General features: G+C 38.8%; 1 protein-coding gene across 1 annotated transcript; it reads left to right on the top strand.

Annotated features, from left to right (window-relative positions):
- The first annotated feature begins 27,940 nt into the window (after positions 1–27,940).
- Positions 27,941–126,665, top strand: SCML2 (Scm polycomb group protein like 2). The gene is made up of 15 exons (XM_006041957.3): positions 27,941–28,074; positions 50,349–50,394; positions 52,693–52,761; positions 59,529–59,599; positions 60,429–60,663; positions 64,022–64,110; positions 74,140–74,383; positions 110,948–111,165; positions 113,576–113,702; positions 115,469–115,672; positions 116,599–116,781; positions 119,018–119,131; positions 119,926–120,180; positions 123,581–123,738; positions 124,839–126,665. The coding sequence occupies exons 2-15, from the start codon at positions 50,373–50,375 to the stop codon at positions 124,965–124,967; spliced, it is 2,118 nt and encodes a 705-aa protein (XP_006042019.1). The 5' UTR covers positions 27,941–28,074; positions 50,349–50,372; the 3' UTR covers positions 124,968–126,665.
- The last annotated feature ends 17,514 nt before the right edge of the window (positions 126,666–144,179 follow it).

Genomic DNA, 144,179 nt, shown 5'->3' with positions numbered 1-144,179 from the left:
TGGTGTTCCCAGAGTTTCCTCCTTTGTTCCTCTTTTCTTCTTCAACAAAGTGTTCTCCTTGGATGATCCTAGTTCTTTTCATGGCTTCACCTTCTAGGTGCCAGCTTATAACTGCCAACATTTTAATTTCATCTGTGATCAAAGCGGTTCACTAAGAATTTTCTCAGGCTACTTGATACTTCTTCCTTGGTGTCTCAGTCAAATTGAACGTGGACTCATTATTTCCTCCACTCCTGGCATTTTGTCTCCTTGCTCCCACCTCCTCCAGAAGTACTGTAGGAACTTATTCTCTATTGCCAGGGCCACTCTTATCTGTCCCCAGAGTGCTTATCTGATCTTTTGGTCCCCTGTCTCCCCCTACTGGAAATTTTCCTGGTGGTCCCGTGACTAACACTCCACACTCCCAATGCAGGGGGCCTGGGTTCCATCCCTGGTCAGGGAACTAGATCCCACATGCTGCAACTAAGATTTTGAATGCTGTGACTAAAGATCACACAAGCCTCAACTAAGACCCAGCACAGTCAAATGGATAAATGAATATTTAAAAAAAAATCAAACAATAGGGAAAACTGGTACGTGGTATATGGAGACTTTCTGCAGTATCATCACAGCTTTTATGTAGGTCTGAAAATATACTAAAAATTAAAATGCATTTAAAATTTTTAAAACAAAAAGAAAATACTACTCTCCTGGATACATGTTTATAGGATTAATCTAAATCCAGTGTCATTGACATTAGAAAGTCCTTCACAATCTGGCTCCATCTACCACTACAGACAAAGTTTCTGCTATTTTCTACATATCCAGTGCTTCACTCTCAATTTACTGTTCTGTAAATGTACCAGGTTTCAGCATATTTTGTTGGGTCAGTGGTTAGGTCTGCATGCAAAGTCCTATTTAACCCAAATATACATGACGTGTTGGTTGCACTTATTCCAAAAGACATTAGGTATGCTAAGCTTCTTAAAAAAAGCAAAGTAAACTGCGTTCCAGGACCTTGCCCATCACCCAGACAACCTTCTATGCAATGTCTTCGGCCTTTACCACGATAGGACATTGGTCTTTCAAAGAATTCCAATAAGATTAGGGCAAAATATTAATAAAGAGAAAAAAAACACTTTTGATCTTGATTTTGTAAGTTTTGGAGTATAATTTCAATTTTGAAAAAATACCTGAAACAAAAAAGGGTATTTATGCCTAGGAAAAGAGAAAAAAGAATAGGAAGGAAATCCATTTAAAAAATAAACTATGTGTACTCCCAAGTGGTGGATTATAGATAATGTTTCTTGCCTTTTTGTGTTTTCTTTTTGAAAATTATGACATATAATAAACATGCAAAATGTATGTCAAGCACATGTACTTTTACTTTAAAGCCAAAACCAAATACAGTGTAACTGTCACCTATGTCAATAAAATAGATCCTAACAGAAGTTTTCCACATGCAACCTCATTGACAATGACCCTCAGCCTTCCCAGAAGTAACTGGTAAGTCCTGATAAACAAGTCCTTGTTTTTCAAGTTTCTTTGTTTTGTTTTACCTGTAGGTATGCATCCTGGGCTTCCCAGGTGGCTCAGTGGTAAAAAATCTACCCGCCAAGCAGGAGATGTGGGTTTGATCCCTGGGTCAGGAAGATCCCCTGGAGAAGGCTATGGCAACCCACTCCAGTACTCTTGCCTGGAGAATTCCAGGGACAGAGGAGCCTGGCAGGCTACAGTCCATGGCAACACAAAAGAGTTGGACACGACTTGGCAACAACAATGCTGGATTGAGTATTATCTGAATGGAATCATAACATTTGGGTTCTCTTTCTCTCTCTCTCTCCCTCTCACTCTTGCTATCTCTTCTTTTTTTATTTTTCTAACATTATGTTTTGTAGCTGTGTATTTTCATTGCTATTGAATATTTATTCCGTTGAATAATTATGCCACAATATATGCTGCTGTTGTTGTTCAATCGCTAAGTCGTGTCCGACTGTTCGCAACCCCATGGACTGCAGCACTCCAGGCTTTCGTGTCCTTCACTAGATCCCAGAGTTTGCTCAAATTCATGTCCATTGAGTTGATGATGCTATCTAATATCTCATCCTCTACCACCCCCTCCTACTTTTTCTTTGATCTTTCCCAGCATCAGGGTCCTTTCCAATGAGTTGGCTGTTGACATCAGGTGGCCAAAGTGTTGGAGTTTCAGCTTCAGCATCAGTTTTTCCAATGAATGTGCAGGGCTGATTTCCTTTAGGATTGACTGATCTGATCTCCATGCAGTCTAAGGGACTCTCAGGAGTCTTCTCCAGCACAGTTCCAAAACATTAATTCTTTGGCCACAACATATATTCCCAGTTTACTATAGGTGGACTTGGGGGCTACTACAAAACATGTTGCCATGCCAGTGGCTAAGGCTCCATGTGCCCAGTGCAGGGGCCCCTGGTTCAATCCCTGGTCAGGGAACTAGTCCCACATACCACAACTAAGACCCAGCACAGTCCAAAAAAAAAAGGTCTATGTGTTTAATGATGTGCATGCATGAGTTTTCTGGGGCATATACATAGAAGTAGACCAGCTGGGCCATAGTCTGTGTTTATCTTCCACTTTATTAGATAATGTCAAACTGTATTCTAAAGCATTTGTACTAATTTATACTCCCACCAGCCGTTTCTGAGAGTGCCTATGCTCCACATTATTCTCAAAACCTGATAGTCTTTTTTTTTTTTAAAAAAAAAACACCTTTTAATTGATGTATAATTGGCATTCTTTTAAAAGACTGCAAATAAAATTTTTTTGCCAGTCTGGTGGGTTTGTAGTGATATCCCACTGTGGTTTTAATTTTAATTTCCCTGATTTCAAAAGAGGTTAATGGAGTTTTCTCAGGCTTTGATTGGTAGCCAAAGATTCCTACTTGCAGTTCCAAACTTATCCTGCTTCTTGTCTAACTTCCCTTCTTCCCATATATAAGTTTAGATGACTACCAGAGTCTCAATTATTAATTTATTTTCTCTTGGTTCCAAGCCCACCCTTCTTTTTCTTACTTTGTAATACGGAACTGGTCTCTGCAAACCCTATTTTCTCCTTTGGAGACTGGCTCCATGTTAGGTCTTGCCAATAGGAGGCGCCAGAGGACTTACCAGCTTCCTGTTTGCTTGTTTCTTCCCACTGCTGCGATGGCTCGACCGCTAGATGAGCAACTGATTTCCTGCAGCATTCTCTGTGCGGTGGGGTGCTCTTTCTGCCCAGCCGCCTCCCGCGGGTTTCTCCCGCACTCTGGCTGGCGGTGGATGCGGTGTTTCTGCAGCAGACCGCACGATTTCCTTAAAGGTCTGAATCTCAGCTTTGCGGGAGGAGGTGGGAATCTCCTTGAATTTTCTAAGTTCCTTCTTTGTTTACTTTTCCCTCAGCCCTGAAAGTGGCAGCCTCTTTCCGCAGTAGTTATTTCTGTTACACCTTCCAGTTCTCTATATTTCAGAAGTTAACCACCCTTTGTCTAGTTAATAATTCTTCATATTCAGTTTTCCCTGTTCAAATTGCTGGTGTGGTTCTGTTTCCTGACTAGACCCCGATTCTGATTTTGACTCCCCCTTGCTCTCTATCCCTTGGGCTTACCCAAAGAAGTCCTGAGATAGATGGCTCAGTTGGTAAAGAATCCGCTTGCAATTCAGGAGACCCCAGTTCGATTCCTGGGTGGGGAAGATCCCCTGGAGAAGGGATAGGCTACCCACTCCAGTATTCTTAGGCGTTTCTTGTGGCTCAGCTGGTAAAGAATCCGCCTGCAACGCGGGAGACCTGGGTTTGATCCCTGAGTTGGGAAGATCCTCTGGAGAAGAGAAAGGCTACCCACTCCAGTATTCTGGCCTGGAGAATTCCACGGACTACAGTCCATGGGGTCACAAAGAGTCGGACACAACTGAGCTATTCTCGCTTCACTTTTTTTTATATCCCATCCAGGAGCTGCAGTTTAGGGGCTGTGCCCCAGTTCTTGCAAAGACCCCAGACTAATGAGAAGATGTCATACTCTCAAAGCTACTGACCAAAAACGAGGGGCAGAGGCCAAGGTAGAATTTAATGATAAGATCTGGAGCCCCTAATAGGAAACTGAGATGTTAAACAAGTTTCCAGAACAGGAACTAGGGTGCGGTGACAAAGTCAGAATCAAATTATGAGAAAAGGCAGCTGAGTGCCTATGGCCAGTCTAGCCTTGCAGGTTGCTAGAGGCTGTTTAATGCTTCCTGCTGTAGGTCACATTCATCTTGGGATCTGGATCAGCCTTGATTTTACAGGTGTGGCCAAGATACACACATTCCTTTCTCTCTTGTAGTTATTTCTGCTATATATATGTCACCTCCTCCACAGGTCTGCATGTTCCCGAGGCAGGGCTTTCTCTGGTTCACCTTCTTGTATTTCCCATTGTACTTAATTCAGTGCATTGCACATAGTGAAAGTGACTGGTAAATATTTGTTGAGTGAAGAAAGGAAGAGCCCTGGATCTCAAGTGAAGAAATAGGAACTGTGGTGTGGTTGTTGGGGTTGGAGAAGGAGCTGTACATTCGAAAAGCGTAGACCTGCTTGTCAATGAGATGTGATGAGAAACCAGGACCAGTGAAGTGTGGGAGAGATGCTAGGCTGGAGCAGGGTAATTTGGGTTGAGGGGATGGAAATCCTGTCTGGCAAAATTGGGAGGTTGTTGTGCGGGAGGTCCCCTGGGTAATTATTTGTAAGAAAGAAATTATATGTGTAGAGCTGTGTGTGTGTGTGCTCAGTCACTCAGTTGTGTCCAGCTCTTTGCGAACCATAGCCCACCAGGCTCCCCTGTCCATGCGATTCTTCAGGCAAGAATACTGCACTTCCTACTCCAGGGGACATTCCCGACCCAAGGATGGAACCCGTGTCTCTTGTGTCTCCTGCATTGGCAGGCAAATTTTTACCTCTGCGATATGTATATTGGCTAACCCAATATATAGTCAGATACAGGTCAGAGAGTGGCTGAAAGTGGAAACTAGCTGAATATGTAAATTAGGAGATAATTATATGCACAACACAGTGGTTATTTTCCATACAGAAAGATTTGTTATAGGGTTGCTCATAAAAGCAAAAATAGCAACAAAGGGCAAGGTCCAGTAAGACATTTGGAATTTGATTCTGTTCCACTGGCAAAAAAAGTTTTGTGTACAGTTTTTCAGAAGTACATCCACTTCAAGTGAATGTGTGCATTCTAATTTTTCTATTTTCTTTAATTATGAAATATTTTATATGTGACCTGTTTTTAATGGACCTTTGTTTGGTACACATATTTGGATTAATTTTAATCCTTGGTTCAAGACTACTCTCATCATTATTCCAATTATAACACTTTCTATTATGTCTATCTGTCTATCTATCTGTCCATCTATATAATTACATTTACAGTTAAGTAAGAACAATTGGGTCTATCATCTAACGTGAAAGCTAGGACTTGTACAACAGTGGTCATCCAGCTATGTGATCTTCAGCCATTTCATCACTCTGGCTTCTCTTGAGCTGAGCTAATCATATGAATCCTTTGTTAGTCATTTTCTTGCTTTCCTTTTTTTTAAAAAAAATTATTGGACTATAGTTGGTTTACACTGTTGAGTTAGTTTCAGGTGTACAGCAAAATGATTCAGTTATGCATATACATATATCCACTCTTTTAAAGACTTTTTTTCCATATAGGCCATTACAGAGTATTGAGCAGAATTTCATATGCTACAGAGCGGGTTCTTTCTTATTAGTTGTCTATTTTATATATAGTAGTGTATACATGGGGCTTCCCAGGTTGTGCTAGTGGTAAAGAACCCGTTTGCCAATGCAGGGGACATAAGAGACATGGAACCTGATGGGCCACAGTCCATAGGGTTGCAAAGAGTCAGATATGACTGAAGTGACTGAGCACGCATGCACACAGTGTGTATATGTCAATTTATCCCTGCCCTCCCCGTATCCCCTGGTAACCATGTTTGCTTTCTACATCAGTGACTCTACTTCTGTTTTGTAAATAGGTTCATCTGTATCCTTTTTTTTTTTTTTTAAGATTCCACATAATAGGTCACTCAGTCATGTCCGACTCTTTGTGACTCCATAGACTGCAGCATGCCAGGCCTCCCTGTCAAAGATTCTACATATAAGTGATATCATATTATATTTGTCTTTCTGTATTGACTTACTGCACCTAGTATGATAATCCCTTGATCTATCCATGTTGCTGCAAATGGCATTATTTTGTTCTTTTTTATGGCTGAGTAATATTCCATTGTATATATGTTCCACATTTTCTTTATGCATTCCTCTGTTGATGGACATTTAGGTTGCTTCCATGTCATGGCTATTATAAATAATGCTGCGATGAACATTGGGGTTCACATATTTTTTCGAATTATGGTTTTTTCTGAGTATGTGCCCAGGAGTAGGATTGCTGGATCATACGGTAGTTCTATATTTAGTTTTTTGAGGAACCTGCATACTGTTCCAAATTGGCTGTACCAATTTACATCTCCACATCCTCTCCAGCGTTTATGGTTTGTAGGTTTTTTGATGATGGCCATTCTGACTGGGTGTGAGGTGATACCTCACTGTAGCTTTGATTTGCATTTCTCTAATAATTAGTGATGCTGAGCATCTTTTCATGTGCTTTTTGGCCATCTGTATGTCTTCTTTGGAGAAATGTCTGTTTAGAGCTCTCTCCTGCTTTCCTTGATCTTATCTATATTCAGACCTAAGTCCATTTTTAATTATAGTTGTTTTTAACTTTTAAAAAGGGTATCATGTTGTATGAAATATTTTCCCTTACTCTTTTCACTTAATATTATATTGCCAAGATTTGTCCTTGTTGGTATGTGTTGCTGTAGCTTATTCATTTTGACTGACTATAGTATTTCATTTTATGAATATACTACAGTTGATCAATCCAGTCTTCTATCGATGCATACTTGAGTTGTTTTCAGATTTTTGCTATTGTGAAGAATACTACTATGACTATATATGTGCATGTCTCCAAGGATACACATGTAAGAGTTTCTCTGTGATAAATTTAGGAGGATAATTACTGGATCATAGGGCATGTGACTGTTCAACATCATTATATAAGGTCAAACTATTTTTTGAAATGATTATATCAATATATACACCTAACAGCAGAAATTCTGTCGATCTATATCGTTTTCAACACGTGTCATTGTTAGACTTTAAAATTTCTGTCAGTTAGTATGTGGAAAACAGCATCTTATTTTGGCCTTGGTTTGAATTTCTCTGATCATTAATGGTATTTAACAGATTTTTCACATGCTAATTGTTCATATATGTTTTGTCTTCTGTGAAATGTATGTTCTTGCCTGTCTTAGTCTGTTTAGGCTGCTATAACAGATACCATGGACTGGGTGGTTTATAAACACCAGAAATTTATTTCTCACAGTTACAGAGGTTGGGAAATTCAAGATCAAAGTGCTGGCAAATCTGGTGTCTGGTCAAAGCCCACTTTCACATTCATACATAATCATCTCGCTGTGTCCTCACATGGGAGCCCTCTAGAGTATCTTTTGTAAAGGCACTGACCACCCTCATGACTTAATTACCTCCCAAAAGCTCCACCTCCCAGTACCATCACATTGGGGGTTACTATTTCAACATATAGATATTGGGGGACACAAACATTCAGTCCATAACAATGCCTTTTGCCCATTTTTCTGTTTGGTTGCTTGCGCTTCCTTATTTATTTGTTGGAGTTCTTTATATATTCGAGTTGTGTGGATTAAAAATATATTCTAGTAGTAGTTTGTAATTTGAAGGAGGACTATGTCTGGGCTCAATGGTCTATTCTAAGATCATGTGATTGGCCTAATTACTATCAGATCAGATCAGATCAGATCAGTCCCTCAGTCGTGTCCGATTCTTTGCAACCCCATGAATCGCAGCACGCCAGGCCTCCCTGTCCATCACCAACTCCCAGAGTTCACTCAAACTCACGTCCATCGAGTCAGTGATGCCATCCAGCCGTCTCATCCTCTGTCATCCCCTTCTCCTCCTACCCCCAATCCTTCCCAGCATCAGAGTCTTTTCCAATGAGTCAACTCTTCGCATGAGGTGGCCAAAGGACTGGAGTTTCAGCTTTAGCATCATTCCTTCCAAAGAAATCCCAGGGCTGATCTCCTTCAGAATGGACTGGTTGGATCTCCTTGCAGTCCAAGGGACTCTCAAGAGGCTTCTCCAACACCACAGTTCAAAAGCATCAATTCTTCAGCGCTCAGCTTTCTTCACAGTCCAACTCTCACATCCATACATGACCACAGGAAAAACCATAGCCTTGACTAGACGGACCTTTGTTGGCAAAGTAATGTCTCCGCTTTTGAATATGCTATCTAGGTTGGTCATAACTTTCCTTCCAAGAAGTAAGCGTCTTTTAATTTCATGGCTGCAGTCACCATCTGTAGTGATTTTGGAGCCCAGAAAAATAAAGTCTGACACTGTTTCCACTGTTTCCCCATCTATTTCCCATGAAGTGGTAGGACCGGGTGCCATGATCTTCGTTTTCTGAATGTTGAGCTTTAAGCCAACTTTTTCACTCTCCACTTTCACTTTCATCAAGAGGCTTTTTAGTTCCTCTTCACTTTCTGCCATAAGGGTGGTGTCATCTGCATATCTGAGGTGATTGATATTTCTCCCGGCAATCTTGATTCCAGTTTGTGTTTCTTCCAGTCCAGCATTTCTCATGACGTACTCTGCATATAAGTTAAATAAACAGGGTGACAATATACAGCCTTGACGAACTCCTTTTCCTATTTGGAACCAGTCTGATGTTCCATGTCCAGTTTTAACTGTTGCTTCCTGACCTGCAAACAAATTTCTCAAGAGGCAGATCAGGTGGTCTGGTATTCCCATCTCTTTCAGAATTTTCCACAGTTGATTGTGATCCACACAGTCAAAGGCTTTGGCATAGTCAATAAAGCAGAAATAGATGTTTTTCTGGAACTCTCTTGCTTTTTCGATGATCTAGCAGATGTTGGCAATTTGATCTCTGGTTCCTCTGCCTTTTCTCAAACCAGCTTGAACATCAGGAAGTTCACGGTTCACATATTGCTGAAGCCTGGCTTGGAGAATTTTGAGCATTACTTTACTAGTGTGTGAGATGAGTGCAATTGTGCAGTAGTTTGAGCATTCTTTGGCATTGCCTTTCTTTGGGATTGGAATGAAAACTGACCTTTTCCAGTCCTGTGGCCACTGCTGAGTTTTCCAAATTTATAGCTTCTTAATTACTTCTGAGATCTGGGAGACTAAGTCTGTTCTACTGTAGAAGTATTCTGGCTATTTTTGGTCCTTTCCCTTTAAAGCCATAAAGCTGTTGTTCTCTTCTGGAAGTGAATTTATCACACTCAGCCCCACCCCTGACACTGCATTGGCAAAGTCTGTAGTCATTTTTGATTGGCACAACCTGCGACATAGTGGGAGATAGGTTTCTACTAGTATATAGTAGGTAGAGGCCGGAGATGCTGTAAAACATCCTACAGTGACCAATGCCCCAGGAGAAAAAATTATTCAGTCCCAAATGTCAATACTGTCAAGGGTTAATAAGCCTGGATATAAAATTTATAATCTTATCGTCAGAATTCTTGGGGAAAAAACCCATTGAAATTTTGACTGAAATTTCACTGAATCTACAGATTAATCTGGGGAAAATTGATTGACTGTATGGATCATTTTTCATGTTGCTGTTGTTTTAAGAACCAACTTTCAGCTTTCCTAGTCTTTGGTTTTCATTTCATTGATATTCTCACTTGTTTTTATTTTGTCTTTCCTTCTACTTTCCTTGGGTTTATCCTTTCTTTTTTTAACTTCTTAAGTTAGACAGTTTAATTAATTTTAAGGCTTTCTTATTTTCTAGGGCTATAAAAGTTATCAAGCACAATAAGAAAATTAATATCTTGGAACCAACCAGCTTTTGTTCTCTGAACACTTCCCTTTCACATTTTCCTTATTAATAGTATATTTTGACTCTTATTTCTTCATGGTTGAGTGGTTTTTTTGTCAGGGGGTTTCTTACCTGCTGCTGTTGCTGTTATAGTGTTGTGACTTTGTTTTATCTGGGTCTCATTATTGGTTCATTTAAGTCAACAAGTGTATGTTTTAGGGTAGGAGTTATAGGCTCCAAGAAATTAGAAAATTAGAAAAATCTCATTTTTATCTTGAGCTAATCATTTTATTTAGAAAACCAGGACAAAAAAAAAAAAAAAAAAGGTAAGACATAGCAAAACCAAAAAAGTCTCACATAGAATTCTGATTATATAACATATAAATTGGCAAAATAACCAAAACCTTATATATCAACACTTCGTGTTTTAGCTCATGAAATACAGAATAAGCTCTTTAGCTATGTTTCTAAACTACATAGACTGTTGGATTTACTTTTAATGCTAACTGGAGCCTATTATACAGAGTGAAGTAAGCCAGAAAGAAAAACACCAATACAGTATACTAACGCATATATATGGAATTTAGAAAGATGGTAACAATAACCCTGTGTACGAGACAGCAAAAGAGACACTGATGTATAGAACAGTCTTATGGACTCTGTGGGAGAGGGAGAGGGTGGGAAGATTTGGGAGAATGGCATTGAAACATGTAAAATATCATGTATGAAACGAGTTGCCAGTCCAGGTTCGGTGCACGATACTGGATGCTTGGGGCTGGTGCACTGGGACGACCCAGAGGGATGGAATGGGGAGGGAGGAGGGAGGAGGGTTCAGGATGGGGAACACATGTATACCTGTGGTGGATTCATTTTGATATTTGGCAAAACTAATACAATTATGTAAAGTTTAAAATAAAATTAAAAAAAAATCTAATTCAAAAGCAAAAATAAAAATAAAAATTTAATACCTAATTTTAAGACCAGAAGTAGTTCTGAAATCTAATAATTTATAGTTTTAACTTGGGCTGCCCATCAGAATCCTGGGGAATTTTGAAAAAATATCAATGCCCAATTCCAGAGTGAAGGACAGGGAAGCCTCATGTGCTGCAGTTCATGGGGTCACAAAGAGTCGGAGACAACTTAGTGACTGAACAACAACAATTCCAGAGTAATAAGAATCACTTAGAGTGTGTGTGTGTTAAACATATTGGTTCCCAAGCACCTGCTCTGAAGAGTCAAATGTAGTAGATCTAGAGCAAGGCCCTAGACCCTGAATGATTCATGAGTGTACTAGGTGATTTTCATGATCAAGCTAGGTCTGGGAAATGCCAATGCTCCTCAAACTATGCACACAAATCGCCTGGGTGATTTGTTAAAAATGAAGATTCCGATTCCATGTGTTTTGTGTAAAGCATGAAATTCTGTCTTTTCAACAAGCTCCTGGACTTCATTGGTAGTCCAATGGTTAAGACTCAGTGCTTCCAGTGCAGGGGGCATGAGTTTGATCCCTGGTCAGGGAACTGAGATCCCACATGTCACGTGGTACAGCCAAAAAAAAAAAAAACAAAAAAAAAACGAACAAGCTCTCACATGCTGAAGCTGCTGGCCTACCTTTTGAATAATAAGGATTTAGAACAATAGAATTTTCTTTGAGATGGAAATGTTCTGCACTGTCCAATATGACAGTCACTAGCCACAGCACTTGAAATCAGACTAGTGTGACTGAGGGACTGAATTTTTCATTTCATTTCATTTTAATTAATGTAATTCAAAATGGCTACATGTGATTTGAAAAAGAATAAATACATGTATACCTATAACTGAATCACTTTACTGTATACCTAAAACTAACACAGCATTGTTCATCAACTATGCTCCAATATAAAATAAAAAAAATAGCTACACATGGCCAGTGACTACCACAGTAGAAGCCAGATTTAGAACAAATATCCTTCAGGATAACTTGCAGAAAGAACTCTAGAATCATTTCAGATTAGTAAGTTGTACTGGTGTGTCAAACCTTTGATTTAGTAATCAGCATTCTCATATAGTGAAAACTGTGGATGTTATATTATTTCTGGAAGCCTCAATAGAATCATGTTATTTTTAAGTATGCTTTCTAGGAAATTTTTATTTATCTCATCTTCTGCAATTTGGCTACTAAAGTTCGTTTCTCATTTACAAAGTTTTTCAAAGTCACTTAATATTTGAGAAAGGGAATTAGGACAACTCATTTATTGAAACATTTGTCATTGAAAAATATCCTCCTAAAATAATCCTGAATGTCCAATTCAGAAATAGTAAAACATATTTGGGACTGTTGGCAACTCTATTTACCAAGGATTTAAAATACTTAAGGCTGTTCACACCAAAAAACATTTGCAGTCATTTCCTCAGAGAGACGGCCAGAAAGTTGGCCCATCCTGCACTGCCAAAGCGTTTTATGAAAATTTTAAGCTTGCCTGTTATTTGTGGAAACTTGCTAGCAAATGGGTAGACGACAAGGACTGGATTGTTCATGATACTAAACTTTTAACGTGTTGTGTCGTGCTTTGGAAATTCATGGACTTAGGCTTGGTGTTTTTTTTTCCCCTTTCCTAGCTGACACTATATAATAAAAAAGGTTTGCACACTTTGGGTTTACACAAAGCATCCCACAAAACCACAACTTTCCATCTTCTTTTCTCAGGAACCTGGATTGAGGTCCCTAGCACTAGAGGGGAGAAGAGAGGCCATTGAGAGCGCTATGCTATTCGAGGCCTGCAGGACCCTGGGCTTTAGACCATGTGGTTGACTGACTCCCTCCCTCTAGATGCCCAGAGGCATGGTTTGGAAAGACAACTTGCTGGAAATGTGTGAAGGAGAGTTTGGTGGAAATTTCCAAAAGCCAGAAGCTAAAGATCTTCTTTAAGAAAAGGAAGAAAATATTCTCTGAGTGAACTTCATGTTGGCTTGTCTGATTTCACTATGTCCTATATTCAAAGTTTACAAGACTTTGTATGAAGGGTTATTTTTATTTATTTACATAAACATAGGTAAGGGGGTTTCCCTGGTGGTTCAGAATCTGCCTGCAATGCAGGAGACAGAGGAGATACAGGTTCCATCCCTGGGTCGGGAAGATCCCCTGGAGAAAGGGATGGCAACCCACTGCAGTATTCTTGCCTGGAGAAGTCCATGGACCAAGGAGCCTGGTGGGCTACAGACCATAGGGTCAAAAAGAGTTGGACACGGCTGAAATGACTGAGCATGCATGCAAACACAGGTAAGAGTACATTTGCTTAACAAGTGAATACCTATTGGCGCCTATAATTAGTATGTTAACTTCACTGATAGCTCTTTGCAATAAGATTGCTTCTTTGTTTGTGGGTTGTATGCATCTAGCACGTGACCCAAGTGTAGTAGGCTCAGTAAATATGTTCTTCCTGAATGAAGACTGAATGTGTCCAGGGTATCATGCAGACGGATTACAATGCCAGATACGGGGTTTAGACCAGCCTGAGAGGGGCTTATGGTTGGCCGGTGGGGTTGTTTTCCACTCACTTTAGAGGCTGGTGCCCTTTAAATCAGTTACAGTCCTAGATAGGAGCAGAGCCTAATTTAACCCAGGTCCCCTGACTCCCCATGCTTTCTCTAATATCCTCATGATAAACCCTATTCAGAAACCATGTACTTTGGGAATAGAGGTACTGCTATAAAACCTGTCTGCTGCTGCTGCTGCTGCTGCTAAGTTGCTTCAGTCGTGTCCAACTCTGTGCGACCCCATAGACGGCAGCCTACTAGGCTCCTCTGTCCCTGGGATTCTCCAGGCAAGAATACTGGAGAGGGTTGCCATTTCCTTCTCCAATGCATGAAAGTGAAAAGTGAGAGTGAAGTTGCTCAGTCGTGCCTGACTCTTCGTGACCCCATGGACTGCAGCCTACCAGGCTCCTCCATCCATGGGATTTTCCAGGCAAGAGTACTGGAGTGGGGTGCCATTGCCTTCTCCGATAAAACTGTCTAGAATACTTGAATTGTAGTTATCTTTCTAAATTCAAGCCTTTGAATGTCCAGGTGTCCACAGTACTGCTTTTTGTTCTTTCCATCAGTTTGCTCATTAACTCAACATTGCTGTTATTATTGTTCTCCATTTTTAAAAATCCTTCCTAAATCTTGATGAGAGACTGTGTAGATTCCAAAGCATTCACTTACTCCATTATTTCAAACAGATAAATTTAAATATTTTTTAAAGGGTAAGCCTTTGTTTTTGAGTTTCTCTAATGTGTGTTTTGGGAAACCAGGATTTTTCAACTAACAAATTGTAAGGGAAAAAAAAATAGAGAGGTGGAGGAGCAACCTATAGATAAAAAGACTCTAAAGTCTTATCATCCAAACTTGTGGACCTTATTTGCATCCTTTTTTTCTAAAGGGAAAAAGTATGGTATTTTATGGGACAATTGGAAATTTGAACAGTGAATGGATATTTGATGATATTAAGAAATTATTTCTAATTACTTAGGTCTTGCTGTTATTGTAGTAGACAGGATAATGGCTTTCCTCCAAGATGTCCACATCCTAATCCATGGAACCTGTGATTGTATGGCAAAAGGGACTTTGCAGTTGTGGTCAAGTTAATGATCTTGTGTGGGGAAATTATTTTGGATTATTTGGTGTGCCCAGTGTAATCACAAGGTCCTTATGAAGGAAAGAGACTGGGCAGGGGATTCAGAGAGGATGTGACAGTGGAAGCAAAGGTCAAAGTGAGGAAGATTTGAAGATGTTATACTGCTGGCTTTGAAGATGGAGGAAGCAGCTGTAAACCAAAGAATGCAGGTGGTGTCTAGAAGCTGGAAAAGACAAAGAAACTGATTTTCCTTTAGACCCTCCAAAAGAAACACAACCCTGCCTACTCCTTTTGGACCTGAGACCTCTGGAACTATAAGATAATAAACTTCTGTTGTTTTAACTTGCTAAATTTGTGTTAATTTGTTATAGTAGCAGTAGGACACTGGTATGTTATACAAAGAGTCATCTTTTAGAGATATTTAATGAAGTATTTACAAAATAAATATGACATCTAGAAGTTGTTCCAAAATAACAGAGGATAGGGGAGATCCGAGAGGGGTGTGACTGAGGCAGAATTGGTCATAATCACTGGGGCTGAGTGATGGGCACCTAGGGTCCATTACGCTATTCTACTTTTGTGTATTTTAGAAATTAAATACATATACACATACAAAAAAAAATAGTTAAGTGTAAGTGTTATGACCTAAAAGACTTCAGAGATCTAAGTTGGTAAAATCCAAGCTGTACTCACTTAGGGATGGTAACACAGCCAGAGTAAATCACAATGAACATCCCACCAAATATATGTGTGTGTGTATATATATATATATATATATATATATATATGCGCTGCTAAGTCGCTGCAGTCATGTCCGACTCTGTGCGACCCCATAGACGGCAGCCTACCAGGCTCCCCCGTCCCTGGGATTCTCCAGGCAAGAACACTGGAGTGGGCTGCCATTTCCTTCTCCAGTGCATGAAAGTGAAAAGTGAAAGTGAATTTGCTCAGTCGTGTCTGACTCCTAGGAACCCTATGGACTGCAGCCCACCAGGCTCCTCCGTCCATGGGATTTTCCAGGCAAGAGTATTGGAGTGGGGTGCCATTGCCTTCTCCATATATATATATATTTTAAAGTATTATCAGTATGAGTAGTGAGAGGGGCCATTTGTCAAGCTGGTACTGGAACAGGAGGCAGGCCCAGAAAGACAGGGATCGGAAGGGAAATGAATGGTGTGAAGCCCCAGGGAAGTTGAAGAGTTATATCTCTAGACATCTATATTCACAAAGGAACAGAAATGCAATGAATTGAACCACTCAGGAACAAAGAAAATTCCATGCTTCACAGGGCAGAAAAAAATGATATGTGCTATCTTTTAGACCTCCAGTCACCTTGGCCTTTGAGGGTAGGCAGGTAACTACTTCTATTCACCATGTTCTCACTTCTCTCAAATCCAGACTCTCCTAATTATACTCTTTCTTTTGTCAGATGCCTTTGCCTGCTTTTCCATTATTCCTTATGTGAGTTTGCTTTTCTAGTTTTCCAATAAAATTCTCTTCGTTGTTGGCTTTATTTTTTTCTTATTTACTTTTGGCAGAGCAGAAGTAAATAGCAAACAAAATGCAACTGCCCAAATCTACGGACCAGCCACTATATTGGTTTACAAATCTGTATTTAGACAGAAAACTCAAAATGGAAGAAAGTTCAATAGTTTACCTACTCAGTACCCCACCTTGCTTGAGTATGAAGTGAAAGCTGCCCTTGACTTTGAATAAAGCAAAACTTTCATTATCAAGATAACTAAGGTTTACTATAATTGGAGGCCAAACTACTGCCTTAATTAAAGAGAATTCATCATAAGAAGGAAAAGGAGAAAATAACTGGAAGACAAATTACAATAGCTTTAATCAAACAGAACAGCTTGTGGGAAAGTGGGGGACAGCAAAGTCATCTGCAATGCTTGCTAAGAATGAGGGTGATGCTTCAACAATATGGATGAATCATGGGGACAAAATGTTAAGTCAAAGAAGCCAGACACCAAAGAGGACATACTGTATAAATCCATTGGTAAGATATCCAAGAATAGGCAAAACTGATCTACAGTGATAGAAGTCAGAACAATGGTTACTTGAAGGCAGGAAGGGAATATTCTGGGGTGCTGGAAATCTCTATACCTTGACGTCAGCGTGAGTGCATCTGTGCATGCATATGTAAAAATTAATCAAACTCTATGTGTATGATATGTGCACTTTATTGAATGTAAGTTTAAGGTCCATTGAAAAAAAAGAAACAACCAACAATGAAACCACACTTGTTGAAGGGGCCTTGTGAGGTGGTCAGTCCAGCTTGCTAGCTGCCTGTTCTGGTGCTCCAGTCCTCATTCCCCTCCCTGTGACCATCAAAGCCCAACTGATCTGACTATTCCCAGCCTCTGCCCACTCCAACCCATGCTCTCCGAGGCTGCCGCTGGCTGGCCAGTGGCCTCCTGCCAGCACGTGCCCATCTTGACTGCTCTCACAGAGGTCAGCCTTCCATTAGGAGGCAGGAGCAGGGCCCTTGGCACTGTAGCAGCAGCTTGAGGGGTTGTGGTGATCTGCATTTCTCTTTCAACAACTACCCTGCTTAGCAGCCTTCAGTAGTTCAAACACCTTAGCATGACACTCAAAGTCCTTTCTAAATTGACCCCTTCATATTTTCTACAACCCAGTGAATGTTTTGAATCTTTCACTGTTCAAAGACCATGCTGTGACTTTTCATTACCTTGCACATATGCGATTCCCTATGATCTTGTTTGTTTGTTTGGCAAGCTCTGCATTCTTCCCCTCTGAGTTCAAATATCACTTCTTTCACCCTCTAAAAAAATAGGCCATGGGGAACTGGTAACTGTGGAGTGTTTATTATCAATAAACAGATAGCATTTATGTGTTTTTTATACATATCTTCTTTAACCTTCACTCTAAGACAATATCTCCAAGTTGATTTTATCCACAGTATTATAGTGACTTGTTTACACATAACAGGCTATGACATCCTAAGGTGCTATATAAACCACAGTGCCTCAAGTTTATAAGTTCTCAAAACAAATATCTGAACCCCCTACTCCATCCTCTCAATTGCAACGCTTAAAATATGAGAATAAAATGATTTCAATAATGTTCCAAGCAGGAACAGAAGGTATGCTGCTGCTACTGCTGCTGCTGCTAAGTCACTTCAGTCGTGTCCGACTCTGTGCGACCCCATAGATGGCAGCCTGCCGGGGTCCAGCCCCGGCTGATCCAGGGTATTCGAAGGAGAGACAGCGTAGGTGAGGATCAGGAAACAACTGCTTAATTAAAAGTTAATTAAGGATATAAAGAGTAATAGAATGAGGATAGTTCAGTAGGAAAATTCAGTGGAGAAAAGAGGCTGAGTAGCTTGGTTTATGCGGGAGACCAATAAAACTTCAAGACAAGAAGTTTGCACCACTTACGTAGGCCGCAGGCGTCTTTCCATTCTCCCGAAGGAGAGGAGACACTGAGGCCTCCCTGGTCGGATCTTAGAAGCCCAGGCATAATTAGCAAGCATGGCGGGTTCCGCGCTCCAGATGGAGATTCAGACAGAATTTGAGAGAGAGAGTGACATGGGGAGACCAAGTTTCAGTGAACAAGGCCCACACTTTATTTTCCAAAGTAGTTTTTATACCTTAAGTTGTGCATAGAGGATAATGGGGGAAGGGGTGGAGTCATGCAAGGACAGCAGTTCCTGGTTCTAATCGAAGCCAGGCTTTCAAACTTATCATATGCACAAGTTCAGGTGAATTACATCATCTTCTGGCCAGGAGGCCTGTTAACATTTTAAGAAACTTATTTTTCTCTAAAGGTGATTATTCCAAAGTCAGGCACCAGCCTCCCAAAGCTGCATTCCTATAGGGCAAAGGTGAGGTGGGCTCAATCAAGAAAAGAATTAACTCAAGGGTCCAAGGTTACAAACATTGGGGCTACTACTTACATTTCTATACACCCATTATATATCAATCAATACACTGCCAAGGACACAGTAGGTAAGGAGTATGGAGACTTAGCAGCATACATTGGCCCAATAAGTGAAAAACCCTTCACCAATACAATTTCTAATCAATCTTTGAACTACTCAAAGGAATCTGTGTTTAGACAGTTTAGAACATCTCCTGCCTCTCACAGTTGGGAGGCTCTGAACAATCACATGTGGCCGGAAAAACCTATTCAGGCAGGCTAGAGGATTTCCAAAGGAGTTTGTAGGTTAAACACTGTCACACCCAGGAATTATTAACTGGAGCTGTAAGCTCTTTTTTCAGAGAGAGGTAGTGGGGGACAGCCCCCGTAAAGTCAGAGGTGTAGGTGAAAGCACAAAGCAGAAAGTAGGCAGACTCTGGTTTTGGGGGTAGATGCTCGAGAATTTCCAGGGGGACTCCTGAGGCTCGATCCCGCCTTTGCATATGCCGAGCCTCCTTCCTCATGACCTTTGTCATGGGTGGAGTGCCTCACGCTGGCTCCCAGCAGTGATAGAATTCCAGTTGAGCTATACCAGATCCTGAAAGATGATGCTGTGGAAAGTGCTGCACTCAATATGCAATATGCACTCAATATGCAATATGCCGGCTCCCAGCAGCAGCCGACTAGGCTCCTCTGTCCCTGGGATTCTCCAGGCAAGAACACTGGAGTGGGTTGCCATTTCCTTCTCCAATGCATGAAAGTGAAAAGTGTAAGTAAATTTGCTCAGTTGTTCCCGACTCTTAGCGACCCCATGGACTGCAGCCCACCAGGCTCCTCCGTCCATGGGATTCTCCAGGCAAGAGTACTGGAGTGGGTTGCCATTGCCTTCTCCGAACAGAAGGTATAGTCATATATAATTTTGAAGAGCATTGAATGAATTATTTACAGAGGTGTAGGTAGTTTAGGGGAACTAACAAGGGATGCTGAGGTTGCCCAGGAATTAGTAGAAACTGGAAGCTGTACCTGCTCCTCCCTCTTCCTGAAGGCTTAGTGAGAACCAGTCCTGAAAGGGGAGACCCTGCCCAGAGCTGTTGTAGTGGAGATACTGCCACTGGCAGTCTGAGGTCCCAGGCAGGAAGAGAGTGGGAAGCACTCTCTCTCTTTCCCCACCCTGTGTCCCCCTCCCCCCGCCCATCACATTTGCCATTGGCCAAACCAGCTGACAAAAGGGCCAGCACTACTGAAAAGTAAGTCCCCACCCAGGGACAAAAAAGGGTGAAAATGCGTGGAGGGGGGGGCGGTGTGGGTAATGGCTCAAATGGAGAAGAACCAGTACAAAAAGTGTAAAATCAGAACTAGTAAATGTTTTAACTGTCCAAAGGACATTGTGTCAGTCAGTCAACTGCTATTCCATTCATCGAGTTATGCAGTATTATATGGTACATCTAAAAATTTTTGCTATGATGAAGGGTGTGATAGGAGATACTAGTTCTTTTGAAGATTTTAAACCCCCTCCTTTCCTCCCTCTTTCTTTTGATTGGGTGTAAACTCCTGGAGTGTTCAGTTTGTCTTATTCATTTTGATATCCCCACCTCCAACAGAGCTGCATACAGTTCAGTTCAGTTCAGTCGCTCAGTTGTGTCCGTCTCTTTGCGACCCCATGAATCACAGCATGCCAGGCCTCCCTGTCCATCACCAACTCCCGGAGTTCACTCAAACTCACGTCCATCGAGTCAGTGATGCCATCCAGCCGTCTCATCCTCTGTCATCCCCTTCTCCTCCTGCCCCAATCCCTCCCAGCATCACAGTCTTTTCCAATGAGTCAACTCTTTGCATGAGGTGGCCAAAGTACTGGAGTTTCAGCTTTAGCATCATTCCTTCAAAGAAATCCCAGGGCTGATCTCCTTCAGAATGGACTGGTTGGATCTCCTTGCAGCCCAAGGGACTCTCAAGAGGCTTCTCCAACACCACAGTTCAAAAGGAATTCTTCGGCACTCAGCTTTCTTCACAGTCCAACTCTCACATCCATACATGACCACTGGAAAAACCATAGCCTTGACTAGACGGACCTTTGTTGGCAAAGTAATGTCTCTGCTTTTCAATATGCTATCTAGGTTGGTCATAACTTTCCTTCCAAGGAGTAGTCGTCTTTTAATTTCATGGCTGCAATCACCATCTGCAGTGATTTTAGAGCCAAAAAAAATAAAGTCTGACACTGTTTCCACTGTTTCCCCATCTATTTCCCATGAAGTGATGGGACCAGATGCCATGATCTTCGTTTTCTGAATGTTGAGCTTTAAGCCAACTTTTTCACTCTCCACTTTCACTTTCATCAAGAGGCTTTTTAGTTCCTCTTCACTTTCTGCCATAAGGGTGGTGTCATCTGCATATCTGAGGTTATTGATATTTCTCCCGTCAATCTTGATTCCAGCTTGTGCTTCTTCCAGCCCAGCGTTTCTCGTGATGTACTCTGCATAGAAGTTAAATAAGCAGGGTGGCAATATACAGCCTTGACTTACTCCTTTTCCTATTTGGAACCAGTCTGTTGTTCCATGTCCAGTTCTAACTGTTTGTCTTATTCATTTTGTCTTATTAATTTTGATATCCACACCTCCAACAAAGCTGCATACAAGTGTTCGATAAATGTTTGGTTTTTGACTGAAGGACTGGGTGAATGTAATAATGGCCAAGTGTACCCTATAATTGGAGAAGGCAATGGCACCCCACTCCAGTACTCTTGCCTGGAAAATCCCATGGATGAAGGAGCCTGGTAGGCTGCAGTCCATGGGGTCGCCAAGAGTCCAACATGACTGAATAACTTCACTCTCACTTTTCACTTTCATGCATTGTAGGAGGACATGGCAACCCACTCCAGTGTTCTTGCCTGGAGAATCCCAGGGATAGAGGAGCCTGGTGGGCTGCCATCTATGAGGTTGCATAGAGTCAGACACGACTGAAGCAACTTAGCAGCAGCAACAGCAGCAGACCTCATTCATGTCTCCCAGGAGACATTTGGTTGACAATAATAATTTAGGTTCTTTTACTATCAAATAAGTAAGCAGCAGCAGCAGCACCCTATAATGTTCATTGAAATTATGCTAGTTTTCACAGTATATAAAATATCTGACTTGGACAAAGTCAGCTTATATCTCATACATTTTGTTGGTAAGAGATGAATCTATGTTTTGTGTTTTTTTTTAAAGTGTGGGGATCCATTAAGGGAAGACCTTGTGGTTTTTCAATAGATTTGAGTAGCACTTTCTCAGCTGTGGAGCATGGCAGATTTTATTACCCCCATTTTTAAAAGGAAAAAAGTTGAGGGATGGAAAGATGCTAAAGAAATCTAGTTAGTAGATGATAGACTAAGAATTCAAGATAAGAGCTCAGACCTCCTGATGCTGCTCTGTCTTTTGATAAGACATAGTCTTTCTGTTAGATTGGCATCTCTCTCTTCATATCACAGACTACCTCTTGATATTTTTCCAAGGAAGTTACTATTTTGAACTTAGGAAAAAGAAGTTTATTTTAACCAACAATAACAATCCTAAATAAAAGCAATTTATATCTTATTGACATTATCTTGATTTAATGTGGAAACAGTGAAAGTGTGTTAGTCGCTCAGTCGTGTCCAGCTCTTTGCAACCCCATGGACCGTAGCCTGCCAGGCTCCTCTGTCCATGGAATTCTCCAGGCAAGAATACTGGAATTGGTTGCCATTCCCTTCTTCAGGGGATCTTCCCGACCCAGGGATCTAACCCAAGTCTCGGGAAAGGGTCAGTTTGTTAGAAACAAGTATCTGAAGATGTTTGTAAACCCAGCTACTATTTTAATTAGTTTTTTAATACCAACTATATAGAATTTTTCACTAAAGTGAAAACATGCATGGTGAGTTTACCAGGAATACCTTGGATCTCTAGCTTCTGCCAGGCTTAGGCATCTGTGTTTTAGGGAGAAAGGAGTGCATGAAGTGGGAAAACTAGAGGGTAACTTCACTAAGCATCTGAAAACTTGAACTTGATCTGTGCAAATAATATTGTTTCAATATACAGATGCCTGCTGATGGAAATCTAGACTAAACCTGCTTACCTAGGAAAGACTACTGGAAAAACCATAGCTTTGAATCCCAGATTGGTGGGAAAGATTGAAGGCAGGAGGAGAAGGGAACAACAGAGGACGAGATGGTTGAATGGCATCACCAACTCAATGGACATGCATTTGGGCAAGTTCCGGGAGATGGTTAAGCACAGGGAAGCCTGTTGTGCTGCAGTCCATGGGTTTGCAAAGAGTTGGACATGACTGAGCAACTGAACAAAATCCTAGGAAGGAAGATCATATTTTCATTCTGATGAACTAATATTAAATCCTAAAAAAAGCAAAATGGCTGTCTGGGGAGGCCTTACAAATAGCTGTGAAAAGAAGAGAAGTGAAAAGCAAAGGAGAAAATGAAAGATATAAGCATCTGAATGCAGAGTTCCAAAGAATAGCAAGGAGAGATAAGAAAGCCTTCCTCAGCGATCAATGCAAAGAAAGAGAGGAAAACAACAGAATGGGAAAGACTAGAGATCTCTTCAAGAAAATTAGAGATACCAAGGGAACATTTCATGCAAAGATGGGCTCAATAAAGGACAGAAATGGTATGGGCCTAACAGAAGCAGAAGATACTAAGAAGAGGTGGCAGGAATACACAGAACTGTACAAAAAAGATCTTCACGACCCAGATAATCACGATGGTGTGATCACTGACCTAGAGCCAGACATCCTGGAATGTGAAGTCAAGTGGGCCTTAGGAAGCATCACTACAAACAAAGCTAGTGGAGGTGATGGAATTCCAGTGGAGCTCTTTCAAATCCTGAAAGATGATGCTGTGAAAGTGCTGCACTCAATATGCCAGCAAATTTGGAAAACTCAGCAGTGGCCACAGGACTGGAATAGGTCAGTTTTCATTCCAATCCCAAATAAAGACAATGCCAAAGAATGCTCAAATTACTGCACAATTGCACTCATCTCACATGATAGTAAAGTAATGCTCAAAATTCTCCAAGCCAGGCTTCAGCAATATGTGAACCGTGACCTTCCAGATGTTAAAGCTGGTTTGAGAAAAGGCAGAGGAACCAGAGATCAAATTGCCAACATCTGCTGGATCATCGAAAAAGCAAGAGAGTTCCAGAAAAACATCTATTTCTGCTTTATTGACTATGCCAAAGCCTTTGACTGTGTGGATCACAATCAACTGTGGAAAATTCTGGAAGAGATGGGAATACCAGACCACCTGACCTGCCTCTTGAGAAACCTATATGCAGGTCAGGAAGCAACAGTTAAACCTGGACATGGAACAACAGACTGGTTCCAAATAGGAAAAGGAGTACGTCAAGGCTGTATATTGTCACCCTGCTTATTTAACTTCTCTGCAGAGTACATCACGAGAAACGCTGGGCTGGAAGAAACACAAGCTGGAATCAAGAGTGCCGGGAGAAATATCAATAACCTCAGATATGCAGATGACACCACCTTTATGGCAGAAAGTGAAGAGGAACTAAAAAGCCTCTTGATGAAAGTGAAAGTGGAGAGTGAAAAAGTTGGCTTAAAGCTCAACATTCAGAAAACGAAGATCATGGCATCTGGTCCCATCACTTCATGGGAAATAGATGGGGAAACAGTGGAAACAGTGTCAGACTTTATTTTTTTTTTGGCTCTAAAATCACTGCAGATGGTGATTGCAGCCATGAAATTAAAAGACGGCTACTCCTTGGAAGGAAAGTTATGACCAACCTAGATAGCATATTGAAAAGCAGAGACATTACTTTGCCAACAAAGGTCCGTCTAGTCAAGGCTATGGTTTTTCCAGTGGTCACGTATGGATGTGAGAGTTGGACTGTGAAGAAAGCTGAGTGCCGAAGAATTGATGCTTTTGATCTGTGGTGTTGGAGAACACTCTTGAGAGTCACTTGGACTGCAAGGAGATCCAACCAGTCCATTCTGAAGGAGATCAGTCCTGGGTGTTCTTTGGAAGGAATGATGCTAAAGCTGAAACTCCAGTACTTTGGCCACCTCATGCAAAGAGTTGACTCATTGGAAAAGACTGTGATGCTGGGAGGGATTGGGAGCAGGAGGAAAAGAGGACGACAGAGGATGAGATGGCTGGATGGCATCACTGACTCGATGGACGTGAGTTTGAGTGAACTCCGGGAGTTGGTGATGGACAGGGAGGCCTGGTGTGCTGCCATTCATGGGGTCGCAAAGAGTTGGACATGACTGAGCAACTGAACTGAACTAAAAGAAAGGTACAAAAGGAAGTAATCAAACATACTTGAGATACAGGAGTATTTTGCATTGGATTTGGGCTGGCTGGGGATGACAGATCTCCTTTAAGGTTGTTACAGGTTTTGGGCTGAGTCAGGAGAACTATAGGAGCAAATCCACAGAAGCAAATCTGAGGCTTGAAAAATAAGCATGAAATTTAGATTTTACTAGTCTTAGTCCTTATTCTTTCAGTTTAAATAGTCTCATTTTCATGTTTTCTAGGCAAAATTAAACATCATAATAGTAGGTATTCATTATCCATTCATCTATTCACTCATTCAACAAATATTTATCAGCTTTCTACTGTGTGCAAGACACTTCTGTGTAATGTAAAAGAAACAGTGATGTTCTGACCTATGCTAACATTAAAAAGCAGTCTTGAGTTTATTTTGGCAAAGGGAAAAAAGTAAATAAAATAATTTTTATTGGATGTCTATATACACTTTGCTGACAAAGGTCTGTATAGTCAAAGCCATGGTTTTTCCAGTAGTCATGTACAGATGTGAGAGGTGGACCATAAAGAAGGCTGAGTGCTGAAGAACTGATGCTTTCAATCTGTGGTGCTGGAAAAGACTCTTGAGAGTCCCTTGGACAGCAAGGACATCAAACCAATCAGTCCTAAAGGAGATCAACCCTGAATATTCATTGGAAGGACTGAGGCTAAAGTTCTAATACTTTGGCCGCCTGATGCAAAGAGCCAATTCATTGGAAAAGACTGATGCTGGGAAAGATTGAAGGCAGGAGAAGGGGGCGACAGAGGATGAGATGATTGGATGGTATCATGGATACTTAATGGACATGAGTTTCAGCAAATTCTGGGAGTTAGTGAAGGACAGGGAAGCTTGGAGTGCTGCAGTTCATGGGGTCTCAAAGAGTCAGACACGACTGAGCAACTGAACAAAATACATGATCTATGACAAAAGCATATGATTGATGACTAAGTTGGAAGGGATAGGGACATTTCAAGTGTATATTCAGAAGCTGATTCTGGCACTTATTTGGGATGTAATGTTACATTTCCTCTTCTATAAAATGGGAATAAGAACTTTGTGAAAGAATGTTAGGAATATTGAAAATTATGTATCTAAAGAGGCTATCATGATTCTCAGCACTTGGTAGGTGCTCAATAGATGGTGGCTGTTATTGTTAATAACATTTAATATAACAAGGAGACTCTTCTATAAATGCCTACGTGATCACAGTCATTGAGAAGATATTCTAATATAGATAATGTGAATTACATTATTAGAATTAGGGCTTCAGTAATTTCATGGGAAATATGGGAAGTAGATGAGGGATTCTTGAAACAGGCAGTTTATAATCAGAGTACTATTTCTACAACTTAATAAATGGTCTGTATGTGTAAGAGTCTTTAGTGATAAGTCTTTCAGAGAATGCAGGATGAATTTCAGATATTTCTACTGCATCAGGATTAGAAAGACAATGGCCAGTAATTACAAATTTACCCCCCTCAGTAGCCCATACTAAGGGTTTGCTAAGATTAAACTTAAATCTGTTTTTTTTTTTTTTCTGTTAAAGGTAACTTTCTAGCTTTTAAAAACATTTTTGAACCTTCATCTTAGACCATTTCAACTTTTCCTCCTATGTGATAATATACAACTGATGCAACAAATCTCACTTTAATATTTGCACCTGAACCAGTGAACCAGTGAAGTTGCTCAGTCATGTCCGATTCTGCAATCCCATGGACTGTAGCCTACCAGTCTCCTCCATCCATGGAATTTTCCAGGCAAGAGTACGGGAGTGGGTTGCCATTTCCTTCTCCAGGGGATCTTCCTGACCCTGGGATAGAACCCGGGTCTCCCGCATTGCAGGCAGATGCTTTACTGTCTGAGCTACCAGGGAAGCCCTAGTTTGCACCTAATAATGGCCTAATTTTTCTATTTTCATCTTCAAATTTTCTTGAATTTTGCACTAACATTTATTTATTCATTTTAAAGGATGCAATTTGATCTTGTGCTATTCTCTAGTGTTCAGATACAATAAATAATACTTTAATTTGGTCCTTGTTTAACATTGCATAAGTAGTGTCCTATGAAAATAATTTTATTCTGCATTGTAGAAAATGGATATATTCCGCATTTTTTAAAAAAAAATTTTCGGTTTCTATTCCCGAATTATGATTTTAAAACTCATGTCCTAAGTAAAACTCATGTACTAAGTTAAGCAGATCATGGATGCAAAACTTTCATCCAACTTTTGGAATAAGTTGTAAAGAGAAAGGCCTGCCAATGGTTTACTTTTAGCTAACACAGCACATTGTATTATTTTTCAGACAAAAGTTTTAAATCTGCCGATACCCAACCTCACAACGAGGAATGGGATGTTTTTCTCTGTTCTTTTTTTTTTTGTCTGCTACATTTTGTGCGGGAGAGATTCCCTTTGGAGCTTTTTTTTTTAACGCCCGCCCCCTGCCCCTAGGTGCGACCTCCACCTGCGCAAACCTCTGGGTTCCGGGCCAGGGGATTGAGCAGAGGAGACCCCAAAACCCACTCTCGAAGACGCTCCCAAGTACTTTCAAGCCTGTGAGCAAATTATTTTACTCTCCAGGTTAATCTAGTTCCCGTTAGCTCAAGCCTGGGTTTAAAGGAACAACTAAATCTGGAATGTGGAGCTGGAGGGGATTGCTGGCAAAAACTCATGGAAAAAAAAGAAAAGCTGTTTCGAGGACTATGCTGCAACCCGCGAAGGAGTGGCTTTGCTCAAGCTGCTCTAACGAACTGCTTTTTCCTTGCTCATCGAATTTGCTCGAGCTCCTAGGGAAGCGCCTGCCTTTTCGGTGCGTGGCCAGGGTGGGCGGTGGCCGAGAGTCACAGTCGATGGCTAAGGGGAGAGCGTTCCCCTTGGATGAAACTTGATGCGCATCCTGGGCTCCCAGTTGGGGGCCCACCACGGTCTTGGGTGCAGGGGCTGCGACTTTTTTTTAATTTTTTTTTTGGCGGGAGGGCAGATTGGGGCGGGGTTGGGGGGAGCGGACGAGGGAAAACTGCCAAGGTCTTGCCCGGGTTTGCAGAGTCTCACTGTTGGCCACCGGCCGCAGGAGCTTCCGGCAGAGCCCCCGGCTCGGGCCCCGCACGCGGCAAACGGTCAAAGTGCGCGGCTGCGGCAACCGCAGGGCACGCGGACGGAGGGGAGGGGGCGGGGCCGCGGTGGCGGTTGCGGGGCATGCGCGGCTTCGCGCGCGGCTTCTCAAACATGGCGGCGGCGGTGTGAAGACCGGTTCTGGCTCGCGGGATCTGTGTGACAGAATTTCGCTTTTTTCGCCGACGAGACTCGAGGTGTGAGGCGACTCCGGGCTCCGTGAAGACCAGAGAGGAGGAGTTTTGGCGTTCTGGGCTCTGGCTGTTTTCCGCAGAAGGTAGGGAGTCTCCGGCGGCGCGTCCCCCGCGAGGAACGCCCCCTCACCGCTCCGCGGGGTCCGGCCCCAGATTGGTCCCTCACTCCAGTCAGCCACTCTCCGAGGCTTCACCCCCGAGGTCCCCTACCCCTCGGCGGCCTCGCCCCCAAGGCCGGGACTCCCCTGCCCCGCGTAGCGCTTTCCGCGACGCCCCTCAATCGCTCTCGCGCCGCCCCTCACACTTGGGGCCCGGTCGCCCGGCACCGGCCCATCCCGCCCGCGGCGTTCGGAGGCCTCACTCCAACGGTCCCCTGACCCGAAGCGCGGACAGCACCTTCTAGAGCATCCTCCGCCCGTGGGTGGGGCCGGGCTGGGGTCCCGGGACAACGCAGGTGGGCGGCGGGGCTGAGGAGTAGGGATGACTTTGGTGGTCTGTGTTGAAACTGGTCCCGGAGTTTTCCGGAGACTTGTGAGAGAACTTTTGGAGTTTCTGAAGGAAATGTCAGTTGGGAAGGATGCGCTTGTGGCCGAGCGCGGGCTTGGGCCCCGGTGCCAGGTGTGTACGTTAGACTCGCGGCCCGGGGCTCGGGGCGGATGGGTTGGGGGCAGCGCTGGTGCCTCGCTCTCGGGGGAGATAGGGGGCGGGAGGGCGCGGCAGGCTCTGGCGGTGGGGTGCGGGTGGGAGTGGGGGGCCGAAGAGTGGGTCTGCTGCTCTCGGGAACGGCGAGGCGGCCGCCGCGGTATCGCGGCAAGACTGGGTCGCAGGACCACTGTTCTTTTTCGAGATAGCGTTCTCGCTTTTTCCACCTGGATAGTGGTTGTGCTACATTCTAGTGTGAATCGCCAGGGGGAGAGCGAGTAGGAGAGTTGACTAGATTTTGCGTCTTGAAGTTGTACGTAACTTTGAGGGCTGAGCTGTAAATTCGCGCCACCTTCCCCTCGTCCCTCACCCCAAATGTTAGGGCAGCACAGGTAGTGACAAGTTTACGTTTAAGACTATTGATTTTTTTTTTTTTTAAAGGTTGTAATACATTTGTCATTCATTATAAAGTGTGATTACAATTTGGAACTAGCCTCTACTTTGAAGAATTAGATTAGCATTTACAACTTACCTGTAGGTTGACTTTAGGACAGACGTCTCTAAGAGTGCATGGGGCGGTTAGGAGGGGAAACTGAGGCAGAGAAAGTGAATACTTCCTTATGATCATATGATATACAAAGCTATTGGAGATGGTTTTCTTTCCGAGATGTTCATATGTCTGTTTTGGGGAAAGAGTATTATAAAATGTGTAACATTTATGCAGTACAACTTCCTATGACAATCAGTTGCGTTTTAACTATAACTCATAGACGCATTTTTTTTTTCAATAACACTGCTTGGAAATGTTCAATAAGGACAGTTTTGCCTTTCTTACCATTCTTTTTCTTACTCATTAAATGTGTTTCCACGGATGAATGTTTTCTTTAACTATGTTTGTGGTTTTGTATATTCAATGGCAGGAATGTGAAAATAGCTTTTGGAATTGAGTCCATTTGGGATTTTGAGACTAGAGTTCATCAGTACTTACATGATGCCTTGAATTTGTTTGTCTATGTCTTTATCCATATTCTTCAAAACAGTCGGATGGATTTTTTTCAAAAACTTAGCCGAACAGTACTTTCAGTGGCTCTGTCATTTTTGAATAAATTTCATGTATATCACACAACCTCATACTCTTCCAAGGATGTATACCTGTTTCCCCCCAGAGAACCTGATTTGTTTTGAAATTGATACTTCTAAAAAAGATTAATGTGGGCAAACTACATTGTTAATGTGTGAGGATGCTTTAAAGTTAATGATGTCATATGTACAAAAAAACTGGAGTCAGTCTTTAAAGAGATGATTTTTCTCTTGAGGCAGCAGTTGGTCAGTCCTTTTGATTTATGGTTCAATCAACACATCTTTATTAAGTACCTGTGCTGTCTGTAGTATGGCGTTCAGTTCAACCTACTGCTGTGTGTGCTGATTTCTAGGGTGTTTAAGGCTTCCCATTAGTAGTTTATTACTGAAAATCTCAAGATTATAGTTAAGAAAATCATTATGAATGTAGAACAAGTAGTCTTTTTCTTTCAGTGGCCAATTCAGGGAGTCAGTGTTTTGGTCATAATTCTCTAAACAAAATTTGAGTCTTGAATTATTTCTGATTTATGTGATATTAACTTTATTCCTCTTTTGTTATGATTATACACAGCTATATATATATTTTAAAACAATTTTATGTATTTATTTTTGGCTGTGTTGAGTTTTCATTGCTGTGCCAGCTTTTCTCTACTTGTGGCCAGCAGGGGCTACTCTGTAGTTGTGGTGTATGGGCTTTTCATTGTGGTGGCTTCTCTTGTTGCAGAGCATGGGCTCTAGGCATGCAGGCTTCAGTAGCTGTGGCACATGGGATCAGTAGTTGTGTCTCCTGGGCTCTAGAGCACAGGTTCAGTACTTGTAGCCATAGGCTTAATTGCTCCACCGCCTGTAGAATCTTCCCATACCAGGGATCGAACCTGTGTCTCCTGCATTGGCATGCAGATTCTTTACCACTGAGCCGCCAAGGAAGCCCAAAGCTATATATTTTATGAGAGATTATTTTTTGGGTCAAACAGATGTCATACTGGTTAGGCTTGAGGGAGAAAATGAATTACTGGTATAAATTGAAATCAGTACGGGTTCTGGAGAGTGGGTATTTTTTAATGCTAAGTAACTTCTATGGCTGAGTAGTTTAGGCTGTAACTAGATATTAAGTGACAATTTAGAGCCCTTTCTTTTTTTCATAACATTTCAGAAGTCTCTCTGAGCTAAAAAATAACAAGGGTTATGATGGTCAGCTATAAGCCAGATGTGACTCTCATTTTCTTTAGGGTTTGTTCCTTTTTAGCTGCCTGCCTGTTCCTCCCAGATGCTTCCTATCACCCCTCTTCCTGCCCCTGTTCCCTTTGCTGTTGGTGTCTGTTTCCGCATCAGTGAAATGGTCAGGGTAATCCTGCACTGCCTCACTGAGAAATAATTGATGATAGTAAAATGCCTTGTGAAGGCTGAGTAAATGCCAATTTTTTTGAATGAGAATGATGTAGCCCCTTGTTCCATTTAAGGAAGGCCCAAATCCCAATTTTAGCTTGAGCTCTTAGAGTGTGGGGAGAGAGGGAGGGAGGAGGAAAATTGCACTTGAAAATTTACTGCCCCCTCCCCCCGTTTTGGTTAATAGAAATGACTGTTGGAACTTTAGAAACTGGAACACTGAAGGGTGCAAAGGATCCTTTGCTATTTGAGTCATTAGTCACCTCAATTTTTTTTTTTTTTTGGCCAGGTTACTCTGTCTGTTCCTTTTTACATTTATGCCAGGTGTGAATGGAAATCTGAGGTCATGTTCTCTTTTAGCTCATCTCCCTGGGAGTCAAATTGTCTCTTCCTAGTAATATTCCAGGTTTTTAGGATATGTTAAGATATGAATTAAGTGAACTCTGCTAGCCATCAGCTGGTAGAGCTGTGAGGGGTATGGTATGAATATTGGTCTGGCATTACCAGGTATTTTGTAGTTTGGAGTGAGAAAATCAAATACCCTTAGGAATTTAAGGAACATTATTAATGTCTGAAAATTACTACATCCATCATATTTTAGAATTTGAAGTGATTATTGATTTTAGGAAGCAAAAGCCTGGACGTTTTGAAAACGGCAGATGTGGGTCAGTTTGAAAGAATAAGTTTACCCTACCTTAGCTTGGGCTCTTAATCTTTATAATCCTTTTGTCTTGGGGAAATAAATGAGAGAAACCGCTGTTGTTTATTTTAGATTAAAATAGCTTGGCATGATTTAGTGGCAAGTAAGTTTTCTAGGCTCTAACTAGTTTGGGCTTTGGTTACTCTTAAGAGTAGAAATGCCTTTACTGTAGTGAGAACATTTTTTAAGATACCAGAGGTGACGGTTCTTAAAAGTAGGCTAGAACAGTCTTATGGACTCTGTGGGAGAGGGAGAGGGTGGGAAGATTTGGGAGAATGGCATTGAAACATGTAAAATATCATGTATGAAACGAGTTGCCAGTCCAGGTTCGATGCACGATACTGGATGCTTGGGGCTGGTGCACTGGGACGACCCAGAGGGATGGAATGGGGAGGGAGGAGGGAGGAGGGTTCAGGATGGGGAACACATGTATACCTGTGGTGGATTCATTTTGATATTTGGCAAAACTAATACAGTTATGTAAAGTTTAAAAATAAAATAAAATTAAAAAAAAAGTAGGCTAACTTCAGAAAATTAAAAAAAAAATTAAGATTTGAAATATGCATGTGCTGTTTGGTTTTCATGAGGAAGGCATTTTTGCTTATTTTGTCTTTATGTTATCTAATATAAAGTAATCCTTGGTTACTTTAGAAATAATAATACTAGTTATTTTTATGCTAAGTGACTTCTACTAAACATATATCCCTAAACTTTTCTCTTGCTTTCATTTTTTAGGCATGTGGTGGAAAGGTTTTAAATAAATGAGAATATCTTACTGTGTTAATAGTGAAAGATTTGAGGCTCCTATAAGCAGTTTATATAATGGTGCTGTTCAGTTTAATTTCATATTCATCTGACATAGACTAGTGAGTTTCTTATTTAATTAAGGAGTTAAAAAAAGAATATGCTTTGTATGAGTAAAGAGCTGGGAAACATTTGAAGGTACAGAGTATTTGACTACCTACTACTTGTGACCTGTGTTTATGGCTGTGACTCTGCCTCTTCCTAAGTTTATAGGAGCAAATTGTTGTGTAAGAGCGGAAAGAGAGTGCCCACCTTTTATGGTAACGTGCCATTGTAAACTTCAGAAGGGACAGATATATTGCAATTCTAGGGCATATCTTGAGAACACTTGCTTTTCTCGGGAAAGGTGATGGAATTCTCTTTGCTTTTTGTGTGTAGAATACATATTTGATTTTTCTCGACCTCTGTTTCTCATAAGGGTTAACTGGTGCTGAACTCCAGACAAACAGCTCTATTTGCTTGGGTACCTTGTAGCCTTGACATAGTCTTATAAGCAGATGTATTGACAAACTTCTTTTAGTTTTAAATTAAGCAGTGAGTGAATCACATGTTTCTTCGGTTCTCTTGCCTCCCTGAATACAGTTGTAAACTTGTGCCCTTTGCTGTGAAACTGCCTTTTTTTTTTTTTTCCTTTTGAAAGATGTGAAGTATTATTTGGAATGTTTTACAGTATACTTTAAAGGGTTTTGAAAGGTAATGATCATTATTCTCTTTGTTTTTTTATTAATTTGGTAGAATTTGATAAACCGTTCAAATGAACTACACTGTCTTTGATTATTAAAAGAATTAAAATATAGTACTCAGTAATTTAAATACATTTATATATTGCTTGGTTTTAGATTATAGACTCTTGAGATTTTTTTGTGTTGAGATTTTGAGAGATTGTAGAAATATTTAAATAGGTCGTTTACTGACACCTGCTTCATGTTTGAAGTATGGTCAGGGATGTTTAGTTTTCTGGTCACTTCAGATTATGGTTTATTACTTGCTTTTCTGTAATCTGTTGTCTAGCAGGGATTGTTGCTGTCATCATTTCCATTATTTCTTGTAGGGCCAGTGTTAGAAACCATAAATCTAGACGTGATAATAGGGACAGGCTGTAACCTGACCCAATTCTTTTGTCACAATGTCCGCACTGAGAGCTGCCTGTAGTAAATTGACATGCCCGGCTATTAACTTCAGTCATCTGCAAATGTCTGTGGGCAGCAGGTCTTTGGGCAATTAGCCTGTGGCTGTGCTTTAAAACCTTAGGAATTTACAACTATAAACTGGGATTTTGGCAGCTCTTTCATTTATCTGTTTTCTGACATGACATACTTTTTAATTAAATGCATAGATTTCGTATATGTATTGTTTTAAAATTGTAGGGGATTATTTAACTTGGAGACTTTAATTCTTTAGATAAATTAAAAATTCTTAAAAATAGTTGTTTTCTTCTTGAGTTTGCTTTGACACAGAAAAATAACTAATTTCTAATTCGTTGGGGTCAGACTTTACTAAAGCATAATTAAAACTGCTCCTCCAGGAAACTTGTTTTGATACATCTTCACTGCTAAAAACATTGATTTTGATTATTCGCAATTCAGAGATGGGATTTTATTTTTAAAGGTAATTGCAGCCTTAGAATTGAGGTGTTTTCCTGATTAATTTGATAAATAGATCAGAAAATGGGAAATTTGATTACTGAGTAAATCGAGTAGGTGCTTGTGAAATCTTAAAGTGATGAATCATGTCCAGTTTAAAACTTAAGCTGTGCAATGGATATCCTACAGTTGTCTCTCTGTATCCATGGGGTGTTGGTATCAGGACCCCCTCAGATATCAAAACCTACAGGTGCTCAAGTACCTTATAAAATGGATTAGTACAGTCAGTCCTCTGTATCCGTGGGTTCTGCATCTGTGGATACTGAGGACCAACTGTATACACTTTTTTAAACTGTATCAAGGTAATCATCTTACCAGGAACAAATTTTTAGTTAAAAGAGCCAGTTTCTCTTTGTCAATGGAAAATATATAGCTATAATATATTTCAATTAAATCAATAAGTGCTTTTGCATTTAGGTGTAAATGTGCAGTACTTCTTGAAATCAAAATAATAAACTTTTCATGTCAAAATGAAAAACTTAAAGGTGTTGTTTTATGCAGTTAATTTAGACTCCCTGTTATCTTGCATATTGACTGAGCAATAAAGAACTTTTGCATTTGTGTTTCAAGTTTGAAAACAGTAGCAGCAGCAGCAGCAGCAGACTAAAAAGGAAAAAGCATTCTACCTGTGCTATTTCATTAAGAGTCTGTGGTGATTTCTGTGTGTATATAACTTTGACCACCTATTTCAACCTTTTCTTTAAAACCACCAGCAACCATATGTTCAAGGCTTTTAGCCTTGAAACTTCTTATACTTTTGATTATGCTCAAGGGGATATAATGAAATATTTTTGCCACTAAATTATTTTGTGTGTAGGTTCTGTGTCTTTTCTCTCTTTTTTGTGAATATTGGTTTAAAGCACATGTTTTAGTTCAACTGTTATGTAGTTGGAATTTATAAACTGAATTCTGGTACAGCATAGTACACATAGTTCTTCTCCTTGGAAAAATACTTATAATAACAACATTTGTATTTGGGCCTGTCTTTTTGAGACTTCAAACATTTTAGAAATCAAATTCAGAGTAAAAAAAAAATGAAGGTCTATCAGATGTTGGAAAGGAGGAAGTTGTGGGAGTGGGGGACTGTCTCAGATCCCACAGAATTTTATCCTTGGCTCATTGATTTAGACTCTAAGCTATAGAGTAGACATTGCAGGAGAGAATGGAGAACAATGACAGCCAAAAGAAAATCTCACTAAATTTTTTTAAAAACTACAATATTCTAGGACTATATGGTTTAGATATAAGCATACTGTAGCACAACAGATTTACTAATTTAGCAAACATTTGGGGGCCCTACTCTGTGATAGACCTGGTGGATAGATATTACAGAATACAAAAGTGAACCAGAGTAGGTTTCTAGTAGGGTACCACGCATTTAGCAGGAGCTCAGTAGGTGACAGCTCTTAGTATTTATTATTACCACTGCCAGCACCACCATCAGTAGACCCCAGGGACCATAATCTTCATTTTTTCCTGTCTTCAAGGATCCATTCTGTGCAGGGTGTCTGTCTCCTTACTTCTCCCTTGTAAAGCAGGAACAGTGTTTGGAGCTCTGTCTTTTGTTTTGGTGTCGGACACACCTAGATTTGAATCGTTTTTCTTTCACTACTTTCTTTCTAAGCTTCAAGAATCAACGGAACTTGGTAACTGATAAGATATTGGACAGAGGAGTAGGGTACTCAATGCTATGCTAAGTCATTTCAGTCGTGTCTGACTCTGTGCAACCCCATAGATGGCAGCTCACCATGCTCCCCCGTCCCTGGGATTCTCCAGGCAAGAACACTGGAGTGGGCTGCCATTTCCTTCTCCAATGCATGAAAGTGAAAAGTGAGATGACTTCTAATTCAGAAAGATTGGTAGTTTGTAATGTCTAGAGTAGGCAGCAGAGGGAGAGAAACTCATTTTGGAGGGCAAAAGAGTTTGATTTTGTTTGTTGCTTTTTTTTGGCCATGCCATGCGACTTGCTGGATATTAGTTGCCCAACCAGGGCTGGAACCTGGGTCCTCTGCAGTGGAAGCTGAGAGTCCTAACCACTGGACCTCCATGTATCCCCAGAATTTGATTTTTAGAAGTATGTTGTATTTGATGTTGTGAGGCATTCAGAGTGATGTTCACTTGGCTAGAGTAGACATTTTGGAGAGGGGTCGGGACAAGAGGCTTTGATATAGGAGTTATCCACATAGAAATTTGCATGAACCATGAAATAGAATGAGATTCTAGATTCTAAAAGTTTCTAGAATGTAGAGAAAGAGACTGAGTGACTAGAGAAGATCAATGGCTAGGAGAGCGAGAGGAAGTAGACACAGAGGGATAATAGATGTAGGACAACCAGGGAATAAATAACACGTGGGGCTCAAAGAGGAGAGGTGTCTGGGTTGATGGATCTATCACAGAGGGCTCCTAAAGTGTCAAGGAGAAGTACGACTCAATGCTGAAATAGGGTTTGATGTCTGAGAGGTAACTGGGGCCTTGGAAAGCAGTTTTAGAAGAGGGAATGTAGAGGCCAGATCACAGAAAGTGAGGGAACCCAGCAACTCTGTATTATGGGTGTTATCATTATATTTATTACCAAAACTCCGGTCATCAGGAAAGATTACTTTGGTAAAGATACAGTTGAGAATCTTTTATACACCTATAAAAATTCAGTGTTACCTCTTTTTAAGGTCACAACTCTTTCAAAAAATCTGGATTTTAATATCTGTCAAATGGGAGGTTGAATGAACAGGTGAATAATGAATGCTTAAATTTGGACGTCATCCCCACCTTTGGGGCTTCTGTTTGGTACATATGGTAGCAAACTTTGCTGTTAGTGAGGGAACACATTTAGTTTTTCAGCTTTGCATCTGTATTTTGTTTATGTTCTCTCAGGTTGAGATTCTGTAATTCCATCCATTTTAGAACATCTGACTAATAGCCTAAATTTAAAAGGGCCCTAGGAAATTTCCTGCTAGTCAGACTTGTTTAGTTCCTGTCCTTGTCAAAATGTTATCCTTTATTGACTGTTCAGATAGTGGTCTCTAATTAGAGACTCAAGGTGTATTACCTTTTTTTCAAAACAAAACACAAGGGAAAGGCTAAAAGAAAAAAACACCCAAACAAATAATGGAAGAGCCCTTAGAATTATGGACTCATTAACTTGCTAAATAGTTCTTTAAAATGGTCTTTTTAAAAAAGATTGTAGAATTTTCTCCAGAATCAGATAAGAGCAATAGGAGTTTTAGGTTGAATAATTCCACTTTAATCATTGTTTTGCATTGTTTAATCATACTAAGAAAATGATTCAAAACAGTGTAAGACTTTCAAAGCATTTTTGATTTATTATCAGCTCTTAAGTCTGTTATAAGATATAATTTGCAAAACAAATGATTTTGTAAAAGACCCCTGCCCCCTACTATCTATCCTTGTTCAAAGCCTGCTAGATACAACTGCTAGATTTAATGTAATTGTGGTCTTTGGTAAAGGAAATGCCAGTGTCAGATACTATAACCTAGTACTTTTTTTGGCTTATATTTGAATTTTTTTTTTTTTTAATAGCGTGACGTTGCTCCTTATATGCATTTAGTGAAACAACTTCTCTTAGTTCTGGCAAAAGTAAAACAAAACTTCTAATTTTTTTTCTCATTAAAATTTTCTCTCCCATGTAACGTGGAGAACTACTTTGGGGGTCTTATTTGAGTTTTTTTTTTTTTTTAAGTGCTGAGGCAGTTCAAAGTATATTGAGAGCAAAGTTAAGCTTTTCTGCAGTTTCTTCTGCAGACTGCCACTGTGGAAATGAGGTATGTCTTTATTTTTGAAAGAAGATCAGGGTCCTAATATTTTCCAGAAAGATAACAGCTGTGCTGTATTGCATATCTGGTATGTAAGTCATATGTTCTAACTCCACAGTATCTTTGAGGTGTTCTGAAGATTCAACCATGAATTGATGCTATCCAGAGTTTACTAAAAGAACATGGTGTAGTCCTCTAACTTCTATAATGTCTGTCCTATTGTATCTGAAAGACATAAGTGAATTACATTATAATGCTGGGGGCATTTTAAGAGGGACAATACAACTTCTGTTTTTCTCAAATTAGTTAGTCAAAGATACTTTCTGTTAAATTAACCAATATTCCTTTACATCAAAATCTATACAGATTTCTCCTAGTATTCAGTGCTAGGCAAGTGCTTGTCTTTCCCATTCAATTTGTGTATATGTTTATCTTGAAGTGGGACTTTTGTAGACCAGAGAGAAATTAATCATTATATGTGATTTCCTACCCCTCCTTTTACCTATCTGTGTTCTGATTTTTAAGAGAGTTGATGAATGTGTGAAAAAAAAGGAAAACAAATCCCCAAACTATTCTAGCTTCTAGTAGTTCATAAAGGCCATTTTAGTTCACAAAAAACCTAAGGCTGTTTTTAATACTCACCAACCCTAAAGGAAATAATACATTCATGAATAATTATACTTCAGAGTCATCCAATATGGAGTGACATCAAGATTTTTTGACTCCAGCTAGAATGTATAGGCTTTCTGATAGTGCTAGCTGGGAGATGGTGGCTGCTTTCTTTGGTAATTATATGTCTGGGCATTACGTATATGTATATTTATTAGTTTATTTTAAAAATGTCTTAAACTTAACATTTTAGTTTATACTTTGAAAGTGAATAAGTAATTCTCAGGAATCAAAGTATGAATATAGGTTCATTTTACAGCATAATTGCTGTTGTGTTAATGCTAAAACTCATTCATCTTGGGGAGTTTTAATTAGGACAGATGGGATGGGATAGAAAACAGTCTTTGAGTTTCTAGTTGTTCAGGATACTATGCTAGATGCTTTACCTGCACTATCTCATTTAATTTCATGACTGCATTTAATTTCATGGCTACAGTACAAAATGTAGATGGTAATAGTTTTAATTTACACATGGGAAAACCAAGACTCAGGGAGATGAAGTAATTTGTAATGGCTTTGAGCACTAGAAATAATATTTCTGTGTAATTGTTATGGCTACCAGTAACCATCACAGTAACGATATAATTTATTAAAATTTGTGTGATAAGCCAGGCATTTAGGGATTATTAAAAAAGAAAAAATAACTGACAGGGTACATTCTCCCGCAAATGAAAATAACTTTCTCTGGTTATTTAATATATACTATGGTAAAGAATTCAAATCATACGTAAAAATATAAGGAAGAAAATAAAGTTCACCTAAAATCGCACCACCCTGTGATGCACAAAAGGAGGATCACCAAAATATTTTTGCATTACTTTATGCAAACTTATGCAAAATTTTATATAAATAGAATTATATCACACAAAATAGATTTATAATGCCTCCACACATACCATTATCTTATCTTTACCTTCCCAAGTAAGCCTTAATAACAGCCTAGTACATGTCCTATGTTTCTCTCCATGCTTAAATAACTTAAATCTGTTATTCATGTAATCCTGTAGAGACCTATGTATACACTTAGAGTGAGATTTTAGTTACTATCAGAACGTTTGAGTACTTCTTTTTAGGTGCAAGTCTTTGTGCTAGTTGTGGGAGAACTATAAGGAAGAATAAGTGATTCTCAATCACTTTGTAGTGTGTGAGGAGAGGTGAGCAGGTAAACATGCAAGACTTGCTTTGATACCTGCTAAACGCTGGTTGGAAACACAGCCTGGGAGCCCTGCAGGGGAGCTCCCAGAGGGCAGAGGCCTTGCCTTGTTGATTCTGATGGGCATAAACCCTTGCTTGACCCATGGGATTATGGGTACATGTCTGTAAATAAAAGTATGTGTTTAAAACAAAAAAGATTATTCTGTTTACAGGTCTAAATGGATTGGCTTTTGTAGTTTGAGAGTCCAGTAAAGAAATAGTTGGTATATTTGTTTCTTTGCAATGGAGTTATCCATTTTCCCATCAGAGAGTTTAATTCATTTTCTTTTAAAGTTTGGGAATATTTGTAACAAGGAGGACACTGTAATATTTTGCTGTACAGTTTAGTGTGTATAGTGCAAGGCCCTTTGAAGTTTAAGATAGTTTAAGTAGTTAGTGATACTTTCTAACACAGAAATCCTTATTTGCTCAAAAGTAAGCTTAAGCATTCACTTTGATTGTACATTTGATGCATAAATTGAATGTGAATTTATACATTTGCATACGCCAAGTATTGAACTTGGGAAGAGTAAGAAATAAAATAAGTCTCCAATGAGATGATTGACTTTCAAAATGTTTGAAAAGAAATAATGTTTTATTAAAGGTTGGTGAATATTCACTCGTGTTCAGTTTGCCTAGCACTGTTCTAGATGCTGTGATATATATCTGTATATATATCTATATCTATATCTATATATAAAGGAAATAAAATGGGGCAGGACCATAGTCTCTTAAGGGGAAAACTATTTCATTTAACATTGAAATGAACATGGAAGCTATGTGGCTCGAGGGAAAGCAGTAAAGGCTGTTTATAGTGAAGAAGAGTGTTTAGGGCAAATGATTTTGATTTTATCATGACCCTGAAAGAATCCTTAAATTACTGCGATGAACACAAGCTCACTTTTGATGTCTCCTTAACAACTCAGTGAACTTTAACACCATAATGACTGAAAAGGAAGGTTTATTGAGTCACTGACTCATTTCCTAAAGAGTTTGGGTTCTTTTTGTATGTTGAAGTCTTTATGTGACATGACTTTGGACTTCACAGGAGGATAGGTCTGCTCATTGGTGTTGAATGACTATGATAATTGAAAAGGAAATGTTTCTAAACTCTAATAAAAGAGTTGGTTTTATTTAATATGGCTAATCTCAAACTAAAGGGGTCTGGAATTCTTCCTGTTTTTATCTAGGGATAAGTAGAATATTTTATTCTTTGGTGTGTGGTTCTACTTCTAAAGTAAGTGCTGATGTATAGAACAGTCTTATGGACTCTGTGAGAGAGGGAGAGGGTGGGAAGATTTGGGAGAATGGCATTGAAACATGTAAAATATCATGTATGAAACGAGTTGCCAGTCCAGGTTCGATGCACAATACTGGATGCTTGGGGCTGGTGCACTGGGACGACCCAGAGGGATGGAATGGGGAGGGAGGAGGGAGGAGGGTTCAGGATGGGGAACACATGTATACCTGTGGCGGATTCATTTTGATATTTGGCAAAACTAATACAGTTATGTAAAGTCTAAAAATAAAATAAAATAAAAAAAAATTAAAAAAAAATTATGTAAAGTTTAAAAATAAAATAAAATTAAAAAAAAAACAAACAAAAAAAATAAAGTAAGTGCTTTGGATTCCAAAACATTAGTTTTAAAGTTAAGAATATTTATTTACTTTGTGTTTAGCTCTAAGAAGGTTCTATTTTAATAGAAATACTTGTTTTTCTATTACCATCAGCAATGAATGAGTTCCAGTTCTTCATCTTTACCAACATTTGGTAGTGTCAGTCTTTTTAACTTTAACCATTTATGTGGTGATATATCATGGTGGCTTTAACTTGTGCTCCCATGAATACTGATGATTTTAAACATTTTTTTCACATGCTAGTTGGCCATTTGTGTATCTTTAGCGAAGTGATTGTCCAAATCTTTTGCCAATTATGCTTTTATTGGGCTCTGTTTGCCTTTTTAAAATTGAGTTGTCAGTTTTTTGTATATTCTGGATACAGATCTTTTATCAGATCTGTGTTTTGCAAACATTTTTTTCCGTTCTGTAGGTTATCTTTTTGTTTTCTTAATAGTATCATTTGAAGAGCAGTTGTTAGTTTTGATGAAGCCCAATTTATCAATTATTTGTTTTATACATTGTGCTATCTAAGAAATCATTGTCTAATTCAAAATTACAGTATTTTTGTGTTTTCCTCTAGAAATTTTATACTTTCAGGCTTTATGTTTAGATTTATGAACTGTCTCAAGGTAATTTTTGTTTATTGTGAGTGAAGCATTGTTTTCTTTTTTGTTGTTTTTAATTGAAGTATAGTTGATTTACAATGTTGTGCCAATCTCTACTGTACAGCAAAGTGACTTACTTATAAACATACATTCTTTTTTGTGTGCTTTTCCATTATGGTTTATCATAGGTTATTGAATATAGTTCCCTGTGGTATACAGTAGGACCTTTTTGTTTATCCATCCTATATATAGTAATTTACATCTGCTAATCCTACTTTTCCAGTTCTTCCTTCTTCTGCACCCCCCCTCCCTTGGCAACCACAAGTCTGTTCTCTATGCCTGTGGGTCTGTTTCTGTTTTGTAGATAGATTCATTTGTGCCATATTTTAACTTATTTATTTTTAATGTTTTTAAAATTTATTATTATTTTTTGCAATCTTTATGTTTAATTGTAGGATAATTGGTTTACAATATTTTTGTTGGTTTCTGCCATATATCAACATGAATCAGCCACAGGTATACATATGTCCCCTCCCTCTTGAACCCATCTCCCACCCCATCCCACCTCTCTAAGTTGTCACAGAGCACTGAGTTTGAGCTCCCTCTGTCATATAGCAATTTCCCACTGGTTATCTGTTTTACATACGACAATGTACATGTTTCAGTGCTGTTTTCTCCATTTGTCCTACTCTCCTTCCCCCACTGTGTCTACAAATCTGTTCTCCATGTCTGCATATCCATTACTGCCCTGCAGATAAGTTCATCAGTACCATCTTTCTCGATTCCATACATATGCATTAACATATGATATTTGTTTTTCTCTGACTTATTTCACTCTGCATAACAGACTCTAGGTTCATCCACCTCATTAGAACTGACTCAAATGTGTTCCTTTTAATGGCTGAGTAATATTCCATTGTATATATGTACAACTTCTTTATCCATTCATCTATTGATGAACATCTAGGTTGCTTCCATGTCCTAGCTGTTGTAAATAGTACTGCAGGGAGCATTGGGATACATGTGTCTTTTTCACTTATGACTTCCTCAAGGAATATGCCCAGTAGTAGAATTGTTGGCTCATATGGTGGTTTTATTCCTAATTTTTAAAGGCATCTCCATACTGTTCTCCATAGTGGCTGTATCAGTTTACATTCCCTCTAACAGTACAAGAGCATTCCCTCTTCTCCACACCCTCTCCAAAATTTATTGTTTGTAGATTTTTTGATGATGGCCATTCTAACCAGTGTGAGGTGATACCTCATTTTAGTTTTAATTTGCATTTCTCTAATAATGAGCCATGTTGAGCATATTTTCGTGTATTTTTTAGTCATCTGTATGTCTTCTTTGGAGAAATGTCTGTTTAGGTCTTCTGACCACTTTTTGATTGGGTTGTTTGTTTTTCTGGTATTGAGCTGATGATTCTTTTTTTTTAATTTATTTTTTAATTGGAGGAAACTTTCTTTACAATCTTGTGTTGGTTTCTGCCATACAACAGCACAAATAAGCCCTGATTATACATGAATCACTTTCCTCTTGAGCCTCCCTCCTCTTCCTTCCCCCTTTGCCATATTTTAGATTCCACATACAAGTGATAGCATATGGTATTTGTTCTTCTCTTTCTTACTTCAATTATTATGATCATCTCTAGTTGCATCCATGTCACTGCAAGTTGGCATTATTTTGTTCTTACCATTAAAAAAAATTTTTTTTTGTTCTTACCATTTGGTAATTTTATTTTTAGTTATCTGAGAAATCTCCATATTGTTCTCCATAGTGGCTGCACCAATTTAACATTCCCACCAACAGTGTAGGGGAGGATCCTTTTTCTCCACACCCTCTCCAGCATTTGTTATTTGTAGACTTTTTAATGATGGTCATTCTGACCAGTGTGGTTTTGATTTGCATTGTACTTTTCATTTGCATTTCTCTGATAATTAGTATTGTTGAGCATCTTTTCATGTGCCTACTGGCCATCTATATGTCTTCTTTGGAGAAATGTCTATTAAGATCTTCTGCCTATATTTTGATAGGGTTTTTTTTTCTGTTGTTGTTCAGTTGTATGAGCTGTTTGTGTATCAGTTCAGTTCAGTTGCTCAGTCATGTCCAACTCTCTGCGACCCCATGGACTGCAGCATGCCAGGCTTCCCTGTCCATCACCAACGCTCGGAGTTTACTCAAACTCATGTCCATTTAGTCAGTGGTGCCATCCAACCATCTCCTCCTCTCTCATCCCCTTCTCCTCCTGCCTTCAATCTTTCCCAGCATCAGGGTCTTTTCCAATGAGTCAGTTCTTCGCATCAGGTGGCTGAAGTACTGGAGTTTCAGCTTCGGCATCAGTCCTTCCAATGAATATTCAGGACTGATTTCCTTTAGGATGGACTGGTTGAATCTTCTTGCAGTCCAAGGGACTCTCAAGAGTATTCTCCAACACCACAGTTCAAAAGCATCAATTCTTCAATGCTCAGCTTTCTTTCTAGTCTAACTCTCACATCCATACATAACTACTGGAAGAACCATAGCTTTGACTAGATAGACCTTTGTTGGCAAAGTAATGTCTCTGCTTTTTAATATGCTGTCTAGGTTGGTCATAACTTTTCTTCCAAGGAGCAAACGTCTTTTCATTTCATGGCTGCGATCACCATCTGCAGTGATTTTGGAGCCAAAAAAAATAAACTCTGTCACTGTTTCCATTGTTTCCCCATCTATCTGCCATGAAGTAATGGGACCAGATGCCATGATCTTCGTTTTCTGAATGTTGAGTTTTAAGCCAACTTTTTCACTCTCCTCTTTCACTTTCATCAAGAGGCTCTTTAGTTCTTCTTCACTTTCTGCCATAAGGGTGGTGTCATCTGCATATCTGAGGTTATTGCTGGTTCTCCCGACAATCTTGATTCCAGCTTGTGCTTCATCCAGCCCAGAGTGTCTCATGATGTACCCTGCATATATGTTAACTAAGCAGGGTGACAATATACAGCCTTCGTGAACTCCTTTTCCTATTTGGAACCAGTCTGTTGTTCCATGTCCAGTTCTAACTGTTGCTTCTTGACCTGCATACAGATTTCTCAAGAGACAGGTCAGGTGGCCTGGTATTCCCATCTCTTTCAGAATTTTCCACAGTTGATTGTGATCCACACAGTCAAAGGCTTTGGCATAGTCAATAAAGCAGAAATAAATGTTTTTCTGGAACTCTCTTGCTTTTTCGATGATCCAGCGGTTGTTGGCAATTTGATCTCTGGTTACTCTGACATGGTACATGTCTTCAGGAAAAGTATATATAAAAGAGTGTATATGTGTGTATCACTGAGTCACTTTGCTATACTGCAGAAATTAACAAATACTGTAAATCAACTATACCTCAGTTAAGATAAAGGGGGGGGGAGAAGATAAAAAAATATTTGTTTTTAATTATTTCTAAACACATATTTTTACCTTCTGAGATTTACAAAATCACTCAACTAATGGGAACAGTTGATACCAGTTTGGATTAAGAACTCACTTATGGAGATTTTAGAGAAGAACATAGGAACCTGAGTTTATCTTCTGTGTGTGATTCATCCCTCAGTTTTTTGAACTAAATCCTTTGTGTAGTAATGGGATTTATTTTAATGTAATTCACAAGTTTTTGCTTTCTGACTAGAGTTGGTTAACTTCCTTTGGTCCCTACCTGGATTGTGGTCATCTCCCTTTACTTTCTGCTTTGATTCAGCACTCTTTATATTTTTCACTTTTTATTTTTTGCTGTTAGGCTGTAGTCCTTAATTGATAGTATCCTCCACAGTGGTATCAAATATCAAGTTCATTTAATTATTTCAGTCTGACTTTCAGAGGAGCGATCTGGGAGGGAAAGTTAATACTTTGCAAGTTGTCTGTGTATGCTTGGCTCCTGAGAGACTGTAGAGGGAGATGAGAGCCCAGAAGGAACCGGAGCAGCTCCAGCATTTCATAATCAAGTAGACCAGGCAGGATCTTCTTTAGTGTTCACTCATTTTGTGCCCTCAATCTGAAATTCCTCTCTGTCTTCTCTGCTCATTTTAATGTTCACCTTTGAAGAACCAGTTTACACACCTCTGAGAAGCCTTCTTTTATTGATATATTCCAAGTTAATAGTACCTCCTACCTTCCTGAAGAGCCTGTATATTGTCTTGCTTTTTAAAAATAACTATTTGTTAATATGTCTTTCCCAATAGATTTATAGCTCTTTTGTAGTAGATTGTGTATCTTCTATCCAAACAGCATCAAACATATAACAAGAATTCTGTAAATATGGTTATATAAATAACCAGATCACACCTGCAAACAGATGGTGGTAATGTAGAAAGGAACAAGAAAGGCTTCAAGAAGGAGCTTGCATTTATGTTGGGCATTAAAGGATGGATAGGATTTCCAGAAGCAGAAGAGGAGGAAAGTGTGTCCCATGTAGATAGAATAACATGATGAGTTTTGGGCTAGGCCACAGGTGGTATATAGGTGGTAGATGTCAGGTGGCTTTGAAATTATGAGTGGCTTTAAATATGTCCCAACAAAGATTTGTTCAATTCAGTAGTCAATGAGATTACTAAAGTAGGAGGGTAATTGGGCAGAAAACAGTTCAGACAATGTATGACATTGTGTATTGGGTAGTTTGGGGGTGGGGGTAGACCTTTGTGATAAGACCAGTTAGGGTGCTATGGTATTAGACCAGGCAGGAGCTAATGAGGGTGTAAACCAGTTAATGGCTTCCCTCTTCCCTGGTGGCTCAGCAGTAAAGAATCCACCTGCAATGCAGGAGACTCCGGTTTGATACCTGGGTTGAGAAGATCCCCTGGAGAAAGAAATGGCAACCCATTCCAGTATTCTTGCCTGGGAAATCCCATGCCTGGTGGGCTATAGTTCGTGGGGTCACTAAAGAGTCAGACAGGATTTAGTGACTAAATAACAACAAAACCAGTTAATAGCAGGGGAAAGGGAAATGAGAGAGCACATGTTGGCCACTGATTGAATATGTGAGTGAAATAAGAGAACTTCATTTAGTCATAGCTGGGGTTTTAAGGCCAAGCACCTGGAAAAGTGGTGCTAGTAAGAGAAACAAAAATGTTAGAAGAAGCAAGTTTTGGGGAGGTGATGCTTGAGTATAAATCTGTTGAGTTAGAGGTGCAGGTGATGTTCTGGGTGGCTTAGAGAACATATTCCCCATAGGCTTCCTTTAAATAACAAATTACCTTCTGTTACGTACATCATCATGTTCTGACTATAGGCACACAGAGTAGTGAGAGGTAGCTATCCCTTTGTCAATGTTTCATGTACTTTTTCTTTTATAACACTCAATGTGTTTTGTTCATGTGCCTATTTTTGACTAGAGAGTCAAGGACAGTATATTATTTTTTTTGTAGAGTGCCTGGCATATCAAGGACATGCAGAAAAAGTTTGAATTAATGAAAGATTTAGTGGCTCAAAATACAGAGGCCTTTTAACAAGTAATTAACTTGTTAGAAGATTGATACTTCAGTGTCTCTTTTGCTGTCTCGTATACAGGGTTATTGTTACCATTATTCTAAATTCCATATATATGTGTTTTGTATACTGTATTGGTGTTTTTCTTTCTGGCTTACTTCACTCTGTATAATAGGCTCCAGTTTCATCCACCTCATTAGAACTTATTCAAATGTATTCTTTTAATGGCTGAGTAATACTCCATTGTGTATATGTACCACAGCTTTCTTATCCATTCATCTGCTGATGGACATCTAGAGAGGGAGAGGGTGGGATGATTTGGGAGAATGGCATTGAAACATGTATAATATCATATATGAAACGAGTTGCCAGTTCAGGTTTGATGCACGATACTGGATGCTTGGGGCTGGTGCACTGGGATGACCCAGGGGGATGGTATGGGGAGGGAGGAAGGAGGAGGGTTCAGGATGGGGAACACGTGTATACCTGTGGTGGATTCATGTTGATATATGGCAAAACCAATACAATATTGTAAAGTTAAATAATAAAATAAAATTAAAAAAAAATAGAAGATTGGCACTTCTTACAGGTTTCATCAACACAGTTATAATTCTTCCACCTCTTGGTAACATGGGCGTAAGTCAGCTTTTGGGATAGTTGTTAGTTTGAATCTCAACTCTACTAGCTTACCATCTGCTCTTTTTTATTCATTTAACCATAAAATTTAATCTTTTTAAAGTGTACCATTCAGTGGTTTTTAGTGTATTCATAAGGTTCTACAACCGTCACTACTGTATAATTCCGTAACATTTTCCTCACCTTAAAAAAGAAACCCCTTACCCATATTTACACCCATACCCATTAACAGTCACTCCCGAGCCCCTCTTCCCCCAGCCCCTGGCAACTACTAATATACTGAACTTATTTTTATTCAAGGGAAAGAGATTAAAATGATCTAACTCTATAGCTGATTTCTTTTTTTTTAACCTTTATTTTTTTCTTCCAATTTTACTGATAAAAGTGGCATGATTTGACTTACATACACCATGAAGTGATTATCATAATAAGTTTAGTGAACATCCATCATCTCATAAAGGTACAAAATTAAAGAAATAGAAAACAAATTTTTCCTTATGATGACAACTCCTAGGATTTAATCTCTTTCATATGTAATATACAGCAGTGTCAATCATATTTATCATGTGGTACATTGCATCCCTAGCATTTATTTATCTTATAACTAGCATTATTTATCTTTTTTGTGCATTTTGACTGCCTTCAGCCAATTTCTCTTCTCTTCCCCCAACCCCTATACTAGGTGACAAATCTGATCTTTTTTCCTGAGTTTGTTTCTTTGTTTTTAAAGTATTGACCTACAACACTATGTTAGTTTCTGTTACACAGCATAGTGATTCCAGATATCTGTACATTTGAAAATGATCACCAGGATAAGTCTATTTATAATCATGATCTTATATCATACATATATGATCATAATCATGATCATATATCATACAAAGATGAAAGTGGAAGTGAAGTCATTCAGTCATGTCCGACTCTTTGCGACTCCATGGACTGTATAGTCTGCTAGGCTCCTCCATCCATGGGATTCTCCAGGCAAGAATATTGAAGTGGGTTGCCATTTCCTTCTCCAGGGGATCTTCCCAACACAGGGATCGAACCTGGGTCTCTCACACTGCAGGCAGACTCTTTACTGTCTGAGCCATCAGGGGCCTGCTCACTCCATACTGCATAATTATTGACTGTATTCCCCACACTGTATATTTCATATCTGTGACTCATTTATTTTGCAAATGGAAATTTGTCCCTCTTAATCTCCCTCGGCTTTCTTTCTCCCAACCCCTTCCCTTCTGGCAACAACCTGTTTTCTGTCTTTATGACTTGTTTTGTTACGTTATTTTAGATTCCATATATGAGTGAAATCATACAATATTTGTCTTTCTCTGTCTGCCATACTTCATTTAGCATAATACCCTCCTGGTCCATGCATGTTGTTGCAAATGGCAAGATTTTATTCTTTTTTTTTATGGCTGAGTAATGCTCCATTGTGTATATATACCCCACATCGTCTTTATCCATTTATTTGCTGATGGATGCTTGGGTTGCTTCCATATCTTGGCTATTGTAAATAATGTTACAATATTTATAATACAAGTGAGCATGGGGTTGCAAATATATTTTTGAATAGTGTTTTTGTTTTCTTTAGATAAACACCCAGGAGTGCAGTTGCTGGATCGTGTGGTAGTTCTATTTTTAATTTTCTGAGGAATCTCCATACTGTTTTCCATAGTATCTGCACCAATTTGTATTCCCACCAACAATGCATAAGGATTCCCTTTTCTCCACATCCTTACCAAGACTTGCTATTTGTTGTCTTTTTGATAATAGCCGTTCTGTGAGATGATATCTCATTAAAGTTTTGATTTGCATTTCCCTGATAACTAGTGATGTTGAACATCTTTTTATGTGCTTATTGGCCGTTTGTGTATCTTCTTTGGAAAAATAATCTTTTCAGATCCTCTGCCCATTTTTTAATCGGTTTGTTTGTTTTTTGATATTAAGTTGTTTGAGTTCCTTGTATATTTTGGATATCCACCCCTTATTGGGTATATTATTTGCAGTTTTTTTTTTAACCATTCAGTAGGTCACCTTTTCAGTTTGTTTAGTGTCTTTCACTGTGCAGAAGCTTTTTAATTTGATGTAGTCCCATTATAGCTGATTTCTAATAATACCACCCTGCAGAAATGTATTATGTTAAAAGGAGGCAGTAATTGATTTTTCTCCTTGTAGGAAAGCACACCAGAGAGAGATACCATGGGGCAGACAGTGGAAGAAGGTAAGATTTACTTGTCTAAAGATGATACTTTTAGTCAATCATTTGAAATTAGTATCTTTTGGTGGACTGAATGTTTAAAAAAAAAGCTTTTTTGAAAAATGAAATTAATGGCAGATGTTAGTTTAGGTGCTAAGAATTGGAGTTTTAGAACTGAATAGCTATTAAAGGTAATCTTGTTTTCCCTTCTTAGTTTTATAAGTGAGAAAGCTGACACTCAGGGAGGTTAAGTGTACAGGTCATATAACAATCTATGACAGCCAAAATCACAGTCCAGATTTTCTTAAATAGGATGATAAAAAAATGCTTCATCCTGTCCTGCTCTAGTGAGAAGTCAGCTCACTGTCCCATGAGTGTGTCACAGTCATTTTCACTCTCTGTTTTGAGTTGTATTTTCTTTCCCATAATATATTCTTCATATTTTTGTTGTCGTGAATCCTGTTCCTTCTTCAAGACCCAGTTTAAGTTCTCTTTCTCTCATGACTTTTACTCTGGCTGCATGCTGAATGTTGTGCTCTGCTATTTCTGTTTTTGTCAAGTGTATTGGTTTAGTATAGTCTCTGTACCTAGATTCTTAGCTTTCCTTGAGCAGGAACCAGGCCTTTATAATTTCACTTTCTTCTCTGTTAGAAAATACTACTGTAGAACTATTTAGTAAATATAAATATGTACTTACTTTATATTAGTCAAATTATCTAAATATAAAGTAGCCCATACATCCCTCTTGAGTGTTCACATATCTTGAAGAGTCAGTCATAACCAGAAAGTAGATCTGATACCTTTAATGGTACGCCTGGCATCCTTCCTATATTCTTCTTTAAGAAGCATGTCACTTGACAGTTCAAGCATCAGTAAGGGTAAAACAGCACTAGATGAAAACACACCATGTTATTAAATCCATTGGTTCATAACGATACTAAAAATCAAAACAATACATATTGGTCATCTGTGGAGAATGGTGGGGATACAATTCATTATTTTGAAAACTAGAGAATAAAGGAGAAAGAATAAAGCATTGATTGTGACTTCTTTTTGTGGTCTCTACCTCAGTGCAACTGAATGGTTGAAGAGAGGAGTTTTCTCTCTATAGAAGTTTTCTGGCTAATAAAGACAGGATGATAAAATTAGAATACCTCCATTATGCGACCACTGATGAGCTAATGGATCTAGGCAATAGTCATATGTGGCTGCTCATATCCCAAAAAGAGAACTAGGTATATTAGGAACCTCCTGTGAGAAGTACACACCACCACCTATGAAGTCATTTTCTCTCTTCCTTGTAAAAAAGCTAAACCTGAATCTGGTTAAGCTCGTCTGGCTTGAAATAGCTGTATCAATTTAGAGAACCTATAAGGACCAGAAGAACCCAGTATCATGAGGAAGTAGCAGACTGGAAAAGTCTGAACTGATATCACCAGCAAAAATATTGCTAGAGGAAGGGAAAATAAACAGAGGAGGAAGAGCCTACAGATCAAAATAAATTTAAGAAATGTACCTACCACTGTCTGTATGGACTTTATTTGGGTCCTGATTGAAACAGATACATTTAAAATATTTAAGACAACGGGGAAGTTAAGAGTGACTGCTTATTTGATAACATTGAAGATTGTGGTTAGTTTTTCAGCATAATAATCACAATGAGTCATTTAAGAAATACATACTGTAATAAATGTGGATGAAATATATCTTAGATTTGGTGAAGTTCCAAGGTCCAGTCCTGTTTGAGCTCCTCAGCCTAGCACAGAGAAAAACTTTTCCTAATCTGTTGGAGGACAGGGAACCCTGGTGTGCTGCAGTCCATGGGGTCACAGAGAGTCAGACACAACTAAGTGACTGAACAACAACAAACAGTCCGTTGAATTACATTGTATTCTAGCTTCTCTGTTGTTTTAAATTCTCAAAACTATGCACTTTATTGCTGGGACACATTAATCTGAATATTGTAAGGATCAGCTCAGCTCATTTTGGTTTGTTCATTTATTTAACAAATTTTCAAGAATGTTCTGTGTGCCAAGTCCTTTTTGGGCACTGAGGATAAAAAGTAGTGAATAAGAGACAAAATGAAAAAATGTCTGACCTTTTGGAGCTTACATTTGAGTGAAATGAGACATGCAATAAACAAATAAATTATAAAATACATTATATATTAGAAAGTGAAGTCCTATGCAGAAAGTGAGGATTTAATTATAAAATTGAAACTGGTTCCTACTAGAAAATACAGTTTAGGTTTTTGTAAGTACTCTTTCAAACTGTTGCTCTTTTCTTCTGGTATTGCTCACTATTTTCTTTCTTTTTTTAAAGACTCAATGGGTGAAAAGAAGGAGAATCAAGAGAGAGCTCCTCAATCAGGCACATCTTCTGTGAAAAATGGTAGGTTTTAAATTAGTTCAGTAGAACATATATTTTTTCTTCACTCAGTGTTAGTATGAAGTCTTTTCTTATTGCTTTTGGTATAATCTATGTATAGTAAGCTCTTGTAAATATAAAATGTAAGCAATAGGAAAGACCAAAAAGATAGTATTTAATTTTGAAAATTTTACTTTGGTTTCACATAGAGAGAGATTAAGTTAAAAGATAACTATGTATTTCAGTGCAGTTTTGCCAAGGTAAAGATATCTAGTTATTAATTACCATGTATTACCAATTTAAAATAATTTAATTTTTAATAAAAACCTTTCTAACAGTAGAGTCAATGTGAATGTCTTTTTTGATGGTCAAAAGACAGTCTAGTCGATTAAAGCTTAGGCATTTAGGGGATCTGACAGACCTCTTCTAGAATCTTGGCCTCATTTTTTACTAGCCTTGTGACCTTGGGCAAATTACTCAAGGTTCTTAGTCTCTCTTTTCTCCTGTGTAGCACAGGGATAATAACTACTTACTCATGGAACTATTAGAATTAAAGAAAAGGAATGTAAAGCACCTAATATAATGCCTAGGCTGGTAGTAAATGTTCAGTAAATGTTAACTTTATTGTCTGAGTTATTAATTCATGTTTTAAGCTTTTATTGTTAATAGCATGTTTGTAGCACTATATCAGAGATTCAGGAGATAAGACTCTGACCCATTGCACCTGCTCTTATGGAAAATAAGGAAATAAGTCATACGCAGACAAGAGGCTGAATTAAAAAAAAATACAACAGCAAACTTAGTGTGTTTACCAGCGATTTCCAGGCAAGCCTCTTGCCCCTTGTGTTTCTGTTGTACCTTCCCTGCCAGCCCCACTCTTGGAGTAAGTAGTTCATCCATGACTTTCTGTTCCTACGAAAAGATTGCCTGTAGAGGTAATCCCGTGGAGTCATTCTTTATTACTGTAGCTGGGTCCTCAGTGTTTCCTTAGTTCTCTTTCTCATTGGCCTTACTTGTTCCTCAGCTCTTCCTTCCAATCCCCAAAACTCTCCAAGGAAATGGAGGCTGTTAGGCTAGAGTGCTCTTCCTCATCCTTACAAATTCCTTTCCATTTTTTAATATAATAGTTCTATTGAGATATAATTCACATACCATACAATCTCCCCATTTCAAGTGTACAGTTCAGTGGTTCTCAGTAGTGTATTCCCAGTTGTGTAACCATCACCATGATCAGTTTTAGAATATTTTCATCACCCTAAAAAGCAACCCTAGTACCTTGCTAGTAGTCACTCTTCCTCATGGTGCCTCTCCCTAGGCAACCACTTACCTTCTTTCTATCTCTATAGATTTGCGTATTCTGGAAATTTCATGAAAATCAATTTGAAGAATATATTCTTAAAAGTTGAAACTAGTAATTTTTCAAACTTTTCTGCTTGAGAAACTCTGATTAAAAATGAGATTACTTAGTCAAATTGACAGACATTTGCAGAAATTTATCAGTGTCCTGACCCTAACATCTTATTTTAGAAATCAGTGAGTGGCTACTAGAAGGTCACCTTCTGGAGAGCCAGGATATTTCTCTGTTTTATTAACTGCTGCATCTGCAGTATCTCCTATGGTGCCTGGGAGATACTGGTGACCCTCTGTGGGAATCCAGTAGTGAATAAGACAAACACAATTCCTACGGTCTTTGAGCTTGCATGCGTGTATGTTCAGTTGCTTTGAGCTTTGGTAGACATTAAACAAATGTCCAGTTATAGTTGTGGTAAATACTATAAGGTAGTGGGTGCTGATCATTCAGCTGAGAAGCTTTAAGCTCTAAATACTTTGCTCATTTTCTTTACATAGCCTCTGAACCCAAGCCTAGCACTGGTGGAAGACATTATGATTCTGATTTACTCTGGAGAAGAATAGGGGGCCTCATAGATTATGTTCATTTTGCTAAAAGGTCTTTGGGCTAGTGTATGGACTAGAATAGATTACAAATCAAATAAGAAGGACCACAGACATGTGCAAGCAACAAGCAAATCACCACATTATGTACATCTGTCTCCTGAAAAGGCCTATCAGTTCCCAGGGCTCTTTTCTGAAACAGTAAATCCCCACCCCCCCACCCCACCCCCCACCCCCAGCTGCTAATCTGTCAATGAGGATAAAAATGCAGAGATAGGGACTTCAGGCTTGTCTGCTACTTTCTGAACTATTTTGGTCAGGAATTCTCACTGTGGTATTATAGATGTATCAAATCTAAATTAGTAAAGCCTTTTGCTATGTGTGTTTCCACTGTTTTTGGTAGACTCTCATCATATGGGCATCCAAGCTGAATAGTGTTGTGGACTAAGAATTTTTGCCTTATGAACAAAGAAGAAAATTAAGGCTCCAAAGGTTACATTAACTAGCAATGCAATGGAAAGCACTTGTATTATATAGCACTGGTATAAAGGATTTGCTAGCTCAAATTATAGTCCATGATTGCCGGGAGAAATATCAATAACCTCAGATATGCAGATGACATTACCCTTATGGCAGAAAGTGAAGAAAAACTAAAGATCCTCTTGATAAAAGTGAAAGAGGAGAATGAAAAAGTTGGCTTAAAACTTAACATTCAGAAAACTAAGATCATGGCATCCGGTCCCATCACTTCATGGCAAATAGATGGGGAAGCAGTGGAAACAGTGGCTGACTTTATTTTTCTGGGCTCCAAAATCACTGCAGATGGTGATTGCAGCCATGAAATTAAAAGACTTCCTTACTCCTTGGAAGGAAAGTTATGACCAACCTGCTGCTGCTGCTGCTAAGTCGCTTCAGTTGTGTCCGACTCTGTGCGACCCCAGAGATGGCAGCCCACCAGGCTCCCCCGTCCCTGGGATTCTCCAGGCAAGAACACTGGAGTGGCTTGCCATTTCCTTCTCCAATGCATGAAAGTGAAAAGTGAAAGTGAAGTCGCTCAGTCGTATCTGACTCCTAGCAACCCCGTGGACTGCAGCCTACCAGGCTCCTCTGTCCATGGGATTTTCCAGGCAAGAATACTGGAGTAGGCTGCCATTGCCTTCTCCGATGACCAACCTAGACAGCATGTTAAAAAGCAGAGACATTACTTTGCCAACAAAGGTCCATCTAGTCAAGGCTATGGTTTTTCCAGTGGTCATGTATGGATGTGAGAATTAGACTATAAAGAAATCTGAGCGCAGAAGAATTGATGCTTTTGAACTGTGGTGTTGGAGAAGACTCTTGAGAGTCCCTTGGACTGCAAGGAGATCCAGCCAGTCCATTCTGAAGGAGATCAGTCCTGGATGTTCATTGGAAGGACTGATGTTGAAGCTGAAACTCCAGTACTTTGACCACGTGATGCGAAGAGCTGACTCATTGGAAAAGACCCTGATGCTGGGAAAGATTGAGGGCAGAAGGCGAAGGGGACAACAGAGGATGAGATGGTTGGATGGCATCACCGACTCAATGGACATGGGTTTGGGTGGACTCCAGAGTTGGTGATGGACAGGGAGGCCTGGTGTGCTGCGTTTCATGGGGTTGCAAAGAGTCGGACACGACTGAAGACACAAATGGTGATAGAATATTTTAAACATTGTCTTAGATGAATTAAGTATTTTCCAGTGTCACTGAAAAATTTTACAAATATAACTGGTTTGTGGAAAAGTCTTAAGTTCTTTGAGGTCTAATTGTGAAATGGCTTTGATTTCTCAGTTATTATTTCCAACTTATACTCCTTTCATCCCAGTATGGTGGCTCTTTAGTGACATCCTAGTCAGATTTTTTTACCCCATTCATGTTTTGTTTTCTTCTTCTTTTTTTTAATGCTCTCCAAGATCATATGGTGGTAGAGCTTCATTTAGAACCTTGGGTCTCTTGATTGTCAGGTTAGTGCTTAGGAGGTCACTGAAGTAACCTGGTCAGTTAAATTTTGGAGCCATGGATCTCAGTTTTCACTTTTAATATAGCTATCCAGTATTCTTAAGTTTAGGCACAACTATGACATTTCAGTTCAGTTCAGTTGCTCAGTCATGTCCTACTCTTTGCAACCCCATGGATTGCAGCCTACCAGGCTTCCTTGTCCATCACCACCTCCTGGAGCTTGCTCAGACTCGCATCCATTGCATCAGTGATGCCATCCAACCATCGCATCCTCTGTAGTCCCCTTTTCCTCTCACCTTCAGTCTTTCCCAGCATCAGGGTCTTTTCAAATGAGTCAGTTCTTTGCATCAAGTGGCCAAAGTATTGGAGTTTCAGCTTCAGCATCAATCCTTCCAATGAATATTCAGGACTGATTTCCTTTGGGATGGACTGGTTGGATCTCCTTGCTGTCCAAGGGACACTCAAGAGTCTTCTCCAACACCACAGTTCAAAGGCATCAGTTCTTTGGTGCTCAGCTTTCTTTAGAGTCCAACTTTCACATCCATACATGACTGCTTGAAAAACTGTAGCTTTGACTAGATGGACCTTTGTTGGCAAAGTAATGTCTCTGCTTTTTAATATGCTGTTTAGTTTGGTCATAGCTTTTCTTCCAAGGAGCAAGCGATTTTTAATTTCATGGCTGCAGTCACCATCTGCAGTGATTTTGGAGCCCAAAGAAATAAAGTCTCACTTTTTCCATTATTTCCTCATCTATTTGCCATGAAGTGATGGGACTGGATGCCATGATCTTAGTTTTTGAATGTTGAGTTTTAAGCCAACTTTTTCACTCTCCTCTTTCACTTTCATCAGGAGGCTCTTTAGTTTTTCGCTTTCTGCCATAAGGGTGGTATCATCTTCATATCTGAGGTTTTTGATATTTCCCCCGGCAATCTTGATTCCAGCTTGTGCTTCATCCAGCTCAGCATTTCACATGATGTACTCTGCATATAAGTTAACTAAGCAGGGTGACAATATACATCTTGACATATTACTTTCCCTATTTGGAACTAGTCTGTTGTTCCATGTCTGGTTCTAACTGTTGCTTCTTGACCTGCATACAGATTTCTCAGGAGGCAGGTAAAGTGGTCAGGTATTCCATCTCTTGAAGAATTTTCCACAGTTTGTTGTGATGCACACAGCAAAGGCTTTGGCATAGTCAATAAAGCAGAAGTGGATGTTTTTCTGGAACTCTCTTGCTTTTTCAGTGATCCAATGGATGACATTTAGTTTTATGTCATCTTTATTTCACTGAATAGTATGTATTTATCAAGTTATTTATATGCATACTACTTCAGTTAGTTCTCAAAAATACCTTATAACCATACATATTACTTTCCTCATTTCATAGATAAAGGAACTGAGGCCGAGAAAATGAAGTGACTTGCTCAGGGTCACTGGCTAGTAAAAGGCAGAGTTAGACTGAAAGATAGCATTTTCATGTCAGGAGCCTGTGTTCTTGACATTTTGCCGCATGCTCTTCAGCACTGTGGTAGTGCTTGCTTTCCATGATCTGGAAGCAGAATTAAACCCAGTATTTTTTTAAAGTGGAAAAATCTCTAAAAGGGTATATGCAGTGTTAGGAAATGACATGCTTAATACCATATGTATGCACACATATTAAATGCATAATTTCATGCAACAGCGATACTCCGAATCTTGCTCACATTTCACATCAGCTCACATTTCTTCCTAACTGTGTGGTTGGTAACTTTACCTTGGCATCTTGCAATCAGCTGTGGTGGTGGTATTTACATCACAGAAATATGCAAACACTAACAGTTCCAGTCAGGCTTTTTGTTTGTATTTTCTGGAAAGCTGGCTGTTAAACATTTATCAGCAGTGTGTGAATGTGTGTGTGTGTAAGTGGAACTGTTACAGCCTATGAAGAATGTTTAAGGGGCTAGCAACGCAGATTCCCCTAGGGAGGGAACTTTGAAACCCTAATATTTTTATAGTAAAGAGATTAAACAGGGAGTATAGAAAAAAAACCCCTCATGTTTGATGAGAATTAAAGTTTATGTGAGTTAATAGTACCTTTAATACTGCTGTCAAGTCTTTCAGGGCATTGTGACTGACAGTGAATTGAAGTGTCTGGGAAAAGTGTACTGCCTTCTGACCTATGTCATCAAGACTAAGTGAGAGAAAGAACAGAAGGAGTTTGCAGAAAATATAGATCATTACAACAATCTGTGTTAGTCATTGCACTGATGAGTGGTTTCTGCTTTATTCTGCCACCATATTCTTGACACCCTGGATGGAGATCTAATAGTCAGTTGAGAAACAACGCTGGTTCTCAGAGTTTTTCTTTCCATAAATTAATGCTTTATTTCTGCTATGCCACACACCTTTAGATCCCTGTAAAAAACAAAGAAACAGTTTCAGAGTAATGGGATGAAATGATAAAGACATATTTTGAGTAAATTTGTATTAGAGACATATGAGTAGAATTTGCTATTACTCTATAAAAAGTTCTTTAGTTGTTTCTAGAGTTCACGTTTTTAGAATCACTGTGATGCAGTCCTCATTACATCAGGAAGATCTGGATTATCATTTATTTCAGAACCATTATTATCAGGAAATGGTCTTATTTTTTATTTCCATGCTGGTAGTCAAATGAGGAAGTTTGAATCTGTCCTTTGAGAAGTATTTCTTTAAAGAGATATGGAACTAAAATCCATTTTATTCCTGAAAGTTAGTATACATATTATATATGTTTTAAAAAACCCTGAAAATTCTCTGGCAATCCAGTGGTTAAGACTTGATAACTTTCACTGACATGGGCCTGTGTTTGCTCTCTGATTGGGGAACTAAGATCCCATAAGCTATGGCAGGGCCCAAAAATAAACCAAAAAACCCACCTATTTTTGCATGTTTTTTTCCAGATCATTTTCAATGGGAAAAATACTTGGAAGAGACTGGATCTTTAAGTGCTCCTTCAGAGTATTTCAGACAGGTATGCCAAAATTCTGTAGATACCATGTTATGTTTATTTTTGTAAACTATTAACTTGTTGAAGGGAATCTGTTATTAGGTTCTATTAGTGTGAAGCGATTGTGGGATTGTGGCAGTGCTGCTTAAGAACCAGATGGTCTCTTTGCATTCATTGATTAAGAATTTACTTTATGTCAGATATACTAAGCTCTTATGACTGCCCATCTGGAGGGAAAGACAGCCATGTAAATAATTAATGATAAAAAAGTGTGATAACTATACTGGAAAGGGCTCACGGAAGAGGTCCTATCTGAGGTAGTTGTAATGAGGGGAAGGATATTCCAGGCAGAGAGAACATCCAAAGGAAAGAGACATGGGCGTAAAAGAACCTGAGTGTTGAGGGATGGTATGGGTGGCTGGAGCACTAAGTAGATAGAGGTGATAGTATGGGAGTGAGGTTAAAGTGTGGTGGCTTTTAAACTATACTGAGTGTTTGGACTTTACATTAGGCAGTGGAAAGCTGCCTTTTGGCTTACTTTAAGAGGAAAGGCCTAATCAAATTCTTATATTAGAAAGACACTCAGGATGCATTTTAGAGGTTGTATTTGGTTTGCCTGGAAGTGGGCAGATGAGTGACAAGCAGTGGGCAACCATGTCAGGCTGTGTGTCAAGCCAAGGAGAGAATTTGGAGATCTTTTTCTTAACCCTTACAGCTCTCATTTTGTTCACCAACTGTTGCAACTGTTACTTAAAATGTTCCTCGTGTATTCTGGTAACATAACTGATCGTTTGATTTTCCTACACTTAAAGAGTTTTAACAGAATTTTATTTGTATGTGTTTATGTATATAGTCTAAGATTCCGCCAGCTAATGACTTCAAAGTTGGCATGAAGTTGGAAGCCCATGACCCTCGCAATACGACTTCAGTATGTATTGCTACAGTTGTTGGAGTTACAGGTGCCAGGCTCCGTTTAAGATTGGATGGTAGTGATAACCAAAATGACTTTTGGCGGCTTGTTGATTCTCCAGACATACAGCCTGTTGGGACATGTGAAAAGGAAGGGGACTTACTTCAGCCTCCACTGGGTAAGGATAAACAGTTTTAAAACAACATATTCTTGGTAATGTAATATTCAGTAGAAATAATTTTAACTGACCTTTTAAAAATCTCTTCTCCTGGGCATTCTGGCAAACAGACGGTGGTTACTGTGGAGAAGGTTTGAGAAAGTAACTCAGTACCATATGTTATAGAGTTTCATTTAAGTACATATTTGGCATATGTGTGGCTAAAGGTTCCCCACTCCATAGCAAGACTCATTCTGCCTTAAAACTTGAAATGTCAAAAGCAGATTACACATGCAGATTCAGAAACCCTTCTGGGGGAGAAGTTTGTAGCATTTGATATGAGTCACTTCCTCCCTCAGTATTGTCTAATGAGCCATTCATCCTTTTTGTTATGGGGATTAGCACGGCAGAAGGAGATGGAGATGATTTTACATTGGAACTCCAGTGTCAGGCTTGGGAATTTCATTACACCTGTTGTGTGGGAAGAAATCATAGTGAAAGGGGTAGGAATCAGTACCTTTAGGTCTTTGTAAAGGAAGAGATTGATGGAACTCTTTAGCAAAGGTTTTTAATATAAAATTCTTGATTTTGACCAAGTTTTTAAAAGAAACAAAGTACGTGACCCTAATTTTGTGCAAAAATTTTTCTGTTTTAATACTTTGGTGTACCATGGTATTCTGTAGAATATAAGTATTTAGTTTATTACTTACACATTCTGAGTGAATGGTGGGTATTGGTTTTTGTTTCTTTTTTACAATGCTAAAAATGAAAATGCTGTATTATAATGCACAGTGAGACAATTAATTTTTTTGTCTCCAACTAGTGAAAGATGCTGTAAAAATTTAAGACAATAATAACTTCTTTCTAGCAACATCGTTTTATATTGTCTTTGTTCTAATGGTTAATTAATACTAACTTGGTTTAAAGTATTTTTAAAAACTAATCAAGTATGTGTTATTCCCAAGAAGATGGTTTAGGATATGTGTGTTTTCTGCTTTTCCCCTTTTCTTCATAACATTCACATTTTTTTATTGCTTATTTTTATAATATCTTAAATCATACAGACTTCTGTAACAGATATACATCTGAGGCTTAGTGCTTCCTCGTTTGGGTTTTATTTCTCTATTGACAGTATGCTAGTATGTGTTTGTATTTTGTTTAAAGGAAACATAGCTGTTGTGATTGTCAGCATTTCAGACACATAGCCAAATTTATAATCATTCAAAAAAAATTTATAATCATTCTTTTTTCAAATTACTTTTAGAGTTTATTAATTAAAAATATGAAATATATAGCAATACATGCTGATTAGTATGTATTGTGACACCACATAATAAAAAAATACAATTTTTGCCAATTTGCTTATGAGATGCTTTTGAATAGTTTAGTTTCCATTTTAATATAACACAACTTACATAGTTTTACTTTTTAAAAGGTTTATTTATTTAAATGTTAAAGGTTATTATTTAAAATTGTTTCTTAAAGTTTTAACATACATGGAGAAAAGTGTACAGCTTATAAATGCTAAGTCACTTCAGTCCTGTCTGACTCTGTGCGACCCCATAGATGGCAGCCCACCAGGTTCCCCCCGTCCCTGGGATTCTCCAGGCAAGAACACTGGAGTGGGTTGCCATTTCCTTCTCCAATGCATGAAAGTGAAAAGTGAAAGTGAAGTTGCTCAGTCGTGTCTGACCCTCAGCAACCCCATGGACTGCAGTCTTCCAGGCCCCTCCGTCCATGGGATTTTCCAGGCAAGAGTACTGGAGTGGGGTGCCATTGCCTTCTCCGAGCTTATAAATTAACATGTATAAACACCAACACCCAGATAAAGAAAGAGAGCATTGTCAGCACCCTAGAAGCCCCATTCCTGCTGATCCCCAGTCATATCCTCCTCCTTTCCAAAGGTAACTACTGTCCAGACTTCCTAATATCATGAACTAGTTTTAGCTGTGTTTGAGTTTTTTACATGAACTTTGATCTGTGTTTGACTCTAGGCAATTCAGAATTAAGGAAAATGCTAAATTAAAAAAAAGTCATGGTACCTCATGTAATAGGATAAGATGCAGGTTAAGAGAAAGGCATAAGGACCAGAGAATGATTGTCATGCGGTATTCTAACAATAGTGTGGAGAATCCATGCTCTGGTAACTATTTAATATTAAGTATCACTAGTAATACTGATTTATTTTAAGGGAGTGTGTAACAACCCTTTACAATTCCCCAGCAACAATTATTTTCCTAGTCAGATTAAGGGTGTTTTGATACATTATTATAAAATGACTTTCTGTCTGAACTTTCTTGTATATTTTATCCTATTGATGGACCCATTGGCAATGTGATTCATGTGCCTCCCTGTATTAATGCATGTATTCATCAGGGATACATGCAAAGTTCTCACCAACCAATTCTGGCATCAAGGCAGGCAAGTATTGCATGTAACAGATTGCCCCCAGAAAATAGTAAAGCTAGCAGACTCCTGCTCCCTGCTGCACATGCCACATGCTGTGATAGTCACCGTTAATTGATGAGATCTCTAGAGAATACACATGTTGAGTCTATTTTGATAGCATTTGATACAAATCCTAATATAAGATCATTTAGTGTGTGTAGAGATTGCTAAAGTGAGAGCTGTCTTTTTTCCCAACTTAATGTATGAAAAATTCAAACATACAGAAAAGGTGAAAGAAATACCCACTACCTATATTCTACCCGTTATCATTTTACTATACTTGCTTTATTGCTTACTTGCCTTTCTGTCAGTTCATCAGTGAATTATGTTTTTAAATGCAATTCAGGATAAGTTATTGACATCAGTACATTTCCCCTAAATACTTTAGCATGCATATCATTAACTAGAGTTCACTGTTTATTTACAGTTTGTTTTCTTTTGAGGTAAAATTTACATACAGTGAAATGTACCATCATAAGTGTACATTTACTGAGTTTGACAGAAAACTGTCTTTCTGAAAGGAAGTAAGGCAGAGGCTCTGAGGAAAAAGGGGCTGGTAGTCTTTTGTAGCCTTACTACTCTGCATGTGTGGTGGTTGGTGGGGAATGGAAGCTCTCCTGGGTTTTGAATTGGATCTCTCCTAGTATTATGGCCCATTCCCAGCATATATGTGTATGTTTGTGAACCCTAGCTAGTGGCTTTTTAAAAATCAGAATTTCTACCCCCACTGTAGCATTCTTGTCTAACAGTACAGTGGATGCAGTAGCACTGATTGAAGGGTGCACCTGCTCCTCTAGCCCATTTCCTGCGTTCCTCAATAAGAAAGTCATTCTTTGGAGAAGAATGGTAAATGGAACGTTTTTTATGCCAACTTGCTATAATATCACAGAGAAGCTTTTAAAAAAAATACCTGCTTTATTTTATAAAATAGGGTACCAGATGAACACATCGTCTTGGCCAATGTTCCTCTTGCGAACACTGACTGGATCTGAAATGGCACCTGAAGCATTCTTTAAGAAGGTAAGAAAGATGTTATAAAAAGCCTCCATCAACTGGGCTGTGTTTTTTTTTTTTTTAATTGATCTAGTGGGGATTCTTAAATGCTTTGTCTTCTCTAATGTGTATTGAAAATACTTTGCAAACTGCTTGATTGGCAAATGTGTTAGTCTGCTCAGGCTGCTGTAGCAAAGTACCACAGACTCAGTGGCTTAAAATAACTGAAATTTATTTTTTCACATTTCTGGAAGCTAGAAGTCCAAGATCAAAGTGTCATCAGGGCTGGTTTCTGGTGAGGTGTCTCTTCTCAGCTTATAGTCTAAACTGTGTCCTCACATGACCTCTGCTCTGTGCATGTGGTAGAAGGAGAGCAATCTCTGGTTTTCCTTTCTTTTCTTGTAAAGAAGTCCTGGACTTGGAGCCCCACCCTTATGACCTCACTTAACCTTTATTACCTCCTTAAAGGCCCTGCTTCTAAATATACTCACGTTGGGAATTAGGGCTTCAGTTTATGAATTTTGAAAAGATGTAACTCATTTCATAACAGTGGCTTAAACAGAAGTTTATTTTCTCACTTTGACTCTCTCATGCTTTTTGGTTTATAGACAGCCATCTTCTCCTCTTTGAGTCTTTACATTAGTTACATATCTGTGTCCTGATTTCCTCCTCTTAGGACACTGATCATATTAGAACCCCCCATAATGACGTTATTTTAACTTAATTATTCCTTTAAAGACCGTGTCTCCAAATACAGTCACATTCTGAGGTATTGGATGAGGAATTAAACATATGTATTTTGGTGGGATAGGGGGTGAGACACAGTTCAGCCCGTAACAGTGAGTCATAAAAAAGGCTCAGTTTTCATCACTCAGTAGTCAAAGTGAATTAGTACCTCTTTCTTGACCTCAGATACAAATGGGTACTTGACTGGAAGCAGATGTTTGTTATTATTTTTTATTTACCTTCAGAAGTGAAACTTCTTAGTTTGCAATGTTAGTCATCTCTTTGATATTGGAGAAAATGATGGGACAAAAAACTTGAAAGTTATTTGGACAGATTTGGTTGCAGAAGTAAAAGAATGTTAAAAACAGTCATCAGAAAGAATTTTTTTTATAAGGAAATACTTGTTATATAACAAAGAGGGAAAAATCCAAAAATAGTTTATGCTCTTGAGAAAATGTTAAAAGAGAGTACACTGTGTTAAGAAACAGTGAATGAAAGCTAAGTTTTAGTTAAATTATGGGTCAAAATATTTCTCATTCTGTCCTCATTGTTTTTTCAGTCACTTAAATTTTATTACAGCCATTCGTATCAGGAATGGTAAACATTGATTATAGTTTTAAAACTTTTTCAAGAAGATTAAATGTACAAAGATGTGAAATGTCAATTGACATGATTTCTACATTGCAGAGAAAAATTCTTTGAGTACAGCTTTGAGCAGCATGAAATGCTATAAGTGGGCTTGCTTACCAGCAAGGGGCACAAGTGAATGAGTCCTTTTGGGCACTGTGTAAAGCGTATTTGACAATAGTTAATAGCAAAAGAGATGTTTTGTAATAGTCTTTATTAAATACTTATTAGCTTAGACTGTGGCTTTAGAAAAGCCATTGGATCTATTTTAATTATCGAATTGTTTTATCAGCTAGTCACATGTCACATGTTACATACATTGTGTTTTTCATTTTTAAAATTATAAAAGTAATTTATCTTTGTGTGTGGAGGAATCAAGCTATATCCTTAACTAAAGTGGAAAATGAGCGTCCATTTATCCTATCCATTCCTCCATTCTACTCTTCTCTCCAAATAGTTCTTCATGACCTTTATCTGTGCATTTACAAACATATATGGACTTTTATTTCTTAAATGTAAATTGGAATGTATTCTGTGATTTAGTTTTTCCCCTAAAGTGTGTATGCTTTGGAAATTTCCATTTTGTTTCATACATATTTTAGGTTGTATTGCTCTCTTCTGTGATATGGATTACCATAACTGATTTAATCTCACTCTCCCTAAGGATTAATGTTTAGGTTGTCTCCATATTGTGTTTAAATCATCTACAGTGGACATTCTTGTATAGAACTTTTTATATAAGTATGAATGGCTACACTTTTATTAATAGAAGTAGAATTCCAATGTCCTTCAAGTAGTGTTTAAATATATTGTTAAATTGCACCTAAAAAGGGTGTTCCAAACTGTTCTCCATTATTAGTGTTTAGATATATTCACATTCCCATACCTTTACTAGCATTGAATATTATCCATCTTTTAAAATTTGGTGAATCTTTTTTGGAGGTGGGGATGGTAATGGTATCACATTGTAATTTGTATGGAAGTAATTACCAGTGAAATGGAATTTTCAAAATATCTTTAATGGCCTTTTATTTTTCTGTGAATTGACTGATTATAGCCTTTGCCTGTTTTTCTATTGGATTTCTTTTCTTACTCTTACTTACTTGTGCGGTGCCCTTTTCAGCCAAGCTTGAAACTTGACTAGGAGCCACTCCTAGTCCTCACTCCTTCTTGACCCTGCGCTCTGGATAGCCAATTAATTAGGAAGGCCCACCTACTTAGCTTGCTAATTATCTTTGTTGTGTCTCTTCTTCATACTTATTACCACTCCTGCAGGCTTTTCTCTTGTCTGGACTATTCAACTAGCTTTGTAACTGCCTCTAACACCCTTACATACAATGCTAGAAATATCTGATACAGAAGCCATGCTTCATTATTCCATACTTAAAACTCCTTTGAAGTTCCCATTTGCATTCAGGATGAAGTATGTTTGTTAATATGGCCTTTAAGGTACCCTGTGATCTGGTTTACAGTCGCCACTTCTTGCTTTGGATCTTATGTTCTAAATTGTTTGTAATAGCCTGTCCATACCATGTTCCCCTTTTAAAAAGACTGGTTATCTATCTATGGTTTGCTCCTATTTTTCTTGTAACATTCATCTTAGGCATTAAATCCTCCAAGATACCTTCCCTAATTTCAACTCTCTATTCTTATACTTCTGTAGCACTTTGTGCATATGTCAGTCTTTGTAGATATTGGATTATATTATTATTTTCACTCTCTTGCTTCCTAGACTATAGTTCCTTTTGAGAAGTTAATATGACTTTGTATTCTCATTGCCTATCCTAGGTCCTGGTACATACTTATTTGTTCAATGAATGAAGAAAGAATGAGAAGTACAGGAAGGTGAATACTTAGGGAGAAGATGGGTTTAGATTTTGATATGTTGAAAAGTGCCTCTGGCAAGTTTGAGGAGGAATGACTACCACCAGACATTGACATAAAATATTTAGAATTTAGAAATAAGATTTGGCTTGGGTACATGGATTTGGGATTTTTTAGCTCAAATGGTAGTGATAGAAGCCTTAAGTGTGAATGAGCCAGTTCAAAGGCAATACAGAGAAGGAGAGAAGAGTGTCAAGTTTAGAACCTTGAGAAATATCCACTCACCTTTATAATATATAAGTACCCATATCAGGAACTTAGTAGAGGTCAGTTAAAAGGAAAGCGGATTCTTGACTATTTTATAGAGGAAGTTCATCAGTTACATTAGCAAGAACTGAAGACCAACTGAAAAGTGTCCTCAGATAGAGTGAAGTTTATAATCGTGAAGGCAGAGTATTGTTAGAGTTCATTCCTAATGGCCTCAGTTTACTCTGAAATGGGAAACTGACAAAGGCTAGAGGGGAGGATTCATACATAGACTGAAAGTCTACTATATTCCACCACCAAGGCAGAGAGCTTACTCTGTGGTTGGGGAGAAAGTCATTTAACAAATAAAATAATAAACATTTAATGAGGAAACATTGGTCTTAAGGCAAATGATAAAGGTTTGGAATAGCTGCCATATGGGATGGGGAGGGGGATCGACCTAGGGACATATGACAGTATTTTGGAGGGTTCACCTGAGGACGAAGACTAAACATGTGTAGCACTGCATGTAATACACATGTGGGAATTTTCTCCAGCAGTGCTCAGCAGCTAAGTGTAAATAGGTAAAGTGGAGGGTGATACTGAACTAAGGTTTGGAGATAATAGAACCAGGACAAGGGGATAAGTTGGTTTGGGGTACAGAGAAGAAAATGGTGATGCTCTGTAACCTGGATGTGAAAGGGTGTGATAGAAGTTGAGTGTTTCGTCCTTTTCTTCATACAGTAGTTCTTTATGAAGGGGATGTTTTTGGTTATCACAACTGTGTGTGTGTGTGTGGGGTGCTACTTATATCTAGTGAGTAGAGACCAGGGATACTACTAAACATCCTACAATGTACAGAACAGCCCCCACAACAGAATGTTCTGATCCCAAATGACAATAGTGTCGTGTTTGAGAAACTGATCTGCATTAATTCCTTGGTGATTAATCTAATTCCTGACTTTAAGTTTAGTTTATATGCAGATGCCTTTCAGATTTATATTTCTGGTCCAGACCTTTTGCTCCCAACTCAGACTTCTATATCCAGCCCACCTACTCAGTATCCCTCCTTGGGGATGTGTCTAATAGACATCAAACTGCTCAACTTGCAGCCTTTCCCATATCAAGGAATAGCAACTGTCTTTCCATTTGCTTAAGCCAAAAACCTTGGTGATTATTTCTGTCGCACACTGCATCCAGTCCATATGGAAACCCCATTTCCTTTATCTTTAAAATATATTTGAACTCCAACTACTTCTTGCCATCTCAATTGCTGTCAGACTGGTACAACCCTTACCCTTATCTCTCACTTGGATTACTGAGTAACCTCTTTATTGATCTCTTTACAGTCTGTTGTCAACATAGCAGCCAGAATATTCCTTTTAAAACATAAGTGAGATTATATCACTCCTCTCCTCAAAGTCATCCAGGGGCTCCCTGATTTACTCAGGGTAAAAGCCAGAGTTCTTACAGTGGCCTCCATAATTCTACATGATATGACCCCTTATTATCTCTCTGACCTTGTTTCCTACTGCCCTCCTACTTGCATACTACATTTTAGCCACACGCTGCTTCCTTGTTCTTTGAACATTTCAGACACGTCTCTGTTTTAGGGCCTTGGTTCCTAGCTGTTGTCTCTGCCTAAAGCACTCTTCCTCTAGATAACTGGCTAATAATCTCCTTCAGGCTTCTGTTCACATGTCACCTTCCAGATGAGGCTCATCCTGATTTCCCTATTTATTTATTTTTAAAGAATTTTATTTATTTACTTACGGCTGTGCATGCTGCATGTTTGTTGCTGCACAGACTTTACTCTAGTTTTGGTGAGCAGGGGCTACTCTCTAGTTGCAGTGTGCAGGATTCTCATTGTGGTGGTTTCTCTTGTTGCAGAGCACAGGCTCTAGGGCACACTGGCTTCTGTAGTTGTGGCACCCGGACTCTAGAGTGCAGCCTCAGTAGTTGTGGTGCATAGGCTCAGTTGTTCCACAGCATGCAGGATTATCCCGAATCAGGGATCAAACCCGTGTCTCTTGCATTGGCAGGTGGATTCTTTGCCACTGAGCCACCAGGGAAGCCTTGATTGTCCTATTTATAATCTCACAACCCCTCCCCTACATTGCTTTCTGGATCTCCCTTACTCTGCTCTCTCTTTCTGCAAAGCATTTATAGTTTATAACATAGAATATATTTTACTTATTATGTTCCTCATCTTTCTCTTTACTAGCATGTGAGCAGTACACAGGTGGGTTTTTTTTGTTTATTTTGCCAGCTAATATGGGGTTGGCCAAAAAGTTCGTTGGTGTTCAGGTTTTTCTGTTAACCTGAATGAACTTTTTGGCCAACCCAATATATATCAAGAACCTTCAGTAGTGTCTGGGACTTAGTAGGCACTCAGTAAATATTTGTAAATGAATAAATGAAGGTTAAAGGACTAGAATTCTTGATGAAATCAAAGAAGTAGTTGATTAAAAGTAAGGAAGTAGAAATTTAAGGATAGGAGTTTGTGATCAGAGGTAGACTCCAGGAATATAGCTGTAGACTTTGCTATAAAAGACTCCTTCCTTTATGGAGCTTACCTTCTAGCTGAGTAAATTTATAGTAAGTCATAATAAATGCATTGTATTATGCTTGATAGTTGTATATGCTAAGGAGAACAAAGGGGTGACATTTTAGATAGTTTGGCAAGGAATGTCTTGCTGAGAAGGTGCCATTTGAGTGAAGATGTGAAGAAAGGGAGAGAATGAACCTTGAGACTACAAGGGTAAAAATATTTCAGGCAGAAGGGTAATGCAGATAATGCTAAGACTGGCTTCAATCAGTGGGATGTAGGGGAAAATAGCCTGTAAGAAGAACCATACTGTAGGTAAGCAAAAGGGAGGTTAAAAGGCCATTCTTTGCTAGCCACCTTTTAGAACAGAATCATTTTCTTACAGTAAGAAAAGAGAATGATCCCTTTTTATTTAAGCTTTTGCTTTTGCAGATTGTATCTTTGTGTTTAGGAAGTCATTCAAGGATGGATAATGACAAACTATATTCTTTTAAAACATATCTTAAGGCTGTCTTTTCACCTTGCTTATAGTTTCCTTCGTTGTGCAAAAGCTTTTAAGTTTAATTAGGTCCCATTTGTTTATTTTTGCTTTTATTTTCATTACTCTGGGAGGTGGGTCATAGAGGATCCTGCTGTGATTCATGTTAGGGAGTGTTTTGCCTATGTTTTCTTATAGGAGTTTTATAGTTTCTGCTCTTACATTTAGATCTTTAATCCATTTTGAGTTTATTTTTGTATATGGTGTTAGAAAGTGTTCTAGTTTCATTCTTTTACAGGTGGTTGACCAGTTTTCCCAGCACCACTTGTTAAAGAGATTAACTTTTCTCCATTGTATATTCTTGCCTCCTTTGTCAAATATAAGGTGTCCTTAGGTGTGTGAATCTATCTCTGGGCTTTCCATTTTGTTCCATTCATCTATATTTCTGTCTTTGTGCCAGTACCATGCTGTCTTGATGACTGTAGCTTTGTAGTATAGCCTGAAGTCAGGCAGGTTGATTCCTCCAGTTCCATTCTTCTTTCTCAAGATTGCTTTGGCTACTAGAGGTTTTTTGTATTTCCATACAAATAGGACATGGAAAGGGCAATGACAACCCACTCCAGTACTCTTGCCTGGAGAATCCCATGGACGGAGTAGCTTGGTAGGCTGCAGTCCATGGGGTCGCTAAGGGTCGGACACGACTGAGTGACTTCACTTTCACTTTTCGCTTTTCATGCATTGGAGAAGGAAATCGCAACCCACTCCAGTATTCTTGCCTGGAGAATCCCAGGGACAGAGGAGCCTGGTGGGCTGCCGTCTATGGAGTTGCATAGAGTCAGACACGGCTGAAGTGACTTAGCAGCAAAGCAACTTTTGTATCATTACTTTTTGTTGACAGTAGAGGGAACCATTTTGCAAATTATCTAAATCTGGAAGGAGGTTGGTTGTTTTGTGATAAAGCCCTTTCATTTACTGTGTTATGAAAAAAGAGTTAATTTGTTATGAAACAAATTAAAATTTGTTTTCTTCTAGAGCTCTATTAATACTTATTTGTGTAAGAAAATTTGATAGGTTATTCATGAAATTTAGAAGAAATAGGGGTTTCCCTGGTGGCTCAGATGGTAAAGAATCTGCCTGCAATGCACAAGACCCGGGTTTGATCCTTGGATCAGGATGATCCTTGGAGAAGGGAATGGCTACCCACTCCAGTATTCTTGCCTGGAGAATTCCATGGATGGAAGAGCCTGGTGGGCTACAGTCCATAGGGTCACAAAGAGTCAGACACGACTAAGGGATCAGAGAAAGCATGGGATGATGAGATGGGTTTAAAGGGGACATTTTTAAAAGGAACCCATCTACCAGATAGGTTTTAAAAATTATATCTTGTTGAAAGAGGTAGTTCAGAGCTTGTTTACTGTTCTCCAGGTGATTCTTTGGTTCATTCATTTAAAAAATGCTTGCCATTGAGTACTGTGCTGGAAATAACAATATGAAAAAGATCTCAGAAGAGTGAACATATTTTAATAGTTTCACAATTGAAAGGCAAGAGTGCTACTTTGGTGGGCCTCGGAATAGCAAGCATTGTTCAGGGAAGCTTTATAGAGACCAGGAGAACTGGGCTTTGAGGTGTGGAAGAGTTGGAATTGGCTTGGCAGATGTTGGGGTGTAGAGTGTTCCAGAAAGTTGGCTACTTAGACTTAAAATCGAGCTCTGATACTTATGGTGTAGTCTTAGGCCATTGTACATTAGTTTTATCATCTTGCAAGATGGGTATAATAGCTGCACTGGCTTCATAGGACTGTTGTGAGAATTAAATGAATATATAGAGAATATTTAAACTGTGCATATGCTCAACAATTGAAGGTGGTTGTTTTTGTTCAGTCACTAAGTTGTGTCTGACTCTTTGCGCCCCTACGGACTGCAGCACACCAGGCTTCCCTGTCCTTCACTATCTCCCAGAGTTTGCTCAAACTCATGTCCATTGAGTCGGTGCCATCCAACCATCTCATCCTCTGTTGCTCCCGTCTCCTTCTGCCCTCCATCTTTCCCAGCATGAGGGTCTTTTCCAGTGAGTCGGTTCTTCGCATCAGGTGGCCAGAGTATTGGAGCTTCAGCATCAGTCCTTCCAAAGAATATTCAGGGTTGATTTCCTTTAGGATTGACTGATTTGATCTTCTTGCTGCCCAAGAGACTCCCAAGAGTCTTCTCCATTACCACAGTTCGAAAGTATCAATTCTTTGGCACTCAGCCTTCTTTATAGTCCAACTCTTACAGCTGTACATGACTATTGGAAAAACTAGCTTTGACTATATGGATCTTTGTCAGCAAAGTGATGTGTCTGCTTTGCCATCCCAAAGGAAAAGAAATGCAAGAAGGCAAAATGGTTGTTTGAGGAAGCCCTACAAATAGCTGAGAAAAAGAGAAGGGAAAGGCAAAGGAGAAAGGGGAAGATAACACCCAACTGAATGCAGAGTTCCAGAGAAGAGCAGGGAGAAATAAAGAATTATTAAATGAACAATGCAAAGAAATAGAGGAAATTGAAGGTTAACCTTTTTATAATGTGTTCCCTAATATTTATTTTCTGATTTCTGGAAGTCTTAATGAAGAGAAAATTAACTTTTAATGTTGTTATTCTAGAGATTTAGGGGGTAGAATTGGCAGGTTGTAGTCTCTGAATGTGAGTGTTAGGGGGAAAGGATGCGTATAGGGTAGTGGTTCTCAGCCTTGGATGCACAGTAGAATCATCTGGGCAATTAAAATGTGCCCCATGTCAGACCAGTTTAATCAATATCTCTGGCAGTGTGGCCCCAGGAAATTCTAATGTTTAGTCACGCTGCGAACCACAGGTCTAGGGCCATTTGCAGGTTTCTGACTTGGGTAACTGGGTTGCTGATGGTGCCATTTACTGGGATAAAAAGCAGAGTGGAAAAAAAGAAGATGTTGCTTTTAATGTAGCCCTTGGTCTAAGAATCCTGTTAGCATTTGTATGCTTTAGCTTTTTGTAATGAAGGAATGCTTTTAAATATTTGTTTCTGGATTGCATATCATAAATAACCCCAGACTGTGACTTTGATGTTCTTGTATCTACATTTTATATTTTGAGTTTCTTTTTAGATATTATCTGTTGCTATTCCTTCTCTTTGGACTTATCTTTCAAATTACTCTATAATTTACATATTTTTAGGTTTGTTTGACTCCCTCTTAAAATTTCTTGTTATTGCTTCCTCCCCTTCATCCTGTCTGGCCTCCCAACCACTGCTACCACCACTATTGGAATGTAATGTCTACAAGAACAGGGATCTGACATTTTTGTTCACCTATGAATGGTAAATTCCTGGTACATAGTATGTAATACATATTTCTTGAATGAATAAATGACCATCAGGCTGGTTTTGTTTTCTTCTAGGTTCTTGACTATGCTCTAGAGTAAGTGAGATATTGTAGAGCAGAGTTTCAAAGGGATCTGTGAGAACTGTCTCTTCCTGTATTTCATTGATAAACATGAAGCTTAATTTTTGGTTGCTGAAGATTGTAAGAATACAGTTGAGCAAATGCTTCTTAATACATCTTAACAATGAAAACTTTTTTTTTTTTAATATTTTGGTAGGAACCACCAAAGCCACCTCTAAATAATTTTAAAGTGGGGATGAAACTTGAAGCTGTAGACAGAAAGAACCCTTATCTGATCTGCCCTGCAACTATTGGAAATGTTAAAGGAGATGAAGTTTATATCACATTTGATGGCTGGAGCGGAGCTTTCAATTATTGGTGCAAGTATGATTGTCGAGATATTTTCCCAGTTGGGTGGTGTAACCTGACAGGAGATATATTACAACCACTAGGAAGTAATGGTAAGATAATAACTAACTAATACATGTTCTTTTATTTTATTGAAGTTAGATTTAACTGCTGTTGACATTGAGGGTAGGACTTCATGCCCAACTGAGGAACAGCAGGCAGAACAGTGAGGACACTGTTCAGGTTAGAGAACTCGAGGTAAAAGATTATAATTAGGATTCTTGAGGGTCAGCACAACATAATGGTCTGAATTGATAGACCACACTGGCCAGTATGGGCAAAGCTGCAGGCCACATTTACACCATTGAAGCTTTGCTGCTGTAAGCATTTTGGGGTGCTTAGCTACGTTTATAGTTGATATCCTATTTAAAATTACACATGGCATTCCATTGTTAATATCTTGAAGATTTTTTTTCAAGGTTGGGCATAGCAATTGTTATACATGTTTTACATGATTTTGGTTGATTTTTCAAGTTAAATTGGTGCTTTGATAGTGTTAAGATTTCACTTCTATAAAGATTTTACTTATGCATGTTAAAAATTTTTGACTATGAAAGCCATCATAAACTAGTATATTATTTAGTATGTTACTTCAGTCAAGTGTTTATCAGTTGTAATGCTGTGCTTCCTAAGTTGAATACTGTGTTATCTAGCCTAGATATTTTCTTTCAGAAAAAAGACATCAAAATATTGAAGCTCCTTGGTTGACTCTTCCAAGGACATAGACATACCTAACCCAGTCTTCTGTGATGAAATAACTGCTGAGATTTAACTGGAGTCTAAGCACAGAAACCAATCATTTGATCCAAGTTAAATGTGAACTTATTAGTGGAATCAAATATAAATCTACTTAAGATTTTCCCCACTATATTAATTTATACCAGAAAGAAAAGAAAGATGAGTGTAGGAAATGAATAGGTAACGTGTGTGGAGGAAGGCAGTACTTAAGTATGAGTTATATGCTCATATAACCATAATCTTCTTGTAACTGCTAGTAGAATCTTATGTAATTTGGAATTTTAAGACATCCCTTTATTCTACAGTACTACATACCATGATGTTCTTTTTATTAGGTACCTCTTTTTACCCATTCCCTGCTGTCATAATTTTAGGTAACAGATGTTAATGGTTGATTTTTGTACAAGTTAGTATGATACAGATTTATGTATCTGTATATGATACTAAAATAAGGCATAGTCTCTGCCCTCAAGAAGTTCACCTTCTACTGGGAGAGGGATGAATGGAGGGACAGACTTTTAAAAAGATACAATACAAAGTTAACAGTGTAAAAATAGAGATATATGCTAGATACCAAGGTGGCCGAAAGACATCTGGTTTGTTTAGGCTGGCGGTAAAGGTGGGTAAAGGAACGCTTCACAAAAAGATGCATGATGGAAGTATTAAGAGAGGAGAAGGAGTTTGCCAGGCAGAATGGAGATAAAGGTAGGAGATAAAGACATCACAAAGGTGTGAAATTGCACAGTATGTTCTGCAAACTGATGAGTTCAAGTTGGGACATGGTAACTTCGGAAGGTGTAGTCAAGAATGCTATTGTCATTCAGTATTTGGTCTCCCCCCTTTTTCTCCCCTTAGTAACAGTTTGGCTGCCTAACGTAAATACTAGATTTCTAGCTTTAGCAGTTAGTTATGGTCTTGACACTTAAATCCTTGTCAGTGGGAAAAAAGCACAGATAGTGTGTTACAGAGAGGTGAATGTACCCTTCTCCTTTTTTGCTTCTGTTCTGTTGTTAGAAATGTGGTGGTTTTGGATGGAGCTCTATCTTGAACTATAAAATGGGAACCATATTCTAGGCATTTTGAAGTGGAAAGCAGAAAGGAGCCAGACTCTCTGAGAACTTTGTGGAGCAGAATTTTTATACTAACCTGTTCCAGACTGTTATTTGAAAGAAATAAACTTCTGTGTTATATAAACCACTATTTTAGGCTTTTCTGTTACTGTTAGCTGAATTTAATCCTAACTGATAGATTCAGGGTAATTTAGGACGTCCAGGTGGACATGTCTATTAGATTGATGCACATGCAGATATGATGCCTACAAGTTAGGTCTTGGTTGACAAAGTGGCTTTAAGAATCATCAGGTTCATTCAAATAAATATTCTTTGTGTCAGGTGGGATTATAGTTATTGGCAGGGGTGGGGATTATGGAGGTAAGGCAGCTTACACATCCTGTTAATAACAATAACTGGTAGAAGTTTTGGGTGTGATTTTTGGTGCATGTGTAACAGAAGGTAGATGAGGACCAACAGAACCTTGTGGGTCAACATTTAAATCAATAGTTCTTATACTTAAATCAACTGGGGGACCTTGTTAAAAGGCTGATACCCTGATACTCATGAGTTGGTGTTCTGAATTAGTAAGTCTGGAGTGGGGCACAGGTTCTTCCATTGCACATGGTTTGAAGCCCAAACTTTGAGAAGCACAAGACTAAAAGATGGGTAGATGATAGAATTCAATTTAGGACACTGAGAAACAATATATATAAATGTAGGAGATTCGTTGGAGAAGGAAATGGCAGCCCACTCCAGTACTCTTGCCTGGAAAATCCCATGGACGGAGGAGCCTGGTAGGCTGCAGTGCAGTCCATGGGGTCACTAAGAGTTGGACACGGCTGAGCGACTTCACCTTCACTTTTCACTTTCATGCATTGGAGAAGGAAATGGCAACCCACTCCAGTGTTCTTGCCTGGAGAATCCCAGGGACGGCGGAGCCTGGTGGGCTGCCGTCTATGGGGTCACACAGAGTCGGACATGACTGAATCGACTTAGCAGCAGCAGCAGAAGATTCGTTGGATTGATTCCAAGAGAAAAAGATTTTAAGTAAATAAGTATTCACCACTATCAAATGTGACATAATTCTCTCTCTTTATAATGTTCAACTTTTATCTGTCCTAAAGAAATGCGTTTCTTGCAGATAGTTGGATTTTAATTGCCAGTCGGCTAGTCTGTTTTTTTAACTGGAGCTTTTTTTTTTTTTTTTAGTTCTACCAGTTTATTGCTACCAACCTGTCACCCTCCACCCTCATGCACACATGCTCAGTCATGTAACCCCATGGACTGCAGCCCGCCAGGCTCCTCTGTCCATGGACTTTTCCAGGCAATAATACTGGAGTGGGTTGCCATTTCCTTCTCCATTAACTGGAGCTTTTAATCTATTTATATTTATTGTAATCACAAATATATTGAGTTTTCAATATGCCATCTTATTTTATGCTTTTTATTTGTCTTGCCTTTTCCATGTTCTAGTTTCTTTTCTTATCCTTGGATTATTTTTTCTTATTCCATTTGTTCCCCTCTTGTTTGGAAGTTATACACTATATTTTCTGTTTTTATAATACTCTAGGAATTTTAACATGTTTTTTTAAAGGAAGTCTGAAATTAATATCTTTATTCTGCATCAAAACAATAAAGGAAACAGAATATTCTACCCATTTATGCCCCTCAAATTCATGTTATTACTGTTGTATATTTTAATTATGTATTTTTGTAATCCTATAAACTGTGTGTGTGTGTGTGTGTGCGTGTGTGTGTGTGTGTGTATATATATGCTTCCCTGATAGCTCAGTTGGTGATAAATCCACTTGCAATGCAGGAGACCCCGGTTCGATTCCTGGGTTGCGAAGATCTGCTGGAGAAAGGATAGGCTACCCACTCCAGTATTCTTGGGCTTCCCTTGTGGCTCAGCTGGTGAGTCACCCTGCAATGTGGGAGACCTGGGTTCAATCCCTGATTGGGAAGATCCCCTAGAGAAGGGAAAGGCTACCCACTCCAGTATTCTGGCCTGGAGAATTTCATGGACTGTATAGTTCATGGGGTCGCAAAGAGTTGGACATAACTGAACGACTTTCACTTCACTTCATATAAACACACACACACACAGTGCTGCTGCTGCTAAGTCGCTTCAGTCGTATCCGACTCTGTGCAACCCCATAGATGGCAGCCCACCAGGCTCCCCCGTCCCTGGGATTCTCCAGGCAAGAACACTGGAGTGGGGTGCCATTGCCTTCTCTGACATACACACACTACATCTTCTTAAACCAGTTGTCTGTTGATGGGCATTTGGATTGTTTCCATGTCTTCGCTATTATAAATAATGCTTCTGTGAACACTGGGTTGCATGTATTTTTTCAAATTAGCGTTTTTATCTTTTCTGGATGTATAGCCAAGAGTGAGATTTCTGGATCATATGGTTATTTTCAGTTTTTAAAGGAACCTCCTTACTGTTTTCCATAGTGACTGCGCCAATCTGTATTCTCATCAATAGTGTAGGACGAGTCCCCTTTCTCCACACCCTCTCCAGCATTTATTATTTGTAGACTTTGTGTGTGTGTGTGTTTTCCTGGTAGAATTTTACTTTTTTTTACAGCTTTAAATTTACTTTTTTAAAAATTTACTTTTTTATTGAAGGATGATTGCTTTACAGAATTTTATTGTTTTCTGTCAAACCTCAACATGAATCAGCTATAGGTATACATATATCCCCTCCCTTTTAAACCTCCCTCCCATCTCCCTCACTATCCCACCCCTCTAGGTTGATACAGAGCCCCTGTTTGAGTTTCCTGAGCCATACAGCAAATTCCCTATTTTTTAAAATAGCTATCTATTTAAAATATGGTAATGTAAGTTTCCACGTTACTCTTTCCATACATCTCACCCTCTCCTCCCCTCTCCCCATGTACATAAGTCTGTTCTCTATGTCTGTTTCTCCATTGCTGCCCTGCAAATAAATTCTTCAGTATCATTTTTCTAGATTCCATATATATGCATTAGAATATGGTATTTATCTTTCTCTTTCTGACTTACTGCACTCTGTATAATAGGTTCTAGATTCATCCATCTCATTAGAATGGACTCAAATGCATTCCTTATTATGGCTGAGTAATATTCCATTGTGTATTTGTACCACAATTTCTTTATCCATTCATCTTGTCAGTTGACATCCAGATTGCTTCCAAGTTCTAGCTATTGTAAATAGTGCTGCAATGAACAATGGGATACATGTGTCTTTTTAAATTTTGGTCTCCTCAGGGTATATGCCTAGGAGTGGGATTGCTGGGTCATATGGTGGTTTTCGTCCCACTCCAGTACTCTTGCCTGGAAAATCCCATGGATGCAGGGGCCTGGTGGGCTGCAGTCCATGGGGTCACTAGGGGTCAGACACGACTGAGCAACTTCACTTTCACTTTTCACTTTCAAGCATTGGAGAAGGAAATGGCAACCCACTCCAGTGTTCTTGCCTGGAGAATCCCAGGGACGGCGGAGCCTGGTGGGCTGCCGTCTATGGGGTCGCACAGAATCGGACACAACTGAAGCAACTTAGCAGCAGCAGCATGGTGGTTTTATTCTTAGTTATTAAAGATATCTCCATGCCATCCTCCATAGTGACTGTATCAATTTACATTCCCAACAACAGTGCAAGAGGGTTCTCTTTTCTCCACACCCTTTCCAGCATTTATTGTTTGTAGACTTTTTGATGATGGCCTTTCTGACTGGTGTGAGGTGATATCTCATAGTAGTTTTGATTTGCATTTCTCTAGTAATGAGCCAAAAGAGTCTGAAATGCAGTGCTTGGATGCAATCTAAAAAACGACAGAATGATCTCTCTTTGTTTCCAAGGCATACCATTCAATATTACAGTAATCCAAGTCTATGCCCCAACCAGTAACACTGAAGAAGCTGAAGTTGAATGGTTCTATGAAGACCTACAAGACCCTTTAGAACTAACACCCAAAAAAGATGTCCTTTTCATTATAGAGGACTGGAATGCAAAAGTAGCAAGTCAAGAAACACCTGGAGTAACAGGTAAATTTGGCCTTGGAAAACAGAATGAAGCAGGGCAAAGTCTAATAGAATTTTGCCAAGAGAATGCACTGGTCATAGCAAACACCCTCTTCCAACAACACAAGAGAAGACTCTACACATGAACATCACCAGATGGTCAAGACCAAAATCAGATTGATTATATTCTTTACAGCCAAAGATGGAGAAGCTCTATATAGTCAGCAAAAATAAGACCTGGAGCTGACTGTGGCTCAGATTATAAACTCCTTATTGCCAAATTCAGACTTAAATTGAAGAAAGTGGGCAAAACCACTAGACCCATTCAGGTATGACCTAAATCAAATCCCTTATGATTATACAGTGGAAGTGAGAAATAGATTTAAGGGACTAGATCTGATAGATAGAGTGCCTGATGAACTATGGACTGAGGTTCATGACATTGTATAGGAGACAGGGATCAAGACCATTCCCATGGAGAAGAAATGCAAAAAAGCAAAATGGCTGTCTGGGGAGGCCTTACAAATAGCTGTGAAAAGAAGAGAAGTGAAAAGCAAAGGAGAAAAGGAAAGATATAAGCATCTGAATGCAGAGTTCCAAAGAATAGCAAGGAGAGATAAGAAAGCCTTCCTCAGCGATCAATGCAAAGAAAGAGAGGAAAACAGAATGGGAAAGACTACAGATCTCTTCAAGAAAATTAGAAATACCAAGCGAACATTTCATGCAAAGATGGGCTCGATAAAGGATAGAAATGGTATGAACCTAACAGAAGCAGAAGATATTAAGAAGAGGTGGCAAGAATACACGAAGAATTGTACAAAAAAGATCTTCACGACCCAGATAATCACGATGGTGTGATCACTGACCTAGAGCCAGACATCCTGGAATGTGAAGTCAAGTGGGCCTTAGAAAGCATCACTACGAACAAAGCTAGTGGAGGTGATGGAATTCCAGTGGAGCTCTTTCAAATCCTGAAAGATGATGCCGTGAGGTGCTGCACTCAATATGCCAGCAAATTTGGAAAACTCATCAGGGGCCACAGGACTGGAAAAGGTCAGTTTTCATTCCAATCCCAAAGAAAGGCAATGCCAAAGAATGCTCGAACTTCCGCACAATTGCACTCATCTCACACGCTGGTAAACTAATGCTCAAAATTCTCCAAGCCAGGCTTCAGCAATACGTGAACCGTGAACTTCCAGATGTTCAAGCTCGTTGTAAAAAAGGCAGAGGAACCAGAGATCAAATTGCCAGCATCTTCTGGATCATGGAAAAAGCAAGAGAGTTCCAGAAAAACATCTATTTCTGCTTTATTGAGTATGCCAAAGCCTTTGACTGCATGGATCACAATAAACTGGAAAATCCTGGAAGAGATGGGAATACCAGACCACCTGACCTGCCTCTTGAGAAACCTATATGCAGGTCAGGAAGCAACAGTTAGAACTGGACATGGAACAACAGACTGGTTCCAAATAGGAAAAGGAGTACGTCAAGGCTGTATATTGTCACCCTGCTTATTTAACTTCTCTGCAGAGTACATCATGAGAAACGCTGGGCTGGAAGAAGCATAAGCTGGAATCAAGATTGCCAGGAGAAATATCAATAACCTCAGATATGCAGATGACACCACCCTTATGGCAGAAAGTGAAGAGGAACTAATAAGCCTCTTGATGAAAGTGAAAGTGGAGAGTGAAAAAGTTGGCTTAAAGCTCAACATTCAGAAAATGAAGATCATGGCATCCGGTCCCATCACTTCATGGGAAATAGATGGGGAAACAGTGGAAACAGTGTCAGACTTTATTTTTTTGGGCTCCAAAATCACGGCAGATGGTGACTGAAGCCATGAAATTAAAAGATGCTTACTCCTTGGAAGGAAAGTTATGACCAACCTAGATAGCGTATTTAAAAGCAGAGACATTACTTTGCCAACAAAGGTCCAGCTAGTCAAGACTATGGTTTTTCCAGTGGTCATGTATGGATGCAAAAGTTGGACTGTGAAGAAAGCTGAGTGCTGAAGAATTGATGCTTTTGAACTGTGGTGTTGGAGAAGCCTCTTAAGAGTCCCTTGGACTGCAAGGAGATCCAACCAGTCCATTCTAAAGGAGATAGCCCTGGGTGTTCTTTGGAAGGAATGGTGCTAAAGCTGAAACTCTAGTACTTTGGCCACCTCATGCGAAGAGTTGACTCATTGGAAAAGACTGTGATGCTGGGAGGGATTGGGGGCAGGAGGAGAAGGGGACGACAGAGGATGAGATGGCTGGATGGCATCACCAACTTGATGGATGTGAGTTTGAGTGAACTCCGGGAGATGGTGATGGAGAGGGAGGCCTGGCGTGCTGCAATTCATGGGGTCGCAAAGATTTGGACATGACTGAGCGACTGAACTGAATTGAACTGAGTAATGAGCCATTTTGAGCATCTTTTCATGTGTTTGTTAGCCATCTGTATGTCTTCTTTGGAGAAATATCTGTTTAGGTCTTTTCCACAGTTTTTGTTTGGGTTGTTTGCTTTTCTGGTATTGAGTTGTATGCGCTGCTTGTATATTTTGGAAATTAATCCTTCGTCAGTTGTTTCATTTGCTATTATTTTCTCCGATTCTGAGGGTTGTCTTTTCACCTTGCTTATAGTTGCTTTTGCTGTGCAAAAGCTTTTAGGTTTAATCAGGTCCACTTGTTTACTTTTTTTTAATTTCTGTTATTGTAGGAAGTGAGTCATAGAGGATCTTGCTTTGATTTACGCCATCAAGTGTTCTGCCTATGTTTTCCTCTAAGACTTTTATAGTTTCTGGTCTTCCATTTAGATCTTTAATCCATTTTCAGTTTATCTTTGTGCATGGTGTTAGGAAGTGTTCTAATTTCATTCTTTTACGTGTAGCTGTCCAGTTTTCCCAGCACCATTTATTGAAGAAGGTGTCTTTGCCCCATTGTATAGTCTTGCCTCCTTTGTCAAAAATAAGGTACCCATAGGTGCATGGGTTTATTTCGGGCTTTCTATCTTGTTCCATTGGTCTATATTTCTGTTTTTGTGCCAGTACTGTACTGTGTTGATGACTGTAGCTTTGTAGTATAACCTGAAGTCAGGAAGGTTGATTCCTCCAGCTCCATTCTTCTTTCTCAAGACTGCTTTGGCTCTTCGGAGTCTTTTGTGTTTCCATATGAATTGAGAAACTTTTTGTTCTAGTTCTGTGAAAATGCCATTGGTAATTTGATAAGGATTGCATTGAATCTGTAGATTGCATTTGGTAGTATGGTTATTTTCACAATATTGATTCTTCCTACCTAGGAACATGGAATATCCCTCCATCTGTTTATGTTATCTTTGATTTCTTTCATTAGTGTCTTATAATTTTCAGTGTACAGTTCTTTTGTCTGAACTGTAAGGTAAGTTTATTCCTAGATACTTAATTCTTTTTGCTGCAATGGTGAATGGGACTGATTCCTTAGGTAAGTTTATTCCTTAGATATTTAATTCTTTTTGCTGCAATGGTGAATGGGATTGATTCCTCAATTTTTCTCTTTCTGATTTTTCATTGTTACTATATATAGAAATACAGGTGATTTCTGTGTATTGATTTTGTATCCTGCAACTTTGCTTAAATTCACTGATTAGCTCTAGGAATTTTCTGATACTGTCTTTAGGGTTTCCTATGTACAGTATCATGTCATCTGCAAACAGTGAGAGCTTTACTTCTTTTCTGATCTGGATTCCTTTTATTTCTTTTTCTTCTCTGATTGCTGTGGCTAGGACTTTCAGAACTATGTTGAGTAGTAGTGGTGAAAGTGGACATCCTTGTCTTGTTTCTGATCTTTGGGGAAATGCTTTCAGTTTTTCACCATTGAGAATAATGTTTGTTGTAGGCTTATCATATGTAGCCTTTACTATATTGAGGTAGGTTCCTTCTATGCTCATTTTTTGAAGAGTTTTAATCATAAATGGGTGCTGAATTTTGTCAAAGGCTTTTTCTGCATCTATTGAGATTATCATGTGATTTTTATATTTTTATATTTGTTAATATGGTGTATCACATTGATTGATTTGCATATATTGAAGAATCCTTGGCATCCCTGGAATAAACTCAACTTGATCATGGTGTATGAGCTTTTTGATGCGTTGCTGAATTCTGTTTGCTAAAATTTTGTTGAGGTTTTTTGCATCTGTTCATCAGTGATATTGTCCTGTAGTTTTCTTTTTTTGTGTTGTCTTTGTCTGGTTTTGGTATCAGGATGATGGTGGCCTTGTAGAATGAGTTTGGACATGTTCCTTCCTCAGCACATTTTTGAAAGAGTTTTAGAAGGATAGGCATTAGCTCTTCTCTAAATGTTTGATAGAATTCTCCTGTGAAGCCATCTGGTCCTGGGCTTTTGTTTTTTGGGAGGTTTTTGATCACAGCTTCAATTTCAGTGCTTGTGATTGGGTTGCTCATAATTTCTATTTCTTTCTGGTTCAGTCTTGGAAGATTGAACTTTTCTAAGAATCTGTCCATTTCTTCCAGGTTATCCATTTTATTGCCATATAGTTGTTCATAATAGTCTTTTATAATCCTTTGTATTTCTGCATTGTCTGTTGTAACCTCTCCTTTTTCATTTCTAATTTTGTTGATTTGATTCTTCTTTTTTTTTTTTTTCTTGATGAGTCTGGTTAGAGGTTTGCCAATTTTGTTTATCTTCTCAAAGAACCAACTTTTAGTTTTATTATCTTTAGTATTGTTTCTTCCATTTCTTTTTCATTTATTTCTGCTCTGATCTTTATGATTTCTTGCCTTCTACTAATTTTGGAGGTTTTTTGGTTCTTTTTCCAGTTGTTTTAGGTGTAACGTTAAGTTGTCTGTTCAGTGTTTTTCTTGTTTCTTGAGGTAGGACTGTATTGCTATAAACTTCCCTTTTAGAACTGCTTTTGCTGCATGCCACGGGTTTTGAGTTGTTGTGTTTTCATTGTCATTTGTTTCTAGAGATTTTTTGATTTCCCTTTTGATTTCTTCAGTAATCTATTGGTATTTATGAACATATTGTTTAATCTCTGTATGTTTGTGTTTCTTACAGTTTTTTTCTTATAATTGATACCTAGTCTCATAGCATTGTGGTCGGAGAAGATGCTTGATTATTATTTGTAGAGTTTTTGATGATAGCCATTCTGACTAGTGTGAGATAATAACTCGTTGTGGCTTTTATTTTTATTTTTCTGATAATTAGTGATTTTCAGCATCTTTTCACATGCCTGTTGGCCAACTGTGTGTCTTCTTTGGAGAAATGTCTGTATGAGTTTTCTCATATTCCAATTTTTTGATTGGTTTGTTTGCTGTTTTTGATGTTTTGATTTGTTTGATGTTCAGTTGTATGAGTTCTTTGTGTGTTTTGGATCTTAACCCCTTGTTGGTGGTTTGCAAATATCATTTGCAAATATTTTCTCTCATTCTATAGGTTTTCTTTTAATTTTGTTGATGGTTACATTTGCTGTACAGAAGCTTTTAAATTTGATTAGGTCCCATTTGTTTATTTTTTTTCTCTTTATTTCTTTTGCTTTGGGAGACTTATCTAAGAAAATATGGCTGCAATTAATATCAGAGAATGCTTTGCCTATATTCTCTTCTGTGAGTTTTATGGTGTCATGTGTTTTTTAGTCTTTTAACCATTTTTAGTTCATTTTTGTATATTGTGTGAGGAAGTGTTCTAATTTCATTGGTTTACATGTAGCTGTCTGGCTTCCCCAGCACAACTTGTTGAAAAGATTATTTTTTTCTGCATTGTTTGTTCTTGCCTTCTTTGTCAGAGATTAATTGACCGTAGGCTCTCTGTTCTGTTTCATTGATGTGTATGTCTGGTTTTGTGCCAATACCATTGCTGTTTTGATTACTGTAGCTTTGTGGTTTCATTTATAACTACTTTTGAATACAAATAATCCAACCTGGCTTCTCTGGTGGCTCAGATGGTAGAGTCTGCCTGCAGTGGGGGAGACCTGAGTTTGGTCCCTGGGTCGGGAAGATCCCCTGCAAATTGAAATGGCAACCCACTCCAGTATTGTTGTCTGGAAAATCCCATGAATGGAGTTGCCTGGTGGGCTACAGTCCATGGGGTTACAAAGAGTCAGACATGACTGAGTGACTTTCATACACAATCCAACCTGTGCCAAAATAGTATTTGGAAGCAGTAGAATAGAAACAAAGATATGCCCCCTGGTGCCACATTCTGATATGTAAAGATTCACGGATGTTCCCGCAAGAACCTTAGGATTGTGGGAAGAGTATGGTTAAAAGTTGTTAATTGATATTCAGAGACATTGCATGTATGATTCATTTTTATTTTTTTCAAGCATTGCTTATTAATTGCAGATAGATTAATAATGTTAGTACTATACTTACACAAGCTGAAATACTCTGTTTTTGAGTAGAGAAAACATTTACTTTAGCCAATATGTCATTCATTAAATGGCAGCTATAATATAGAAGTATCATTTCTTAGACATAATGTGATATATTCTTTTTATTTATTTATTTTTGGCTCTGCTGGGTCTTTGTTGCTGTGCCGGTTTTCTCTAGTTGCAGTGAGCAGGGCTATTCTCTTATTGTGGTGCATGAGCTTCTCATTGTGGTGGCTTTTCTTTTTGTAAAACTTGGGTTCCATGGCATGCAGGCTTCAGTAGTGGTGGCTTGTGGGCTTCAGTAGTTGCAGAGCCTGAGCTCAGTAGCTGCGGCTTGCAGGCTCTAGAGTACAGACTGAGTAGCTGTGGCACACGGGCTTAGTTGCCCCGTGGCCTGTGAAATCTTCCCGGACCAGGGATTGAACTGGTGTCCCCTGCATTGTCAGGTGGATTCTTAACCATTGGATCATCATGGAAATCCTAATGTGATACATCCTTGAAAGCAAAATGTTTTAAAATTATTTTTCATTATTTTTAATATTATTTTTCTCTAATAGAAAAAGTAATAAATGCTTAAAGCAGAACAATGAGAAAAGTATACTGAGATAATCATGGCAAACAGTTTTATCTGTATTTGGCTTCATAATGCTTTAAAAAAATTTTTTTTGCACATATAGCTTAAGAATACAGACACAGCAAAGCAGTAGAAAAACGTTGTTATAGTGTATTTATTCTTAAAAATCATATAGAAGAATTTAGAAGAATGAGACTGTTCCTGTTTACTAAGAAAGAAAACTCTCCAAGATGTATTTATTGAAAAGAACAACCTCCCTATACATACAATATAATACCATTAAGTTAAAATAAGTATGTATTCCTATATTTAACTATGTGAAATTGAAGTTTCTCAGTCATGTCCAACTCTTTGCGACCCCATGGACTGTAGCCTACCAGGCTCCTCTGTCCATGGGATTCTCCAGGCAAGGGTTCTGGAGTGGGTTGCCATTTTCTTCTCCAGGGGATCCTCCCAACCCAGGGATAGACTGGGGACAGCAGGCCAGTCATGAATGCCCACTAGAAACTATAGATATATGTAAATAAATACATAGAACATATCTGAAAGGCTATACAAATTTGTTTTTTTTTTTTTTTTTTGAAAGGCTATACAAATTTGTAATAGTGATTATTTCTGGAAAGGGTGGTAATGGGGACTTTTATCTGTGGCTTTGTTGTTGTTTAAACCAGAATGTATTGGTATGTTGCATTTGTGTCTAAATTAATTCATGGTTTCAGTTTGAAAAGAGATTATACTGCATACTCCACTCTTTTGTCTACTTTTTTCATTATATCTTGTGACTGTATTACCATGTGAAGTACATTCCTCAATTTCAATTTTACTTGTTTTGTGCTCCATCATGTGGCTGTACCATAATTTATTTATCCAAACTTCTGTTTTGTTTTAATTTAGGCTTTTTACACATTTATGTTATTAAATTAGATGATACGAAGAATATATCTTTGCACACTTCTCTAATTATCTACGTAGAATAAGTTTGCTGAGTCAGAGGGTATGTTTCTAAGGCTGACAAATTGTCATTCAGAAAGGTATACTCACATCCATTCCCCTCAGTGGTGGGTGAAAATGTTTTTTCCTTCTCTGGTCAACTTTGGGCATTATCATCTTATTTTTCCTAATTTAAAAAATGTTATTTTAAAATTTTTTATTTCTTAGATTACTAGTGAGGTTGAATCTTTTTGTTTCCATGTATTTTATTTATTCATTTTTTAAATTTTATTTTATTTTTAAACTTTACATAATTGTATTAGTTTTGCCAAATATCAAAATGAATGAACCCTCCTCCCTCCCCATTCCATCCCTCTGGGTCATAATTTTCTTGCTAATTACCTTTTCCCACTTTTTTCTTATTGTTCCTTTCCTTGTGGATTTGCGGGCTTCATTTGTTGCACATAATCAACCCTTTGTCATAAAAATAAAACCTTTTCGTCAGTCATTTGCTTTTTAATGTCATGAAATTAAAAGATGCTTACTCCTTGGAAGGAAAGTTATGACCAACCTAGATAGCATATTGAAAAGCAGAGACATTACTTTGCCAACAAAGGTCTGTCTAGTCAAGGCTATGGTTTTTCCAGTAGTCACGTATGGATGTGAGAGTTGGACTGTGAAGAAAGCTGAGCACCGAAGAATTGATGCTTTTGAACTGTGGTGTTGAAGACTCTTGAGAGTCCTTTGGACTGCAAGGAGATCCAACCAGTCCATTCTAAAGGAGATCAGTCCTGGGTGTTCTTTGGAAGGAATGATACTAAAGTTGAAACTCCAGTACTTTGGCCACCTCATGCGAAGAGTTGACTCATTGGAAAAGATTCTGATGCTGGGAGGGATTGGGGGGAGGAGGAAAAGGGGACGACAGAGAATGAGATGGCTGGATGGCATCACCGACTTGATGGACGTGAGTTTGAGTGAACTCTGGGAATTGGTGATGGACAGGGAGGCCTGGCGTGCTGCAATTCATGGGGTCGCAAAGAGTCGGACACGACTGAGCGACTGAACTGAACTGATGGTCTTTTAAGAGAATGTACAGAAATATTAAACTTAATGACTTGAATGTTAAATAACTTAAGGGGCATAGTTAAATAATTTCAAAAGGGACAAATGATATTAAATTAGTAGAATTTCATGAATTTTTAAAAATCTGTATTTTTTTATTTGTTTTGAATATTTCTCAAACAGTTTGGAATTTTTTTCAACCTTTTTTTAATTGCTTTTCCATTTTTTTTTAAGACTATAGCACATAAAACCTTTTCAAATAATTAATGAGTAAAGACAATTCAGGCTTCCCTGTTGGCTCAAATGGTAAAGAATCCGCCTGTGATGCAGGAGCTGCAGGTTCTATCCCTGGGTAAGGAAGATTCCCCTGGAGGAGGAAATGGCAACCCACTCCAGTATTCTTGGCTGGAGAATCCCATGGACAGAGGAGCCTGGCAGGCTATAGTCCATGGACTCACAAAGAGTTGGATAGGACTGAAGTTACTTAACATGCATGCAAAGACAATTCAGTTGCATAATTTCTTAAATATAGTGAAGCTTCCATGAGTGCTACTTTATTTGACTTTGCATTAAAAACCTTATTTAAGCTTTACTGCTTTTCTTTTCAAGAATAGTAATAAGGTTTAACTTACCTTAAAACTTTTTCTAACTTTTTCCCCTGGTGTTAACACTTCTATAATCAGAACGAGCTAAGTTCTTATCAGGCCTATCACTGGTATAGAAATCCTCTGAGAAACATGCTTTCAATAAAAAAATAAAGCAAGCTGAGTGGCTTTTCCCCTTCTTGTTTATTTAAATTTTCCTTTGTTGGCTCTTGTTAACAACTCTCACCCTTTACTTTCAAAGCCCTTTACTTCTATTTGGTGGTGTCACAGCTCATCAGATTTATTCTAGAGACCTGAACGGGGCATTTGGTGAGAAAGAGGAAGGAAGTGTGTGCTGCTGTGTCCTTGGCAACTTAAGGCTGAATCAAGTAAACTAAAACAAAGTCCATTGTAGATTTTTTCTTGCAAAATTTATTTGATTTTGCTGTTCTCTGTTTTGGTTTTCCCCCTTCCTTTTGTATCTTATATCTTAGTTCTCTTCTAAATAAATGATATAAATTTAGGAATGCCCTGTAAACTGTTGGTTAACTATTGGTTTCTTTTCATATTGCCCTCCTTTTGTTTCCAGCATATACACTTATTGGAATTTATAGCCAGTCATTTCATTAAAGTCCAAGTGTTTAATATATGAAGAATAAGACTTGGAATCTAGCAACTTTGAATCAGAGCTGGGTCAATCATTATTTTAAAGGCTATGTATTTTTTTTTAAACCTTCTTTTTCTTGTCTTTATTTGGAAAATTTTGTAAACAAATATGTTGCTATTTTGTTTTATAAACACAGTAAATGTAGGTTTTTAGTGTTCTGAGAAATTGGGGAAACTCAGAAACAGGATTCTTTTTAAAAATTTGATTCAGTGTTAATTTTTCTAATATTGTGAGATATTCAAAGTTTTTTGTTTTATAAATACAAACCATTCTACCTGACTTTAAAAGTACTTAAATACTCTTTAACTATATAAATTAAACTTTAACTTTGTATAATTTCTGAAACATTAATGAACTAATTTTATTAGCTTCAGATTTATGCCTCATTGATTATAAATTAATGACCCACACTGGTGTGAAATGTCATCATGTAGTCTAATTCTTTAAGCATTTGTAGCCATACAGACCAGGAAAGAGGGCAGCAAGCTTCCAGATGCTTAGAGTATAAAGTTTCTGGATCCCAAGGGTATAGAAGAATTCCTCTGGTCTGAAGGGAAATGTGGAGCAGGGGAAAACCTGGAATCAGAAAGATGTAGCCAAGCATTCCTGTATAATGGCACAGTATGCTGTCAGTGATCATTTTAACTCTTTTCTTGATCAAATCGTTCAGTTTATTTGGGTCCCCCACTCCCTGCCTCTCACGGAAACAACTTTAATTTCCAAGTGGAACTCAGTGGTAACATGTCATTTCATTCACAATTTTGTGAAACATTTCTGATTGTGAATAATTGCTAGAACTGGCATATTAGATTTTCTTTGTTGGTAATTCAGACATAAATTGTATGAATAAGAATGTTTTTCTTAAGATTAAAGTGAAAAATAAGTTTTAAATATTATCTTGGGCACTAGCTGCTTCTTTGAATGATGGTTTATTTTATGTCGTGTGTATGCACATGTTGCAGGAAAGGGGACCCCTCCAGGGCCTGAAACTGGGCTCCTGTCTAACACTTGGAAATGAATTGTCCAAGGAGACACATATGCTGACAAGGCAAGTGATTTTATTGGTAAAAGGTGCCCAGGAGGAGAGCAGTATGGTAAGGGAACCCAGGAGAACTGCTCTGCCATGTGGCTCACAGTCTCTGGTTTTATGGTGATGGGATTAGTTTCGGGGTTGTCTTTAGCCAGTCATTCTGACTCAGAGTCCTTCCTGGTGGTGCATGCCTTGTTCAGCCAAGATGGATGCCAGTGAGAAGGATTCTGGGAGATGGTTGGACATGTGGTGTCTCCTTTTGACCTTTTCCAGACTCTTCTGGTTGGTGGTGGCTTATTAGTTCCGTGTTCTTGAACAGGACTTCCTGTTGTAAAACAGCTCATGCAAATGGTTATTATGGTGCCTGGCCAGGGTGGACAGTTTCAGTTAGTGTGCTTCCCCTAACACACACACATGTATATAGTTTAGTTTTTTAATTAAAATTTTAAGGGAGTGGGTTTTAAAATCTAAACTTATGATCCTTTAAAATACATAATTAGTCATTTTACATTATTGTCTTATTTTGCCCTTTGTAACATTTTCCTTTGGAACTATTTAAAAGTTAATCTTTTAAAAAAATTTTACTGAAGTATAGTTGATTTATAATGTTGTGTTAATTTCTACTGTACAGCCAGTATACACACACACACACACACACACACACATATATATTCTTTTTCAAAGTTAGTTTTTTGAGAAGTATTTCAAAGCTTTTATGTGTGGACAAGAAGTAGCTTTACTCTCCACCCCCATCTCATTCTCATTTTTTAAAAACCAAAACCATGAATTATGGCTGCTTTTGCTCTTTGTTCAGGTAACCAGAGGACTATGTGGTTTCTATAACTTGTGCTTCACCTCTCTAAATTTTAAAATTAAGATTTTATAGTTTTTCAGACATCTTTCCCAATTTTTTTCCTCTTTATATGACTGTGTGTTGAGTAAATACCACATAAAGCAGCACTTTTCATTTCTCTATGTTATGGTGGGTTAGAAATAACAGAGGTGCATAAAATTAAGGCTGTAAAAAATTCAAGGTGTATCAGTTCTATCAGAAAGTTTCTGAATAAACATTTGAGTATTTGTTTAGAGTTTTGCCCTTAATGTAGCTTATAATAAAATGATGTAAAGAGCTGACTCATTGGAAAATACCCTGATGCTGGGAAAGATTGAAGGCAGGAGGAGAAGGGGACGACAGAGGATGTGGACATGAGTTTGAGCAAGCTCTGGGAGTTGGTGATGGGCAGGGAAGCCTGGTGTGCTGCAGTCCTAGCGTCCCAAAGAGTTGGACAAGACTGAGCAGCTGATGATTGATGCTTAGTATATTTAGTATTTTTCCTGTTTGGTATAAAATAGTTAGAAATGCTGTCAGCCCAAATTATTCACTTACAAGCCAAGAAATTTTAAACAGTTGATACTTTCTTTTTCATTTGAACAGCTTGGAACAAATGTTTTGCTTGTGCAAATAAGATAGCTATTATGATGCAAAGGAGTATCTTGAAGAAAAAAACAAATGTCCTTTCTTTAAGTACTTCAGCTAAGTATTGCAGTAATTGCAAGCAGAGCCTGAAGCTTTTTCTTCTGTTTTATGATATATTTTAACAAGTACTCTTGAGACTATTAAAATATCTTGATTTTTAGAAGTCCAGCAGGGATAACTTTTTCTGTGGACACAATCGGGTTGGCAGTTAAGATTTTTGCTTGTCTTCTTATTTGTTTCCAGATTCTCTGACCCAGGGTAACCTTTGGTTCTTTTCTGAAGGCAGGAGTGAAGGAAGTTTGAGCAGGTGACTGATGATCACTGTCTATACAGCCCACAGACAATATGTGAATTACTTTAGCAGTCCTCTTAGTCCCCTCCTCCCACTCTCCCCTTCTCCAAACTAGCAAATGCAAATAGCATCATCTCTATTTGCTAGAAATTCAGGCTTACTCCAGCAACATGGGCTTTGTTAACTCGCTTTCTCCAGAAAGGCAGTTTTATTCCTGGTAAAGGAGAAAGGCTATCAAGTGGAACCTAAATCACCCTTGTGGTAAATACAGCACCAACTTGTTTCTCTTGACTATTTCTAAAGGTAGGAATTTCCCCCAGAGTTTCTTTCTATTGCAGTTGAACTGTGGTTAAAGAAATTCATTGTCTGCTTTGTTAGCTTTTGTATACTAAATATCGCAGGCATTTCTGTTAACAACAACAAAAATATCCTCTATTCTGTTCTACATATTCTGTGCTAAATTGTTGGCACCAATTATTTGGTTAGTCTCTTCTAAAAATTGTTTTATAATACAAGGAAAAGTCAGATTTTGGTTATTTCCATGATAAAAATATTTTAAAATAGAAAATAACAACCTTATTGTAAATCAAACTTAATCATTTTTCTATAGCATTGAGGAATTCAGCATGGTTTTTCACTGGTATTACATGAGACTTATTAAAAGGATTTTTATGATACAGAAATGTATATAACGTATTTTGCTAATATTGTATCATACATTTAATGTGTTTTGTGGAAATTATAGTGGTGACTGCTGTGATTTTTTTTTTGGAGCATAATGAAAGTCACTCTATAGAAGTCATTTGATAAGAAAAAAGACACTATGGTTTAAAAATGGAGTGACTTTTATTTATTTATTTATTTTTATATTTCTTTTTTTTAAATTTAATTTAATTTTATTTTTTAACTTTACAATATTGTATTGGTTTTGCAGACTCAGCTTTTAAAAGTCACTCCATCCTGAGGGTTCAGGATGGAGTGACTTTTAAAAGCTGAGTCTTGTTAGATGATATGAATTGACCTGACACAACTAAAGTTGCTTCTTTTTGTGCAAACTTTACTTTGAAAATTTTCTTTTGTCATTTTTGGTAACTGTTATCTTCTTCAGTAATGTCATTTTAACCAAAATCTTGGTTTCTTATGAACTGAGCAGATAGGAGTAGTAACTGTGAATTAAAATGATCTTCATGGTAGGCACCACCCTTGAAGCTGAAGGGACTGGTTTACAAAGCACCTATGATCTACAAGTCAAAAACAAATATGTTTTTAAAACAATTCTTTTAAAACCCTTCTAAATTCTAATTGTGAGTTCTAGCTTGTTCTTGCATTTTTATGATTTTGTTTCTAGACTAAATACATATAAGATATAATTATATAACAGGGTAGGAAAAACCAATATAAATTCAACTAATAGATTTTCTTATTTTAATTTGGCATGTATGCTAAGGGAAGAAGGCGTTGTCACTTAGGCTTGGAGATGAACAAATTTAACTGGACTTTTGCAATTTGTATAAGTTAGAGAGCTATCCTATATCCTTTCAATTTTGTTTGGAAAATTTTTCCCAGAAACATTATTACATGTTTTAAATCACCTTAAGTTGGAATATTTTATGCAGATTATATTTTATAAGGCAGGTGTTTGAAGAATTTCTTCTCTCTTCTTTAATCTTTTTATATTAGATCTCCAAGCCCTGTTTTGAAATGGGGGGAAGGACTGATTCAAAGCTACAGATCTTTTCAATGTATTTGATTTTGACTTAGTTGTCTGGGCTTCCCCGGTGGCTCAGATGGTAAAGAATCTGCCTGCAATGCAGGAGACTCTGGTTTGATCTCTGGGTCGGGAAGATCCCCTGGAAAAGGGCATGGCAACCCACTCCAGTATTCTTCCCTGGAAGATTCTGTGAACAGAGGAGCCTCGTGGGCTACAATCCATGGGGTTGCAAAGAGTTGGACATGACTACCAAAAAAGACATGGCAGCACTTCCCAAATGGGAATGCACTCAAAAGACCCCAAAAGCAAGTTCTTTTTTGTTTTTGTTTTTAACTTTTTATTGTATTAGGGTATAGCCGATGAACATTTTTGTGACAGTTGCTGGTGAACAGCAAACGGGACTCAGCCATGCACATGTTGTTGTTCAGTCACTAAGTCATTTCCACCTCTTTATGACTCCATGAACTGTGGCATACCAGGCTTCTCTGTCCTTCACTGTCTCCGGGAGTTTGTTCAAGTTCATGTCCATTGAGTCAATGATGCCATCTAACAATCTCATCCTCTGCCATACATATACATGTATCCATTCTCCCCCAAATCTCCCTCTCATCCATACTGCCACATAACATTGAGCAAAGTTTCATGTGCTATACAATAGGTCCTTGTTGGTTATCCATTTTAAGTATAGCAGTGTGTACATGACCATCCCCAACTCCCTAACTATCCCTTACCCTCCCAACCGTAAATTTGTTTTCTAAGTCTGTGAGTCTTTTTCTGTTTTGTAAGTAAGTTCATTTGTGTCACTTAAAAGCAAATTCTTTTAAGTAAGATCTTTATTTTTCTGAGTGAATTTCCTTTTATGTGTGAGTTACCTTTTATTATATGTTTAAAGTATTTTTAATACTGTAAAGCTGTGGTTCTTGGTGTTGAGAGAAACCTTACATGGGTCAAGAAGGACAATCAGGAAGGACAGTGGAGGAGCTAAGGGTTTGTTCAGTGAGCAGGAAACTGGGCAGTCCTCAGATTGCAATAGGTAACTGGCTGCAAGGTCCAGCAAAGGTTAAATTTGAAAAGACAAGTCCCATCTCCATAGAAACCAGAACGGTTACCACTAAAAATTAGAGATCTTGTTTTCCTTTGTATTTTTTTTCCTTGTGATTAGTTGTGAAGCAGATGAACCTTTTAAAATGAATGAAGAGTGAGGAATGGGGTGCAGAGGTCAAAAAAGGACTTTTATGTTTGTTTTGGTCAAGTTTAGTTCAGTTCAGTTGCTCAGTCGTGTCCGACTCTGTGACCCCATTGACTGCAGCACACCAGGCTTCCCTGTCCATCACCAACTCCCGGGGTTTACTCAAACTCATGTCCATCGAGTTGGTGATGCCATCCAACCATCTCATCCTCTGTCGTCCCCTTCTTCTCCACATTCAATCTTTCCCAGCATCAGGGTCTTTTCAAATGAGTCAGTTCTTCGCATCAGGGGGCCAAAGTATTGGAGTTTCAGCTTCAGCATCAGTCCTTCCAATGAATATTCAGGACTGATTTCCTTTAGGATGGACTGGTTTTATGTCCTTGCAGTCCAAGGGACTCTCAAGAGTCTTCTCCAACACCACAGTTCAAAAGCATCAATTCTTCAGTGCTCAGCTTTCTTTCTAGTCGAACTCTCACATCCATATATGACTACTGGAAAAACCATAGCTTTGACTAGACAGACCTTTGTTGGCAAAGTAATGTCTCTGCTTTTTAATATACTGTCTAGGTTGGTCATAACTTTTCTTCCAAGGAGTAGGCGTCTTTTAATTTCATGGCTGCAATCACCATCTGCAGTGATTTTGGAGCCCCCCAAAATAAAGTCAGCCACTGTTTCCACTGTTTCCCCATCTATTTGCCATGAAGTATTGGGACCAGATGCCATGATCTTCTTTTTCTGAACGTTGAGTTTTAATCCAACTTTTAAAAGTGGTATGGTAGAGAATTCTTTAAGTGATGATAAACAGAAGGATAAGCAGAGACCTGGGGGAGGCAGGATTGAAATGTGGGAGTGTATTTGACCAGGACAGAGAGTGCCCCTGCTACTGTGAATGGTAGGCACCCTATGTCTCTGATGATCAACTGCTTGAGCAGTAGAGATGCTTTCATGATTATATTCTGCTGAATCAACTTCTCTGAAATATTTCTGTCTTGGTACTAAAGGGGTCTGCTCTTCAGTTCTGAAACTGCTGGAGCCTGAGCTGTAGATTCTGAAGGTCACTGTAGGTATACAGTGAGCCTGTGTGAGTTTTTCTAATGTTATTTTTAGTGGATTTATGTATGCTAGTCTAAAAGTTGTATGGCTTTTTGTCAAAATAGAATCTTATATTTTTTATGTTGAATGATTGTTTTCTTTAGAGACATCTAAATAGAGTGACTGGTTCTATTCTTATTCAGGAAGTGACTGGGTTTATCTTTGTTGGGGAGTTCATATTTTCAGTGACAAAATTGGTGTTTATTGTGGAACATTTAGAAAACAAAGATAAGTGATGAATAAAATCTAAAAATTGCTTATATTCCTGTCATCTGGATACAATTGCTGATAATATTTTGGTATATAAGCATTAGGAAGCTTTACTTAAAAAATGAGAAATATTATTGCCAAAAGTCGTTCAGAATAGCTGAGGACATCTTCAGAAGCATATGTTGTGTTCTGTTGCATGTACACAAAATTGTATTAATTTGGTCTCATCTAGTTAATTGTTATTCTAGTAATTAATAGATACAAAACGTGTTATGATTATAAATATTTGAATTAGAGAAAATCCACAAGAAAATTAAAAGAGTAAAGAAAGACTGTCAGAAAGTACTCCAATATTTGATGCAATTTTTTTCCCTTAAGGGTTTATATTTGGCCAAGATAAGTGAAAAAAACTAAAGCACCTAAAACACTGAATTATTAAGGGCATATTGATAATTTGTTTTCAGTATTACTTTAAATATTTTTCTTTGCTGTTTATATGTAAGCTTCCTCAAATTTCAACCCGAAAAAATGTAATTCTGCATCTTGTTCATTAAGTTTATAGAAGAAAATATTTTAATTAAAAGACCACATTTTTTCATTTTTTCCCTCATTAATTAAAAATAGTACCCAGTTTAAGCAAAGAGCATTAGCTTTTGGATGAGACAAACCTGAATTTGAATCCCATTTCTACCACTTCTAGACTGAATGTGTGATACTGAGTTGGATTTTGCTTATTTTCCCAAGCCTCTGTTTCTTTATGTGTAAAATCGAGATATTAGTACTTGTTTTACAAAATTTTCAACACAAATTTTAATAATATATATGTAATCTCTGGCTCATTTGAAGTACACAAATTTCTCTTCGCTTTTCTCCTCCAGTATGTTTTTTTTTAATTCATGTAATATAAAACCATATAAAAACTTACAAATTTGGGAGCACTTAGAGCTTCCCTGGTGGTTCAGCTGGTAAGAATCCGCCTGCAAAGCAGGAGACCTAGATTTGATCCTGGTTGGGAAGATCTCCTGGAGGAGGGCATGGCAACCCACTCCAGTATTCTTGCCTGGAGAATCCCATGGACAGAGGAGCCTGGCGGGCTACAGTCCATAGGGTGGCACAGAGTCAGAGATGACTGAAGCAACTGAGGATGCATGCACACACACTATAAGATCTGTGCCAGTAGAGATAAATGTAGTATGTGTGTTGTATGAATATTAAGATTCTATGGTTTGACTTGGAGCTTAGTGCTAGAATTTTTCAGAGCTGGTTTTTGAGCAGAGTTCCAAGCAATGTAGGTAGTTTAGCTAGTGACAGGAGAGAGAAGGCTTTTCTTGGGTCAGCTTCTGCAAAGACAGTGAAGGTCAGAATGTTTGGGGCTTTGAAGCAGATGATTATGGCTGACTGAAATGATAGATCAGAAAGAGATGAAGCTGTGAAGATAACGTAGTGGGCCTTGGATACCTGGCCAAGGAATTCAGATTTTAGCATATGGATAATGTGGCATCACTGGTGATCTTAAGTGGAAAAGTTACATACAATTTATACTTTGAAAAAGTCATGCTAATGTGCTATAGAGTATGGATTGAAAATGGCAGCCAGGAATGCTGGTTAAAAAGCTAGTATTGTAGCTTATATGAGAAGTCATGAGGTCTTGGACCAAGTCACTGACAGGCATAAGGAACACAATTAGGAAATACTTAAAGGAAATAGTCTTGGTTAGACATGTGAAGGGAGGATAAGTACAAAGATGACTTCAAGATTTTTGACTTCTAGTAATTTTGTGGAAAAAGGTAATGTCATTCATCAAGATAGAACATATAGGATAAGCATGAAGATTCTGCTTTTGGACCTGTTGAGTTTGAGATGCCTATTTAAATTGTCTAGTTAGCTGTTGAAAACAGCTCTGGAACTTGGGATAGGCTTGTGGGGGCTGTGGTAGGGGAACACGGGCATGTAAATGCTTGAGTGAGCAAGAGAACAATTTGGGAATCATTATTATGTGTAGACAGTAGCTGAAATCAAGGATGTGAACTAAAGTGCTCAAAATGCGATGAGGGTAAGGAGAAGTTAGATTATCCTTGGGAACACCATAGGAAAAGTGAGAGAGGAGGTAGGAGGAGAACAAGGAGTAAGTGGCCATGTGAAATCCAAGAAAACTTTAAAAAGAAGTGTTTGGTGCTGCTGGAAGTCAAATAAGAACAGGAAGAAACATCATTGTCAGTGATTGTTAGGAGGTTATGGGTGGTGTTAGCACTCAGAGATTTCCTAAAAAGAGGTGCCTGGGAGTATGCTTGTAGAGGGTGGAAAATTGAGAAAATGAAAATAATAGTGAACGAGAGCTAATCATTCCAGAAGTTTGGTTATAAAAATAAGGAGTGAAGATACTAGCTGTAGATAATGTAGATAAATAGGAGTTCCTTCTTTGGAGGACTTATTTCCTCCATTTGTTAGTCATTGACAGCAAGATTTCTCCAATATCCAATCCACTGATGAAGAGGGCAAGGAGCACCCTCTGGGAAGGAAGAGTAGGATGAGACAGGGATGATGATGGTGGTAATAATAACAGCTAGCGGAGAAGGCAATGGCACCCCACTCCAGTACTCTTGCCTGGGAAATCCCATGGATGGAGGAGCCTGGTAGGCTGCAGTCCATGGAGTCGCTAAGGGTCAGACACGACTGAGCGACTTCATTTTTACTTTTCACTTTCATGCATTGGAGAAGGAAATGGCAACCCACTCCAGTGTTCTTGCCTGGAGAATCCCAGGGACTGTGGAGCCTGGTGGGCTGCCGTCTCTCGGGTCGCACAGAGTCGGACACAACTGCAGCGACTTAGCAGCAGCAGCAGCAGCATTTATTGAGTGTATACCATGTACCACATGCAGATTTCAGATAATTTGCCCAAGTTATTATTTCTCATAGATACTATGTGGATTTGAACCTAATTGGTCTGGAACCAGTATCTCTGCACTAGATAGTAAGAAGCAGGAAGAGGGAATAGGTATAAGGAGTGGCTAGTACCAGAGTTCCATGTTCATCTTATCTCTACCCCGCTCCTTCTGAGAAAATTCAGAGTCCTCAGCTGGCTTCTGCCTTCAAAAATGCCTGCTGTGATAAGGGACAGGAACCTGCTTGTTTGTTTTCTTTTCCACTAGTAACTACCCCTGTGGTTTCCTTCAAGAGTTTTTCTTAGCTTATTTGAGATTTTCTAAGTGGATTTTTTATTGCTAAAACTAAGGAAATGAATGTATTTAAAAGACTGTCAATATGCTTATGAAAAAGTAGAGTTACTCTTATGTTACAATAATACTCCTTGTGTATTCAAAAAGCTAGTTTTGAAGCTTGTCAGTTTTGAACATTTAATTCCTAAAGGAAGGTTTCTGGGATGGGATTGTGGCTCCTTTGTTATAGATTTGGGAAGAGAGAAGAAATGGGGTAGTGTCTAAAGATACCAGTCAAGGAAGCCAGTGCTGTGGCATGAGATGGCAGCAGGAATGAAGGAAGGGAGTTCAGAGGGTTTACACTTGACTCTGCCTCCCCTTGGCTCTTACTGCTGCCCATGACCAATCAGTTTGTGGCAACATGGGCTGTATGAAACAGAGAGTAAAGTTCCAAGTAGGGACGTTGGGTACCTTGACTGAGTTTCTGTGAATACCAGGCCTCCAGGTTGAATAAGTTAGGTGTAGCCATCTCTGTTAATAATTTCCATGTTTTTCAAAATTGAGGTTTGTGTTGTTTCTTTGGTTTTATAGTTACTAGTATGAAAGATCATTAACAGTAAGGACAGTTTCATTGCACATACATTTTTAAATATAAGGAAGATGACTCGTGAAGAATTTCTAAATCTGAAAAAGTTTCCAAAGTTAAATGTTTACAGTGACAGTTTTTTTCTTTTTACTCAGTTTTGATTTTTCCACACTGTATTTTGCTTTTCTATTTTTGTCTATTCATACCTGGATTTTGTCTATTTCTAGCCTCAGATTCAAGGCATCTGTTTTCATAGTGGTTTCTGCCCTTATGGTATGGTTTTATATATATAGCATTCAGTCTCTGAGGAGAAAGAAATCATATCTATATGCTTAAGGAGATATTGAGAGAGTCATTTCCTAGGCAGGTTGATAAGAAGTCTAGGGGTCCAAGGAGAGAGGGGTCTGGAATTCTCAAGGAGAAAGAAAGGACAAACATTTTTTTCCTCTGCATTCCTTAGGATTATGTATCCTGGCTGAGGACAGTCTCTGGATGAAACCTGCCTAATCATATTATCTTAAAATGTAAATTATGGGAGTAGGTCTGGTCTTTACAAGGATTATATAACAATAATGTATCTACCCTCTTCTGATGTCTATGTCAGAAGCTTTCTGTATCTCCTTTGTACTTTAATAAAACTTTATTACACAGAAGCTCTGAGCGATCAAGCCTCCTCTCTGGCCCTGGATTGAATTCTTCTTCCTGGAGGCCAAGGATCCCGGCGTCTTTGCATGGTTCAACAACAACCTTTCAATATGAATTTTATATATATATATATATATATATATATATATATACACACACACACACACACACACACACACACATATGCACAAATATACATATAAGATGTGAACTCTATTACTGGGACCATATTTATTTCTTCTGAATTTCCTAGATTGGTAAAAAGAACACACTGGATATTAAGTAAATCACCAGGGAAGCCCATTAAGTAAATGATGGATGGAAAAATATGGAGAACAGTAAGCAGTCATACCTCTATCAAATATTTTTAGATCAAAAGCAAGATCAATATTAATTTGTATCTCTAATGCATGTTCAGAATGTGGACCACTGGAGAAGGGAATGGCAACTGCTAAGTCACTTCAGTCGTGTCTGACTCTGTGTGACCCCATAGACGGCAGCCCATTAGGCGCCTCTGTCCCTGGGATTCTCCGGGCAAGAATACTGGAGTAGGTTGCCATTTCCTTCTCCAATGCATGAAAGTGAAAAGTGAAAGTGAAGTTGCTCAGTCATGCCTGACTCTTAGCGATCCCATGGACTGCAGCCTACCAGGCTCCTCCATCCATGGGGTTTTCTAGGCAAGAGTACTGGAGTGGGGTGCCATTGCCTTCTCCAGGGAATGGCAAACCACTTCAGTATTCTTGCCTTGAGAACCCCATGAACAGTATGAAAAGGCAAAAAGGAAACTGAAAGATGAACTCCCCAGGTTGGTAGGTGCCCAAAATGCTACTGGAGATCAGTGGAGAAATAACTCCAGAAAGAATGAAGGGATGGAGCCAAAGCAAAAACAATACCCAGTTGTGGATATGACTGGTGATAGAAGCAAGGTCCAATCCTGTAAAGAGCAATACTGCATAGGAACCTGGAACGTCAGGTCCATGAATCAAGGTAAACTGGAAGTGGTCAAACAGGAGATGACAAGAGTGAACATCGACATTCTAGGAATCAGCGAACTAAAATGGACTGGAATGGGTGAATTTAACTCAGATGACCATTGTATCTACTACTGCGGGCAGGAATCCCTTAGAAGAAATGGAGTAGCCATCATGGTCAAAAAAAGAGTCCGGAATGCAGTACTTGGATGCAATCTCAAAAATGACCGAATGATCTCTGTTCATTTCCAAGGCAAACCATTCAATATCACAGCAATCCAAGCCTATGCCCCAACCAGTAATGCTGAAGAAGCTGAAGTTGAACAGTTCTATGAAGACCTACAAGACCTTCTAGAACTAACACCCAAAAGATATCCTTTTCATTACAGGGGACTGGAATGCAAAAGTAGGAAGTCAAGAAACACCTGGAGTAACAGGCAAATTTGGCCTTGGAGTACAAAACGAAGCAGGGCAAAGACTAACAGAGTTTTGCCAAGAGAACGCACTGGTCATAGCAAACACCCTCTTCCAACAACACAAGAGAAGACTCTACACATGGACATCACCAGATGGTCAAGACCGAAATCAGATTGATTATATTCTTTACAGCCAAAGATGGAGAAGCTCTATACAGTCAGCAAAAACAGGACCGGGAGCTGACTGTGGCTCGGATCATGAACTCCTTATTGCCAAATTCAGACTGAAATCGAAGAAAGTAGGGAAAACCACTAGACCATTCAGGTATGACTTAAATCAAATCCCTTATGATTATACAGTGGAAGTGAGAAATAGATTTAAGGGACTAGATCTGATAGATAGAGTGCTTAATGAACTATGGATGGAGGTTCGTGACTATGTACAGGAGACAGGGATTAAGACCATACCCATGGAAAAGAGATGCAAAAAAAGCAAAATGACTGTCTGAGGAGGCCTTAAAAATAGCTGTGAAAAGAAGAGAAGCAAAAAGCAAAGCAGAAAAGGAATGATATTCCCATTGAATGCAGAGTTCCAAAGAATAGCAAGGAAAATAAAAAAGCCATCCTCAGCGATCAATGCAAAGAAATAGAGGAAAACAACAGAATGGGAAAGACTAGAGATCTCTTCAAGAAAATTAGAGATACCAAGGGAACATTTCATGCAAAGATGGGCTCGATAAAGGACAGAAATGGTAGGGACCTAACAGAAGCAGATGATATTAAGAAGAGATGGCAAGAATACACAGAAGAAGTGTACAAAAAAGATCTTCACGACCCAGATAATCACAATGGTGTGATCACTGGCTTAGAGCCAGACATCCTGGAATGTGAAGTCAAGAGGGCCTTAGGAAGCATCACTACGAACAAAGCTAGTGGAGGTGATGGAATTCCAGTGGAGCTCTTTCAAATCTTGAAAGATGATGCTGTGAAAGTGTTGCACTCAATATGCCAGCACATTTGGAAAACTCAGCAGTGGCCACAAGACTGGAATAGGTCAGTTTTCATTCCAATCCCAAAGAAAGGCAATGCCAAAGAATGCTCGAACTTGCGCACAATTGCACTCATCTCACACGCTAGTAAAGTAATGCTCAAAATTCTCCAAGCCAGGCTTCAGCAATATGTGAACCGTGAACTTCTAGGTGTTCAGGCTAGTTTTAGAAAAGGCAGAGGAACCAGAGATCAAATTGCCAACATCCCCTGGATCATGGAAAAAGCAAGAGAGTTCCAGAAAAACATCTATTTCTGCTTTATTGAGTATGCCAAAGCCTTTGACTGCATGGATCACAATAAACTGTGGAAAATCCTGGAAGAGATGGGAATACCAGACCATCTGACCTGTCTCTTGAGAAACCTGTATGCAGGTCAGGAAGTAACAGTTAGAACTGGGCATGGTACAACAGACTGGTTCCAAATAGGAAAAGGAGTACGTCAAGGCTGTATATTGTCACCCTGCTTATTTAACTTCTCTGCAGAGTACATCATGAGAAACGCTGGGCTGGAAGAAGCACAAGCTGGAATCAAGATTGCTGGGAGAAATGTCAATAACCTTAGATATGCAGATGACACCACCCTTAACCTTAGATATGCAGATGATACCACCCTTATGGCAGAAAGTGAAGAGAAACTAAAAAGCCTCTTGATGAAAGTGAAGGAGAGTGAAAAAGTTGGCTTAAAGCCTAACATTCAGAAAACTAAGATCATGGCATCTGGTCCCATCACTTCTTGGGAAATAGATGGGGAAACAGTGTCAGACTTTATTTTTCTGGGCTCCAAAATCACTGCAGATGGTGATTGCAGCCATGAAATTAAAAGACGCTTACTCCTTGGAAGGAAGGTTATGACCAACCTAGATAGTGTATTCAAAAGCAGGGACATTACTTTGCCAAGAAAGGTTCGTCTAGTCAAGGGTATGGTTTTTCCTGTGGTCATGTATGGATGTGAGAGTTGGACTGTGAAGAAAGCTGAGCGCCGAAGAATTGATGCTTTTGAACTGTGGTGTTGGCGAAGCCTCTTGAGAGTCCCTTGGACTGCAAGGAGATCCAACCAGTCCATTCTAAAGAAGATCAGTCCTGAGTGTTCATTGGAAAGACTGATGTTGAAGCTGAAGCTCCAATACTTTGGCCACCTCATGTGAAGAGTTAACTCATTGGAGAAGACCCTAATGCTGGGAAGGATTGGGGGCAGAAGGAGAAGGGGATGACAGAGGATGAGATGGTTGGATGGCATCAACCGACTCAATGGCCATGGGTTTGGGTAAACTCCGGGAGTTGGTGATGGATGTGCTATGATTCATGGGGTCGCAAAGAGTTGGACACAACTGAGCGACTGAACTGAACTGAACTGAATCCATGTTAGTTCCTCTCAAGTCAGCCACATGTAAACCAAACCAGCAGTCACTTAAAATAGGGGGTTGCTGTTCATTTCTAACTGTAGTTCCTTTTCTGAGGTGCTACTCTCTTTTCATAGTTCAAACAGTACAAACAGTATCTTTCAATAATAAAGCATCTTCATGTGTCAACAGAAATGTACATTTAATGAGTACATTAATTTGGTAGTAAATAATTAAATAAGGTTAAATCCTCAGTCATGAAGAGTTTTATCAGCATGTTTTTGTCTGTACTTGTTAATGTTTTCTCCCTATAAGTATGCCTCCATGTCTTATTTAAAAAAAAAACCAAGACTCCCTCTGTCAGAGTGCACCTTGCAACTACTAGTGAAATCTCACATAGGAGTTCACAAGGTTGTCTTTTGGGCCTTCTTTTTTAAAAAAACACATACACTTTGACTCAGGAGAGTGAATTTAATACCTTTTTCTGTTAGAGGACAGAAAGCAAGGTGGCATATTAGAACAAGTGCAATTAGAAGTTAGAAGCCTCTTAGCCAAATGGGTGATATTGGCAAAGTTACCTAACGTCACAGAACCTGAGTTTCCTCGTGTGTAAAGTGGGGAACAATACCTACCTCATAGGTCATTTAGGAGGATTACATGTAATAACAGATATTGAAGTGCTTAGCATATAATGGGTAGCAAATTAATGTTGGCATCTAGCTCCTTTCTTTCTTTGGTTCCCCCTGTTCGAGGCCTCCTCTTGACTTTAATTCCTGCCTTTTGATTGTTTTCCAAATTTGTTCATTTCTTTTGCATTTTCATAATTGAATAACTTCATTATCTTACCCAAACATTGTCTCTCTTACCTGAAGAAAAGCTGAGGAATCAGGTAAATATTGTGTTAGGTATTCACATAAAAGTTTTTTTGAAGATGATTAGCATATCCTTCTATATATATTTTATATACTGTTTTCAAAGATGTTTTTACTGTTACCACTATGAACACATGGTTGTAGTGCTATATATATATAATTTTATCCTTATCTTTTAAACAAATCTATTTTCCTTTAAAATAGTTTAATACTGAATAGGGTTTTAGCATGGTGTGTATATGTTATGTGATTGCTCTTTAGAGGAGAGATGAAAATACATGTATAGTGTATATAGTTTAATTTTGTTGTTCAGTGTATTGAATGATTATTCATTCCTCTTTAGTTAAAGTAGTTTAAAAAGTATTTTGTTCTAGGCGCTGGGAATATGGCAGTGAACCAAACTGAATCTTTGCCTTTGAAAAGCTTGTTTTCTAAAATGAAAAAAATTTTCATACATAAAATTTTTTATAATGCATTTTCTTTGCTCATACATACGTTTTTACCATGCATCAAAAAGTTCTTATTATAAAATAGAATATTATATTTTGGGAGACTATTTGAAGCTACAGCTCAAATATTTGTGTCCCAAGATTTATTAATATCAAATGTCAACATTTTTATATCAAATATTGCTTTCATTACATTTGCCACGTTCCACAAAGTAATGTTTTGTTTGTTACTACATAATTCTTTATATAAAATATATTTGTTTTGGAGGTGAAACATTGGCTTGCAGGTTGAAAGTATTTTTCATTTATTTGGTAAATATTTTTTGAGGCCCTCCTATACTCCTAGGTTCTGTCTTAAACTAATCTAGTGCAGGAATTTAACCTCAGTTCCAGAGCCCAATCGTATTTCCTTTTCTTCATGCCATATATTAAAAGGTAGGGACCAAAACTGTGGAGTTGAAGAGATTCATCAAGAGAATGAGGATTTATTTGGATTTAGTTACTAGGAAGAGGTCATCACTGACCTTAAAGTGGTTGGAGGAAGAATAGCTTATTATAGGAGGCTAAGGAAACACATGGCGTTGCAAAGAGTTGGACACGACTGAGCAACTGAACTGAACTGAACTGAAGGAAATGCAGACTAATAAGGAAATTGAAATATCAAGAGTAAGTGATTCTTCTTTGTATCATGGTAGTGAGTAGAAGGAAGATTTATGCATCGCTAGAAAGTACCAGAAACTAGGGAAGGAAACTTCAAAATAAGAGAGATATATATAAGGGTTGTAAGAGAGAGCAAGAGTTTGGGGATCAAGTGATTAAATAGTGTGAAGAGAGAAGATAATTGAAACTCTGCATAGAAGTTAAATAAGCAGGGTGACAATATACAGCCTTGACATACTCCTTTTCCTATTTGTAAAATGCCAGAGAAACCAAAGAAGATAGTTATGGACTTAAGTGAAAGGGGATTTGGCTTAGGAGAGTAAAGAGAAAACTTCATTTGATACAAGAGGAAAAGATGAGCATGAATGAAATAAGAGTATTTGAAGATGGAGAAAGTGAAAGTGGAAGAAAAGCTATGACCAACCTAGGCATCATATTAAAAAGCAGCGACATTACTTTGCCGACAAAGGTCCGTCTAGTCAAAGATGTGGTTTTTTCAGTAGTCACGTATGGATATGAGAGTTGGATCATAAAGAAAGCTGAGCCCCGAAGAATTGATGCTTTTCAACTGTGGTGTTGGAGAAGGCTCTTGAGAGTCCCTTGAACTACAAGGAGATCCAAGTGGTCCATCCTAAAGGAAATCAATCCTGAATATTCATTGGAAGGACTAATGCTGAAGCTGAAACTCCAATACTTTGGCTACCTGGTGTGAAGAACTGACTCATTTGAAAAGACCCTGATGCTGGGAAAGATTGAAGATGGGAGGAGAAAGGGACGACAGAGGATGAGATGGTTGGATAGCATCACCGACTCGATGGCCATGAGTTTGAGCAAGCTCTGAGAGTTGGTGATGGACAGGGAAGCCTGGCATGCTGCAGTCCATGGGGTCACAAAGAGTCAGACACAACTGAATGACTGAACTGAACTGAACTGAAGATGAAGAAATGGGATGGTTATGATCATTCCTGCAAGATAGCCTTTAATCTTCTCTTAAAGTAGAAGGTAGGGTCATTTGCTGAAAGGAATAAGGTGAGAGGGAGAGAGGAACTTAAAAGGGGGAGAATGTTCTGCCATGGAAACATACTTCGAAATCAGTGAGTTCAAGCAGTGACACCTTGGTTGAGATTAGCATAGATGTTACAGTGATCAGCAATATCCTAATGTTCTGTTGTTAGAGAGTTGGCAGACTATAATCTGAGGGCCACATGTAGCCTGTGAGCTGTGAATACTTTTTATATTCATAAAGGATTTAAAAAACTGAAGAGACAAGATTGTGTGACAGAGACCACATGTGACATTTAAAGCCTAAAATATCTACTGTCTGGTCCCTTACAGAAAGATTGCTGACTTTTGTTCTATAGCTTAGGACCAGAGAAAACAAATGTGAGTGTGACTCAGAGGTTGGAGCTGACATGTTGGACATCATCAAAGATCAGGTGGTGATAACGTAAGGGATACTAGTTATGGGGATTTGGTGGAGGTGGACAGTTGGGGACAGGTTAATAGGGAGTAAAGCCAGAAGATAGCTAATAGATTGGATGAAAATGAAGAGAGCTTGTGACTAAGTCTTATAATGAGAATGAAAAGCATGATCAGTTGGTATGAAGCAAAAAATGACAGATAAGGAAGCTGGATGTAGACAAGGGGAGCACAGTTGCTTATCTTAGAGGTAGAAGAGCTTCACAAATTGTCTAATGATGAGGTCAGGATGATGAAGCATCAGAAGTATGATCTTTCAGTTACTGAAGATGATATCAGGGAGACTGTAAGAAGAACTAATGTGAATTATGTTGCTAGAGTTATTTGAAAAAAGTGTAAATGAGCATGGAGTATAAATTAGATTATGATAAAGAGTTAAAAAGAGGCTGGTGTAAGTAGGTGAATTACTATAAATAAGGGGAAGAGAAAAGAGAAGGCGGCAGTTAAGTGGTCCTCCGTTTGCCCTGGCAGCTGAGCTGTTCCACCCTTTTGACTTGGTGACTGATAGAGGTAGATAAAAAGGCTGCTGGGAAGATGTGGTATTCTCCATAGAAAGTCAGTTTACACCTTGTCTTTGAGGATGGGAGAAGCAAAGTGGTAAATTCGTTTCAGGTTGTAAAATGTTGCTGTTGTTTGTTTGCTAAGTTTTCTTAGACTCTTTTGTGACCCCATGAACTGTAGCCTGCCAGGCTCCCCTATCCATGGGATTTCCCAGGCAAAGATACTGGAGTGGGTTGCCATTTCTTTAGGGGATCTTCCTGACCCAGGGATCAAACCCACGTCTCCTGCATTGAATGTGGATTCTTTACCACTGAGCCACCAGGGAAGCCTTAAGTTGTAAAACAAAGCTCTCAAAATAAAATTTCAGTGCTTGATCACTCAGTCTTGTTTGACTCTTTGCAACCCATGGACTGTAGCCTTTTAGGCTCCTCTGTCCATGGAGATTCTCCAGGCAAGAATACTGGCGTGGGTTGCCACGCCCTCCTCCAGGGGATCTTCCCAACCCAGGGATCAAACCCAGGTTTCCCACATTGCAGGCAGATTCTTTACCATCTGAGTCACCAGGGAAGCCCAAGAACACTGGAGTGGGTAGCCTATCCTTTCTCCAGGGGATCTTCCCAATCCAGGAATGGAACTGGGGTCTCCTGCATTGCAGGCGGATTCTTTACCAGGTGAGCTACCAGGGACCTAATACAAGTAGTTGATTTTTTTTTTTCATAGATGTATACAGGGTCAGGGGGCTTCCCTGGTAGCTCAGCTCTTCCTGTAAAGACTTTTTGACATCAGTACTATTTACTATGTAAAATTCATTTTTTTATACTAATGAAATTAAGGGATTAATACTAAAAATATCTCTTTTTACTTTGAATATATGTAAGAGTAACCTGGCAAGTAACCTTCATTTGAAATATTAAAGCTGTCTTGATTGGACTGCAAGTAACAAATTCAAATCATTTGGATATGACAGTCCTTCTGTGACCATGTTAATGTAGAGTCTATATTGTAGCTTATAAAACTTTACTATTAAATATATGTATATAGGGATATAATGTCTTTTAGCCATGAAAAATCAAGTAGGGGGATTCCTTTGATCTTTAGAAGATGAAACAGGAGCCATTGTAGCTGCTTTATGTTTTTCTATATTGATGGGCAGAATTATTCCTATATATGGCATCATTGGATAGTATTTTCTAAAGGAAAAACTTTTATCTGCCAAGAACTAGAAATATTAGAGACAGACAAAAGGTAAATTGATAGAGTTTTTCAGTGTGCCAGGTAAGTTTGAAGTTACTGGTTCTTATAAGAGCATCTTTATTTTTTCTAGAGAATCAGACTATTTCCTGATAATCTAAAATCTTAAATATCTTTAACTTGATTTTAAATGGTACCTTTATTTCAGGTGGTTTTCAATGAGTAACCTTTGGAATATTTTTAAAGATTGAGTTAAATGTCTTTTGAATCAAGAAGAAAATACTTTAATTATGTCATTTACTTTAATCATATTTTTGTGTTGTGTGTTTTTTCTCTTAGTTCTTATTACAAAGAATACCACAAAAACACAGCTGCCTCCTTCCAAGGCAGCTCAGCGCTCAATGCAGTCTCCACAGAACAGTGCTATAATATTACCAACACATCAGACTAAGAAATCAGGTCGGCCTAAACCACCTGGATGTCCTTCAGACCCCAAGAAGGGAAGTTCTGTTAAGAATACCACAACAAAGAAAAAAGGCCAACACTCAGGAAGAAAGGTTAGTTGTATCTTCTACTAATTTCTATTATGGGTCTCTGTAGTGCCTTATTAAACATACAGTTTAGGATTTACTAAGAGTGTTATATGGGCTTCCCAGATGGCTCAGTGGTAAAGAATCCACCTGCCAATAAAGGAGACGTGGATTTGATCTCTGGGTTGGGAAGATCCCCTTGATAAGGAAATGGCTACCCACTCAAGTATTCTTGCCTGGGAAATCCCATGGTCAGAGGAGCCTGGTGGGCTCAAAAGATTTGTACACAACTTAGTGACTGAACAACTACAAGAGTATAATGACACCCTTGAGGAATGTACCAAGAGTGTATAAGGCTTTTTACAAGGGGGAAGCGGGAGAGAAAGGGATTGGGATTTTGAGACTAGCAGATGTAAACTGTTATATATAGGATCCAAATACATCTTGTCTGTAAGAAATATACTCTTAAGTATAAAGGTGTAGAATCTTGGATCAACTTAAGACTGAATAGTGTTTGACCTCTTCAAAACCACACTGAAAATACTGCATGGGTGTATTTATCTTTGGGGAAGTTTATTTAAAACTCAGTATACTTTAAAATACTTCATGGGAAATAGATGGGGAAACAGTGGAGACAGTGTCAGACTTTATTTTTTTGGGCTCCAAAATCACTACAGATGGTGACTGCAGCCATGAAATTAAAAGACGCTTACTCCTTGGAAGGAAGGTTATGACCAACCTAGATAGCATATTCAAAAGCAGAGACATTATTTGCCAACAAAGGTTCGTCTAGTCAAGGCTGTGGTTTTTCCTGTGGTCATGTATGGATGTGAGAGTTGGACTGTGAAGAAGGCTGAGCGCTGAAGAATTGATGCTTTTGAACTGTGGTGTTGGAGAAGACTCTTGAGAGTCCCTTGGACTGCAAGGAGATCCAACCAGTCCATTCGGAAGGAGATCAGCCCTGGGATTTCTTTGGAAGGAATGATGCTAAAGCCGAAACTCCAGTACTTTGGCCACCTCATGCGAAGAGTTGACTCATTGGAAAAGACTCTGATGCTGGGGGGGATTGGGGGCAGGAGGAGAAGGGGACGACAGAGGATGAGATGGCTGGATGGCATCGCCGACTCGATGGACGTGAGTCTCAGTGAACTCCGGGAGTTGGTGATGGACAGGGAGGCCTGGCGTGCTGCGATTCATGGGGTCGCAAAGAGTCGGACATGACTGAGCGACTGATCTGATCTGATCTGATACTTTAAAAGGGTTTCCCTGGTGGCTCAGCAGTGAAGAATTCGCCTGCCAGTGCAGGAGATGCAGGTTCAATCCCTCAGTCGAGAAGACCCTTGGAGAAGATCCTGGGAGAAGGCAAATATTCTTGCCTGGGAATTCCCATAGACAGAGGAACCTGGCAGACTACAGTCCATGGGGTCGAAAAAGAGTCAGACACAACTTAGTGACTAAACAACAACACTTTAAAAATAACATAATTTACTGCTATACTGTGAACCCAGATAACGGTCACTAATTTAAACAAAGAAAAATCCAACAGCACTGAGTGTTCTGCTTTTTCTCCTTTGTCCCTGCCTTTTAAATATCTCTATTATTACCTTTTCTAGGCCCAAAGTCCTCTTTTCTGATACTCAAGAGTCTTGTTTGAAGTGAGCTCCTAGAAAACGCCAAGAGCTGATATAATATAAACTGCTAGTGATTTTTAACAATACCCAGAAGACGTTTGTTCTCAGATACAGTGGGCATAATTCTGTATGGACTTTAGCAAGCCACTTTTAATTTTGTCAAAATTATCATGTGTAATATGGAGAAATGCAGGCTAGATACAGTAAAAACCCAGATGAGTGACTGCTTTCTGAAGACAAACTGTCCTCTGCCTTGTTGAGGTTCCCCAACCTCATTTGATGAATTCCTGGATTAGATTTCCAGAGTGTATAAAACTTAGATGCATGCATGCTCAGTTGTGTCTTGACTCTTTGAGACCCTATGAACTGTAGCCCATCAGGCTCCTCTGTCCATAGGATTCTCCAGGCAGAATACTGGAGTGGGTTGTCATCTCCCCTCCAGGGCATCTTCCCGACCCAGGAACCCTGCATCGCTTGCATTAGCAGGCAGATTCTTTACCACTGAGCCACTTGGGAAGCTAAAAAACAAAAAAAGCAACAAACAAACCACAAGTTTTATATAATAATTATTTTGGCTATGGTATAACTAGGTGGAGCAGGGATAGCATTGGGAATCCCAGTCTCTTGGTCTCTTTCTCTCCTACTTGACTAGCTTATGGTCCCCTCTTAGCACAGTTTGAAAAGTACTACAATTTGTAATAAAGAAATTTCCATCCCAAAGGACTTCTGACCACTGGTCATTTGTGGACCAGTGATGCTAATGATTTTCTGACCTCCTTATCTAGGAATTTTTTCTTTTTTAACAGGGAAAACGTATTCCTGTCATTTGCTCCACACCTTCAACTTCTGAAAATGCACTGGCCAGAGAACATGGTAACATTTCATATGATAAAGATGTTTTCCCTGGGTCATCTAAAATAGTGATGTCTACAGGTAAATTAGTATTTTTAAGAGCATAAAATTAGTACTTTTGTTGCATTATATTCAGTGTCTTTGAAGTCCTGAAAATAAAATAAGAGGGAGAAAAGATGATAATAAGCATTTCTTTGAGCATTTTTCATATTAAAATATTTTGAAATTCTAGTTGTTTATTTTGATGTTAAGGAAAAACAGTCTGTTTAAATACATGAGTCACCTGAAAATTCAGCATCCTTAAGATATTTTATCCCTCTTGGTAAAATTTATAACATTTGCATTATTGTCAAATCTATTCTCGTTTTCCCATTATCTCATTTCACAATTTGTCTTTTTGTCTTGTATATATTTTTAAAGTTACCTCAAACCTTTTTTAAATGCCTTTTAAAATTTTCACAGATCCTTGCCTGTCAAGGGACATGATGACTTTAAATTGCTGTTTGCTGTGTAAAGAGTGTGAAATGACAGGCACCCAAACTAATTAATCCCTTTGATTTGTCATCTTCTACAGATTTCCTTATTCCTTCCTGTTTTTTTTTAATAGCAAGTTTTATTGCTTCCTCTCCTAGATTCTTAATTATCTTTCTCTTACATTCTTCTCTTCCCTGGACTTTTTCCCCTCAATTTTTCTTTTCTTACTAAAAAGAAATTATAGTTTAATTTTTTGAAATAGGTGTCACTTTAAAAATAATTATTGTTACATTTCCCATTTTGTCACTTAATTATTTCTGATTTTTAGTCCATTAGCTGGTGAGACTGACTAAATGAGTATAAACATTGAAATCCTTGTTTAGCTCATTTGTGCTCAGTAGAACTTTGTCAAGGCCATCAGTACCTCAGGTTGTTTTAGTAGGTGATATTTCTATGACAGGGTTGATCCTTCCTCTGGCTGTTGCCAAAAAGTTGAGAATTATCATATATTTCAACATGGTGAAAGTGAGATTAATGGGTTTTTATTGTACTAAATACAGACTTTATATCGATGAAAATTTTGCAATAAAGCAGTGGAGAAAAATAACATGCCTTTTGATTTAGGGGGACAATATATTTTCTTTTTGGTAATAATCATATTACATTGTTGATTAGAATTTGATTCTCAGTGAAGAAAAATTAAGGAAACTTGACTGTGATTATAGGATATTTACTTCTAAATGCTAAATGCTTTTATTATACTAAGGAAAGCATTTATTCTTAAAATTTTCTTTTCTGAACCTCAGCATGTATAGAAAGAACATTTTTATTTTCTTAAAATTAATGAAAAATTTTCTCCAGGTCATTAGAACTTACTGTGACACATATCTTAAATTATGTGGTTACTTTAGAAAATACTATGTAATGAATAAATGCAGTATTGTTGAGTTAAAATAAATTCGGTCCAAAAGGAATGTGCTAACATGACCAGTTTTGAAAGAAAATTCTTGCACTGTGACTGCAGTAAAAAAGTGAAAATATTCTTGTCTCTAAGCCATTTTTATCTAATATGGGAATGTGCAAAGAATTGTTTTGTGATGCTACTAAAACTTCTATTGTTTCTATAATTAGTTTGGACAGAAATCTAGAAAATTGAAGAAGCTTTTGGATTATTTCTTTCTAGGTTTAATGTATTTATACAATGTGAAACTATGTTTATATATTTTTAGGTAACAGAAATGATCATTGATATTAACTATGTTTAGTTTCTCTTTGAGTGAAGTGTGGCTAATGGGATATATAGTGATTATGTAGTGTTTGTGTTCCTTCTAACCAATCTCATTGTTATATCTATATACACATTTTTCATCAAGTCTGTGTCTATATAAACAAACATGGAAACTGTGGCCCTCACCTGGATCAGAACAAAATCCAGCAGCTGCCAGACCACTTTGGCCCAGGCCCTGTCAATGTGGTGCTCCGGCAGACGGTGCAGGCCTGTGTGGATTGTGCCATTCAAAGTAAGACTGTTTTTGAATTCCTTAAGCCAGATGATCGTGGAGGAGAAGTGATAACCGGTATGCACATCTAATCCTTTATCAGCTTTTGTTCTCTAATTGGATTTTAGGTTTCAAGAAGGCAAAGATTTTATAAAATACATAGATTATTTTCTAATTTTTTATTCTATTAATGATAATCGAATATTTATTTTGTTAATATATAGAATATTTATAATAATTATATGTTTATAGACTTTTAACCGTTTTGAAAAGTTTAACTTTCTAAATAAACTAATAATGTCAGTAATACTGTAAATTGAGGTAAGAGGTACAGATTTTTCCTTTTACCTTCTTTATTAAGCTCACTATAGATAAAGTGAGGTTTATATTAATATATTTTAATTTTTTTTTTAGAAAACAGACTAATATATAAGAATCTCTAAATAAAAATGTGATTCAAGAAGTGATTAAGGGATAAGATACATATGGCTCTCATGATTGTGTAATCAGATACTGCATTTGTACCCATGGCTTCCCTGGTGGCTCAGAGGTTAAAGCGACTGCCTGCAATGCGGGAGACCTGGGTTCGATCCCTGGGTCGGGAAGATCCCCTGGAGAAGGAAATGGCAACCCACTCCAGTATTCTTGCCTGGAGAATCCCATGGACGGAGGAGCCTGGTGGGCTACAGTCCATGGGGTTGTAAAGAGTTGGACATGACTGAGCAGCTTCACTCAATCACTTCAGTCAATGTTTGGAAGAGTAGAAAGTATTGTAGATCAGTGGGTTTCTATTGTTGTTGTTTACTTTATGAATATTTTTAAATGAGAATGCTTTTCTTCGGACTATTGTGTTTGAATGAGAGGAACTTATATAATTTAAGATTATTCTTTGATAAATTACAAAAATCACACATTAGATTTATGTTTCCTATATTGATGGCTTTTTTGTTGTTGATGTTATGGTTCTCATCTTTTTATGATGTGACTCTGACATCTTTTCATAGCTGCTTTTGATGGGGAAATTCATTCCATCCAGCTGCCTCCAGTGAACAGTGCATCATTTGTTCTTCGCTTTCTTGAGAACTTGTGCCACAGCCTGCAGTGTGATAACCTTTTGAGTAGCCAGCCTTTTAGCTCTTATAGAGGTAATACTCATAGTCCTGAAGAGAATGATCAAAATAAACCAGGTAAGAGAAAATGTAAAATTTTATACTAATCTTACATTCAAACACCTTAGTGGTCAGCTAATGATTATACAGGGGATTTTCCTAAGTGCCCAGAACCAGTATATCTTCCAGCCTTTGTCAAGGGTTTTTTGTGTGTGTGTTGAAACTTACCTTCAACATTCCTTGCAGAACTTCATAGTTGTCAAGAAATGAAAGATTAGGGCCTCCCAAAGTCTTCCCTAAGCATTCATAAAGCCACGCACATACATAGGGCCTTACAGATTTGCAGGAATATCTCAGTGCTTTTCTAAGTGTCCTAATGGACATCTCATTCTCCCGTTCTTTTGGTCAAGCTTTTTGTCAGCCCCAACTGATAATCCTGCCTCAGAGAGCTTCACCACTAAACATTTGCCACTGTTGTGGTTTTTTTGGTTTTGATTTGGTTTAATTTTTGACCAGTGCTTTGGAGATAGGACTGTTCACACAGAGCAGCCTCCGATTTAGGTCAAATAAAACAAACCTAGAGATCAGAGGTTTTCAGAGACAGTTCTCTGAGGGTGAAGCTTTTGTAGAATTCCAAATGCTTTGTGCCCCTTCCAGTGTTAGGCTGCTGGCTTTCACAGCTACTTTAGTTGCGAAGCTATTGGTTTGCAAAACTGCTGAAAAACTGAGATTAAGATGGGGGAAGCTAAAATGTCACAGAATTTGTTGTTCTGATATTCAGCCATTTTTCTTGAATAAACGCTTTTTTGGTTGTTGTATCCCCTGGAGAAGGGATAGGCTACCCATTCCAGTATTCTTGGGCTTCCCTGGTGGCTCAGACAGTAAAGAATCGCCTGCAGTGCAGGAGACCTGGGCTCAATCCCTGGGTTGGGAAGATCCCCTGGAGAAGGGAATGGCTACCCATTCCAGTATTCTGGCCTGGAGAATTCCATGGACAGAGGAGCCTGGCAGGCTATAGTCCATGGGGTCAGAAAAGTCAGACATGACTGAGTGGCTTTCACTCACTTAAGCCTTTTGTTAACATCCAGAGTTTTGAAGAAGTTGATTTTGCCAGTGCTGTCATTAGTTCTATGAAAGAATGGAAAGTCCTTAATCAGTCATCTTGGAAGTGCCTCTCTATGATGACTTTTAAAGTACTTTGTAAATTATCTGGCTTTTTCTAATTACTCTGCAAGAACAGTTTCATGCCTTAGCTTACTATAGTACCCAGAAACAGAAGTCAAGAATCAGTTTTATGTTTGTATCAATCCCAGATAGTAGACCATATACTAGCTTCATAAACTTTTCATAAAGTATTATAATGTTGTACATAAAAGGTAAGTAAAGAATTTTTCTGATCTTGCTATAATTCTGAAGTAAATACCTATAGAAAACCATAGAAACTGTATACTTTAGTGTTCAAATTTTCTGTATCAGTAAATTGGTATGAAAAAAGTCAGTTATTTCTTTTCTTAGAACTTAACAGTCCTAATTGTAGAAATACGTCTTATTCACTGAAATATGTTTTGGCTGTTGATTTTTATAGTTGATGATTAAAAATAAAATCAAAAGTCAAGAACGCTTTTAGACTCATTCGTAATCAGTCAGTAACAGGATGGTTAAAAATTACTTATCAGAGGATTTTAAGGGACATGCCTGACCCTTAGCCATTTTTAACTAGATGAAGTTTGACTTTGGTACTTTGTCATTGCAGTCTGTCTCCTTTCTGAAGATCTATTATCCTACTTTATAGATTTTTATTGTACTTTATTTTTCCTTTTAGTTGGAGATTAAATCAAAATATTGATTCATTTTAGGATTATGCCTTAAAGAATGGTCTTTTAAGAAGAAATGCATTTGGTTGAATGATAAGTAAGCAATAGAATTGTTTTAAGAGTAGCCCTAGGCCAGGATTGTTACCTATAAAATGGAGTGTTCTTTGTACTCTATCTACTCTAACTTCTCTGAATTCTTAAACTTTGTTGTTCATGGGAGCAATTTTCTCAGGCCTTTTTAGTTGCCTTACTGCTGCCTGAGAGAGTTAGAAAAATATGATGACCCTAGAATAAGTGAAGCCTAGATATAATGGTTTTAACCCTTGTATATCACTGAAATATTTAATAGGATGAAATGAGCACATCTTGTTCATAAACAAATGATTATTGATGAAGTTATAGTAGACAAATGATATACAAAGAAGTGTTTTATGCTGTTGATATGAAAATGCTTAAGTATATTAATTAGTTAAAACAGACATCTCTTTTTTTGAAAACAGTAGAAGAAGATATAATGGAAAAGAAAATCACCAAACGACCTTCTGAACAACCTTTGCCTTATGTTGCTCCTCTCTCTCCTAAGCAACCCAAAATAATAGTGCATCCCTCTGAAGGTAAACAGTAGTTACATGTTGCAAGATTGGAAAGAAAAGTCATTCTGCTATCACTTATGTATGCTGTTGAGTGTTGGTGTTGGGAATAGGGGAGTATATTTCCCAACTGCCAAATCTGTTTGGCAGTTAGCTATTACTTTGGCAGCTTTGTTGAGCACTTCATTCCCTTAAGAAATGCACAGTTGTCATTTCTCCTTAGATTAAAGAAAAAAAATTATAGCAGCAATTCCCATTCAGCTTTGTATTGCTAAAAGCTTTATAGAAAGAGGAATAGAAAAACCTAAAACATTTCTCCAGTGAAGGTTTTTTTTTATATGATTTTATTTTATTTTATTTAAATTTTATTTTATTTTTAAACTTTACATAACTGTATTAGTTTTGCCAAATATCAAAATGAATCCGCCACAGGTATACATGTGTTCCCCATTTTTTAAGTGCTCAAGTAGTAAGCAAATGTTAGAAACCAATAGTGTAAGAACTGTATTTGTAAAGATAAATGTTTTAGTGAAGTGTTCATAGTCTTGGTGGCAAGACTGGCAAAGGTTAGTTATGAGAAAAATAGATGATGTCATTAGAATCAATTTGGATTTCAGGACAGTGAAATCAAGAAGGGGATAGCCATGTGCTTTGTGTTAGAGGTTTGTAGTTCATTATACCATGGCTTAAGTAAACTATTGTTGCCAATTTAGGGGATTTTTGACATTTTAGTAGTATTCAAACTGTAAGTCTGTTGAAGATAATTGCCTCTGTCTTTTTTCTTATTGCCTTCGAATTTTTTTATTTTTTTCTTGTAGAGGAAGTATTACCTTCTGAGGAAGATGGCATGGCCAAAAAGGAAAAGCTTTCTGAAGAGTCCAAGAAGTCACCACTTAGTTCAGCAAATTCTTTGAGTCCTGCCAGAAAAAATCCTATAAGCACTCATACTCCAGTCTCCACGAATGGTTCTCAAAGTATGCGGTGCACCTCAAGCCTCAAAGTAGTGGAGACCAAATCACCTATCAAGAGTAGTCAGCTTGAAGTTGAATTTGAAGTGCAGAGGGAAAGTGAAGGTATTTTCCAAAACAATGATTCTCATCTGATGGGTTTGTCTTTCCCCTTAAGGTTCCTATGCCCCACATCATCCCCTGAGAGTTTATCACATTGAAGAAATTGTCAAAATTAAGGAGCTAAGAGTCCTCCCCTTCACATCATTGTCAGGGCCAAGCTGCTGCAGATGCTCTAATCCTCATGGCATTACAGAACTGTTTCTGGGGATCTGGATCACCAATCATGTTTCTGATAGAGACTTCTTATTTTATTGGTTTTCATTCCATTGTAGTTTCTCATTTCCTTGGATACTGTCTGGACTCACAAACCTCGTATGACTCGGAGGCGTGGAAGGATGCACTCCCTCTTCATTCTGATGTGCTCCCTTCCTTGTCCCTCTTGAGACCTTTCCTGGCCCCAGCCTGTACTTGGCTCCCAGATCTAGGCTCTGGCATCCTGTTGCTGCAGCCATTTCCCTGTTTTCCACACTCTCAGTCATTCCCTCACACCGACCAGGAGAGCATGATGTGTATAAACTGTATAGCATCCTACCACTCATTTAGAAAGAGCCAGAACAGCCTTCCACGTGCAAAGATAGCTCTATCCTGTACCCTTTTAAAGATTAAGGATGTTGGGGTGGAGGGAATAAGTGTTTTGTCTTTTTTCACCAGATAGGCATTTAGGCAAGGTTGAGGAATACAGGAAGTAGGAATCAACTCACTCCCTTGCCTTTTATCATGGATATCATCTGTACACATGCTGTGACACATTTAATATTGTCACTCCCATCTCATTTCCCCATATAGATTGTCTCTGGGTTTGGAGTGATTTTTGTAAAGAATCTAAAGATAGATGTTCATTTTATAAAGGGGTAGTGTATCGTAAGTTTTTAGATATTGTCACTATATGAGCTTATGAAGATAGGCCTTCTTAGAAGAATGCTCTAAAGGTTACTTCTAATGCTGAATCTCACTTCCAAATGTATATCTAACACTACCATGCCAAAGTAGCCTGTTTTGGGGTTTGAGGATGCTAGCTTCTAGTCTTCCTAGGTGTGGAAAGCCTTAATAGTAATAACGTTACTTAATAGTAATAAACTCATCATCATCTTCATTACCATCTGATATTATGTGCCAGCACATAATATTTTACATTGCTTCATGCATTACATATTTACAACAGTTTCTCAAGATGTAGGTGGTGGTAAACATTTTCAGGTGAGAAATCTGAGAAGTTGCTTAACTAAGGTCTCCCAACTAGAAAGTGGCTTGGCCAGTCCAGGCACTCTGACTCCAGGGCTGTATGTACATCTTCAGAGAATAGGTAAGCGTTTCACTTTATTTTCTTTAAGGTGTTGGAACTGTTGCTTACAGCTGAGTCTACCTTTATTTCTGATGATACTCAGACAACATCCTGCCCTGCCCCACCCCAATATTTGAATGAAACAAATTGTTGATTTTTATTAAAGGAAAGAATTCAGTATCATCTGGGATAAAATCAAGTCACTTTCATTTCATTTATACCAGAAATATTTACTGATAGCCTAGTGTATATAAGACAGAGCCATTAAGGAGAAGAGTGTGACTGGACTTTAATTATTTTTCATATAATTATGTGAATACTACTACTAATGTAATGTTTATAACCTTCTTTGATTGTCTTGAAGATATGGGCCCAATTAAAGTATTTTTCCATGGTAGATTAGAGATAGGTGGGCTCACAGCTGTTTTATTTTTAATACAAAATTATAATTTTATACCAGAAATCCTATTTTTACATCAAGACATAACCCATACCAGATTCTGATGACAGAAACAAAAAATCCCACAAATATATGTTAATTTAGAGGTATGATTAGCCTTGCCAGTAATTTTTTAAATATTAAATTGAGTCTTTCTTGAGTTAAAGGAGAAGACTTTTCTGTCTGAATTGTTAGACTGCCTCAGGCATGATGTGGTCTGTATCATCATCACTTTTACTCGAGTTGATACAACCTAGCAGCATTTCTTGGTAGACCAACATTTTTATTTCTGACAAGTAGAAAGTAGGATGTGAGTGAAGTGAAGTCACTCAGTCATGTCCAACTCTTTGCGACCCCCATGGGCTGTATAGCCTACTAGGCTCCTCTGTCCATGGGATTTTCCAGGCAAGGGTACTGGAGTGGGTTGCCATTTCTTTCTCAAGGAGAAAGTAGGATAGATTTTAGTAAAGAATTTTTATTTCACATCAAAGTTAAAATATTTAAAAAGAAAATATATAAAATTCTAAGCTACACCAAAAATTTACCATTGGAAGTTCTTACATCTTCTGTTTTCTTTGCCCTTTCCTTGGGTGAATACCCAGAATACTTCTCCCTAAAATGGTTAGAGCACAGATGACAGGAAAGAAAAGGTTCACTTTTGGGTAATTCACACACACGAAAAGATCAAATTTGTGTTGATGGTCTTTGTTTAGAGAAACAAATCTTCCTAGCAAAGCACCAAACCCGCTTCTGTTATCATATACTAACTTTAGAGAGTCAGGCACTCTGGTTAAGGAAATGAATACGTGTCTGGACAGAAAGAAATTTTGAGTACAACTTAGTGAATAGCAAAACTATAACTTTTTGGGGTATGAGCACTTAAATTATTTCATGTTTTGATTTCTTTTTAAATATATAAACCTTCAACCAAAATATGTATCACTATGCAGTAAAATTTGAAAGAGATATTCCGTATAATGTTAAAGTTGCTTCTGACCTAACTAAGTACAAAATAATCTTGTTTTCTTCAAAATTCAAGTAAGCATTTAAGCCTTGAGAGACAGGAGTTTAAAGAATAAATTGATGCTAAAAATAATCTTTATTGAATACATGGGACAGATTCAGTAAAAGAACTAATTTGGTTCTCAAGAGATAATATGGTTTATTGAAAATTTATTGATTAAAGTGAATTAATTTAAACAATTATAAAACTCTAAATTTTTTGGATTTTCATTGCAATTACCTAGTAAAAGACTCAAACCTAATCTTGAGTCTTCTCAAGAGGAGGAAGATTGAGAGAAATTCTTCAAAATACTTAAAGGAAGGGAGCAATAGGTTAGCTTAGATTAACCTTGATTTAACCTAAGTTACAGGTCTTTTTCTGTATTTGCCTGTGGTCAAAGAGGCCTTGGATTGCTTGGTCTGTATCATGATCTTTGAAACTCTAGGGTACATTCTGAAGTTGCTTTTGTTGTTTGGAGGAGGTCAAGTGGGACATTCTTGGGTAGCTATCCTCAGGTTATCTTTATCTAGGCTTTCACTAAATTTTACCTTTGGAATCCTAGGTCCATGCTGGAGTACTTCACAGAACATTCCAGGAATGATAAAATTATTCCTTGCTTAACATCTTTTCTTTCAGGATAATGATCAGGTCAAGTATGATTTGTCTTTTTTCCCCCCAGTTGAAGCTCCAAGTTATATAGCTGTACCTGACCCCAGTGTCCTGAAGCAAGGCTTCTCTAAGGACCCTGAAACCTGGTCTGTGGATGAAGTGATACAGTTTATGAAACATAAAGATCCTCAGAAGTCAGGCCCCCTTGCTGACCTCTTCAGGCAACATGTAATGTATCTTTTGATCCAGTTTTCCTGATGTAATGACTTTGAATTATCTCTCTGCAGGCCCTTCAGTTGGTTACTGATTAGTGTGGATGGTGGGGGAACCCTATCAACTGATTTTCCCATATTTGAGAGAGTTCACTTTGCCCAAAGTTAGATCCTTAAAGGATAGAGGCTGGATCTGTGCTTTAAATGGGTACCCAAGTCCCTAACATATTTACACGTCTTTGAGTTCTCAAGAGAAGATGATTCAGCATGGCCACTCTCAGGTGTATTCTCCTTTGTAAGACCAGCTACAAAGATCCTTCTCCCCACCTGCTCCCTGCTTGGCCCTGGGATTGTGAGTAGGAGGGAATGACCACCTTTGTAACATGGTGTCCTTCTTATTACGATGCCTGATGAATCCAGTAACTGTATAAGATTAAGTGCAGCTTTATTTTAAATCAGAACTCAGGAAAATCAAACATACTTCCAAAACATAAATTGGTTTATTAAGCAAATAAATAGTATTAGGAGGATACCTTGTGTCTGTTAAATAATGTTTATAGTCTTTTCTAACAAATCAAATTCATGACCAAATGTATCCTTTTGTATCCTTTTTCATATTGTAAGAAAATCAGTAATATGTTTTAGCATCTAATTAGCTTCACATAATTAGGTGAATTGCTTTCAACATAAAGACAACACCGTTTAGCACATTTACAGTTTGCATTAATGCTGACATACATTCCCAGCCTTTCTAAGAAAGTTAATGACTGTCTGAAATTCATTTCTACAATTCATAGTTTTCTATCTACCATTTGTCATAGATACATGGTATTATATTCAACACATAGTTTTTAAAATCAGACAGTTTGATGCTAAAGGCCATTCTTCAAAGATACTGGGTTAAGTTTACTTTTTCTTAAAGTTTGAAGTGAATTTAGAAATTTTCAAATGATGTTTCACATAAGTTATGTTTTTAATAGTTTTTAATAATAAATGCATATTCAGAGAATATATATTGAGAATGTACAGCTACTCTCTATTTACATGTTCTTATATGTAAGTAACTTGACAAAATGTGAAACAGTGCTAATAATTATAATTTATTTCTCTCTATAGGAAATTGATGGGAAGGCTCTGCTACTACTCAAAAGTGATGTGATTATGAAGTATATGGGGCTGAAACTGGGGCCAGCCTTAAAGTTATGTTATTATATTGAAAAACTTAAAGAAGGAAAATACAATTGAAAAAATATATGTTTAGATTAGACATAATTTTCAGTTGTTTTGATAACTTTTAATGTAAAAGTATTTTTATTCTCATAGCAATTTTTGTTTTGTAGACAGTTCCTCTAAAACTACATTATATCCAGAATTGCAGAACTCTATTATAAGTCCAGTCTACTTCTTTAAAAGCCATTAACATGTTAGTATTAGCATATTCAAATTGGTAGTTCTTTATCTCTGTTTATTATTTTATTGTAGAGTTTACAAATACACTTCATGCAGGAAACAAAGAAACACCTTTGATTTTGGTTAATGTATATATGTAAAACCAAAACAGCTAAATCCCAAAGGGGAAAGTATCAGGGACTGACAGGCTCTCTAATGAAATTCACACGAAGTTTTCCTTAGATGAGAATTTAAAGATGCAACTATAGATATCATCTCTTTTTCAAATACTTTGTCTGTTACTGCAATGTTCTGTTTGTGTTCTATCAATTTCCTGAAAGGGAATAGCCATATAAATTATCTTCCTTTCGTTACTATTTCTCTATATGTTGTATTTGTTAATATTTAAAGAAAAAACAAGCTTATAAACTTTCTTAAAGTGTTTTTATCAGTTTTTGATGAATTTTGAACAATTATAGAGTAGTTGTTCTATGCAGGAGATATTATACTACAAGGGTGGTTTTGATGGAGTCCAATTAAATTTTTTCAATGAAATACCTGTTATTTCTAAACTTTACATATTTTCTCCAAGCTTAGACATTTAACTTGGGATTCTTTCTCACATCTTTATATGAAGAAGACTATCCCTTCTCCAGTGGATGTTCCCAACCCAAGAATCGAACCGGGGTCTCCTGCATTGCAGGCGAAGTCTTTCCCAACTTAGCTATCAGGAAAGCCCTTACATGAAGACACCTGTGCCCAAATTTTAAAATATATATATTTTATTGTCTATGTTTATTCCTCATATGAATTCAATACTGTATTTATATATTATTCTATACTTGTAGGTATTCAAACAAGTTAACCTGTTCTTTTTGAATTTAATATGGCACTTTGCATTGCCACAGAGGTAATGGTGAACTATTTATATAGTTGGATGTTTTTATTCTGAAAAAATATTTGCATCATTTGCTATCACTAGTACCTCTCATCTTAGTCTTCAGGGGATAAGAAACAATCCACAGATTGGTTTCCATACAGGGAAGTTCTCTGTCCTATGCAATGTTGTTAGTTAATTTGCTTAGTTCTGAGCCATTTATTCTGCTAAATTTTGGAAGATGCATTAATTCTGACTTATCGTTTTGGGTTTTATTTTTAAAGTTAGAACTTTTGAGGGAAAATGGTGCTATATGTTAATTGTTATTACTTTGTACAACTTTGGTGTAATGTTTATAAGCTATGAGAATCTGTGCTAAAAGTATTAGCCATTTGTTATAAATGCCAATAAAATGTACACCAGGGGCAAGAATGTACATTTTCTTTTTTAGAAAACCAAATGTACTTTATATGAGAATGCTACTATTTAAAGGGTGGTTTCATCTATGTTATTCACTTTGTGTTTTAAGACAAAAATTCTAATTTAAACTGTCTTCTCTCAAATTGTTTGTGTGAAGATGCTGTGCCCATTTAAACAGTCCTCAGGTGTTTGTATAAATACTGTTTTACAGTCTTCAGATTTTAAAATATAATAAAGTTAAATAACCTCAGTTAATGTGAAAGCCTCAGATTTGATTTTACTTGCTTTTACCACATTATATTAATGTATGAATCAGTTACAGTTGAAAAAGAAGTACTCTAGTAAGTTTGTGTTTTTATGTGTCCAAATACTTGGTTTTAACACTTGGCCTCATTCTACTGGTAAACAGATTCTTAGGAGCAAAGGGCTTATCTTTTGCAAGGGCCTTAAATGAGACCCCAGGGAGGCAATAAGAAGTTAAATCAATGAGCTTTATCTGTACTCAAAGCTTTTGTTACTTTGGTGATGATGAAAGCATGCTAGAAAATGGCAGTGCCCCCCGGATCCCTCATCTCACCAGAGTTTATGACCTGTGCTTTTTTTTTATGACTGTGCTTTTGCCGCTGGGGGCCAGAAGCTATGCTGCTACTCAGCCTTCAACTCTCCCAACTTATGTGCTGGAAAAGCCCTGGAGGCTCAGGGTTGTGGTTGAATCACCTTCAAGATTCGACCCCTCAGCCCACCTGTCCCAGGAACTGGTGCCTTGGAATCCAGAAACTTACCACTGTTCATTGGAGATGACCGGGCCCCAGTTGAGGCTCCAGGGATGATAATCTCAAGTAACTAGAGTAGCGGGTGTCGATTTTCACTGTGGGGTTTGTAAATTTTTGTCCAGGGACTGTCATGCCATGTTACATGGTTTACCTGTGAACTTAATTAATCTGTGCTCTAGTTTTCCCTCTCAGTCCATCCTTCAACCTCCTGTAAGGAGCAGGACTCTGCAACTTGAGCACCAAAGCCCTCTGGACACATCAAGCATTTGCTTTCTGATTTTTGTCTTTGTAACTTCTAATGATTGGAGAGTCTTATAGTACATGGTCCAGAGTAGAACTTCCCAGACCCTAAATTGGGACTATCTCTATAAGCATAAAAAAGCCATCAGTTCAGTTCAGTTGCTGAGTCAAGTTTCACTCTTTGTGAACCCATGGACTGCTGCATGCCGTGCTTCCCTGTCCATCACCAACTCCTGGAGCTTACTCAAACTCTTGTCCATCAAGTTGGTGATGCCATTCAACCAGCTCATCCTCTCTTGTCCCCTTCTGCTCCCACCTTCAATCTTTCCCAGCAGCAGGGGCTTTTCCAATGAGTCAATTCTTCTCATTAGGTGGCCAAAGTATTGGAGTTTCAGCTTCAGCATCAGTCCTTCCAATGAATATTCAGGACTGATTTCCTTTAGGATTGACTGGTTTGAACTCCTTGCAGTCCAAGGGACTCTTAAGAGTCTTCTCCAACACCACAGTTCAAAAGCATCAATTCTTCTGCGCTCAGCTTTATTTATAGTCCAACTCTCACATCCATACATGGCTACTGAAAAAACCATAGCTTTGACTAGATGGACCTTTGTCAGCAAAGTAGTCTCTGCTTTATAATATGCTGTTTAGGTTGGTGATAGCTTTTCTTCCAAGGAGCGAGCCTCTTAATTTCATGGCTGCAGTCACCGTCTGCAGTGATTTTGGAGCCCAAGAAAATAAAAGTCTGTCACTTTGCATTGTTTCCCCATCTATTTGCCATGAAGTGATGGGACCAGATGCCATGATCTTCGTTTTCTGAATGTTGAGTTTTAAGCCAACTTTTTCATTCTCTTTCACCTTCATCAAGAGGCTCTTTAGTACCTCTTCACTTTGCCGTAAGGGTGGTGTCATCTGCGTATCTGAGGTTATTGATATTTCTCCTGGCAATCTTGATTCCAGTTTGTGCTTCATCCAGCCCGGCATTTCACATGATGTACTCTGCATATAAGTTAAATAAGCAGAGTGACAGTATACAGCCTTGATGCACTCCTTTCCCAATTGGGAACCAGTCTGTTGTTCCATGTCTGGCCCTAACTGTTGCTTCTTGACTTGCATACACATTTCTCAGGAGGTAGGTCAGATGGTCTGGTGTTCCCATCTCTTTCAGAATTTTCCACAGTTTGTTGTGATCTACACACTCAAAGGCTTTGGTGTAGTCAATAAAGCAGAAGTAGATGTTTTTCTGGAACTCTTGCTTTTTTGATGATCCAATGGATGTTGGCAAATTGACCTCTGGTTCCTCTGCCTTTTCTGCATGCAGCTTGAACATCTGGAAATTCATGATTCGTGTACTATTGAAGCTTGTCTTGGAGAATTTTAAGCATTACTTTGCTAGCATGTGAAATTAGTGCCAATTGTGTGGTAGTTTGAACATTCATTGGCATTGCCTTTGTGTGGGATTGGAATGAAAACTGACCTTTTCTAGTCCTGTGGCCACTACTAAGTTTTCCAAATTTGCTGGCATATTGAGTGCAGCACTTTCACAGCATCATCTTCCAGGATTTGAAAGAGCTCAACTGGAATTCCATCACCTCTACTAGCTTTGTTTCTAGTGATGCTTCTTAAGGCCTACTTGACTTCGCATTCCAGGATGTCTGGCTCTAGGTGAGTGAGCGCACTATCGTGGTTATCTGGGTCATAAAGATCTTCTATGCATAGTTCTTCTGTATATTCTTGCCACCTCTTAATATCCTTTGATTCTGTTAGGTCCATACCATTTCTGTCCTTTATTGTGCCCCTCTTTGCATGAAATGTTCCCTTGGTATCTAATTTTCTTGAAGAGATCTCTAGTCTTGCGCATGCTATTGTTTTCTGCTATTTCTTTGCATTGATCACTGAGGAAGGCTTTCTTATCTCTCCTTGCTATTCTTTGGAACTCTGCATTCAAATGGGTACATCTTTCCTTGTCTCCTTTGCCTTTCACTTCTCTTCTCCTCTCAGCTATTTTTAAGGCCTCCTCAGATAACCATTTTGCCTTTTTGCATTTCTATTTCTTGGGGATGGTCTTGATCACTGCCTCCTGTACAATGTCATGAACCTCCGTCCATAGTTCTTCAGGCACTCTGTCTATCAGATCTAATCCCTTGAATCTATTTGTCTCTTCCACTGTAGGTCATACCTGAATGGTCTAGTGGTTTTCCCTACTTTTTTCAATTTCAGTCTGAATTTGGCAATAAGGAGTTCATGATCTGAGCCACAGTCAGCTCCCGGTCTTGTTTCTGCTGACTATATAGAGCTTCTCCATCTTTGGTTGCAAAGAATATAAGCAATATGATTTCGGTATTGACCATCTGGTGATGTCCATGTGGAGTCTTCTCTTGTTTTGTTGAAAGAGGGTGTTTGCTGTGATCAATGCTTGGCAAAACTGTTAGCCTTTGTCCTGCTTCATTTTGTGCTCCAAGGCCAAATTTGTCTGTTACTCCATGTATCTCTTGACTTCCTACATTTGCATCCCAGTCTCCAATAATGAAGAGGATATCTTTTGGGTGTTAGTTCTAGAAGGTCTTGTAGGTCTTCATAGAACCGTTCAGCTTCTTCAGCATTACTGGTTGGGGCCTAGACTTGGATTACTGTGATGTTGAATGGTTTGCCTTGGAAAAGGACTGAGATCATTCTGTCATTTTTAAGGTTGCATGCAAGTATTTTGTTGATTTGTCTCTTGTGGGCTCACTCTTCTGTTGATTATGAGGGCTACTCCACTTCTTGTTAGGGGTTCTTGCCCACAGTTTTAGATATAATGGTCATCTGAATTAAATTCGCCCATTCCAGTCCATTTTAGTTTACTGATTCCTAAAATGTTGATGTTCACTCTTACCGTCTCCTATTTGACCACTTCTAATTTACCTTGATGCATGGACCTAACATTCCAGATTCCTATACAATATTGCTCTTTACAGCATCATACTTTACTTCCATCATCAGTCACATCCACAACTGGATGTTGTTTTTGCTTTGGTTCCATCTTTTCATTCTTTCTGGAGTTATTTCTCCACTCTTCTTCAGTATTATATTGGGCACCTACTGACCTGCAGAGTTCATCTTTCAGTGTCCTATCTTTTTGCCTTTTCAGGCTGTTCATGCGGTTCTCAAGGCAAGAATACTAAAGTGGTTTGCCATTCCCTTCTCCAGTGGACCATGTTTTGTCAGAACTGTCCACCATGACCTCTCTGTCTTGGGTGGCCCTACACAGCATGGCTCATAGTTTCATTGAGTTAGACAAGGCTGTGGTACATGTGATCAGTTTGATTAGTTTTTTTTGATCGTGGTTTTCATTCTGTCTGTCCTCTGAAGGACAAGGATAAGCTTATGGAAGGAAGCTTATGGAGAGACTGACTATGGGGGAAACTGGGTCTTGTTCTGATGGGTGATGCAATGCTCAGTAAGTCTTTAATCCAATTTTCTGTTGATGGGCAGGGCTGTGTTCCCTCCCTGTTGTTTGACCTGTGACCAAACCATGGTGGAGGTAATGAAGATAATGGTGACCTCCTTTAAAGTCCTGTGCATGCACTGCTGCACTTAGTGCCCCTGACTCTGCAGCAGGACACCGCTGACCCTGGAGGTGAGATACCACTCACACCTCCACTGGAGACTCCTGGACACTCAGAGGCAAGTCTGAGTCAGTCTTTTGTGGGCTCACTGTTCCTTGCTCCTGGGTCCTGGTGCACACAAGGTTTTGATTGTGCCAAGAGTCTGTTTCCCCAGTCCAGTGTTAAGTTCTGTAATCAAATCCCACAGGACTCCAAAGTAAAATTCTCTAGGGGTTCTCAGTCCCTTTGCCAGATTCTCAGGTTGGGAAATCTGTTGTGGGTCCTAGAACTTTGGCCCTGTGGAAAACTGAAAAAAATCCCTCATCTTTATGAAAAAACTGAAAGATTTGTCATAGATGCAAACAAAGTGTGTGTATGTGTGCATGTTTAACTAGGATTTGAAGATGTAACTGAGCTGTAAACACTTAAAACAACTTTAAGAAAGCTGTCCCATGTCCTCCTGACAACTTTTATATCTGCAAGCCAGTTACTGGATGATTCCATTTTTATTGAGCCGGGCTAATATTTTTCTCTTCACACTGAGTCGTGTCCACATATAGATGTGATCCCATGAACTGCAGTATGCCAGGGTTTCCCTGTCCTTCACTATCTCCCAGAGATTGCACCATTTGAAACCATCAGTTCTTTGGCACCAAGCCTCCGTTTGGTCCAACTCACATATCTGTACATGACTCCTGGAAAAACCATAGCTTTGACTATATGGACCTTTGTCGGCAAAGTGATGTCTCTGCTTTTTAATACACTGTCTAGGTTTGTCATAGCTTTTCTTCCAAGAAGCAAGCGTCTTTTCATTTCCTGCCTTCCATCACTGTCCACGGTGATTTTGGAGCCCAAGCAAATAAAATCTGTCACTCCTTCCACTTTTTCCCCATCTGTGTGCCATGAAGTGATGGGACCAGATGCCATGATCTTAGTGGTTTTTTTTTTGGAGGTCTTCTCTCTGGATCATGGTTTTTTCCTAATTAATTATTTTTAATTGGAGGCTAATTATTCTACAGTATTATAGTGGCTTCTGCCATACATTGACACGAATCAGCCATGAGTGTACACGTATCTCCCATCCTAAACTCCCTTCCCATCTCCCTCCCCATCCCATCCCTCAGGGTCATCCCAGTGCACCAGCCCTGAGTGCCCTGTCTCATGCATAAAACCTTGACTGGTGATCTGTTTCACATATGGTAGCATACATGTTTCAATGCTATTCTCTCAGATCATCCCACCCTCGCCTTCTCCCACAGAGTCCAAAAGTCTGTTCTTATCTCTGTCTTTTTTGCTGTTTCATGTATAGGGTCATCGTTACCATCTTTCTAAATTTCATATATATGCGTTAGTATACTTTATTGGTGTTTTTCTTTCTGACTTACTTCACTCTGTATAATAAGGTTCCAGTTTCATCCACCTCATTAGAACTGATTCAAATGTGTTCTTTTTTATAGCTGAGTAATATTCCATTGTGTATATGTATCACAGGTTTCTTATTCATTCATCTGCCGATGGGCATCTAGGTTGCTTCCATGTCCTGGCTATTATAAACAGTGCTGTGATGAACATTGGGGTACATGTGCCTCTTTCAATTCTGGTTTCCTAAGTGTGTATGCCCAGCAGTGGGATTGCTGAGTTGTATGGCAGTTTCACTTCCAGTTTTTTAAGGAATCTCCACACTGTTCTCCATAGTGGCAGTACTAGTTTGCATTCCCACCAACAGTGTAAGAGGGTTCCCTTTTCTCCACACCCTCTCCAGCATTTATTGTTTGTAGACACTGTGATGGCGGCCATTCTGACCAGCATGAGATGGTACCTCATTGTGGTTTTGATTTGCATTTCTCTGATAATGAGTGATGTTGAGCATCTTTTCATGTGTTTGTTAGCCATCTGTATGTCCTCTTTGGAGAAATGTCTGTTTAGTTCTTTGGCCCATTTTTTGATTGGATCGTTTATTTTTCTGGTATTGTGCTGCATGTGCTGCTTATATGTTTTTGAGATTAATTCCGTGTCATTTGCTATTATTTTCTCCCATTCTGAAGGCTGTCTTTTCACCTTGCTTATAGTTTCCTTCATTGTGCAAAAGCTTTCAAGTTTAATTAGGTCCCATTTGTTTATTTTTGCTTTTATTTCCATTACTCTGGGAGGTGGGTCATAGAGGATCCTGCTGTGATTTATGCAGAGTGTTTTGCCTATGTTTTCCTCTAGGAGTTTTATAGTTTCTGGTCTTAAATTTAGATCTTTAATCCATTTTGAGTTTATTTTTGTGTATGGTGTTAGAAAGTGTTCTAGCTTCATTCTTTTACAAGTGGTTGACAGTTTTCCCAGCACCACTTGTTAAAGAGATTGTCTTCTCCATTGTATATGCTTGCCTCCTTTGTCAAAGATAAGGTGTCCATAGGTGCATGGATTTATCTCTGAGCTTTCTGTTTTGTTCTGTTGATCTATATTTCTGTCTTTGTGCCAGTACCATACTGTCCTGATGACTGTAGCTTTGTAGCATAGTCTGAAGTCAGGAAGGTTGATTCCTCCAGTTCCATTCTTCTTAAGATTGCTTTGGCTATTTGAGGTTTTTTGTATGTTCATACAAATTGTGAAATTATTTGTTCTAGTTTTGTGAAAAATACCATTGGTAGTTTGATAGGGATTGCACTGAATCTATAGATTGCTTTGCGTAGTATACTCATTTTCACTACATTGATTCTTCTGATCCATGAGCATGGTATATTTCTCCATCTATTTGTGTCATCTTTGATTTCTTTCACCAGTGTTTTATAGTTTTCTATATATAGGTCTTTTGTTTCTTTAGGTAGATTTATTCTTAAGTGTTTTATTCTTTTCGTTGCAATGGTGAATGGAATTGTTTCCTTAATAACTCTGTTTTCTCACTGTTAGTGTATAGGAATGCAAGGGATTTCTGTGTGTTAATTTTATATCCTGCAACTTAACTATATTCATTGATTAGCTCTAGTAATTTTCTGGTGGAGTCTTTAGGGTTTTCTGTGTAGAGGATCATGTCATCTGCAAACAGTGAGAGTTTTACTTATTTTCCAATCTGGATTCCTTTTATTTCTTTTTCTTCTCTGATTGCTGTGGCTAAAACTTCCAAAACTATGTTGAATAGTAGTGGTGAGAGTGGGCACCCTTGTCTTGTTCCTACTTTAGGGGAAATGCTTTCAATTTTTCACCATTGAAGATAATCTTTGCTGTGGGTTTATCATATATGCTTTTTATTATGTTGAGGTTTATTCCTTCTATGTGTGCTTTCTAGGGGGTTTTATCATAAATGAAGTTGAATTTTGTCAAAGGCATTATCTGCATCTATTGAGATAATTACATGGTTTTTATCTTTCAATTTTTAATGTGGCGTATCACCTTGATTTATGAATATTGAAGAATCCTTGCTTCCCTAGGATAAAGCCCACTTGGTCATGATGAATGATCTTTTTAATATGTTGTTGGATTCTGTTTGCTAGAATTTTGTTGAGGATTTTTGCATCTATATTCATCAGTAATATTGGCCTGTAGGTTTTTTATTTTTTGATCAGAAAAGATGCTTCAAATGATTTCTTTTTTTTTTTTTTTAATTTACCAATGCTAGATTTATGGCCCAGGATGTGATCTATCCTGGAGAATGTTCTGTGTGCACTTGAGAAAAAGGTGAAATTCATTGTTTTGTGGTGAACTGTCCTGTAGGTATCAATTAGGTCTAACTGGTCCATTGTATCATTTAAAGATTTTGTTTCCTTGCTAATTTTCTGTGGTTGACCTTTCCATAGGTGTGAGTGGGGTAATAAAGTCTCCCACTATTGTGTTACTGTTAATTTCCCCTTTCATACGTGTTAGCCTTAGCCTTACATATTGCGGTGCTCCTATGTTGGGTGCATATATGTTTATAATTGTTATGTCTTCTTGGATTGATCCTTTGATCATTATGTAGTGTCCTTCCTTCTTTGTCTCTTTTCACGGCCTTTATTTCAAAGTCTATTTTATCTGATATGAGTATTGCTACTCCTGCTTTCTTTTGGTCTCCATTTGCATGAAATATCTTTTTCCAGCCCTTCAGTTTTTGGGTCTGTGTGTGTCCCTTGTTTTGAGGTGGGTGTCTTGTAGACAGCATATATAGGGGTCTTGTTTTTCTATCCATTCAGCCAGTCTTTGTCTTTTGATTGAGGCATTCAACCCATTGACATTTAAGGTAATTATTGATAAGTATGATCCCATTGCCATTTACTTTGTTGTTTTGGGTTCGAGATTATAAACATTTTCTGTTTCCTGTCTAGAGAAGCTCCTTTAGCATTTGTTGAAGAGCTGGTTTGGTGGTGCTGAATTCTCTCAGCTTTTGCTTGTCTGTAAAGCTTTTGATTTCTCCTTCATATTTGAATGAGATCCTTGTTGGGTATAGTAATCTGCATTGTAGGTTTTTCTCTTTCATCACTTTAAGTATGTCCTGCCATTCCCTTCTGGGCTGAAGAGTTTCTATTGAAAGATCAGCTGTAATCCTTATGGGGATCCCCTTGTGTGTTGTTACTTTTCCCTTGCTGCTTTTGATATTTGGTCTTTGTGTTTGATCTTTGTTAATTTGATTAATATGTGTCTTGGGGTGTGTCTCCTTGGGTTTATTCTGTTTGGGACTCTCTGGGTTTCTTGGACTTGGGTGGCTATTTCCTTCCCCATTTTAGAGAAGTTTTCAACTATTACCTCTTCAAGTATTTTCTCATGCCCTTTCTTTTTGTCTTCTTCTGGGACTCCTATGATTCAAATGTTGGGGCATTTAACATTGTCCCAGAGGTCTCTGAGGTTGTCCTCATTTCTTTTAATTCTTTTTCCTTTTTTCCTCTCTGCTTTAGCTATTTCCACCATTCTATCTTCGACCTCACTTATCCTATCTTCTGCCTGTTATTCTACTGTTGGTTGCTTCCAGAGTGCTTTTGATCTTAATCATTGCATTATTCATTATTGATTGACTTTATTATTTCTTCTAGGTCCTTGTTAAATATTTCTTGCATCTTCTCAATACGTGTCTCTATTTATCTGTAACTCCATTTTGTTTTCAAGATGTTGGATCATCTTTACTATCATTACTCTGAATTCTTTTTCTCATGGACTCCCTATCTCCTTTTCTTTTGTTCTGTTTGGTGGGCATTTATCAAGCTTCTTTACCAGCTGAGTATTTCTTTGCCTTTTCATTTGTTTAAATTTCTGTGTTTGGGGAGCCTTTCTATAGGCTGGAAGTTTGTGGTTCCTCTTTATTATGGAGCTTGCTCCCTGTGAATGGGGCTGGATTAGTGGTTTGTCAAGGTTTCTTGGTTAGGGTAGTTTGTGTCTGTGTTCTGGTGAGTGGAGCAGGATCTCTTTTCTCTGCAGTGCAATGAAGTGTCCAGTAGTGAGTTTTGGGGTGTCTATGGGTTTGGTGTGACTTTGGGCAGACTGTATTTTATTTCTTAGGACTGTGTTCCTGAGTTGCTGGAGAATTAGCACGGTATGTCTTGCTCTGGAACTTGTTGGCTCTTGGGCGGAGCTTGGTTTCAGTGTAAATATGGAGGCCTTTGGATGAGCTCTTGTCAATTAATGTTCCCTGGATTCAGGAGTTTCCTGGTGTTCTAAAGTTTTGAATTTAAGCCTCCTGCCTCTGGCTTTGAGTCTCATTCTGACAGTAACCTCAAGACTTCTCCATCCATACACCACAGATGATAAAACATCTAGGTTAATGGTGAAAATATTCTCCACAGTGAGGGATACCCAGAGAGGTTCACAGAGTTACATGGAGAAGAGATAGAGGGAAGAGAAAGATAGAGGTGACCAGGAGAAGAGGGGGGAGTCAAAAGTGAGGAGAGCTATCTAGGCAGTAATCAATTTCCTATGTGCTCTCCACAGTCTGAAACACCCAGATAGGTTTACAAAGTTACATAGAGAAGAGAAGAGGGAGGAGGGAGATAGAGGTGACCAGGAGGAGAAGAGGGGGAGTCAAAAGGGGAGAGAGCAGTCTAGCCAGTAATCAGTTCCCTAAGTGTTTTTCACAACCCAGAACACCCAGAGAAATTCACAGAGTTAAGTATAGAATAGAAGTGGGATGGAGGAGGTAGAGGTTACCTCAGAGAGGAAAGAGATAGTCAAAAGGGGAGAGAGCAATCAAGCCAGTAATCACATCCCTAAGTAAAAATGGGTACTGAATTTTAGATTCTTAAAGGTACAAAATCGATAACAAATACCAAAAAGCAAAGATTAAAAATCTAGAGCAGAGGTTAGACTCTCAAAAACAAAATATTAAAAATACAAAACAAAATCACAAAAATTATAAAAAGTATATATAAGAAATTTGCTTTAAAATTAGGGTCTCTTTTTTTTTTGCAAGGTAATAGTAGGTTATAACTGAGTAGGTTATAAAATTGAAAAAGGAGTAATAAAGCACTTAAAAAATAAAAAATGGTAATAGTAAAAATATATCTAGGAATTTCTTTGGAGCTGTTGAGGCAGTGTGGGTCAGTTCAATTTCAAATAGTTCTTGTTCCAGGTTATACTTCTTCTCAAGGTCTGTAGGTCCCTTCCAATGTTTCATCATTGTTAACTACCGGGTTGTAATCTGTTGCACCTGTCAGTTCCAGAGCAGTTCCCTCTTTGTTTATTTTGGCTACCTCTTTTAATTTCATGGCTGCCATCTCCACCTGCAGTGATTTTAGAGCTCAGAAAAATAAAGTCAGCCACTGTTTCCACTGTTTCCCCATCTATTTGCTATGAAGTGATGGGACCAGATGCCATGATCTTAGTTTTCTGAATGTTGAGCTTTAAGCCAACTTTTTCACTCTCCTCTTTCACTTTCATCAAGAGGCTTAAGTCTGAAAAGCATTGCTGGGCATTAGAAAACAATTTAAATGCTATCTAGACAGCATATTTCCTAAAGTAAATCAGTCCTGGGTGTTCATTGGAAGGACTGATGTTGAAGCTGAAACTCCAATACTTTGGCCCCCCGATGCGAAGAACTGACTCATTTGAAAAGACCCTGATGCTGGGAAAGATTGAGGGCAGGAGAAGGGGACGACAGAGGATGAGATGGTTGGATGGCATCACCAATTCAATGGACATGGGTTTGGGTGGACTCTGGGAGTTGGTGATGGACAGGGAGGCCTGGCGTGCTGCGGTTCATGGGGTTGCAAAGAGTTGGACACAACTGAGCGACTGAACTGAAGACAGCGTATTAAAAAGCAGAGACATCACTTTGCTGACAAAGGTCCATCTAGTCAAAGCTGTTGTTTTTCCAGTAGTCATGCACAGATGTGGGAGTTAGACCATAAAGAAGGAGGAGTGCTGAGGAATAGATACTTTCCATCTCTGGTGCTGGAGAAAACTTAAGAGTCCCTTGGACAGCAAGGAGATCAAATCAGTCAATCCTAAAGGAAATCAACTCTGAATATTCATTGGAAGCAGTGATACTGAACTGAAACTCCAGTACTTTGGTCACATGATGCAAGGAGCTGATTAATTGGAAAAGTCCCTGATGCTGGGTAAGGAGGGCAGGAGGAGAAGGGAGTGACAGAAGATGAGATGGTTGGATGGCATCACCAACTCAATGGACATGAGTTTGAGCAAGCTCTGGGAGATGGTGAAGGGCAGGGAAGCCTGGTGTGCTGCAGTCCATGGGGTCGCAGAGTTGGACACGACTAATTGACTGAATAACAACAACTGATGCAACCTACGAGATACTAGAGTTAAAAGGATATGTCTCTATCTTCTAGGAAAAGAGCCATATGGAATTTAGAGGCAGAGAGGATGTTTGTTTTTCTTTAAAAAAGGGTTTATTCTTGTTATCTTCATGAGGAATTCATAGCTGACAGGGCTCCCTGGTGGCTTAGGGGTAAAGATCCCACCTGCCATTATAAAATATGTGAGTTCGATCCCTGGTTGGGAAGGTCCCGTGGAGAAGGAAATGGCAAATATATTCTTGCGTGGGAAATCCTATCTGGTCAGAGGAGCCTGGTGGGCTACAGTCCATGGAGTTGGAAAGAGTTGGACACGACTTGGCAGCTAAATAACAACAATAGCTGACAACTATACCTAATTAATAGTTTCTATAATGTGTAATTTTTAGCTATGAAGTTTTCCTCAGCTTTGAAATTTCAACTGAATTTTGGTTGAACCTTAAGAAGTGTTAACCATAAATGTGTAATAACTGCTCTAGTCCAAAATTTATAAATTACATTTCCCGTATTCCTCCTGCCTTAATGAAAGTTGCCGAAGATCTTCCATTATTATCAAAGTTCAAAGGCATTTATGCCATGGCATATGGTAAGTAGATTTGAAAATTGTAAAAATGGAGAACGTTCGAAATTGCCATTTGGCCAGACTAGGGAGGATCCAGTTGTTGTCAACCTCTTCTTTGCTGTGGGATAAGTCACAGGAGTTTGAAGGTATGGTTCAGAGGTTTCCGAAGCAATTCTCACAGCCTGAAGGGTAACAGGGCAGCAGCTAGTGAGGGCACAACCCTGGGAAGCCATGAGAGCCTAGGAGAGAGCCACTCCTCAGGGAAAGGTCAATACACGGTACTCCTGTCTATGTCATAAAATCGTACAAAATCCAAAATTTAACAGAAGAGGATTACATTAAACAGAAGGTAACCTATAGTGTTCTTCTGAACCCCAGTAGAGAATCTCCAGTGCTCTATAGTGGGGGGCCCTGATATGAAGATCTTGGCAGGCCACTGGGTGTGCTGGATGTGCTAACATCCTCAGGGAGGCTCCTCCTGGCTTTACCCTGTCCACAATGGGCCCCGTGATGTTTTCCTGGTCTCTCCTTTTAGAGCATTTTCTTGCCCCCCAAACATCAGAGTGTTTTCAGGGATGTTACAAAGAGATCTGAGAGAGAACGATATATCCAAAGGGACTCAAGGTTAACCCCCCCCCCCCCCGCTGTTTTCTGTTTGTGGCCCTTTGTTAAGCTCTCAGATAGGAGGATAACCACTTGCCTCCAGGGGTGTGAGAATTCGGGGAGAGGAGGATGGGAAGCAGCTTGACACAAAGGGTATAGGAACCATCCCTTTATTCCAGCATTGCCTCCCTCCACTCAGTCCCTGCTGCTCCCTTTTCCATATCCTATTCAAGGCTTAAGCCTAGTTATACTGGAGGCCCAGGAAAGCAGCTGTGTGGCCTTGATATTAAAGAAGACTTTAGATTTGTTCTTAAAATAAATTTCAGCATGGATTCTGGAGAGTAGAAGGAAGCTTGGAATAGGAAGGCCGTTGGGTCAACTTTGGATGGCGCTCAAGGGCTTCTCTAGTAGCTCAGCTGGTAAAGAATCTGCCTGCAATGCAGGTGACCCAGGTTTGATTCTTGGGTCAGGAAGATCCGCTGGAGAAGGGATAGGCTACCCACTCCAGTATTGCTGGGCTTCCCTGGTGGCTCAGCTGGTAATCCGCCTGCAACGCAGGAGACTTGGGTTCGATCCCCGAGTTGGGAAAATCCCCTGGAGAAGGGAACGGCTACCCACTCCAGTATTCTGGCCTGGAGAATTCCACAGACTGTATAATCCATGGGATCGCAAAGAGTTGGACACGACTGAGCAACTTTCACTTTCAAGGACTGTGCTGTGAGAAGCAAGCAAAGAATTATAAATTGAAGGTGTGTGTGTGGTGGGAGCTCACAAGGAGACCTACATTATGGACGAAATCATCCTGGCAGCCAGTGGGGGTGGAGTCTCAGCAAACAAAACCTATAGATCGTCCACAATACACAGAGCCCCCGAGGCACCCCCGTCCATGTTATGTCCTTGGGGGCGACTCCAGTAGTTTCATTCTACCGTTTTCTGAGCTCTTCTCCTCCTCAGAGGAGGAGGAGGCATCCCTCTGAGAGACGCCCGAGTTGTTTGCTGAGTTCAGTACTGCCCACAAACAGTCCAGCACAACCACCTTTCTCTTTCAAGTGAAATTAGCGGTTCCTTTCCATATCGCCAAGGTTCAGGAGGTCCAGCTTTTGGCAGGGATCTCAGAAGAGCTTTGGGGGCTAGGGAGGAATCCAGGAAGGCACCCTAGAAGCTTTGACCGCTTGTGATATAGGTTCCAGGTTGCCGAGCCCGGCCCACCTAGCTCAGGAAAAGAAAGTTCTGGGCACGACGGGAGGGCCGTGTACGCCACAGCCGCTTCCCAGCGCAAAAGGGCGATGGGGTGCAGACGGATCTCCCCACCTCACCCAGGCGCCCAAGAGCCCAGGAGCCAGGCACCGCTGCCAGGAAGCCATGTGGGACTTGCGTTACTGCCACAAAGAAGACAGGTGAGGAGAGGCCCCAAGTCCTGTGTTTTCAGATGGCCGCCACCTGGAGGGGAGAGGGTGCTCCCCGGAGCCACCAGGGTCCCAGGTCCAGGCTCGGCCGGGAAGGCAGACAAGCTGTTGTCCCACTTACCTCGCCTGATGCCACCTACAAAGTGTAGGTCACACAGCAGTGGAAAGGGGTTGGATTTATTTCCCTCCGTGTCCTCTCTGGAGTGTCTTTTCTATTCTCAGCCCCTGGCGTAGCCCCATCTTCCCCCACAGTCTCTTTCACATACCCCATCCCCATTTCGGCCTTAATGGACCAATGGGATCCAGTTTTACCACCACTGGAAGTGGTGTTCTGTCCCTCTCCCAGGCCTTTCCCCGTCTTTACAAAGAGAACTTAAGTTGGTCAAACTTGTACCTGTGTTGTTGCTACCCCTCCACCCCACAATGAGAACTGTTCTTCAGGCCTTGGATCCAATAGCCTCATTGTGACCCTAGGAGGTGGGGGTGGAGGGGTCAGCAAGGACGCAGGGACACATGTCTTGGTCAAGTGTGAGTTTCCATACCTGGACTCTGCAGTCCCCAGCATTTCAGGCTGTTTGGCGTCCATCAGTACTGCTTTGTGAATCTAGCCCTGGGTTGCAGTAGTCTTTTGTTTGCTGGATCAATAATTTTATAATTCATTTATTTAAAATTAAATAATTTGAATTGAATATAATCAATTATTTAATTTTAGTTATATACATATACATATAAATCACAACTTTATATCCATTGATATGATAAATCACATTTTCATATCATTCATTGATGGACACTTTGGTTGCTTCCATATCTTGGAAATTGCAAATAATGCTGCTATGAGCATTGGGGTCCATGTATCTTTTCATATTAGTGTTTTTGTTTCTTTCTTTCTTTCTTTCTTTTTTTTTAGTGTTTTTGTTTCTTTCGGATATATACCCAGGAATGGAATTGCTGGGTAATATGGTAATTCTATTTTTAGGTTTTTGAGGAACCTCCATACTGTTCTCCAGCAGTGGCTGCACCAATTTACATTCCCACCAACAGTGTACAAGGGTTCCCTTTTCTCCACATCCTCATCAACATTTGTTATTTGTGTGTTTGTTTGTTTGTTTGTTTGTTTTTGGATGATGGCCATTCTGACAGGTGTGAGGTGCTATCTCATTGTGGTTTTGATTTGTATTTCCCCAATGCTTAGTCATGCTGAGCATCTTTTCATATCCCTGATTGGTCATCCAGGTTGCAGTAGTTCTGATGAAGTTGAACTGTAGGGGTCACTGCTGTTTTGTGAGAATATTTATTTGTACCCTTCTCTGTCTTTTGGGCAGACTGGGCATTTAGTCATTTCACTTCCTCTTCCCTGCTCACTTAACTGTCCATGAACCAGGTTGATAACATGAACCTGTCAGGTGATGTGATAGTTAAATGCAAAGATCCAGTGACCAGCCTCTCGTGGGGTGCAGAGCAGTGCCTCTCAGCCCGGTACCTGTGAGAAACCCCTGGAACTCTTCAGCCTCAGAACCTAGCTCCCCCTGACCAGGGACCTGGGGATCTCTGGGGCCCAGACCTGGGCACCAGTGTTTACAGCTCCCATGGCATTGGTGGGTGCAGCCTGGGCTGGGTACATGAGTGAAGACAGTGAGCAATGCCTCGGCCACCCTCCCCTGGGAGCAGTGGCTGGAGCTGGGCCCCGTGCTCCCCAGCTTGCTCCTCCAGCTCCCTTGGAGACCCTGCTTTCCATCCCCTTCTCTGTTGTCTTGCAAGAGCCCTGCCAACCTTTCCTGGCTCTATTTTTCTCACCGTGGCAAACGTTGAGGTCTTTAGCTCCACACACTATGCAAGGGGTGGTGCCCTCAGCTGGTATTGTCACCTGTAGGGGACACTAGAAAGGCCTGGGACTGCGAGTCTCTCTCCCTGGCTTTGCCGAAACACAGTTTTCTGTCACTAAAGGGTGAGGAAGGCTTTCTTATCTCTCCTTGCTATTCTTTGGAACTCTGCATTCAGATGCTTATATCTTTCCTTTTCTCCTTTGCTTTTCACTTCTCTTCTTTTCACAGCTATTTGTAAGGCCTCCTCAGACAGCCATTTTGCTTTTTTGCATTTCTTTTCCATGGGGATGGTCTTGATCCCTGTCTCCTGTACAATGTCACAAACCTCCATCCATAGTTCATCAGGCACTCTATCAGATCTAGGCCCTTAAATCTATTTCTCACTTCCACTGTATAATCATAAGGGATTTGATTTAGGTCATACCTGAATGGTCTAGTGGTTTTCCCTACTTTCTTCGATTTCAGTCTGAATTTGGCAATAAGGAGTTCATGATCTGAGCCACAGTCAGCTCCCAGCTTGTTTTTGCTGACTGTATAGAGCTTCTCCATCTTTGGCTGCAAAGAATATAATCAATCTGATTTTGGTGTTGACCATCTGGTAATGTCCATGTGTAGAGTCTTCTCTTGTGTTGTTGGAAGAGGGTTGACCATCTGGTAATGTCCATGTGTAGAGTCTTCTCTTGTGTTGTTGGAAGAGGGTGTTTGCTATGACCAGTTCATTTTCTTGGCAAAACTTTATTAGCCTTTGCACTGCTTCATTCTGTATTCCAAGGCCAAATTTGCCTTTTACTCCAGGTGTTTCTTGACTTGCTACTTTTGCATTCCAGTCCCCTATAATGAAAAGGACATCTTTTTTTGGTGTTCGTTCTAAAAGATCTTGTAGGTCTTCATATAACCATTCAACTTCAGCTTCTTCAGTGTTACTGGTTGGGGTATAGGCTTGGATTACCGTGATATTGAATGGTTTGCCTTGGAAACGAACAGAGATCAGGCCACCTGACCTGTCTCTTGAGAAACCTATATGCAGGTCAGGAAGCAACAGCTAGAACTGGACATGGACTGATTCCAAATAGGAAA

Source organism: Bubalus bubalis, chromosome X (assembly GCF_019923935.1).
Source record: "Bubalus bubalis isolate 160015118507 breed Murrah chromosome X, NDDB_SH_1, whole genome shotgun sequence".
Classification (NCBI taxonomy): domain Eukaryota; kingdom Metazoa; phylum Chordata; class Mammalia; order Artiodactyla; family Bovidae; genus Bubalus; species Bubalus bubalis.
Note: the sequence above shows the minus strand (reverse complement) of the source record. Positions and strands in the feature narration are given on the sequence as shown.

Coding starts and splice junctions, on each gene's coding strand:
- SCML2 (XM_006041957.3), top strand. CDS start 50,373: ATGGGGCAGACAGTGGAAGAAG. Junction 50,395..52,692: donor GGGGCAGACAGTGGAAGAAG/GTAAGATTTACT, acceptor CTTTTTTTAAAG/ACTCAATGGGTGAAAAGAAG. Junction 59,600..60,428: donor CTTCAGAGTATTTCAGACAG/GTATGCCAAAAT, acceptor TTATGTATATAG/TCTAAGATTCCGCCAGCTAA.